Source organism: Adiantum capillus-veneris, chromosome 6, assembly GCF_014529385.1.
Source record: "Adiantum capillus-veneris isolate H3 chromosome 6, ASM1452938v2, whole genome shotgun sequence".
Taxonomy (NCBI): Eukaryota; Viridiplantae; Streptophyta; class Polypodiopsida; order Polypodiales; family Pteridaceae; genus Adiantum; species Adiantum capillus-veneris.
Genome location: NC_140936.1, coordinates 61,341,856 through 61,486,034, shown reverse-complemented (window position 1 = coordinate 61,486,034; position 144,179 = coordinate 61,341,856). Strand labels below are relative to the sequence as shown.

The window sequence follows — 144,179 nt, the reverse complement described above, 5'->3', positions numbered from 1 at the left end:
CTTCAAAAAAACTATAAAAAAAACTCTACCTACATAGTGCAAGCACACTTTAAAGAAAAGAAAACGCTAAAGGAAAAATAAAGGAGAAAACAAGGTGAAAGATCACGACGGCCCACAAAGTAAGTGTTCTGACACAATGTAGATTAACAAAGTCCATCTACTACCATATTAGAATGCCATGATTAGACTTAAATACCCATCGTTAGTACTTCATATGGATTACTTATTTATCATGTAGGATTACCATAAATAAGTGAACACTTTTGAATTGGCAAATTTGATGGGAGTCATTTGCAGCAAATTAAAGTTAATGATTGCATAACGAACTTGGAAGTTTCTTATACTATATAAAAAACTGAGTAAACAAAGCCACAAAAATAATTGGATTTGTGCTTACCATATATTTCAATCTACAAAACAAAACACATACAGGTATGATTGAGATTGATACAAGCTTGGATTTTGAGCTTTATGAGCTACATCTATCATATAGAGTGTTCCGAGTATATTTTGGTCTTTCTGTTATCAAACCTCAAGGATAAAAATAATGTCAAACTAATGCTCACATATCTCACTAATACCACACCCTCCGAATGAGTAGGGGAAGCTTGATGTCCATGATTCATGGACAGTTAGGGCAGCAATGATGTGTGAATTACACTGCAAAAGGTGCTCTATCTTGATCATTTACAAAGGGAATGTAGTACTTGGCTCTTACAATTAAATATTGCACCAGATGTTGAACATAAATTCATAGCAATGTACATAGCAAAGAAAAATCACAAATGGTGAGGAAAAATCATAATAAGTTGTAAACAAAGTTGTCCACTCACACAAATATCAACAGAGGATCACACTTTGTGCATGAAAGAAATAATGTCTGGGAGTGCACCAACCTTTGCATGTGTTGGAAAAGATGTAGATATGACATTCACAATACATGACTTGTTTTCAGCAACATCAAAGATGCCACACTTCACTTACATGACTTATAGAGTGAATTCGCAATAAAGTCATTTGATTCTAAACATTATACAAGACAATGTAAAAATTTGCATTGTCGCAAAGTTGTGAAAGCTTTCAAAACAAAAATAATGGTATTCTAGTTGGATTTCATGTATTAAAATCCATGCTTAGCATAACCAAATATCATGGTGCACCAGGTGACTATAAGTTACCAACCGACCCAACAGCATGGTGAGATGACTCAAGGCAACCATAACGTCCATACATATGGATGAGCGAGCTGCAGACATGGAGTTGAGGAAGGTCCACATCATTCTCTACAATCTGAGCTTCCAGGTCGGAAGCATGTTGAAGAGAAGGTGGGGAACATGGTGAGGGTAGGCAAGCTTGCAGAGGGATGTGACGGTGGCGTGCCATGCCAGTATAGGCAATAGTTCTAGAACGGCATGAAAGAAGATCAGATCAGCTTAGTCTTGGATGTTGTGCTAGAAAGGGCAAGAGGCGGAGGAGGTAGATGCGTACCTAAATGGAGGTAGTGATGGCCGGGAATTGACTGAGAAGCTCTTGGAGACATATGTCAATGAAGTATAAGGGTTGATAAACTCTATTCTATTCCACCTTGCTTGCTTGATTCTCATGTTGCAGTCCTGCACTACCTTTCCATCACACAGAGAAAGAAGGGGAAAACAGACGTAAGAAAAGTAGTATACAGGAAGAAAATCTAGATGGGTACCACCCTCAAGCAAAATCCATGGAGGATGAGAATAGGCTCTCACACATTGCGATGGAGAGACACAAGTAAATGGCTGCTCTTATACAATTTCATGAAACCTTGTCATTGTGGCGTTCAGTAAATGCTAAGCGTGCTTACCAAGCTGGCTACCAAAAGCGCGAGACGTGCCCGTTTTTGCCTTTGAGCACCCTCCCATCAAGTATTGAATGTGCAGCAACCCAAAAAATACAGCCATTTTTGGCTCTGAGTAGACTCCCATCACACATCGAATGCTCTGCAACAAGCAGAACACAAAGATACGCCATGTGAGAGAAAAGTAAGTGATGTCCCCTTACCATACCTCCTCCCATCTATGAAGCACGCCATGAAAGAAGGCAAAGAAAACGTACAAGAGCATAGTAACACGTGGAACAGCCCGCGGAAAAAAGGCAGTGTGTCCTCCTTCGCAAAAGGGGCGCCTGCCCTCAGGACTAAATAACACATAGTATTAATGGGGGGGGGGGGGGGTAAGGGGATCGAGGGCAGAGAAGTGCACGCACGAAAATCGGAGAGGTTGCAATCGTAGATGGGCACTTAAAAACTAAACCCGGCCACAGACTAAACCCGAGCAGCGCCTATATTTTAAATATAAAACCCCAAAAACCCGGGCCATGGGTACAACATGTGCGCGCGGGTGGGATGGTTACCCCATGCATCACAATCTGGGCGACGAGGCCCTGGGTTCAAATCGAGTCGCCGCCCAGGTTCTTTTTCGCATTGACTTGCCGCGCGTCCGGGTTTAATCTGCCTCGGGCTCCCCGCATCCACTTCCCCGCCGTCGATCCCCTTACCCCCCCCTCTTTAATGTTATGTGTCACTTAGTGTCGTGGGGCGCCCACCTTCAGTTGCAAAGGAGCCCGTACTTGCTGTGCATGCCTTCATCCACGCGTTGCAGAGTAGCATACGTGCGTTTGTCTTCATCCACACACTGCAAAGGAGCCATAATTTCACAAACCTGCCCCGAAAAGGACGTACAAATAATAAAACCCTAATCTTAACACCATTGCATCCACGTGCCACTCATCCTAGCCTTGGAGTCCAAAATCAACGGCTACAAAAATGCATGATTTCTCCACCAGCCCCCTATGGCCTCTGCAGGCCAAAAACACAAATGGACCAATGTGAAGTTGACCACCTCTTTATCTTTGTATGGACACAAAAAGTCTTTTGACTTTCCAACTTTATATGGGCATAAAAAGTCTTTTGAATTTCCACTTTCATAGGTCTTTTCATTTCATAAACTCACCCTTCACTTACACGCTTAAGATGTTTTAAGGACATGGTGGTGATGCTCTTGGGGCATGGCATGTGTCGGTGGTAGGGATACCTTCATGGTGGCAACCTGGGAGAACCACCTAGTGATGGGGTGAGAATTTCTCAATAAACTCGTCAAAAACCTCCTCCATAGACTCGAAATCTCTACGCTCCACAAAGTCAAACCAAGTAGCGGCATCCTCTTGTAGGGTAAGCCCAAACCCTGCAAATTGAGTAGGGAAGTCCAACACTTCTTCAGCTCTAATTACACGCACAAAGGTTGCTACATGATCCCTAGGATCTCCGTTTCTCGTGTATTTTTTGTTTACCCATTTTTGCACTTGAGAAGGTTTAATTCTACGATGGTCTACAAATCTCATCATTGGTTCTCCTCGTCCTACTCGATATACCTCCTCTGGCCTTCGGTAGTGGGAGGGTTCCTCTCCCAGAGGTGCCCCTAAGCCATAATTTCTGATGGTTCTTGCAAGAGGTCGTTCATCTCTTCTAACTCGTTCTATGGGTTGTCTTCCGGGCTCTGTCGACTCTTGAGTTTTTGGCTTAGTCTCGCCTTGATATCGTGAATAGAGTGGTGGTTCTTGTAAATCTCTTTTTGCCCTCGTGTGGCTGGATAACCATCTCTATTTCGGTCTTGTTCTACTGTCTCACTTTGTTGAAGCCATGCCTGCAATGATGGTTGGGTTGCTTGTTGGTTCTCGTAGTTGAACGTCTGTTGTCCGATTAAAATGTGATGTTGCGTCGTACTCTTCTGAAAATGGATTTGTTGACTTACTAGGGGTATAGGTGGACCTTGGTACTTCTTTGGGGGCATATGTTGATGTTTCTGGAACTGTTACCTTTTCTACCTCCTCTGGGAGAACTCGTTTGTATTCTCGCCCGTATCTGTCAACAAAAATGATATCCTTCCCCATAGCAATTTCATAAGAGAATAAGTAAAGAACCTTGTCTTTGCTTAATTCATTTGGGTAGGGTTCTTTGCATCGAAAATAAAAGACTACTCCCTCGCTCTCATGCTTGTAAATTCCCACATTCTCATTATAGGTAGAGACCCTGGTTGTTTTTTTATCATACATAAAAAGAGCTCCAGGTCGATCAATTTTTGGAGGCGGCTCTTGAGCCTCTGAGACCATTTTTCCTTTTGCCACATTATCTCCATATCTGTTGTAATCCTCAGGGTTACTAACTATCAGATAGTGGTTCCCCTTTTCGTCTCCGAATCTATCTCCATCATCATAGACATGAATTATCTCCAGTATCTGAGAAGGTCTTTCCTCTATACAAATACACTAGCGTCCCCGATAGTCAGAATAAACTAGGCCTCCCCTTGAGTTTGTTCCTTCTAAGAAGATTATAGTGAACTTGGCATCGTTCAAGGGTTTTGGGAGGTACTTCCTCCTAGCATTGGTCCTTCACCAGAAAAACTTCTTGGTTGTTGACTACCCATCATGAAGAAGGACTTATCTGATGAAGTGTCAGTATCAGTACCCTCCTCAATGATTGGTGCTAATGGATCTAGCCTTGCCTGAGTTACACTCTCCTCAGTGGACATTCAGCTACCTTAATCACCTGCCACTTTTTGGTCTCTAGGAATGTGTCTTCCTGATCTTAAATTCATCAAACTTAGCAATGCAATTTATCATAAATCTAACCACTCACCTGGCAAGGGATCAATTTCCGCACAACTTCTTGCCTTGCCGCCGCTGAATATACCTGTACACAAGCATTTAATTTCGAAAATCGAATCAAAACATTTAACCGCTAGAGGTGGTCTTAGTAATGATTGGTATAACTGGAGGGTTAACCTTAACCACTACTGTACTCTATACACTTTGGATGTTCTTGATTAGGTCTGCTAATCTGGAATTGTACACCACCCTAGTGTTTATCAGTCTAGAGGTAAAGTCTTAATTCCATCTTTGCTTCGTCAAAAGGTCAAACAAGGTCCAATTTCACTTCTGAAAGAAGTTCTGGAACTCTTAAGTCAATTGGAACATCACTCTATGTCCACAGTCAGATTTTGACTTCAATAAGACACTGTAGACATCCTATGCGTAGCATGTCTACCTGCTCTGTTTTGGTTGAAATTTTCACTATAGATTCCTCTTAAGGTGTTGATCACTCTGGTATGCTCACAGTTGGATTTGGAGTGCTAAATCATTGTGAACACATCCTACGCATAGGATGTCTAAGTGCTCTGTTTGACTCCAAACTTGAGCCACAGCTTCCCCTTGATGTTAGCAACCCAATGCTATGCTTAGATTTTAGTTTGGATTTCAAAATACCCCAAATTTAGCTATTCTAGCCTTTTTTAGTCAAAAATGCTAAAGTCGTTTAAAACCCAATTTTCTCACCCAATTGAGATGAAACCTTTCTCATGTACTCAATAAATCATGTAGATCATGCTCATGAAGACATCCTATGGTTTTGGTCTTAAAATAATGCCTTGGTCCCAATTTGGGTAAGATGTCTGGCGAATTCCGTCTTGACCTTATCCTGTCAAGATATGGTCAAGTTCCCCCTTCCAAGTGAATATAGGGTAATTGATACCTTCTAAACACACTGGTCAACTCAGATTTTCAAAATTCTCACCAGAACACCCTACGCGTAGGATGTCTACTGCTCCTTTTCTCAGACTAAAGTGCTACTTTGCCTTCCCTATGCTCTCAGAAAGTGCCAATATGCCTTACAAGTGCAAAAATATGCAAATTTCTCTCAATTTAAACCTTTTCTGAACTTATACGTTTTCTGAGTCCGCCTTTTAGCTTTTGGCAAATCCAATAAGGGAAAAACACTCAAGTCTATATGTTACTAGGGTGAAACCCACCCTCTAAACACACAGGTGACTTCAGTTTCCCCAAATTCCCTGCTAAAAAACCCCTAGAGACATGCTATGTGTAGGATGTCTACTGTCTTAAAATCTAAATTTTTTCTGACAGAAGTACTCCCTATGCTCTACAGCTCTCTCAGAAATACTCACAGAAACTTTTGAACTTCAATTCAGCTTCTAAACACTCCTTTCCGTCTTTTACAGCTCTTTGATGAGCCTAACAGCAAATATAACATGCATGAAGTGCTCCAAATAATAAATCATGATGTCCTACTTACCCTACTCCTACTCATCATGTGAGATGGTGATTTTGGTGTCTCAGTTGCTTCCTGGCTTCTCCGGATTCTCAAGATATCCTTTCACCGCCTTTACCTCTCCAACTCCTACTCTCCTACCTAAGTCAAAGGATCTAGGCCAGACACTCGCTCCCTAGACTCCTCCTAAGACCAGAGAGTCCCCCACCCTCTGATCCTATCTAAATGTAAAATAAGACTCTAGCAAGCCAGAGAATCCCTATCCTCAAGGACTAGTCTCGGTCACCTACCTAGGGTTTTCGTCCCTGGCAGCAGCGCCAATGTAAGGTATTTATACCACTTTTGTGATCACTTTTCAGAAAAGTGGTTTCTTCTCAGAAAAGTGAAATGACGGTTTCTTCTCATTTAAGGAATGATTACAAAGGAAATTAGTATCCCGCTGAGCAATCATCCACCGTTGGGTGTGTCCAGCCGCTAACACTCAATCTTCACAGGATCCCCAACAAAGCCCCTTATTTCCTGATATGAGGTAATGAAAAGATTTGCAAACCTGTCCAACATTGCTAAGTATTCCTTTCTTTCTTCTTGTGTCAAATCAGTACTCAACATATTTTGAATCAACTCTTTCTTCAATGGAAATTCCTGTTTAGGTTGCATCAACTCTTCAAGTTGCTCTAAACGGCTTGAAGCATTTATATTCTTTAATAATTGCAACACTTCACTAGCTTCTCTTTGTTCCTCCTCCAGCAACAAGAATGACACTTCACCCTCATCATTGGAACTCGAGTAGTGCTACTTTCTGAGTCTTCAGAACTATCATCACTAGTAGTTTTGGACTTATCATTCTCACTCACATCTTCAAGTGCCATACGTTGTTTGGTAGTCATATCAAGCACCCTCTTTTCACCCTTCTTGCCATGCACACCGATTGTGCCCTTGCCCCAATCTTGCACAACATCAACAGCTCTCAACCAAGGTCGTCCCAAAATGAGAGGAAAGGCTCCCAAACCAGCTTGCATAACATGAAAGTTCACCATAACCTTCACGCTACAGACTTCAACCTTCAAATTCTTGATCATCCCCAAACATTTCACCTTGGCATGGTTTGTTAGTCGAATCCAAAACCCAGAGCTTCCGCATGTAGTGAGACCCAGTCTCTCAACACACGACTGTGTGATCACACAAACTTGAGCACCTCCATCAATGTAGGCTTCTCCCATGCCCACACCTTTGTGCCAAGCGTTCACCACAGGACAGATGTCAGATGTCAGGTAACTCTCCCACGAACAACACTCTGACTTGTCCATGCTTCGGCTCTTTTTTTGGATTCACTAATGACTCCCACTGCCTTTTAAGTTTGGGCACCATATTCATCAACTGTCCAAAAGTACAATCTACTTTCCTCCCAATCAGGTCTTCCTTTAAACTGTAAGTTGTTTGTCCTTCTCCCAAAGGAAACTCTGCCACTTCAAATCATCTACGAGGCTTTCTCTTTCTCTTTCTCTTGGCTTTCGCATCTTCACCCTCCTTCTCCTTCCCTTTCTTTATGCTAGGCCCTGGTGCTGCATAGCCTTCCCTCTCTCGTTTGCCTAATGGCAACACATCTGCGTCTTTCTTTTCTACCCACACAATACCCACATGACCACCAGAGGTTGAGGCTTGATTTTCCTGTCCAGTACCTTGATCTCCCTGTATATCCAATGCATAATCATTAGCTCTGTTAGTAATCTACTGAGTAAGTGGAAACATATCCCCTCCCATCCTTGTTGGCTTTGGACAATAAGTGTTGATGTGACCAAACTCACCACAATCATAACAAGTAGGAATGAACCTCCTCTACGGCTCAAAACCACCTTGTCCACGACCCGCATTAACATTAGGATGAGCTTCACATGCCTGATCCATCCCTCTACCACATCCACGACCACGACCACCTCCACCACCAAGAACACTAAGTCGTAATTCTTGCATCATGGTCATCATGTCTTGCATATTTTGTTGCAACTGTTTGGTATTAGCATCCCTTTGAACAGGTTGGGGCCTCTAGCTTCTGCCTGATTCTCCTCCTTTTGGCTACCATTATTTTGCTCAGGGACCGCTTTCCCGTATTCATTAAGCCTTTGAGCTTTTCATTCTTTCTCTTTGGAAATGGCGATTGCCTCCTCGAAGGTGGTGGGCCTTTTCAGCTCAACTTTGAACTTCAGACTTCCTTTTAGGTTTGCCACAAAACGATCCTTCTTTAACATGCATGGAGGGATCTCGTTTCCCAAAGCTCGGGCCCATTTATCCCATCAACGGGTGAACTGCATGACAAAATCATCAACACATTGAGTAGCCCTGTGAGTGTACCCCAGAATTTCATGCCAAACTTCGTCAGGTACTTTGATGGATCAGTATTGTGCTAAGAAAGCTTGCTTCACACGATTGTAGTCCAAAACCACCCCTGGATTTTGTACCTACATCAACTCCCCAAAATTGTGTAACCAAACTTTTGCCTCATCCTGTAAACTATATTGCAGCATCCGCAACAATATAGCTTGGTCTAGTATATTTCGTAGTAAGCAATTGACTTCCAAATTTTCAATAAACATCTGTGCATTTTCATTAGGCAATCCATGAAACTGTGGGAACTCGCCTGCCATGTTTGATTGCCACAAAAACACTTACATGTGACGTCGAAAACTAAAGATATGTCAATGGATCACTCTAGTACCTAATCCACCTCACACTGGGTAACCCGGCTCCCAGTGCTTGGCTTCACAAAACTTGATGACTCTCCAAAGCCTGCAATCCAATTATATGACCACCTCAAGTGTTGTCCATAATTTGCACATACATAGGCGGTTCTCCATAAGGACCCACATCCCTTTTACATTCACTACCTGCACAATAGACATATTTCACAGAATTGGAGCATAGGAGCACTTGCTCCTTCGTGGGGGCACCAAAACGTTGTTAGCGTGCAAACAAAAAGGAAAACAAGAACCTCTATATCCTTGCACACACCACACCATCGGAAGGAAACACTATTAAGCTGTGGAAACACCTATGTCGAACACGTGTAAAGTTGGGTGGGAAATAGACCTAACCCAAACCATGATTAAAATTGCTAAAAACCAAGATCATAAAGACAAATCTCGTGTCATGTAGACCTTTGTAGAGTATCCATATGCTTGATTCCAACAATAGACGAGAGAGCTACAAGCTTTTGAAGATGAGGTCTCTCTAAAAAGCTCCAAAAAACCTAGTCTCTGTTAGGAAAAAGGGTGTGTAGGCAATTGTGGCTATTAAAAGGGGATTTTTTTTTCTCTTATCCCAAGGTATTTTCTCTCTCCTCTTAGCCGACATGGTTCTCTCCTTGGGCACCTTTTAATTGGTCCAATTTTGGCCTTTTAAGGGTCAAAAATAAGTTGTCAGTGAGCATTTGACCAAGGAATGGGGTGGGGGCAAGTGTTCGGGGACCAAAACAGAGGCCAGGTGCTTGTCCAGGTAGTGGGAACTCACAATGGGCACCCCCTCTCTCCCCCAACACCGTCGAGCCCCACAAGCAAGGCAAGGAAGCTCCATTAGCCCCTTTGATACAACCTTAGGGGGTACCCACTCCCCCCTTTATACCCTCCAATTTCCACTTGCTCCCCCCATGAGGGATGACTCCATTGCCACTTGGCACCATCCTCCCACCTCCCCAACTTCCCCAAAAATTCCCAGCTTCTCCCAAAGCATGAGAGGACTTCTCGAACAATTTTTCTCAAGGCATACCTTGCTGCTCCGGTCAAAGAATGACGCACCTAACACACGGCTAGAAGCCCGTCACCTCGGCTATCTCCAAAAATATAAAACTTCAGCATTTCTAATCTTAGACCCCCAAGTTAGCCTAGTTGCCTTCTTGCATGCACCTGCAATCACCTTCTAAGTTGAGACCGCCCGCTTCGGATGCTCATAACTCATGATATACAAGTCCAATTCACAAGCTATAAAGCACAGCTGAAAAAACTTATTAAAAACCATATTTTGGAGTCTCAAACAACCCAAAACATCACCATTCAATCTTGGCAAAATTATACCTTTGTACATGAATTTTTACAAGGCCACTTCCAAAACTTGCAGGGCTATGTACACATATATACATGAGGCTAATGGGCTAGCTTTTTGGCATAAGCTATTGATATGATCAAGGAGCAACAGGTCTTCTCTCATCACTACTATGATTCCGCAAATGAGTTGGAGGAAGAAACGATTACAATGGAGGAATCAAACTCAAAAAAAGAGCACGTAAGAGCTAAATTTCTACTCAAGGGAGGAGAGGAAAAGTTTTTTGAATTTCCAAACCAACATCAAAGACGCCAACAAAGGTATCGCAAGAAAAGGGACAATAACTTAAAAAAGAAAAAACCAAAACCTGAAGTGGAAAACAAAATTCAATTCTTGATGAAAATAGATGTAACAAACTACATAAAATACAAGATAATGGAAAGATATCCAGACACAAAACATTTGGAGCAATAATAAAAAATGAAACCAAAGGCATGCAAGCCTAATAAGATCAAAGGAATAGAACCTCCAATGACAAAAACTGAACGGAAAGCAAAATAAAAAGAGCTGAGATAGACTTTGAAATAAGTCTGGGCCACGGAGATGGAGTTGGATAGTGACAAATCGGGAGCAATCAATGTTTCATTCCATTATAAAAAATATACTTTTCAAGATTGAAGGATCATTGATGAGCAACCCTTGTGCGACAACCAAAAGAACCAAGAAAATCTTATGAAGGGCCTAAGAATGCCAATCAAATTGACCTTGCAAAGTGTGGAGAAGAGTCAAGACCCGCTTTGCAAAGCTATGGATTTGTCGCAAGAAGAGAAAGAGATTCTCATTAGAATGTTAAAGGAGTATAGGGATGTCTCTGCATGGTCTTACGAAGATTTCAAGGGGGTGGATTGTGCCATTTTCCAGTACACTATCCCTATGAGAGATGATGCTAAGCCAAGCAGACAAAGACCATATACCTATAATGAGAAATTTGACAAAAAGATCAAGGAAGAGATCGAGAAACTCAAGGAGTCTGAGTTCATCCATGAAATAGAACACACTGATTGGGTGTCACCTATTGTCATGGTTCCTAAAAAGAATGAAAAACTCAGAGTATGTGTAAATCTCAAGAAGGTGAATCACTATATGAGATAACTATCCTCTTCCTATCATAGATCATGTGCTAGAACGAGTAGCTGGCAAAGAGGCTTATACCTTCTTGGATGGCTTCTTTGGTTACAACCAATTGACTATAGATCCCAAAGATCAACATAAAATGGCTTTTTCTACGGAATGGGAAATTTTTACTTATGAGGTCATGCCTTTTGGTTCGACCAATGCACCAGCAACATTCCAAAGGCTAATGAGCCATGCTTTTATGGAATATCTGTGGCCAGAAGTATACATAGATGATCTTTGTGTGCACTCCACAAAAATGAGAGAGTCATTTTGAACATTTACGATGTGTCTTTGAGAAATGCCGTCTATATAAGATTTGCTTAAATCCTAAAAATTGCATTTTTATGGTTAGACAAGGATTTTTTTTTTTGACATATTGTATCAAAAATGGTATAGCCACATAATGGAGAAGGTTAGACCAACATCCGTTGTCATGCATTTTTTGGATAAGCATGAAGTCACTAAACATCTAGATAGCCCTTCTCGTCACAAAAGTGTGTAGGTGTAGATTCATTAACACACACATCCATGGTGGCCAGAAGTTGGTTCCATTTAAAATGTTTGAACAAATGTTCACGGACGGTTCATGTATGTAATCTGCATCATTCACTCCTTTGTCCAAAATGTAGTCTTCCCTTTGTAAACTACCCAATTCAAAAGCTTCATGCATTTCAAATTGGAGTGTCTTTGTGTATCCACGATGGCAGTTTATTCTCTTCTGAGGCTTCATAGTACATTTCCTGTATAGGTGTCCTCAGGACATCCTTGTAGGAGTGGTCCTTCAAGTTCACTCTAATAATTTCTCCTAGTTGTTTTAGGTAGAGATAATCATTGCCCCAATCTTGGATTAATTGTCTTTGTCTCATGAATGGTTTGTCCAAGTGTTCCATAGTTAAGTTTCTTTCCAAAATCTACAATAGCAAAAGTGTTTTCTTAGTCAATTCCACAAGAGTTGACTATCACATTCTCTAGTAATCCTATCGATTTCTCAATGTGTCCATCTTCCAATTGCAATACCATCCTTGTTTGCCTAATTGCTAGTTTTCCCTAGGCCTCCCAGACGGTTTTGTGGCATCTCTACCATGGTGGTTTGCAAATCTCCCCAAAGGTCTGATCGTAACTTCAAAAGCTCACCCAATGTGATTGTGCATTGAATTGGGGTTGACATATGGATTGCAAATTAGCCACATCCAGGGTTTGTTTTGGCCTATTTAGTTTTGTCGTTTTGCAGAACGTTGATTTCTTTTCATTCTCACCTAGGTATGAATGTCATAAAATCTAATGTATAATATCTAACCAACCTAAATGATTTTCTCATATTAAACTGATTATTTAATGTGGGAGAATAAGCAGGAACAAGGGTTAAGATATAGACATGTAGTTATAGATCTATCTCAACACGGGGCCAATGGTAAAGGGGCCCAAATGAGAGTTAGTCTATCAAAGAACAAGGTTAACCAATGGAGCATAAGACCTTAGGGTTAGCTTCATTGAAGACCTCCAATAACGTGTGTAAAAGTCCTTTGACCTTAGGTAAGCTAGGGCTGAGCTTGAGGCGGGCCAGCTCGAGGTCCTTGTCCTGCTTGTCATGCTTGATGATTGAGGTGCTTGATGATTGAGGTTCTTGAGATGCTTGAAGTGCTTGATGATTGAGATGCTTGAGGTTCTTGACATGCTTGAGATGCTAGGGTTGTACTTGAGGTGAGAACCCAGCCCAAGCTTAAAGTGCTTAAGGGCCAAGCTTGTGGTGGGAATTGGGCCTATGCATGAGGGGCTTGAGGTGTCAAAAAGTCAAATTTTCAATCCCTGCAAGGAGGGGGCGAGCCCTACATGAGGGGGGATGAGAGAGAACACCCACACACTCACACAAGGCATGCATGGTACAAAGAAAGCAAAAGGGACACTTGTCAAGTTCCTCCTCATGTTGTCCTCATGGTGTGCCTGAAGCCTATTGGTTGGCCACCCAAGGGGTCCAATGATAATTTAGGAGATTTAATTAATTGATTTTGCATTTATCAAGTCCTCTCTCTCAAAGGGGAAAGGGGGACACTTGTCCCAAGACTACCCTTGCTGCTTGTAATGCCTCTTTCTTGTGATTGGCTAGGCCTAGAGGGGTCCAATGAACTTCAAGCATGAGCTACAAGGGGGGAGGTCGACCCAAGCAGCTAGGGGGTAGGGGGTATACTCACCCACCCACACTCACAAACACTCTCATTGTGTGTTATGCAAAGTGCAAGAGCTCCCTCTCCTTCTTCAAGCAAGCAGAGGTTGAGAGCCTACACCAACACTCTTGGCTATGGAGTGAAAATCACCCCAAGAGCCATGTTCAATGCTTAAGCTTGCCATCTCCTTCTTCTTCATTACTATGCTATTATGTATGCTAGCAAGAAGAGTTATGATAAGTGAGGAACTAATTCTTTCTCCTATAAAATGTTTCTTCTTCCTCTTCCCTACCCTCATTCCCTGCTAGCTCTCTCCACCTTCGAAGGTGTTTGAGGTCTTGGGGACTGAGGCTTGGGATAGTTAAATCTTCCTTCAACATTATGTTATGCTTGTGATGCATGAAGCTTTCCATCCTCATAGCATCACCTAGGTCACAAGGAACACAAAGATTGTATTGTAACAAGTCTCTCTTAATGGGAGAAATCATAATACAAATGCCTATTGGAGGGGGGACCGGCTCCACATAAATCCGGTCCTCAAGTGTTGTCATGTTCTCTACTCTCTCTTGCAAAAGTATTGTTCATGCCAAGTTAACTAATTGTTATGATTAAGTTGCTATCTTAAATTATGTTCACACGCTATGCTCACAAAGTCATTTCTCAAAAGTACTCTCATTAATTTTTGCTACTCTCAAATTAAATAGGCCAATTCCATTACATTGGTATCAAAGCATTTGGTTTCTCTTTTCTTGCTTAAGAAGAGAGGTCCTTAAGTAGCCTATAAATGGTTGATATTGTTAATTATATTAGGGTAAGTGGAATTGGATCTATTATCGGTTTTGTTGAGCCCACTATGTGGGATATGGTGCAGGGGAGCTTTGGACTTAATAATGGAGTCTTTTTAGATGTGCCTATAGCTTTACCATTATTGAGCCATAAGAAGTCTGAAAGGAGCTAGCTCTCGACAACTCTGCTATGTTAGACCTACTCCTCTAACTCTCTATAATTAACCACTTCGAGCTGTGGGTGTAGGCTAAGAGGAGTGGCAACTAAGGTTTTGAATTGCCAAAGCATACACTAAGTACATACATAAATTTTGTTAACATGGCTAACAATAATCAAGAGAGTAAAATGAACATTGATAGCTTTGATTTTTCACATAAAGGTGCTAATGATGATGCTCCCATGTTTGTGAATTATCTTGTCACTAGGTTGCAACAAGCTATGGACAACCCTGCCTTGCAAGGCAAAGTTACTCAAAAACTTCGTGCTTATGGAATTTCCCTTCCTCTCCAAGAGGAGAGAGAGCTTAGGAGGCCTCTTGAAAAGACCCCCAAAAGAAGACTCTCTCCCATTCAAGAGGAGGAATCCAAAAATCAAGAAAGCAATGAAATTTTAAGGTCCTCTGAAGATGTGGCTCCACCAAGACGGTGGTCTAGACGATCGCCCACTCCTCCCAAGAGGAAAAGATCAATACATAGTCCTTCTCCTTGTTACTCCTTAAGGGGAGAGAAAAAACAAAGGAAGAAAAGGGCTAGGAAGAGGTCATCCTCTTCTCCTTCTTCTTCACCTTCCTCCTCTTCCGACGAAAGCTATGGCTATTCTCTTAGAGAATACAAGAGGGGAGGACATCGCAAATCATTTCCTGCATGGCAAAGGTCACAAAAGCTAAAGAAGTACAAAGAGGGAGGAAAGAGTCTCTCTTTTCTCACCTATGATGGCACCTTTGGTGCTACCAACAAAGTGTTGGCCTTCATCCAACAATTTGATGCGGCCTTTGGAGATGAGGGATTCACAGAGTCCTCCAAGCTACGCCATGTAGCTATGCACTTCCAAAAATCGGCTCATCAATGGTGGGCTAGCCTTTGTGGCAATGGTGAAGCCCCAAAGACATGGAAAACTCTACGAGTTTCCATCATGAAGCAATTCCTTGCAAGCGATGCAAAGGACAAAGTGCTTACCGAATGGCACAGCTTGAAGCTCCTCTCTCATGAGTCTATCCACAAATATGTAGATAAGTTTTGGGATTTACATCTCAAGGTTACTGTCTTTCAAAAGATAGACTTTGCCGAGCAAAGGCAGCAATTCTGTGCGGGATTACCTGAAGAGATGGCCGAATACATCAACTCTCAACGGCCTGGTACTATTAGCGAAGTAATCCATCACACCATGGTTGCTTCACGCATCAATTTCCATCAAGGGGCTAGACGTAATGTCAAGCCCATGGAAAACAAAGACAAAAATGATGCAAAGGGGAAAACCAATGTTCAAAATACTTCCCAAGTCAATTCCAACAACAACAACAATCGGTCCAAGGAGAAGGGAGTTTACAAAGGTAAAAACAAACTCTCTTCTGAAGAGCTTGAGGCTTTTTGCAAGGACCATAAGTGTTTCAAGTGTGGGGAGCAAGGACATGGCTATCGTTCTTGCCCCAAGAAGAATACTCGCAATGAGACTCCTAGGGCTTCCACCATCGAAGCTCCAAAAGAGGATGCTCATTGCAAAGGATCATCACTTTCCTATGCTTGGGGAAAGGTAAGAGAGCATGGTGCCTTCATCTTGTTTGACCCTGGCTCTACTCTCAACTTCATATCAACAGAGTTGGCCACCAAGTTGGGCATTCAAGCTTTTGAGATGGGAGATATAGTAGTGGCTGATGCAGCTTTCAAGGGACAACAAGCCTCCGTTACTCCCTTGATTGGGAAGTTGAGGCTTCATGTCCAAAGCTATGTCGACAAAGAAGACTTCTTCATCTCTCCTCTCCAACATGAGGATGTTATCCTAGGGGCACCATGGTTTGATCACATGGCTGCCAACATGAAGTTCCCTGAAAGGAAAATCTACTTCACCTACAGGGAAAAGTACATGTATATAGATGCTAGTGAGCGTGGCCACACTATTCCACTTGTAAATCCTCTTGCTTTTGATAAGTCAATGAAGAGCTCAGTTTCTACGTACATGATTTTTGTCAAAGAGTCTCTAAAAGATACTAATGTTTCATCAAATGTAAATGGTAGGAATCAAGAAGAGTTAGACTCACTACAAGCGGTTATTCATATTAGCGACGCTCAAAAAAAAAATCCAGGCGTCGCTATGAGCGTCGCAAATTTCTTTGTAAACTTGCGACGCTCATAGCGACGCCGACTGGGCTAAAAAAATAACAGAGAGCGCCCAAAAACTCAGATCTCAGATCTGAGTTTTTCGGCGTCCTCAAGCAAGGAGCAGGTAACGCTCTCCCTCTCTCTCTCTCTCTCTCTTTCTTCTCCACACACACACACACACGAGGAGAGGAAGGAGAGCCAGGTATGCTCCTTCCCTCTCCTCACTCTCATGTTCCCTTCCCCTCTTTCTCTCTCCCTCTCTCTCTCTCACACACACACACATACACACACACACATAGTGTTTTTGAGAGAGAGAGAGAGAGAGAGAGAGAGAGAGAGAGAGAGAGAGAGAGTACAAACATAAACAAAAACGCACACACACATACATAAACAAAGAATGCACCCACACATTGAGAGAGGAAAAGAGAGAGAGAGCATGCATAAACAAAAAACGCACACATTGAGAGAGGAAAAGAGAGAGAGAGAACATGCATAAACAAAAAACGCACACATTGAGAGAGGAAAAGAGAGAGAAAACATGCATAAACAAAAAAACGCACACACATTGAAAGAGAAAGAGAGAGAAACTAATTTAACGTCGTAGGAAACTAATTAAAATTAAAAGACCTAAAGATCTAGCTGACGAGGAGTTGAACTCAAGACCTATTATTCAAGAGGAAAATGGCATAACCAATCTATCATACTTGGCATGGGTGATAGAAAGGTTATACCATTTATCTCTTTTTATTGGCACACACATCCACACACGCACACACACACAAGAAGAAGAGAGTTATAACGTTGTAGGAAACTATCCTAAAATACGTTAAAGATTAGGTTAGATGTAGACTTACGTTAAATTAGATTTAGGTTTATTTAAGTTAAATTAGATTAGATTTAGGTTTATTTTTAATTAGATTTATGTTTATTTACGCTAGATTTAGATTTATGTTATATTAGATTAGATTTAGGTCTCCATAGACTGCGATGCCTGCATGAAGCGGGTGAAGAAAGCCCTCAATGGAATATAGGGTATTGCTGCCTTCACTCATGGTGGGCTCCGTCGATCCAAAAGTACTGGTGAAATGTCTTCAGAAGATAGGGAAGAAGGTGTATCTTCAGGGCGGCAAGAGTCACTACATCCCCGACACAATGACCATCTAGACAACCTCTAGTCATTCAACAGCAACTTCAAAGTTAGTAACAAGAGCAAGAACGGTCTAAAGGGCCAATTGCTGTCGTCAGATGTGGATGGAGATGAGGCAGCGTCACCGCCGGAAGTTAACTCTCACATCTTTAGTGATGAGAATGCCAACTCTTGCCGAGTTATGTGAAAAATTATGTGTTAAATCAGTTTTAAGGTTCATATAATCCCTGTTAGTTTAGTTCTTTGTTTTTAATATGACATAATTTACGTTAGATTTAGATTTATGTTATATTAGATTAGACTTAGGTTTATTTAGGTTTATTTAGGTTTACCCACACACACACAAGAAGAAGAGAGTTTTAACGTCGTAGAAAACTATTCCAAAAGACGTTAAAAATTAGGTTAGATGTAGACTTACGTTAAATTAGATTTAGGTTTATTTTTAGTTAGATTTACGTTTATTTAGATTTACGCTTATTTACGTTAGATCGAGTCCACGCAAGAATTACTTACGGTTTAGGGTTTAGAGTTAGACGAACAGTGAAAAGATCTACTGTGAAAAGATGTTAAGATGCTGTGAAGTGCTACAGCTAGAGAAGAGGCAAAGGGGTTTTGTCCACTACATGCAGTATCATGTAGACGTGGGTCTGTAGATTTCTTGTACCCACAAATATAGGTATTGACCAATAAAGACAAGATTATAACCCGGTGGTTTTGATCTCCGTGCACCTCTAGACCGAGGTGTGCGGGGATTGGACATGACTAGAGAATGTGAGGTAAAGAGAGAGAGAGAGAGAGAGAGAGAGAGAGAGAGAGAGAGAGAGAGAGAGAGATAAGACGAAGAATGCCAATAGAATATTAAATTTGTTGTCCAGGTTATTAGATTTAGGTTTATCCTCATTATGAGTAGTGACGAGGATGTGGGACCGTCCAACCGAAACACCTATCTCTCAACGAGGGTCTTATGTCCTTGTAATCAATGCAAGCATGCTGTGCGACGGACAAGACGTGTTTCTTTGCAGCACGTTCGCGAATTTGGCGAGTTCGATCCATCTATTATAGATCGAGTTGTTGCCAATTATAACTCGTCGGACTCTGACGCTGGCCAACAAGCAGCAATCTTGCAATCCAATAGACGTGTTCGCAGGCGCTTTGGTCAAGCAGCATATGTGAGGCCACAAGATGTAGCCTCTGACAGCTCGGGGGATGATCATGCAGAGCACATTCCCAACGAGGCAATGTTTGAGCCCGAGATTGATGAAATGATCGAGACGATCATGGATTCAGAAAGGCTTATCTATGATGATATGAAAAGTGAAGCCGATACGCCATTGTATAATGGAGCACGTATGTCTAGATTGAAAGCACTCCTGGTTCTTCTCAACATGCAGGCAAAGTTTGGATGGAGTGACACTAGCGTCACAGCGCTTTTCAGGTGATCTATTACAATTAGTTTACTTTAATAAAACTCTAAATGTATAATGATATGATAGATTTTTACACGACTGTATCGTATTTTTATGTTGTGTAGATTGCTTAAAGAGCACATACTACCAGCTGACAATGTGATGCCAGATTCTCGAGATGAAGCAAGAAAGATTTTGCGAAACTTGGGGATGGATTACAATTCTATCCACGCTTGTCCTAATGACTGCATTCTTTTCAGAGGGGAATACATAGACATGGAGAAGTGTCCGAAATGTGATTCCGAAAGATATCGAGTAGATCTCCACGGGACAAAAATTCCACAAAAGGTTTTGCGACATTTTTCTCTGCTTCCTCGCATCAAGCATTTCTTCGAATGTAAGTCCATGGCCGCCCTAGCATCATGGCATGAGGAGAATAAATCTTCGGATGGTGTGCTACGAATTCCTGCAGATTGCGTAGCCTGGAAACATATAGATGGAACATGGTCGGATTTTGCCAGGGAAGCTCGAAATTTGCGCTTAGGCCTGGCTATGGATGGCGTAAATCCATTTGGTCAAAGATCAACATCTTACAGTGTATGGCCCGTTGTCATCGTCAACTACAAAATTCCCCCGTGGTTGACTACGAAGAAGGGGCACCTATGGCTAAGCTTGATTGTGCCAGGGCGATATAAAGTGGGGAATATGGATGTGTATCTTCGTCCACTATTGGAAGAGCTACAACAATTGTGGATTGGCATAGAGGTGGTGGATATGAGCCGACACACAGGATGACGGAATGCTTTGATCAGAGGCATTCTAATGTGGACCATGCATGACTATCCCGGGCTAACACAATGCTCAGGTGATCTATTGACACTCCTCACTCAGACACTGTAAATCTTGTTTTTTCCCATAGTTGATCTATTATCATGTGTATACATGCAGGGCTTCAAACAAGCGGATACAGAGCATGTGTCACATGTGGACCTAGACTGAATGCACGTAGGGCGCCCTCACTGAAGAAGCAAATCTACGAAGGTCATCAAGTGTATCTTCCAAAGAATCATGTGTTACACGACGGCTTTTTGGGAAGAGAGCCACCAAGGATGTCTGCACAAGCATGGTTAGAGCAGAAGGAGATGTGCGATGACGGATTGCCTCCAGGGATGAAGAGACTATCTCTATGGTACGAGTTACCATACTGGCCCCGACTCATGATTAATCACTTGCTCGATCCAATGCACATATTCAAGAATGTGGGTAATCTACTATGGGACCATCTGACCGGTAAGAAAGATACTTTGGGAGCCAGAGTTGACCTTAGAAATGTGGATCGTATGGAGCAATATTGGCCACAAACAGCGTCTGATGGATCGATAAAACTCCCTAAAGCACCATGGATTTTCACAGGAGCCCAAGAACGCAAAGTAAAAGAGACCATTCGATCTTTGCGGACCCCCACTGGCGTAATGCACTCGCTCCGAACGTGTTTTACTAAAGAAGGAAAGCTTACCGGTTTGAAGTCACACGATTGGCATAAAATGTGTCAGGTACGTTCATAGTGGACTTTAATATCATTGCATAAAATGTGGACTTTAATATCATTGCTGCACATACTTTACAGTATATTTTACCGGTTGCCATTGAGGGATGTTTGTCTCTCGACATCCGTAACACAATCTACAAACTTGCAAAGCTGGTGCAATGGATCTCACAAAAGGAGATCAACGTAGACTCCATACCATTCGCCAAACTAAATGCTGCGGAGCTTGTGTGCATGTTTGAGAAACATTTTCCTACTACCATGCTAACCATTCAGGTGCATCTTCTTGTTCACATAGTTGATGAGGTGGAAATAGCTGGCACAGTTCATTCCAGATGGATGTTCTTCTTAGAACGTTTCATGAAAACGCTTAAGGGATATGTGCGTCAAAAGGCACGTCCGGAGGGTAGCATGGCAGAAGGTTGGTTGGTATCAGAGTCCCTAGTGTACATTGGAGAGTGGCTAGACGGATTTGATAAAGCCCAGGACACGCTATGGCGAACCATAGATGATGAGCGCATATCTGGGATTGTCATGTGCAATCTCGGTGTTGTGAAGAAGATGACGGAAGATCTAGAGGCTAAAATCAACCGATTTTGCATGCTTCACAATCCAGTGATGCAAAAGTGGATTTCACAATATGAGGATGCAAAGCAAGAGCGACAAAGGGCACGAATCGAGTGGAGACGGGGAAGACGACCACCGATGCACTATCCGACGATTCTGGAGAGCCTACCAACCTTCATGAGCTTAAGATGGTTGCACAACCAATTGAAAAGCGCACAACAATGCGGTGACGAAGTGACTGAGGAAGAGTGGGAGTACTCTCGGGGTTGCGCGACCAAGGTAAGTTTGCAATGTACGACTAGCTAGTGACTTTATTTCTAAACGTTTGAACGGCCACTCATAATCTTTGTTCGTTGTAGTATAAGTCATACACAGCAGCATGGTGTAAAGGTCGACATTTTAGGGTGGAACGAATCGACAAAAAGCGTTTTACTCAAGATTGTGGAATCATGACAAAATTTGAACAGTCTAGTCGACGACGTTCCTCTGATGCAGATCCTGTGGTGGCGGAACTCACTTACTTCGGCACGCTGCAAGAGATTTTGAGGATCGATTACAGAGGATTTTTTGTCGACTTGTTCGATGTGCAATGGTTCAAGATAATCATGGAGGGTCGCAACACTACTATGTGTAGAGGAGAGTCTGGTTTTCTTGAGGTGGATTCTACTAAGAAATGGACTGACCTAAGAGACACTTTCGTACTACCCGAGCATTGTGAACAAGTAAGTATGTAAATAGTTAACATCCCCCTTTTACAAGTTATGTGCTTGAAAGCTCTCATGTAAGTTATGTGGCTCTGGCAGGTAATATTTCATCCTACAAAGTCTACATCAAACTGGTGGTACGTCATAGAGGTAGCCCCTCGTAGTGCAAGGATGTATGAAGGCTACCATGTGCCAATCACAACGGCATCAATGGAGGAGATCAGAGAAGATGCTCAATCAGAAGCCGCTGCGGTGGTGCCAGATGAGCATCAAGATGCTACTACTCTATATGGGGTGCATGCAGAGGAGCTACAAAATGAAACAGAGGATATGTGTTTAAATGGAGAGCTCTATATAGATATAGGAAGTTATGCTGAGTTATGCGAGGATGAGAGAGAGATCTCTTAAAGCCACAAATATTGTATTTGAACAATTTTGCTCCGTGTTGTAAAAGCTCTGGCTCTCTAAGTACCTTCCATGGTGTATAACGCTCTTTTCTACTCGCGCTCCCATCTTTTGATTGAAAATTCTGAGTTTTCGACTTGCCTCTTCTATCACTCAATTCATTGCGTCATTGTATTTATATGCGTCATTACGTCATTGTATTTAATGGTCTTTGCGTCATTGTCTACTCTATTCATTCAATATTAAGTTTAAATATTTGTGTGTTTAATGCAGGTATGGATGATGAGGAGTTTCTTTCTTCTTTGTCACCGCAACAGAGACAGTGGTACGTGGAGCGTCATCGCTCTGGCGCATCATCGCGCGTTCCTACTCCATCCGCATCTCCCTCTATTTCGGAGCATTCGGCGCGCTCCGAAGCTTTGGCGTCGACGAGATGAGCTTCACACTCGTCTAGACACCGGCGCTCTAGTGGTGGCGGTGGCGGTTGTTGTGGGGATTCCGCCACCGATGCCTCCACACCGCCTCGTGTTCGACGAGGCTCTTTACCCTCCCCTTCTTTGCCCGCCCCCACACCAACCACAACATCGCCATCTACGCCAGGTTTTGCACGGCTGACTATTCCTAGCAGCTACACACCTCTACCTACTCCGCCAGGAGCCACCCCACTCGACACTCCTCGCTTCGGGGCCTAGACGCCGGTGGAGACACCTGACGTCCATACCCCCATCGACACGCCGCTAGAGACCCCTGCCGGGACACCCAGGTTCACGCGTCACCGGCCAGAGGGCTTGCCTTACTCCATCGACTACAGCGGCGGCATCATCATGGATGATGACGGCAAGAAGGTGATCTCGCGCATGCGTGGTCTTTGCTCTCAGCTGTTTAGACACTACATACTAAACAAATGGAGTGAAGTACCAAGTGATTTAAAAAACAGAGTCATCAGCATACTTCATGATGAGTTTCCCGTTCCAACACGGGATCAGCGCTTCAATGAAGACCTGATGAAGATTTGAATGCGCGAATACTACAAACACAAGCGTTCCGAAGTGCAAAAAGCAATCAAGCATGGGTGGAACAGGCCAGATTGGCTGGCCAAAGAAGATTGAAAGAATGCGAAGAAAGCATCGCGGGAGAATCCCGACAAGTGGAAGCAACAAAAGGATGCAGCCAGAGCGCGAGTAGAGGCAGGGATCTCGCACCACTTGGGGAGCGGTGGATGGGCATCATTTGAGGCCGATTTTGTAAGTGTTTTCGCATTGCTCTTTATGTTCGATAGTTTAGGGTTTATGAGTTTTTTAATTCTAACATAATGAATTCTTTGTATGTTTTGACAGTGGTCGATGACAGGACGTGATCCCACACCGTACGAGCGCGAGTACGCAGGCAGGAAGGGCTTAAACGCCCTGATGGACATTCTCAGTTCTCGCGGCGGCATGGTTAGTATTAGGGTTTACTCTTTTCTAATTTTTGTATTTGTTTTATAAATGTCGTTATATGTTTATACTTACTGAAAGCTGTCTTATTGTCTTTTTTGCAGAATCCGACAGAGACATAAAGAGAACATACTTTAGGATTTGGAAGAAACATACCCTTTTGCCCTTGTAGAAATTCTTTCATCCAGATTCTAGAAAGGAGGATTTTCAAGCTCTACAATCACTAGGAAGCTTTTCATAGCAATCACTCTCAAACTTCTCAGTGCATGACTCTTCTATCAATTTGGAAGAGGTTAATTTTATCGGATATGAGTGTCCACTCTGCATATGCTCTAGCAGCACAAGTGTTTATCAAAGTCACCAAAGTTGTCTCCCTTTACTGGGTCTAGAGATGGCATTGCTGAAGATTTTCCATCAGTGAAGAGGTTTCCGCTTCTAGGAGTAGAGAGATATCATGAGCTGGTGTCTCATCAATATTGAAATCAACATCTTGTTCTTGTAACCCTCCTTGCAAAATCTTGTTAAAGGCTAGTTCATCAAACACACAGGAAATCTTTGGCTTGGTTGGAGAGTCAGACATAAATGAGACTGAGGTTTGAGGTGTGGATGAACTTCTATAAAGGAGATATCTTTCCCCTTCGATGATTCTTTATAGGTTCATCAAGTCCAAAGGCTTCCACCATAAGCGAGCAACTGAGTTAGCAGCCTCAGTGATTTCCACATTTGTTGTTGGCTCAGGTGGCTCATTGGGCTCAGTTTACTGTAGAAACATTTGAAGATGTTCTATCCTCAAAATTGAATAGAGACCCTACAACAAGGCATAGACTTGGTAGCTTCCAACCATTCCAATAGGTCTTCTTCTAACTCGTCAAATGGAGTAGGTTGTTCCAGTTCAGGGTTGGAGGACTCCATTGACAAGGACCTATAATGCACCACTAGATCCATGCCTCCTTTGAGTTGAATGGGCTTCATTGGGGAGCTAGGAGTATGTATCCACATTGCATCATTTCCCCAATCATGCAGTGCTTTAGTGTGCCACAACCATGGTCTATCGGTGAGCAAGGAAAATCCTCCCTAAACCTTGGGAAGACGAACCACAACAAAATCTAAGCTAAGGTGAATTCTGGTACCTATATAAGAAAATAGGTAGATTGTCCTCCATTTGGCCAACGTAATTGTGAAGGGATCAGTTCGGGTAGGTTGTAGAACTAAAGCCAACATAGTGAACTTAGGCATCAAGTTGATGCCAGATCCACCATCCACTATCACTCCTGAGAATTGTTTCCCCAAATGGACACAGTGAGACAAGGGCTTCTATCATCAGTGAGGGGAGTAGAGGGATAGGATATCATATAGGACCTAAATGGTTGTGCTGGGAGGTGCTAGCCATTATGACCTGCCCTAGGGTAAAGCGATTGAATAATTGCTAGTGTGTCACTTTTAAAACCGCATCTAGCCGGTGCATGTCGTAGAGTGATACTTGCTAATAGGTATTCTTCAGGATAGTTTCCACTGTAGGTTTTTCTTTTGGATCAATGACTTCTCTATTTCATTGATTTGTTTTAGGTCAACAAGTGCTTCTAAGAAAGCCCCGTTAATATTGGAGAGATGGAGATCCTTTCTTGGTACTAGTGGATGGCTTGTCTATTGTTGGAACGGGGTATCCACTTGTGGGATGATGGGCGGAGGAGTGGAATTTGCTAGAAGACAAATAACTAAGGATTCCCTTTGGGCCCGAGTGAGGACACTAGTAGGCTCCTCTACATGCTGGAACTTGTCATGAGGGGCCACCACATGAGTAGAAGGTGCTCGCTGTTCTGGACGGTCCTTGCTATAGTGATCTTGAACCTCAAGGCAATGTCGACAAGGAGGACACCCTTCTGGTAGAGGACATTTGCTTTGGTAATTCCCATATTCTCCACATTCATAGCACAAAATGGGCCAATTGGAGGGGCGAGTTGAAGGACAAGGCGGTTTTTGCTCCTACGGCATGGAGGTGGAGGCTAAGGTGTAGAAGCTTTGAGTGGTTGAGGGAACGTTAGCATGATAAAAGTTTTGAGATGCAAAGTTGCTCTGCATGGGGGGTGTATTCAGCAAAGGTGGCATGTATTTTGGATGGCCATAGGGGGAATCCATGTTGCATGCAGGTGCTAGCCCTTGTTGAAGATTAGGAACAAGACTTTGTTGTATTTCCCGCAATCCCTTTAGGTAGTTGCAATCCTTCTCCTCATGTCCTGACTTTTCACAGAAATGGAAATAAGCCCGAAGGGGGCATCATGTAGAGGTTCCCTGAAGAGCAACATGAGCTACACCAGACCACAGCCTTAGACTCCTGCTGAGTCTTGAGCTCTTCTAGCTCCCTCTTGATCTGGTCCTAAGCCTCTTGATGTGGAGGCTTCTCCTATCAAAGAGAGAAGGATCTCTCCTCTTGAAGATCATGTTGTAACTTCAATGCTTCTAGTTCCATGCGTAAAGAAGTCAAGGGGTTAGAAGGACTTTCCAAGAGTACTGAGGCAGTCTCTACCTAAGGAGAGTCGTTGAATAGCTTTCTTGCTCCTTCTACCCTAGTAGCAGCAGTGACAAACTCCTCTAGAGTGGCTTCAGGTCAAACACTCTCGAAGTTTTTGTTGAGAATTCTTAGGAATAGCCTTCTCCACCCACTTCTTGACCATGAATTCTCCTAGTTACTGGGGAAGCTTCTTGTCTTGAGTTCTGCAAAAGTCTCATTTGGCTGGAGCACTAGATTTTCCAACTCATCCAAAACCTTCTCTTGGAAGTCACTTGGTCTGAAAGCTTCATAGAACTATTGCCTTAGTGTTGCCCAAGTAGTAAAGTGGTTCTCAACAAATTGTGTGTACCATTTTTTTGCTAAGCCATTGAAGGTTGACAAAAGGAGCACTAGGCACGCATCTTCTCTATTGAGGCCATGACCCTACAATGGGATACAAATCCCCTAGCATGGTTGTCTACATCCTCTGTGGAGAATCCTCTGAAAGTTGAAAACTTTATATTCACCTTAGCCAGAACTGAGCTCCTCCATGGTTGCCTGCTTAGGAGCCTATTGCTCAAGAGCTTGCTATAACATAGTGGGTGAGAACTATACTAGGGAAGGTGACCTGTTAGGTGAAGAAACTGTAGGGGGAGTGGAGGTAGATGTGTGGGAGGGTAGGGGTAATGAGGCTAGTGGACTTATACTTGGCACAAAAGGTTGACACTCTTTGTGGTAGTACTTCAGAGGACTCGGTAGTGGGCTTTGTCAACTGCCTTGTATGTGTCTTGCAGTAGCAACAAACCCACCCAAGCCTTGGGAATGGAGACCCTTGAACTGGCTGGATGGGTCTAGACCCACTGGTCCACCTTTAACTAGACCAGGCTAGACCACTCATGCTAGATCAAGGGAGAGACCAGACTAGCTAGACCAAGCTGGATGAGGCAAAGATGGACTAGAACTAGCTAGACTAGGGTGAAGCTAGTCTAGACCAAGCTGGAGCACACAAGCAGACTAGACCAGGCGAGGAGCTGAATAGCTAGCTCCTCAACATGTAGGCTCAGTGGAGTGGATTAAGGCTTCAGTTGAGGTCCCACCGGGCATGTCAAAATGAGAGCACCTATAGCAAGAAATGTGTGTTGTGCTCTCTACAATGGGTGCTCCTTAGTGAAATATGCGTGAAACATCACTCCAACAAAAAGGAAACATCACACAACAATGAAACTCAAAGCACAATAGCAGACTTAGAATTCACTGGAACTTGAAAACTCATATATCCATATAGACTTTGGTTGGCAACACACTCAGCTCCAAGCCCAAGACTCAAAGGTACAATGGGGGTGTCGAGGCTCCAATGTGCAGGGAGAGTGCAAGTGTGTGGTGTTGGACTCAAAACTCAAGACTCAAGACTCAAGATGGTAGACCATAGAAAGTGGACGATGATCATATCCGATGACTGAAACCAGCCACACATATGTACCACCATAAAGAGCCACAATGGGTAGCAAAATATCTCAGTCTAGCTAAGTTTATCTCCAAACTATGGTGGTGGTGATCTGGCCATGGTGTCCTCTAGACCACCACCCGTACCACTACCACATGTCACTGCCCAGGGGCAAGAGTCCGTCCAATGTGAACCGCATCCCAACTGTAACTAATTGCATGTCCTACGCTAGTGACATTGTAGCCCTGCTACAGTTTGGAATGCATGCATGTGGTGATGAACAGAGTGGGTGGATCACCTCTCAGACCATTTGTGAGAGAGCCCCTTATTCTATATCTATAGAGAATAAGATATCATGTGTATAGAGTGGGAAACCAACTACTAGTGCTTGTCCGTCCCGAGAAAGGCGTGCCACCTTTACCCCACTTAACGAAGAGTGTAGCGATATGTGGACCTACTAGCTAACTCTAGTATATACAAGAGATACTCAACCTATGCCCACAGACTCTCTTGAAGTATATTCATGCAGTTGTATCCACTCTGGTGATAGCCAGACATGTGCATCACTACTAAAGCCTGCACGCATATCCTATATGTATCTTGTAAGAACTTGCATAGCTCCACCATGCATCATGTCAGTGTCAGTCATCACACGACTATCAATCCCAAAGGGAAATGCTCACTCCCACTACAACTGCTAGGTCGGGTCTCAACACTAAAAGATCTTACATGAGACTCTTGAATGCTGACAATAACTACATGACCTTGGCTTACCTAGCCACCTCAATGCTATTTGCATCAAATGCATGATCACCTAAGGACTAGTCACATATGGATGTGTTGACTCTGACTCCTAGAGGACCACCTCCCCCATATCCACAGGGACTTGATGAGCATGTCCTAGCATACCCATGTCAGCTTCTAGCATGAGCATATCAAAGAACCCCATATCCATCATCTCTGATTCAACTTGTTGTGACTCACAAGATAACTCCCACTCTACCTCTATATCAAGAGAATCCACAGACATGTCATGCACAACATCATGGAGATCATCCATGAAAGATGCACTTCTTATCTTTCTACATGTATGCAAAGTGATAGAGATGCTACCCTCTCATACCTAAGCAATGTGAAAAGGGTTTAACCATGCCACTTTGGGCACCTTTCACAATCACTAGCAAACCCCTATGCATCTAAAAGTATTGTTCTTCAAGAAATACATGACCACCACTATCTTGCAGTTTAGTATTTCAATCTTAGCTTAGAAACAGAACGTGCATGCCTGCAAAGTGATAGAGACTCTATCTCAACTTAGGAACATCATGTGCATGATGAAGCATGTAAGATGCACCACTAGGCAACGATAAGCATACATCTCCTACACCAGCACTGTCACATGAAGCAAGATTCACACAACCAAATCTCCCTCTAGAAAAATTGTTGAGCCACTCATGTTATGGTGTGACTTGAAAAACAACATCATCATCTAGCAACTAACGCAGAGAAAGTGTGGGCGTAAAGTAGATAGTAGGTAAACTGGAGGCAAAGGTGAGAGAGAGAGAGAGAGAGAGAGAGAGAGAGAGAGAGAGAGAGAGAGAGAGAGAGAGAGAGAGTATGACCACAATGCCAACATCACCTAAGCTCACAAGAATGAGATCGTCATCTCTCAAGAGTCCTCGATAGACTCAACATCATACATATTTGAACGCATGTGGCATTAAGACATGGCAAGAAAATTGGGAAAAAATTTCCCTAAAAATTGAGCAAAATCTCAACCAAATACTGGCATAAAAAATGCACATAAAAAAGCCATCACTGTACCAAAACAAATTTATGTGGGGAAGCACCGCTCTCAAAAGAGCACAACAAGTGAAAATTGTATAAAATGTGTCATCATATGCATCACAAAGCATCCCACAATAAATGGTGATTGGTCCTATAACGGTGTCCAAGGCACTTGTAGAAAGTGAAAATTGCAAGACAATCTGTGGCTATGCAAAACTCAGAAACTTACTATCGCACACCATAGGAAATCATACATAAAACCTAAATATGTATGCAAGACTCCACCTGTAAGTTGATGTCAAATCTACAGCTCGATTGGATCATAGATCCATTGGAAATCCCCACCTATAATGTTATAGTAGAAATCTCTTTCCCTCTAGCACTCACTACCTCCGAGCTAGGGTGCTTGACCAATCCGTAGGTGCTGATGAAGAGCCGGCTTGTGGGTCTAATCCTCCATCTTTGAGCAAGATGCGTGCTTGGGAAAATTGCAAATTGTCTCGATGTTGTAAGAGATCGCAACACAATCAATCAATGCAGATCATTTATCCACACCAAAGCATACATCAATCCACGCACCTTGAGTGCACTAAGATGCCTCCAGGTGATGCTACATGAGCACAAGTGTATGGCACCTGTAGTCTCGTGTGTGAGAGCAACTGAGATGTCAAAATTGTGAGGCCAAGGGTTTGGTACAACCCAATGGGAGCGCCATAAGGGCCCCTCTTGTATATAGAAGGCGATGGTTGGGTGGAGCAAGAGGTTCCCATACCAAGAGTCTCATACTGATATCATAGCTCGGCATAGAAGCCACATGACATGGAGCTTTTGCCATGCTCATGCAACAAGCCGTGGAGGTGTAGTTGAGGAAGAAGCTCCATAAAGCCGTGCAAGTACCCTAGCATACACACAAAGGCCAAGGTCAACTTGTGCCAATTCCTGTGCGTGTGGCAGGATCCACGGATGTGCACTAGTGAGAGCTGCACAACACATTTTTGTAGCGGGCTGAGACGAGCATCATGCGTGAAGCTCTCTCTCTCTCTCTCACCCTCACCCTCTCACCTACACGTCATCTCCATACCTTGTGGACCTTGAGTTCACATTCAAGGCCACTTTGCTTTGGTCTTTAAGTGCCCAAAGGGTGCTTCCCATTACCAATCCCTCACAATTCTCATTTTTGGCATTGAAGCCCTCCCGGCTTCACATATTCAAATTCAAAACCCCTTCACAATTTAGAATTGTAGCTTGGCAAGGAAGTTCGGGAAGGGAAACTGAATCTCAAAGTTTGGTAAGGCATTGAAGCCTTCAAAGCTTCACAAATTTGGCATTGACATCTCTTCACCAGTTTGGAATCGAAGCCCTTAAGGCTGCAAGCCCTCAAGCCCTTCCAAGGCTTGTCAATCAGAGGAGATTCGAACCTTCTAGTTCTCACAGAGTTCTAATACTTTAGCAAGTAAAAACAAGCGGTGCCAAGGCTTTTTCTTCTTGTCAAAAGCAATGCATGCAAGTGCAGAGTTTTCTCGATTGGAACTTTAAACTCGCATGTAGTATAAGTTTTAGCATCAAGCCTCAAGGACTTCCGAGCTCACAAAGTTGAAGCTTATTTTCCAAGGGATTTCCAAGCCATCGATGATGAGCGTACGATTTTGCAAGGAGTGCTTTTATGCAGTGATTTTTTTTAAAACAACCACATCATACTTCTGATTTTGAGCATCCATTGTCCATTAGATATATTGTTGCTTTGCATCAGGATACTCTCATGGAGAATACCCACACAACACAATTGGCACCGATGACCATATTGAGTTGCTTAACCTTTAGCAATTTAGGACACTGTAATCATGCATGATTGTTTCAAAAGCATTTTTTTAATTTGGATGAGAATGTCACCGAATTGTCTGATCTAGTAGTGCAGTTCATGAATCAGCAGGCTAAGGGCACTGCAAGTGAGTTGCCCAAGAAGTTTTTTGGCTCAAGGCCTGAAATCTCTAGATCTTGAAGTCATCTTTGGTGTAGATAATTTTTTTTTCACATCAGAGCTTCCTAGCTGAATTTATGACCAAAATACTGAACCGATGTCAAAATATCATAGCTAAGCAATCCCTACTTTGAGAAATCAATTCTACAATTTCTTTGATATAGACCAGAGACCTTGAACCAGGTTGATCCGGAGCTATCGTGCATGCGGTGCAGATGCCAACACACTCCCCGAGCTCCCCCTTGTGTTGAAGCACCACCGTTGAGAAGCTCAAACTCATAGCTACCTCCTCTATTGCACGCATTGTGCAAGCTATCATTGCGAAGCCGTCAAGGCCATAAAGCACATTGTTGCAACCATCGGCTCTAATACTAGTTGAAGAGCACATGGTGGTTTGGAATGCATGCATGTGGTGAGGAGGGAGAAGAATAAGCAGACACAAGAGTGGGTAGAGCACCTCCCATACCAAGTGTGAGAGAGCCCCTTATTCTACATCTATAAAGAATAAGGTATTAGGTGTATATAGTTGGTAGCCGACCACTGCCATACGGGCTCGAGGAAGGCATATTGCCTTTACCCCAACAGATAGTACTGCAAGGGATCATGGTATGCCACTAAGGAGAGAAATACATTTGGAAATTTCAAGCTTTCCCATTATGAATTCATTTTGGGTCACAAAATACTTTTGTTTTAGAAATCACACTTAACTATTTTGTTGAAATTAGTTCTTCAAATTTGACTTTTAATCTCTTGGTCTTCTAGAGAAGGTAGTTGTTTTGGATGCCCTAAAGAGATTGAAACATCATTTTTCTAACCAACATAAGTTTATCTGAATTATGCTTTATTATTTTGCTAAAAGACTTGCTTACATCACTAGAAGCCCAAATCCAGCTCCTAACAAGCACGTCTTGAGAGAATTTAAGTGCCACCTCCCCTGCACGCTCATCCAAACGATCGTGTTTGTGATGTGTCCATATTCACTCATAGTGTAGAATGTGGACAAATGTGATTAAGACTCAACACGTATAATCTTAGAGGTACTAAAAAATTATTGATAATTTTGTGATTTTTGTTGTTTGTGTTTGGAACACTATAGATCAATATGACGTTGAATATTTTATGGTCTCCCTTATCGCTTGGAATTGGAATTTTATCTCCTCTGCCAAAAGAGATTCCACCTCTACAAGATGACACACTATCAAGGTAAAAAAATCTCTCTCTTTCTCTCTCCACCCCTCTCTCTCTCACTCTTATTACCATATTATAGTAGTGATGTGTGTGACACACTTTGGACCATCTGGACACTTCCTTCCCTCTTTATGAGGGTTTTCCCCCCGACTTGTATATATTCCCATCACTATAGGGAAAGCCTTATCTTTGTATTGGCACACTTGGTAGGATTCCTTTCTGTGTTGTGTACATACAATTCTTACATTAGGTGCAATCACTTGGTGTGGTTGACCATAATGCTGTTTTTCGCATGCTGTCTATTGAGGACAAACTGGATGGGGACAATTAACCACTTTGGGTATACATGATGCAACATATCCTTGTTGTTGCAAAGGGAATTTGGAACATTGTGCAGGGTTATGATGTAAGACCAGGTTATGTGGATATATGTTCTGTGGATGATGGTACATGTTCTATAGAGTTTTTTTGTCTATTGATGAGCAGGCACCTTGGGATGCTAAGGATGCATAGGGTTATGCATTGATTGCACTTTCCATTAAGCATTCCATTACTCCGCACATTTGCTTTGCTAGAATAACAAAATAGGTATGGGACATGCTAGCTTCTCTATATGTGGGTACATGTTTGACAAAAGTTGCTTACTTGCATACTGAGCTAGAGTCCAAGGCTATGCATAAGGAGGATGATATGGATGTATTTCTTATAGTAATCAAAGATTTAATGAGTAGTTAATTGCCATTTGTGAGGTTATTCCTGAGAGTACTCTTGTGCAGGCATGCCTTGCCAAATTCTTATCAGAATTTTGCCTCCACCTTTAGGCTTGTGATAGAGGGTAAAGATGATGTGAAGTTTGATGGTCTTGTATTTGTATTGTTGCACGAGGCCCAATCTAGAAAAAACACAGCTAAATAGCATGCTATTGAACCTGCATTGTGGATGCATAGCAAAAGAAGAATGCCATTGCTTCCACTTCCAATGCTTCTACAAAGATAAGCTGGCCCCCATAGTTGTTGCTTCTTCAAATAGCCATATGTCTGAGAAGTCTGGAGATAAAGGAAAAAAGAAACTGAAATGTAATTATTGTAAGGCAAATAATCATCTCATCGAGCAATTCCCTAAGCTTAAGTCTAAAGAGGCTCGACAGAAAGAGGCGAATGCAACCATTGCAAATGCTTCTTCCAATGTAAATCTGGTAAATGTTGTGCAAGCGAAAGGGATTTTAGTGTGCAATGTCATTATCACCCATGTATTCATGATGCATGTAATGCATTGTGTATTGCAGAATCTATGGATCATATCTGTTACTTTGACAATGGTGCAACTAAGCACATTACATCTCATTGTAATTTGTTCAGTTCTTTTGAGACTGTCCCTGACGAGGAATACTGTCACATGTGCCAACAATACCTTTTATCCAGCTCTAGGAATTGGGAAGATTATGCTTATTGTTGCACATGGTAGCTCTTTCATACTTTTGGATGCTTTGTATGTACGTAGGATCAATAAGAATTTTTTGTTAGTGTTACCCAATGCTCCACGTAAGAATCTCATTATGAATTTGACATCCCTTCCACATTTATATGCCCTAGGAGTGCTACAAAAGAGTATAGATTAGTTTGATTCTTTCCTTCAATTATGCATCTTATCCTTACGCCGTGCTCTTTCTAAGAGAGCAACATTGCAAATATTATGATAGTTTTGCTTGTGTTTGAATGATTGCCTTAATGCTTATGTTTCAAATATTGTCTAAAACATCTCATTTGCAAATTGCTATCCTCATGCCATAGCACTCATTGTGGATATATAACCGTAGCGCTTTTCGTGCACTACTAGTTCGATGACGTTTCTTTCTCTGCACTTATCTCAACAAAGTGTGCTTGCAGTCTCTCTCTCTCTCTCTCTCCATTTCATAGTACTGAGGAAATATAAGGACTTAAATCAGACGTGAAAATAGAAACACCTCTCTCTCTCTCTCTCTCTCTCTCTCTCTCTCTCTCTTCATTTCATTAGTACTGAGGAAATTAAATCCAACGTGAAAATTCCAACGTTTTGAAGTTACAAACGCGGAAGTGTAAGGTGCATCCAGCGATGGCTGATCACGTCAACCTCGCAGGCGGAGAGGAAGAGGAGGTAAAGGTCCGCCTAGTGGCAGAAACAACACAGCTCGTCGAAAGTGCAGAGCGGCTTGAACGAGCTTCTCGTCTGCTCCCCACTCACGAGGATTTTCATTTCTACTCCAACTTCCCAGAGTTCCGAGAGCCTGTGCAGGGAATTGAGTCCCGCGTTAATGAAATTCTTTCTCAACTCTCCTCCCTCAGAACTCTTTCCCGAGCCCCCGTCCTTCCTACTGATGTTGATGAATACTCAGATTGGCTCGTTAGCATGCAAGATGAGCTTCTCGAACAGGTAGACTCCTCATTTGATCTCTTTAGAAAAGAAAGAGCTCAACAGGGACTTCCTCCTCCTGAGAATGATGCCTTCATGTACCAAAACACGAGGAAAAAGAGGCGTCGTGATCTGCTAATGAAGGAAACAAAGCCTCTTCCTGAAGTTGGAGGAAAAGCAGTCACCATGCAGCCTGAGAAGTGTCCTGTTCCTTTCCATGTATGGTCTATACCCCGACCTCAGGACAAGTTTGATGTGCCTGTGGATAATTCAAATACTCCATTCCGACACCCAAGACAGAATAATCAACCTGAAGTTTCCATTCATCCTTTGCAGGTATATTTTTTGTTGGCATTTGTGCTTCCGTTTATTGCAACAGAGGATTTCCATTATTGTAATGTGATTTGTAGGTTAATAGGAAGTAAAACACGACATGGCTGGGCCAGGTGAAAGATCAACTTGTAGTTGTGTATTCACTGCAAAAGAAATTCCATGTTCAGGTCACTGCTTGTTGTGACACAAATATCCCTTTAAGGTGACTTGTTCTGACATTCCTGAGACCTCCCTTCATTTCAAATGACCATTTCTGTTGACAAATATTTGAAGCTGTTTCGGAAGCTTGCTTTATCTGAGAAAAATCACAAAGAGAACTTGTTTGAGAGGCCAAAATCCTTTCTGCAAATTCTTGTACAGCAAGGCAGTGAACATCGTTGACGGGCATGATGACATCTATTTGATATGATGAAAAGCATTATGACTGGGTTGTTTGCAACAAGCGGTGTACATAAGACAACTTGGCATACGTGCTCATGTATCATTGAATCAACTAGTGATTGGGGGGGTAATATATTCATATGGGCAACGGCTTGTGATCGACCTTGTGCTAGCTCTTGCATGAGAAAGGATTTTGTTGTCGATCCTTGTGCTAGTTCTTGCACGAAGGATGTTGCTGGGTTCAAGCTAAAAAAGAAGCATCCCGAGATTGCCATCAAGAATTGCTTTCCAATATCCCAAATCCATGATGTACTTGATAGATCACAAGGTTCTATCTATTTCAGTCAAATTTGTTTCAGTCAAATCGATCTTAAAAGTGGCTATCATCATATAAGGATCACTCTGGGAGATGTATACAAGAAAGCGTTGAGTATGTCGAAGCAATAAAAAACTCTTTGCATTCTCTGTTTGCTCTTTTGCACTCTCTGCACTCTCTAATTTTCCTCTGTAGAATTGCAGAGGCTTCAAACTGAATCTAACAAATGTACGTATGGATGATATTTGTATGGTACGGACCCGTATTGTACGGGCGTGCTGCTCGGATGGCATCTGTAGGTATGTCCATGCGACCTTGAATAGAGATGAAGACTATCTACAAAACCCTTAAAAAAAACTTTGGTTGGCCACTTTCTAATTTTGGAACAACTAGAATCATATCGGGACACATTCCGGAATGAGGCCATTAAAGCGTTCATTGTTCAGAAACGGCACATGGCTGGAATGGCATTTCTGGATGCCATTGGATGGAAATACTTTTTGAACCTGGCAAGGAATCCAAATGGGTGTTCGCTGTTTCTATGCCACAAAGAGGAGAGGAGGAGCAAAGCGATCAAAGAAAACACAACATATTACGAGCTGAACTGATGCAAGAGTTTTCTACAGCTTGAGAATGAATGCTGAGGGGCTGTTTTGATGTTGACCCTCAAAAACACAACGCGTTGCTTTAAGCTGGCAATGTTGTTAAAGTTTTGCATCTCAAGTGAATGCCCAATGTGAATCCATTTATTTATTTTGTCATTTCTAGGCACTTTTTACTTATTTGACTTTAGAATTGGGCAATTCAGTTGAGGGGTATATAAGGACCCCCAACCCCTATTGTAATCATCATCTAATTGATTGCTGAGTGTCTAAGTTCGGTGAATCTCTCTCTCTCTCTCTCTCTCTCTCTCTCTCTCTCTCTCTCTCTCTCTAGTCTGTATAAATCCGCTACTTTGACATGGTATTAGAGCAAGTTGGCTCGTGATCATGGGAGACGCATGAAGGAGAAGAGGAGTTCCAGTGGGCGGCAGCTTTGATATTGGCGAGTGCAATCACGTGGAGCAAGAGCATGGGTAGAACTTGATGAAGGTTATTTCCGCCGGATAGACACTTCAATTTTTTTAATCTCGAGTGATGGGCGTATATACAATGCACGGGGGGAAAACCCTTCTAGTGAGTTTTCACACACATCACTACCACATATAGGTTAACAAATCCCCCTTGGGAGTGATGTGGTGAACTAGAGCTGGCACATGATATATAGGGAAGTGCCATGCCCTAAGGACAGGGAAGCAAGTCCAAAGCTTTGCGGAAAGGTTTGAACTTCTCAAGGGGCAATGTCTTTGTGAATAGATCTGCAAGGTTGTCTTGTGTCGGCACATAAGCCAAGCTGATCTCTCTTGCTGAGAGTCTCTTCCTGACAGTGATAATGCACCTCAATGTGCTTTGTGCGAGCATGAAAAATTGGGTTCCTCGCAACTGCCAATGTGCTCTGACTATTAGTGTAGATGATGTTGGCAGTGTCCTGTTCAACACCCAAATCAGCCATAAGGCATCCGAGTCATACACACTCAACCATAGCTGTGAAGAGTGCCAATATTGAGCTTCACAATTGGAAGTGGCCATGGTAGGTTGCTTCTTGCTCAACCATGAATTGTTGCTCAACCATGAATTGTCGAGCATGAAACAAAAGCCACTTGTGGACACTCGTGTCATAACAACCAGCCCAATCTGAGTCTGAAAAAGCATGCAAATCTGGTGGCAATGATCCCCCCTTGGGATAAAACAACCCAAGATGTAAAGTGCCACTTAAGTAGCGAAAGATCCTTTTAACAGCCTGCCAATGCTTAGACTGTGGGCTATGCATAAATCTGCTGATTTGTTGAATATCCGTAGTCTAATAAAGAGTGACATCAGCAGGATCTCGAGGATCATGAAGACTCAATTTCAAACCTGTTTCCATTGAAGTAGCAATAGGTTTGTAGTCCTTAAGTCAAACTTACATAGTAATGTCTCTATGTATCTTGCTTGACACAAAGCAATACCTCCATCACACTGCTTATGTATGCTCAAGTAATGATGCAAAAGCCCCAAGTCTTTCATCTTGAAGTTTGCATTCAATTCAACCTTGAATTCAGCAATGTGTGTCTCATTCTGACTATTAATTAACAAATCATCTTCATACAAAACGTTGATGAGAAATACATGACATACAAAGCTATCGGGAATCAAATCAATTGTAGGATGTTTTGGACGAGCAAGAGGTAACTCTCCTTGTAAGCCTTCAGGGAAAATAGTTAGCTTGAGCTTGTAGAAATTCTTGTCAGTCCTTTTCGAGGTCAGACATATTTGACCTTTGATCATCATTCAATTTTTTTAAGGAAATTGAGTAAACAAAAAGATTGGATTTAATTAATCTGAAAAGGGTCGAAGCCAATACCAATGGGACAGACTCACCCTTTAGTACAATCTCTTTGCCCTTCTCATTCTTCAAGATGGCTTTCCTTGCCCTATAATCGACCACGATACTGTTCTTGGGGAATGAAGGGATTCCTCGGAGGACGTCACAGCCTTCCAAAGGCATGATGTAAAAGTCCTCGTGTCCTAAATACCTCGTAGTTTGCCATGGTGTAAGGTGCAGCGGAACGAATGTTGTATTTTCTCAAGATTAGTGATCTTTATTGCTCAAGGTTCCTTTTAGTTCTTAGGGAAAGACAGAGCTTTCCGTCTTATGGAGAGTGCTATGATCACGAACAAAGTGAGTGGATATTGTGCGTGCAAGTGAATGAGACTGAGAAAAGGAGAGAGAAGAGATACGACACCCGAGAGGTTGTAAAACCCTCCTCCGAAGGCCCCACTCTCGTCGGCGAGAGTGGTCTACTTTGATTGCACAAAGGTGTACAATGCGAATGCAATGGACTGATGCAACTTGGACTATGCCGATGACGACGACGACTCGATGGCTGAAATCTGTAGTCTTCTATCTGCTGTTTTTCGGGACTATTTCGGTGGCTGAAAATGACTGTTTTGGCTGCGTTTTGATGGCTGAAAATGGGGGAGCATCTGCAACCATCTTGGGGGCTGATCTGCTTCTGTGTCTAGGCTGAAAACTGCGTGGATCTGATGCGGTTTGGGCTGAGAATCAAAAACGCTGGCTGGATATGTCTCTTGCCAAAAATGCTAGGCTTGTCTGCATCTTCAAAGCAAAAACTGAATCTGCTGCTTATGCTAGCGTTAGTAAATGGCTGAAATCGTTGATGATGATCAGGAGGAAAAACGCTAGGCTTTGATGCTTGAGGGCGATAGGCTGATGTGGGGAAACGCCAAGGGATGGCTCTGCTGCTAGAGAAGGAAAACGCTAGGGAGATCTGGGGGTATGGCGAGGTTGGAAGTCCAAAAACGCCAAGGTGCTGAGGTACTGCTGAGAAGTCCTGTTGAGCGGGAAGCTCCTGCTGTCTCTTCTGCCAATAACTGCTAACTTGGGTTTGCTTATATATTAACTTAGCAAAATTGCCCTACCTACTTTTGTTGGAAAGTCACTTAAAAATAATAAGTGAAAATAACCAATAAATAGGAAAATAGGCTAAATGCATTGGAAAATTCCCCTAACTGATGCTAATGGATTTTGATGGGAATTCGGATGATCATGCTGTGTGCAACCGGAGGATATGCATCTATGCTAAGTGATTGGGCATGCATGGTCTACGAATAGACTCACAAAAGTGCCAGATCACTGCTAATCTAGACTTGACTAAACTGACTGAACCCTGCTGTGGTGTAGCTTGTCCACGGACACATAGGGTTGGGATGTGTCACGTGACATCCCCTCCTTTCCAAAGTGAGGTACTGGTACAGAATTGTATGGCGTTGAGGGAGATCGCCAACAGCATCCGGAATCTTGGAAGGGACTCTTTGCCAGCCCACTCTGCTGTGTGGGTCGTGCGGTACTTGAACTTCATAAAGGTCTGCAATGCTTGCTTCTTTGGGCCGCGCCGAAAGCGACACAAAGTCTTTGATAGCTCCTTCCTTGCTTCAACTTCGTCTAGAGTCCTGCTTCTTTCGTCTTCAAGAATCTCCATGGCTGAAAATTCCTGAAACCATCTCCAACACAAAACCATGAACATACCTATTCCATGTAAAGTGAAGGAAATAAATCTTGTCTTCTCTAAAGACTGTGTATGCAATGTAGACGAACATAGAGACGGAGTGACAACCCGTTCTTCAAACACATGCAAACAATGCGCTCGAATCTTTTCTGTTTGATCGAAATCAATCAACTGTGGCAAATCACAATGGAAATGCCCATGCTTGGTGCTCATACTATCATGTGAAACTGTGTCATGCCAAGGAAGAGACATGGAATGTGACTTCTTGACATACAGACTTTTTAACTTTTCATGAACAATCCGCATACATTCGTGCTCATCCATGAGAGAAACGTGCTCAACATACAATATGTCATGCCTAGGAAAACAGGATCACATAACGATGCTGACTAAAATACAGGAAACCTTCACGAATGAAACACTCGAACAATGCGTGCGTATCAATCATGCGAACACATAATACTTCCTGTGAGGGTTCTTTGGACCAAGGCTCGAGAGCCAAGATGGCTTCTTCGGGATCTATCGAATCTTCTTGTGGGGGATCTGTGGACCTTGACTCGAAAGCCAAGATCGATTCTTGGTGATTGATCGAATCTACAAGGAGGTTAGCTTCGCTAGAAAAAGCATCAACTAACACATCATCCTTGTGAACAATCACATCTTCTTCATGCAACTCATCATGCTTGTGAGAAATCACATCTTGATCATGCAAATCATCATGCTTGTGAGAGATCACATCTTGATCATGCAAATCATCATGCTTGTCATTGTCATCCAAATCATTATGCAAATCATTGGCATCCAAATCATCATGCTTATCATTGTGCTTCAAATCATCATGCAAGTCATTGTCAATCAAATCATCATCATGCTTCACACCATCATGCAAATCCTGTGTGTCATGCTGTGGAGAAGAATAGACTGAGAGAGTCTCCGTCTCCTGAATCTCTTGCATCTGTGTCGGCACGGGATACAAGAGTCGCAAGAACTCTTGCATGTGTCGGTCACTCCGTTCTTGGCTTGCCTTTCTTTCGGCTTCTCTTTCTGCTTTTTCTTCTGCGTGTCTGCGTTTCATTTCTGCCATTCTTTCCTTAAACATCTGCTTTAACTCCTCCATAGGAGTTAGTGCAATCTTTGTCGTAGATGGGGAAGGGTCGGAAAAACCTCCTTGTGGGGAAAATTCTTCTTCGTCTCTCTCATGCTCATCACTTCTAAGCGAAGTATCCATTCTGCTTCGAGTGATGATCATTCTGAAGTCGTGGGTTCTTGTGGGTTCTTGTGGTCTGGGTTCTTAAGTTCACGAGGAACTTGGGTTCTTGAGGGTCTTGGGTTCTGAAGTTCACGAGTAACTCGGGTTCTTGAGGTTCTTGAGTCTTGAGGGTCTTGGGTTCTTGGGGTTCTTAAGGTTTTCTTTCGCTTGCAAATCATGTTGGAGAAGGATCTTCTCTTCACCCGAGTTCTACCCTTTTCTGCGGGCGCACCCCTTGGCGGCCTTGCGCTCACACCAAGGTTGCTTTTGCCCACCTCACGTCGATTGGCCGGCCGCTAAGTGCACGGTCCGCTCTCAATGAGTGAAAAGAGACGCAAGGGGAGGCTGGACAAGCCCTTCTTTCTTGGGATTCCTGTCACTCTTCAACAAAACACGATTAGGAATCGCCACGCCCAAGTAAACTTGGGTTCATGCGATCGCAACAAACAAAAAAAATTCTTGTGGTTCTTGTGGTTCTTTCCTTGAGTAATGCAGAACACTTCCAAAGCTCTGATACCAATGTTAGGTGCAGCGGAATGAATGTTGTATTTTCTCAAGATTAGTGATCTTTATTGCTCAAGGTTCCTTTTAGTTCTTAGGGAAAGAGAGAGCTTTCCGTCTTATGGAGAGTGCTATGATCATGAACAAAGTGAGTGGATATTGTGCGTGCAAGTGAATGAGACTGAGAGAAGGAGAGAGAAGAGATACGACACCCGAGAGGTTGTAAAACCCTCCTCCGAAGGCCCCACTCTCGTCGGCGAGAGTGGTCTACTTTGATTGCACAAAGGTGTACAATGCGAATGCAATGGACTGATGCAACTTGGACTATGCCGATGACGATGACGATGACGGTGGTGACGACAATGACTCGATGGTTGAAATCAGTAGTCTTCTATCTGTTGTTTTTCGAGACTGTTTCGGTGGCTGAAAATGACTGTTTTGGCTGCGTTTTGATGGCTGAAAATGGGGGAGCATCTACAACCATCTTGGGGGCTGATCTGCTTCTGTGTCTAGGCTGAAAACTGCGTGGATCTGATGCGGTTTGGGCTGAGAATCAAAAACGCTGGCTGGATATGTCTCTTGCCAAAAATGCTAGGCTTGTCTGCATCTTCAAAGCAAGAACTGAATCTGCTGCTTATGCTAGCGTTAGTAAATGGCTGAAATCGTTGATGATGATCAGGAGGAAAAATGCTAGGCTTTGATGCTTGAGGGCGATAGGCTGATGTGGGGAAACGCCAAGGGATGGCTCTGCTGCTAGAGAAGGAAAACGCTAGGGAGATCTGGGGGTATGGCGAGGTTGGAAGTCCAAAAACGCCAAGGTACTGAGGTACTGCTGAGAAGTTGCCTGTTGAGCGGGAAGCTCCTGCTGTCTCTTCTACCAATAACTGCTAACTTAGGTTTGCTTATATATTAACTTAGCAAAATTGCCCTACCTACTTTTGTTGGAAAGTCACTTAAAAATAATAAGTGAAAATAACCAATAAATAGGAAAATAGGCTAAATGCACTGGAAAATTCCCCTAATTGATGCTAATGGATTCTGATGGGAATTCCGATGATCATGTTGTGTGCAACCGGAGGATATGCATCTATGCTAAGTGACTGGGCATGCACAATCTACGAATAGACTCAGAAAAGTGCCAGATCACTGCTAATCTAGACTTGACTGAACTGACTAAACCCTGCTGTGGTGTAGCTTGTCCACGGACACATAGGGTTGGGATGCAACATCCTGTCCGGGTGCCTCTAGGACAGCCTCGACCGATGGCCCCATTACCTCGGGTGTAATTCCAAGTCAAGCCGCCAATTCAGTTGAAATAAAGTTGACCTTGGCGTCTCTATCAAAGAAGATAAGGGCTTCCTGGTCTGGCATTTTGCCCCATGCTTTGTAAAGTTCAGTACTTTAATCCATCTGAGCAGGGTCGGCGGTCCTTGCAAAGTCTGCCAGTCCTGCTTTCGTCTTGCCTTTTCTTCTGCGCTCTTCGACTACTCTGGAATTCCTTGGCTTGTCTTTTGGTGGTCCTCTGGTTCTTCTTTTCAAGAATTCTATCCAATTTTTTTTGCGAGTACAGGTTCCGCTTTTTTGCACTCGTCTGTCCTTTCAACTTTCCTTCCAACCTGAGAGGAGAATCAATGGCCTCTCGCCATCTCGAGTAAATCTCATCAATCGGTTAATTCTTCAAGTGTCACGTAAATCTTGGGTCTCTGGAGTACTTGATCAATATTTTCACATATGTCTCAACCTATAGTTGACGTTTATACTCCAATCTGGCAAACTTTTCTGCCAAGAATTTGTCCAAATCTTCATTCTTTTCTTCAGTTCCCGCGCTGGATTTCAACTCTTCTTTGCCTACCCACCAGAGCTGTTCTCTCTGTTAGATTCTCCGCGAGAACCCCATGTGTAATCTGGGCTTCTTTATCGCTTATGCCCTCTAAGACAGAGCGATGAAGATGGGAGCGTGCCCGATGCTGATGTATGAAGAGTGGGAATGGCTAATAAGTTTGGGATCGGATAAGTCTCGGGTCGGCCCACGAAGATTCTTTCACATATAGATAAAATCTAGACTGTTCTGTCATGCTCTCCTCGAGAATGTGTGTGCGCTGCAGAAGGGATCAGATCCTCCATAGTATGAGCTTTGATACCAATGTAACAGGCTTGGACACTCCAAGCGAGAAATCAATAGCAACATACGAACAGAAACGTCAAAATCACTGAACTTTGAGAGAGAGAGAGAGAGAGAGAGAGAGAGAGAGAGTCGACACGGACCGACGGAGTTTCGTGCCCAGAGGTATTGGCCCCAAAGTCTGGCGCCCCTTTCGGTATTTCTTTATCATTAATCACTGCAAAGTACAACTCCCAAGGGACCTCTGCCCTCAAACTGTGCGTCCATATGCTTTGCAGAGTGAGGCTTTAGGGGCTCTTATAAATTTACAAGGGATGCTCAAAAGCAAAGCCCCAAAAGCATTCAGCTCAAAAGCACTAAACCAAAAGCATCTACTCTCAAAAGCTAGCGTTGGGACTTTGAAAAGTAGCCAGCTTAATTTTCGTAAATCCGTACAGGCTGCCATGTCAGCACAGCAACGCAATTTACAAAAAATCTGTACAGTCCAGCCATGTCACCATCCAGCGTGTTTTTTGGATGTCCGTACAACCTGCTACGTCAGCAGCTAGCGCTAGGGTTTTTATTTCTTCTTTATGTCCCGTGGGCCCATTGGACGGGACCCCATAAGTTGGAATAACTTATATTCGCGTCAATTCTTGTTGGTTACCTTCTTATGCCGTGCTTGAGACTTCTCAAGAGCCTCGTGCACCTTGGCAAAAGCAGTATCCAGATCTGCTCAAAAATCTTATCCTGGGTTTGGGGAATTCTTTGGATTTGCCTACCCATCGAGAGGTGTTATCTCTGTCAAATTCTCCGTGAGAACCCATATGTAATCTAGGGTTCTTTATGGCTTATGTCCTGTAAGACAGAGGGTTGAAGACGGGAGCGTGCCCAATGCGCGATGAAGTAAGGATGGGAGTGACTAATAAGTTCGGGATCATGCCACGAAGATTCTTTCACAATAAAATCTCAACTGTACTATAATACTCTCCTCGAGAATCTGTATGCGCTGCAGAAGGGATCGGATCCTCCGCAGAAGAAGAATATTTTTGAGCTTTGATACCATTGTTACAGGCTTGGACACTCCAAGCGAGAAATGAATAGCACCACACAAATAGAAACGTGAATATCACTGAACTTCAATAGAGAAAGAGAGAGAGAGAGAATCGACACGACCCGGCGTTTTGTGCCCAGAGGTATTGGCCCCAAAGTTTGGCGCCCCTTTCGGTATTTCTTTATCATTAATCATTGCAAAGTACAACTCCCGAGGGACCTCTGTTGTCAGACTCTGCGTCCAGATGCTCTGTAGAGTGAGGCCCCAAGGGCTCTTTTATTCTTACAAGGGATGCCCTATATAAGCAGAGCCCCAAAAGCAATCAATCCCCAAAAGCGTCGCTCTCAAAAGTTGCTAGCGTGAATCACGGAAATCCGTACAGCTTGCCATGTGGCACAGCGAGCACAAAACGAGGATTTTTCGTACAACGTGCCACGTCAGCATGTCAACGCGATTTACGGAACTCTCTTTTAGAGTGCAAGCTTCTGGTCTTTAGGGTTTTAGGCCCCTCAACCGGGGTACCATAAGTTGGTACAACTTTGAGCTTACGTTCTTTAATTCTTTGTGTCGCTCGGGCCCCATCGGATGGGAACCCTTATGACATTTTATTTGGAATCTATTTGGGTGGTCAAGCCACGTCATCATTTTGTGACATACCTATGTAACAAAGTGATGATGTGGCATGACCACCCGGACAATCCCTAACAGATAATATGATTTTATAAGGTTGTATGGACGCCTGAAAAACGTGCTGGATGGTGACATGGCAGGCATAGTCACAGGGGACGCCCATTTTTGGGCTTCCCGTCCCCACTTGCCATCCTGTCCTCTTTTTTACACTAAAAATCCATTTGATCCTCATCCCCCGTCCCCCATCCCCCGTCCCCACTCCTCGGGACGCATCCCTTGTGACTATGGTGGCAGGACTGTACAGATTCTCCATAAATTGTGCTGCTGTGCTGATGTGGCAAGTTGTACGGATTTCGAGAAATTACATTGGTTGCTTTTGGGAGTCCCTAGCGCTAGCTTTTGAGAGCAGATGCCTTTGGGTTTAGTGCTTTTGAACTGAATGCTTTTGGGGCACTTTTGAGCATCCCTTCTAAGTTTATAAGAGCCCATGGGGCCTCACTCTTCCAAGCATCTGGACGCAGAGTCTGAGAGCAGAGGTCCCTTGGGAGTTGTACTTTGCAATGATTAATGATAAAGAAATACCTCAAGGGACGCAAGACTTTGGGGCCAAATCCTCTGGTCACAGAACTCTGTCGGGCCATGTCGACTCTCTCTCTCTCTCTCTCTCTTAAAGTTCAGTGATTTTGACGTTTCTGATCGTGTGTTGCTATTGATTTCTCGCTTGGAGTGTCCAAGCCTGTTATAGTGCGTCACTTAAAATTGGTTTTGAATGTGGTGTGTGACTATAGGTGCTCAGTGGTGTAGATAGTCTCTAAATGTAACATGTGTACGTCTCTAAAGATGTTGTCTAAAAATCTCATTATATTAGGTATTTTTGCCAATAGTACGTATTTTTATGTATCCCTTTTTTTGTATGGAGCAACGTACATTACATACACATCAATTGTGTGGGTTGTCGGGAGGAGGCCCTTGTGGTTTCTGGTGTTGAAAGATAAACTTGAGGCAACATGTACTTCAGAAACTGTTGAAAGTCTGTAGAATCGGGAGGTTTATTGGGTGTGCCTCGAGAGTATGTTGCGGAGTTCGTCGAGGAGGAACTGTAGGTACAAGCTGGTTATACTTTAATCACACAGAGAGAGAGAGAGAGAGAGAGAGAGAGAGAGAGAGAGAGAGAGAGAGAGAGAGAGAGAGAGAGAGAGAGAGATCCACCACACTTGGCAAAGAATTAGATGATTCTTACAATGGGAGCTGGGGGTCCTCATATAGACCTATATACTTCTCAACTGAACTGCTCAACCCAATTCTCATGTCAAATAAGTAAAAAGTATCTAAAAAAGGCAAAACAAATAAATAGGATCGCATTGAGCATTCACTTGAGATGCATACCTTCGACACTCTCTCTGTCACAAGTTGCTCACATGGAACTTCTCCCGTTGGAGTAAAGCAAGGATGCCCACTGTCCCCTACTTTATTTGGTATGTACATAGATGAGGTATCAGATTACATTGAGAGAGAAGGCGACAGAGGTGCTCAACTTGCAGGGTCATGGATCCCTTTGTTGTTGTATGCAGATGATATTGTATTGATAGCAGAATCACCAGATGGAATGCTGAGGCAGCTAGATGCTTTACATAAATTCGCGGAGGACAGTGGACTGTCGTTAAACTTGGGTAAAACCAAAGTTATGGTGTTTAACACCACACCGCAGTGGGTTAGGAGATCGGCACCTACATTTGCATATGGCCAGGATACAGTAGAGTACATAGATGCATACACATACCTTGGGGTGGTATTTGCAGGACCGAAGTTTACTCTTAAGAAAGCAGCGGATGCTAGATTATCTAGAGCCTCTGCGGCCTTGGGAGGGTTGGAGAGGATGTGTTCACAAGTGTAGTTTCAGGAATAACGAACAAAACTGTGGCTCTTTGATACTATGGTGGCTTCGGCTATGCTTTATGGGGTCCAGATTTGGGGACCATCTGTGGATCAGGATAATTGGAAGTCAATGGAGAGACCTTTGGTATTTATGATTTCCCGATTGATTAGAGCCAAGGCCTCCGTACCACACGCGATCACCCGAGCGGAACTAGCGGCCCCTCCGATAGAAATTGAAGCTCTTACCAGATCAGTGTCCTTTATGCATGGTTTGTGGGATACAAATAACTGTCGATATACTAGATTGGCCCTCGAATCCTCTCGACAATTGGCAATGAAAGGGGATAAATGATACATCATGCTGGTATGCGCAACTGTCATCGTTTTTTCAGAGACACGGGTTCAGTATGGAAAGATTACCCCCCTTCCAATACTCACTTGAGGCTCCATCACTGGCAATTACACGAACGGAGATTAATAAAATCATCCGACAGGATCTTATACAGTTGGATACTAAGAGGACATGGGTAGACCCTACACAAGAACTGGGCACGAAGATGGCCGACTACAAAGAAAACTTCCTACAACTATCTGAAGATGGTGTGATTCGCCCGAGTTACATGGATACCCACCTGTCTCATGGTTTGAGATGTGCTATTGGTTAGATTCGTACATCCTCACACCAGTTGGAAATTGAATTTGGCAGATTTAGGGGAATCCCACCTAAAAGCAGAATTTGCAAGTTATGCGGAATGGAGCCGGAGACAGAATTACATTACATATGCCACTGCACAGTGTACTACGAGATACGTGGGCGTTTTCATTGCCTCTTTAAAGAAGGCTTTGGACCTCTAGATAGAATCATGCAATACCAAGATCAAAGATGCTTAGGCTTGTACCTACTGGAACTACATCGGCACAGGGATAATCTAATGAGAAGACAAAGAGCACTACAGCCTCAGAGGCAGATCACAGATTTCTTCGGATCGAGTGAAGCAGGAGTGGAAGGGGAAGCAGGAGGCCAGCAGCCAACACAAAGGAGTACCCACATTCATACCAAAGGCACCCTAATTGACAGAGCGATTGAGCTTAGGAAATCGAGACGACCATGACCAAGAGGCAGAAGCACACTTCACCGGAGGAGACTACAACAAAGGATTAAAAGCATTCTAGCCAGACACCCAAAATGCTCCTAAGAAGTTTATTTAATACTTTGTATTTAGTTTTCACATTCACTTTCACACTTTTCACACCTAGTACTTTAGTACTAAGGTACCCAGACATTGTAACAGATTCACCACTTTGTATCAGTTTGGTCTCATAGGTCATTCTGGCCTTTTGAAGACGTTAATATAACATTTCATTTCATTTCATTTCTCGTGCATTCTCTATCTATCTCTATGCTTCTGCATCGTCTACTTTGACAAAAGGCTCCAGTAAGGGCTAATTTAAAATGCGTTTGTGCAAGAGTGTAGCAGCCAACAATAAACGAGGCTAAAAACATAGCAGATGAAGGGCTGGTTGGGGTGCCTCTTAGAGAGGTGTTTTGCCCTCTAGATATTGTGAGGAAGGGCAGGACGCAGGGAGAACAAAACACAAATGACAGGGCTGTTTCAGCTTCAAAACTGGCAAGAAGGGGCTGATCTCTTGTTCCAGAAGCTCCCCAAAAGGCTGCTGGATGTTGAGAGCAAAGGGTTGAAGTAGGGGTGAGATCTTGTGTTAAAAAACCGAAAGAGGGGCTCCTTGAAACCTGCCCGTAGGGCGATAGACTTTAGCTTTCAACCAAATCTTACTTGATAAACTTTAAGACACAGAGAAACTTCACAAATAAGCCTGTGACTCGAATTAACACTTCAAACAAGCACGGCTTGGGAGCTAGAGTGCTTCCAAGCAGTGACCAGACCCCTGTAGGCCCCAAAGACTGGCGCCCCTATCGGTATTTCTTTATTCTTATCAAACTTGGGAGAAAACCTGTTAGTTCCTACGAGCTGTCCCGCTTTTACCAGGCTGAAAATGGCTTACTCTAGCCCGATTTCGGCAGCATAACCGCAATAGGAGGCTTCATAGACAAAATCCCCGTGCAAAAGGTGACTTGCCTGGCGCATTCGGGCACTTCCCCAAACCTGGCGAGAATCTGCAGCACGCTGAATTCTCTGATTTCTGCCCCAAAAATGCACCAGAACACTTGCGCAGTGATCCCCTAGCTTCCCCGAAGCTCCTAAGGTTATTAGGGATCAATTAGGGTCAAAACCCTAAACCTGCAAAAATACACAGCAGGCTCTAATTTACTGTTTTGGGCTTTGTTTTGCGTGCCGATCGCATCCATAGCAAGCCCTCGAGCTCCCGCACCTATAGGGCTACTTGCCCTTTGAATCAGACGAGATTGCTCACGTGAAATCTCTCTGAGTTCACCTGTACTTGTGGGGGATTAGCAATTAGCTAATCGAGTACTTGTGCAAGAGGCTCTTGCTTCGGCAAACGCGCATGAACCCACACAATTGTACATACAAATGAAAAGCCCTCGAGCGGGGTATCATGTTTTTGTATTCAAAGGGGGAGAGAGATGCACGAAAGCGGAATCATTGTGCTACATAAGACAAGGGAGAAGGCAAGCTTTCCACTAAAGCTATGATCACCTTCACCCACTACTCACACACGCAGTAGGCTCTTGATGAAGAAAATCAGCCTCCACTCTCAAATTGGGCACCCCCTCTTGGGATGAGTTTGGCAATTTTACTTGGAGCCACCATGTGTCCCTTATGCCTCTGTTGAGTTAATTTCCTAGTACCCACCAACTCATAAGTGTCGCGAGGGGCCTAAATGACTTTGAAATGAGCCTAGAAAACCTTTTACTACTCGGATTTCAGTGCTGACTAGCCCGACCAACTCGTGGCGACAAGCCCTTCACTGTTGCGGGTGAAACTCTCGGCCGTCGACCATTTCACACTGGCCATACAATGTCCTGTCATTTGTGACTTCAAAAAGAGGGTCCCAAAAAAATAAATAAAAATCAAGGGAAAGAAACCAACAACTAAGGTTAGTGGTTGCCACAGCCTCGTGACATACCCCCCTCTTGAAATCGCAAATGTCCTCGATGGCATGCCAGATTTACATGCGATAGATGATTTAGTGTGATTAGCACACTTTTATCATCACATGTATTCTCAAGAAAGGTCATGTAACATAGATACAAATGACTTAATAAAACCTTCATACTACTCACACACGTTGTAGGCTCTTGATGAAGAAAATCAGCCTCATCTCTTTAATTGGGCGCCTCCTCCTCTTGGGATGAGTCTGGCAATTCGACTTGGAGCCGCCATGTGTCCCTTATGCCTCTTTTGAGTTAATTTCCTAGTACCCACCAACTTATAAGTGTCGCGAGGGACGTAAATGACTTTGAACTGAACCTAGACAACCTTTTACTGCCCAGATTTTAGTGCCGACTGGCCCGACCAACTCGTGGTGACTAGCTTTTCACTGTTGCGGGTGAAACTCTCGACCGTCAGCCGTTTCACACTGGCCATACAATGTCCGGTCATTTGTGACTTCAAAAAGAGGGTCCCAAAAAAATAAATAAAAATCAAGGAAAAGAAACCAACAACTAAGGTTAGTGGTTGCCACAGCCTCGTGACATACCCCCCTCTTGAAATCGCAAACGTCCTCGATGGCATGCCAGATATACATGCCATAGATGATATGCTGTGATTAGCACCCTTTTATCATCACATGTATCCGCTAGAAAGGTCATGTAACATAGATACGAATGACGTAATGAAACCTTCATACTTTTTGCCATTTTTATCTACGATAGAAGTGAACATTATACCTTTAGCATTTGTACAACAATGTCCACTTCTATTGCATTGAATCTGTATGTACATTTGATGTGCTAGCTCCATTATTACCCCTCTTTCGAACACGTTGAGTTGGGACATACGTAGGTTGTAACCCAAAGGCCTCAAGGTAAAGCTACAGTACATTCACTGACTCTAGCAGTTCACACTCTTCCATCCACTTTGCATCCATAGGTGGATAGTTCCTGAACTTCACCAAATACCTTCGTGCAACTTTTCCTTTGATTTTTCTTTCCTTATGTGCCAAAATCTGCTCAAGTACCAAGATCTCATCAAGTTCCTCAACTTTTGGTTGATCCTCATCTGGCATATCTTCTGGCACATCACCCACGAAGGGTCTTAGAAGACTCACAGGAAATGCATTATGAATCTTTCAAGTGTCAGACAATTTCAGCCTATAAGCAACATCGCTGATCTTATCAAGTACTTGAAAAGGCACATAGTAACGCATGCTGAGCTTGGGAAATAACCTTTCCTTGCCCTTCATCTTCTTTAACCTTGCCTTTTCAAACCGTAAGAGTACCCAGTCACCAGGTGAAAAGAACAATTCACGTCGATGACGATCAACAACCCTTTTCTGTTTTGCTTAAGTCTTCTCCAAGGCAAGCTTGATCTTCTTATACATTTCATTTATGTTCTCTACATATCGATCTGCCACAAAAATCTTGTCCTTTGTGTGCAAAATGGGAGGAACCTTTTTGCCACCCTCAACAATCTCAAAAGGTGCCTTGAATGCACCGTATTGTTGTATGCATACTCAAGCATATGTAGATACTGTTCAGATCATAGAGAGAATGTTTGTCCATCGCATGTGCTTTTCGGATAACTTTGACTGTGTCAAGAAGTATCGCAAGGTATGATGATCTATTGACTGTGTGAAGAAGTATCGCAAGGTATGATGATCTAAGGTAGTGCTTCCAACTAGAAAGTGCATGAATCACAACCAGTAGCTCTTTCTTATAGATTTGCAGTCTTTTCTGGCCCTTGCAAGATTCTGCTCTCATAAGCTACTACCCGACCATCTTGCCACATGCATCACACTGGACCACAAATGACTTCTTGAGATTTGGTAAGACAATTGCTCGGTAAGACAATTACTGGATCCGAAGTCATCTTTTCCTTTAAGGGATTAAAAGCTGAAATCTCTTTTTGTGACACTTCAACTCTCTTTGTGTCCACTTGAACGTGACCTCTTTCTTTTGTAGAGCATGAAGTGGTGTAGCAATCTCGACAAAGTTCCTTATAAACTTTCTGTAGTAAGAGCATAAGCCCAAGAAACTATGGACATCGTGCACAGTCTTCAAGTCTGCCTATGTCTTAATTGCTTCAACCTTGGCAAGATCCATTCGGATACCATCCTTTGACACTATGTGGCCAAGAAAGTGGATCTCCTCCAAGAAGAATTCACTTTTCTTAGGATTGATAAACAACTTGTGACTGCGTAGCTCTTCGAACTCGATGGTTAGGTGACGCCTATGCTTCTCTTCATTCTTTGAATATACTATCATGTCATCAAAGAATGTGCCGACAAACTTTTGACGTGGGCGGAAGATCCGATCCATCATCCTAATGAACGTAGCAAGAGCATTTGTAAGACCAAAGGGCATCGCTAAGAATTCATACAAACCAAATGTTGTCCTAAAGGCAGTCTTATGCACATCCTCTGGCTTGATACGAATCTGATGGTACCCACTCTGCTCAGGTACTCTTATCCTGCTGAAATTTGCAGCACTCTCTAGTCGGTCAAGAATATCATCAATCCTTGGAATAGGAAACGTGTTCTTGATGGTATTCTTATTCAACGCACGGTAATCAATACACATGCGCCAAGAGCCATCCTTCTTTTGCACAGAAGCACTGGGGAGCAAAAGGGTGAAGAACTGGGTTGAATCAGCCCTTTTTCTAACAGCTCCTCTACTTGGCCCATAATCTCTTTCTGCTGAGCCGCACTAACCCTATACGGAGGCCTATTTGGTGGGCTACAACTTGGCACCAAATCTATCGCATGATCCTCAGGCCTCTCCGGCGGCAATCAAGATGGTAATGAGTCAGAAAAACAGTCATTAAACTCTCGCAAAATGCTGACCTTTCTTTATCTAGCACAAATAAATTTAACTGACAAGTATTTGAAACATTACGTGTAAAAATCAAGTACGCAGAAAAATGATTCTTAATTACAGAAGTGATAGCCAAAGCAGATACAATAGGGACAAACTCCCCTTCAAGCTTTACATCAAGGATGTGAATTTTACCCCTATGCTGAATAGTGATCTTTTTGTTGAAAACATCAAGCACTCCATGTATATGGAACATCCACGGGATTCCCAACGACGCATTGCACCCTTCCAGTGGCATGATATAAAATTCTTCTGTGTCCTTATATGATTGAATATGCAAACGCAACTTTCCAATGATAGGCGTTACACACTTTGAGTAGCCAGGACATGCCAACCTTGCCTTTGCTATGTAACCCATCTCTTCGGCTTTGATGCCCAACTAGATGGCCAACTCTAATGAGATAAAGTTTGCTATGCACCTGGATCAAAGAAGATAAGTGCTATCTGGTCTCTAACTTTATCCCACGCTCTGCATAACTCACTAGCATCTGAGTTTGGCCTATCACTCACCATATCTGGCACTAACCCAACCGTGGGTTTGGGCTTCTTCGCTTTCTTGTCCTCTAGGCTCTTTGTCCTTTGAGTCAGTTGGCCTCCTCCTCTGGGGACAATTGGCAGCAAAATGGCGAGGCTGCTCGCATATAAAGCATTTGGTCTCAGCCATTAAAGCTTTCGTGTCCTTGAACGTCTTGTGCACAAAAGGGTTCCTTTTCTTTTTCTTAGCCCGTCCTTCGGACGTCTCGATTGAGTCCTTAGCTTTCCCTGTCTTTTCTGACCCCTCGGACGTTTTAGGAGTCACTTTCACAAAGGGCTTCTTTGCTGAATTTTTCTTTTGCTGACCCTCTTTCACGCTGCCGTGAAACCCAGTGTCCTCTCCCTTCAACAAGACATGACCAGTGTTGGCAACTTCCATAAGCTGAGTAACAGTAGCCACTATGTTCTTTGTAAAGTAGTCTTGAAGCCCTTTAGGCAACTCACAACAATACTTCTCAATCTGCTCTTATCAATGGCACAAACCTGTAGGAGGATATTGAGAGCAACGCTTTACAGAACGTACGATTGTACTCCTCTAGGCTTTTGTAAGTAGCTACAGTGAGTTGGTGCCAATCCATCATGACATCGGCTTCAAAATCATTTGATAGTTACACAAATGCAAACATTTTCTTGAAGTATACCCATGTGGCGGGTGCCTGTCCTTGCATCAACAGTGTCGTCCACCATGTAAAGTGCATTGCCTTTCAAGAAAGTGGCAGCTTTCCTGACCTTGGAGGCCTTTGTAAAATTCCCCCTTGCATATAAGCAGGATCAAACTGCTGGAGGAAAGTAAGAGCCTTTGTCTTATCCTTAAATCCGCTGAAAGTATCAAACTTCACAGCTGCACCACCTTCTTTGTATGCTTTTGGCATTTCCAATGCTTCCAATGTCACAAACTGATGACGTGGCACGACCTTTAATAAGTTGTTTCCAACTTATGGACTTTTGCCGAGGGCCTAAGGACACCTAGACAATAAAATAAAACGAAGAACCTACTGACGTCGCTGTTGTACGGATGACCGCGATTTGTGTTGACTGCTGTACGGACACTCGCAAAACGCGTTGTCTGCTGACATGGCAAATCCGTACGGAAATTCTTGTTTTTTTTGGCGTTGCTATTTTTACTGGCAGCTTTTGGGAGAAGTTGCTTTTGAGTTTCATGCTTTTGGGGCTTTGCTTTTAGCATCCCTTGTAATCTTTATGAGTGACCCAAGGGGGGCTCACTTCTCAGAGCATCTGGACGCAGAGTTTGAGAGCGAGCACCCGCTGGAAGTTGTACTTTGCTCACAGATTAATGTAAAAGAAATACTGAAAGGGGCGCCAGTCTTTGGGGCCAATCTCTCTTGGCACGGAACTACACCGGGCCGTGTCGACTCTCTCTCATAATTTTTGAACTGTTTTAAGGACTCTCTGTTGTGTCGCGACAGAATCTAGACTTGGGGTGTCCAAGTTTGTTACAGTGGTATCAGAGCACGGCTGATTTCTCTTCTACCGGGAAATCTGATCCTTTTTCTCGTGATACCTTTGGATTCCGAAAAGAATCAATCGGCCTCTTCTGCAACCACTGAGGCGGGAGGAGGCAATACGGCAAATTCAAGCGATTTAGCAGAAGAGTATAACCGGCCTATACAACGTAGAGGGCGGTACTATTTCAATTACCTGTCAACTTTACACAGAGCACTGAGAAGGGAAGAGAACACAGTTGCGTTCAACGACTAGAATGTCACTGCGCACACGAGACCGACACCCTGTAGGCCCCAAAGACTGGCGCCTCTTTCGGTATTTCTTTAATTTAGAGAGAGGGAATTACAAAAAAGAGAGTCCTTGGAAGATAACACCTGCATCCAGCTAGTACGCTCCAGATTCGGCAAAATTTCGGCAGCATAATGATACCGAAATTAACCCGAATCAGTTTCCAAGCTCAGGACTATCCCACTGGCGTTATCCCTCAGTCGGGAGCACAAAACAATAAATTCCAGGTCGCTGTAATTTCTGGTTCAGTCCTGTTTTTGACCTGATTTGGGCACACGACGGTCCCTACACTGTTCCCTGCACCTTCGGCTTGGTGCCCCTTGATTCTGGAAGCATCCCGGGCACAAAACAGTCTCAAAACAGAGGAAAAAACAGCAAGCAAACAGTGCTGAATTTACTGCGCAATCGAGAGGTTATCACCCTCTCGTGGACCTGCTTTGGTGCAGCAACTAGCTACACCGGTTCCTTTGCAAAGAGGCTCTTGCCTCGGCATGAAAGCATATTTCCCCATAGCTGTACATAGGTCAAATGAGAAGCCCACTAGTGGGGCATAACATACTGTACGTAGGGGAGAAAGAGAGCAGTATGTAGCGTGCGGGGCATCACTCCCGTCACCATACTGTGCATAGAGGGCAAGGTAAGCATTCCATAGCTTCTGTACCTGCTACAATCCACCTAAGGATGAAAATGGCGCCCCCTTTGTTGATATGCAGCTCGTTTTTGCCTCCTAGAGTGGCAGAATCGCTCACAGGCTGACACGTCGCCCAGTTTCCGAGTTTGGGCTTTCCTTGCTAAAAATATCTCAACTGGTGCGTCAGTTGACTTGGTAGCAGAGCAATAAAATGTTCCCCTTGTCATTCCAGAGCTAATGACGCGAACACATTTTCCGGTCAAAAATAGGAGTTCCCTAAATTTTAGGAGATGCTTCCATGGCGTCCCTATCGGTCTCCTGACCATCATTGAAGACTACCATTTGACCAACATCTACAATGTGGGTTAATTTACTGGCCCCTTTCAACTTATAAAGTTGTAGTGACTTGATGAGTGGCCCAAATTCCAGTTTGGCGCACACGAGCTTCCATACTCATCAGAATTCAGTGCTAACTGGCCCGGGTAGTCCCTGTCTGACCGACCTAGATCCCCGATGTGAGAAACCCATTTGGCTGTAGCCGTTTCACACTGGCCATGCAATGTCCACTTGCACCTTTTCAAGGGTTCCGGGACAAACAAGTAAAAATAAAATAAATATATCTAATACTTATTTACGGAAGGCAACAGGAAAAATACACCTCCTGGTGACACACCCCACCCTTGAAATACTGCAAGCGACCTCGCTTGCATGCCAATAATACATGCGGATATCTCCTGATATCACATATATTCTATGATGGGAATCCAAGATATACATGCTTCCGGAAATGTAGCGTTGGACGATTAAACAATCCCACCAACCTGGCTACGACACATATATCAAGCATAGAAGTCTTCTAGTGTACTCTTGAGCACAAACTTCTCTAGCTAAATTCTGTATGGAAAGAGTAGATACAATTGCTTAACTACTCTTTTGAGCATCATGAACCATGCTCTTGCCTTGCTCCAAAAAGGCTGCATCAAGTCACTGTGGGTTCCATCTGAAAGGCTTCAAGATACAATTGCAATAGCTGAGGTGAATCAACCAATTCAGAATCTTCCATCCATTTGGCATCTAACGATGGATAGTTCTTGAACTTCACCAAATAGCGTCTTGCAACTTTTCCTCTAACCTTTCTTTCTTTATGTGCCAATATCTGTTCAGGAACAAGGATTTCATCCAATTCTTCCACTTCGGGTTGTTCCTCATCAAGCATATTCTCTGGCACATCACCAACAAAAGGCCTTAGAAGGCTGACATGAAAAGCATTATGTATTTTCCAGCCTTCTGGTAGCTTTAACCTGTAAGCTACATCGCTGATCTTTTCTGAAATCTGAAAAGGACCATAATATCGCATACTGAGCTTAGGAAACAAGCGTTGCCTTTCCTTTTCCTTAACCTGGCCTTTTCAAAGCTCAAAAGTACCCAATCACCAAGTGAAAATACAAGTTCACGACGGTGACGATCAACAGCTTTCTTTTGCTTAGCCTGAGTCTTCTCAAGAGCAATCTTTATCTTCCTGTATGTTTCATCCATATCTTGCACATACTTGTCTGCCTCAAATATCTCGTCCTTAGTATGCAAAATGGGCGGGACTTTCTTTCCTCCTTCCACTATCTCAAATGGTGCCTTACCTGTTGACGTATGCACAGTGTTATTGTAAGCATATTCAACCAATGGGAGATGGTGTTCCCAAGTTGCCTTGTGCTCTGAGACATAACATTTGAGCAGGTCCAAGACAGTAGAATTTGCCTCTTCTGACTGTCCATCAGTTTGCGGATGAAACGAAGAAGAGAACTTTAGCGTAGTGCCCATGTTCTCAAACAATGCCTTCCAAAAAAGACTCGTCATACGTGGTTCCCTGTCACTGACAATTGACTGAGGCATCCCATGATATTTAAAGATATTGCTCATGAATATCTTGACCATGTGTTCTGGCTTTATCTTCTTCCTAATAGGAATGAAATGGGCCTGCTTACTGAACCTACAAATGATAGTCCAAATCCCATCATTTCCTGTTTGCGTCCTTGGAAGATCAAAGATAAAGTCCATTGCTATACTTTCCCATGGCCTATCAGGGATCGGCAATGGCTGCAACAATCCCGGTTGCTTTTGTCTGTCAAATTTGACTTTTTGGCATACTAAGCATGATCTTACAAATGTGTCAACATCTTGACGCAAAGCTGGCCAATAGAAGAATGCCTCAACCCCTTTCACTGTCGCATCAATTCCACGATGCCAAGCATAAGGTGGAGCATGACTTTCCATCAAAATCTTTGGCCGTAACTGTTTAGTAACGCATAACTTTCCATGCATCATGAGAAAGTCATTCTTAAGCATATAGTGCTCATGATGTTGCCCATCAACAAGCTGGTCATAGATCCTTGCAAAATCTGAATCCTCAGTGTATTGTGTCTTCATTTCGTCTAGTTCACAATGGTACGGAATTGACACTGCTGAAATTTGGGGCTTTCGTGACAACGCATCAGCCACCATGTTCTTTTTCCCTTGCACATGCACAATCTGAAAATGGAACATTGACAAGATGTTTGCCCATCGCATGTGCTTCTCAGACAACTTCGTTTGTGTGAGAAAATATCGCAAGGTTTGATGATCCGTTTGGACAACAAAATCAGCCCCTAGCAAATAGTGTTTCCAACTAGTGAGAGCATGAATTACTGCCAGCAATTCTTTCTCATAGACTTGCAAGTTTCTTTCAGTCTTCAAAAGAATTCTGCTCTCATATGCGACTACTCGGCCATTCTGCATTAGAACTGCACCATGACTATGGCCACACGCATCACATTGAACCACAAAAGGTTTAGAAAGATCTGGCAAAATAATTACCGGATCTGAAGTCAGCTTCTCTTTCAAGTGTTTGAACGCTAAAATTTCCTTGGCTGTCCACTTGAAAGTAACTCCTTTTCCTTGCAGTCATGGAGTGGAGAAGCAATCTCAGCAAAATTTCGGATGAACCTCTTGTAATAGGAACATAAGCCTAGAAAGCTTCGAATGTCATGTACGGACTTTAAGTCTGGCCATGACCTAATTGCTTCCACTTTAGCGGGATCCATGCGTACCCCATCCTTTGAAACAATGTGCCCAAGGAAGTGAATTTCTTGCAAAAAGAATTCACTCTTCTTCGCATTAATGAGTAGCCTGTTCTTACGTAACTCATTGAAAACTACAGTCAAGTGATCCCTATGCTCCTCTTCAGACTTCGAATAGACAATCATGTCATCAAAGAAGGTACCCACGAAGTTTCTATGTGGTCTAAAAATTCTGTCCATCATTCTATTAAACGTGGCAGGAGCATTTGTGAGACCAAATGGCATGACAAGAAACTCATAGAGACCAAATGTTGTCCTGAACGCAGTCTTATGGACATCTTCTGGCCTAATGCGTATCTGATGGTACCCACTCTTTAGGTCTATTCTTGTAAACAATGACGCTCCCTCAAGCCGATCAAGAATGTCATCTATCCTCGGTATGGGGAACCTGTTCTTGATGGTATTCTTATTCAAGGCGCGATAGTCAATGCACGTGCACCATGAACCATCCTTCTGCACTAAGAGTACAGGCGAACAAAAAGGGGATGAACTGGGCTGAATCAGCCCCTTCTCTAAAAGCTCATTGACCTGACCCATAATCTCTTTCTGCTGGGCTGCACTAACCCTGTATGGTGGTCTATTCGGTGGACTAGAACCTGGCACAAGATCTATAGTATGATCCTCAGGTCTCTCAGGAGGTAACTCCCCTGGCAAAGAGTCCGAAAAACAATCACTGAAACCACTCAAAAAAGTTGACCTGTCTTTATCTAAGGTAGACAAATTAGATACTACTTGAGGTACTTCTTTTGCAAAGATCAAGTACGCAGAAAGATGATTCTTTATTACAGATGAACTAGCAGAAGCAGAAACAGCTGGAACAGACTCGCCTTTAAGCTTTACATCAAGGACATGAGTCTTTCCTCTATGTACAAGGGTAATCTTTTTGTTGTAAGTATCCACCATAGCATGCAACCTGTAACACCATGGGATACCCAATAACACATCACAGCCCTCAAGCGGCATAATATGAAATTCTTCCGCATCCACATAGCTCTGAATGTGCAGACGAAGCTTTCCCAGAATGGGAGTAACAGGCTCTGAATGTCCTAGGCATGCCAAACCTGCTTCGCCTGTCATACCCATCTCCTCTGCACGAATGTCCAACTTTGATGCCAATTCTGGTGATATGAAATTTGCACGGGCTCCTGGATCAAAGAAAACCAGCACTGTCTGGTCTCTAACTTTGCCCCAAGCTCTGCACAGCTCCGTGGCATCTGTGTTTGGCTGATCTCCAACCAAATCTGGAACAAGTCCTGCACTCGGCTTTGGCTTCTTCCCTTTATGGTCTGACTTGTCATCCTTATCCCGTGACTTCTTCTGTGGGCACTCATTTGCAAAGTGTCCTTCCTGTTCACAAATGTAGCATTTTTTGGCCTCCCTAAGAGCTTTCCTTTCTTGAAAAGTTTTGCCAGAAAAATGCCTTTTTTGTCCTTGTCCTCGTTCCGAAGAAGATTTAGACTGCTTCTTGGACGTATCAGCTTCTTGAGTGGAGGGCTTCTTTGCAGGAGACTCAGAAGGCTTGCTGCAACATTGCCTGTCACCAGGAGGTGTATTTTTCCTGTTGCCTTCTGTAAATAAGTATTAGATATATTTATTTTATTTTTACTTGTTTGTCCCAAAACCCTTGAAAAGGTGCAAGTGGACATTGCATGGCCAGTGTGAAACGGCTACAGCCAAATGGGTTTCTCACATCGGGGATTTAGGTCGGTCAGACAGGGACTGCCCGGGCCAGTTAGCACTGAATTCTGATGAGTATGGAAGCTCGTGTGCGCCAAACTGGAATTTGGGGCACTCGTCAAGTCACTGCAACTTTATAAGTTGAAAGGGGCCAGTAAATTAACCCACATTGTAGATGTTGGTCAAATGTTAGTCTTCAATGATGGTCAGGAGACCGATAGGGACGCCATGGAAGCATCTCCTAAAATTTAGGGAACTGCTATTTTTGACCGGAAAATGTGTTCGCATCATTAGCTCTGGAATGACAAGGGGAACATTTTATTGCTCTGTTGCCAAGTCAACTGACGCACCAGTTGAGATATTTTTAGCAGGGAAAGCCCAAACTTGGAAACTGGGCGACGTGTTAGCCTGTGAGCGATTCTGCCACTCTGGGAGGCAAAAACGAGTTGCATATCAACAAAGGGGGCGCCATTTTCAGCCTCAGGTGGATTGTAGCAGGTACAGAAGCTATGGAATGCTTACCTTGCCCTCTATGCACAGTATGGTGACGGGAGTGATGCCCCGCACGCTACATACTGCTCTCTTTCTCCCCTACGTACAGTATGTTATGCCCCACTAGTGGGCTTCTCATTTGACCTATGTACAACTCTGGGGGTTTATGCGCGTTTGCCAAGGCAAGAGCCTTCTGAACAAGAACCGGATTAGCTAATTGCTAATCCCCCACAGGTATGCACAGTTCCATCACGAAAGATTGCGAGTTTGGAGAGTTTTCTTTCGTGAAAACTCGTCCAATTCACAGGGGAACTGTCCCATTGCGTGCGGGTGCCCTTGGGACACGCGTAGGCGTGTTCGCTCCGCTAAAAACGATCCGAAACAGGGAAATTACAGCCTGCTGTGTTTTTCTACAGGTTTAGGGTTTCGCACCTAAACTGCAAGGGAACATCGGGGGAGCCTCGTGAGAGCCTTGGGATGCGTGTACAGGCTTTTGGGCTCCCGGTAGTGAAAAACAGAGAATTACAGCCTGCTGAATTTCTGTGACAGCTCACCAGAAACCTTCCAGATATCGAGGGAATCCGTCCTAGACCGGTGTTTTTGACCTACAGGGGTTTTTGCGCCGTTATGCTGCCAAAATCAGGTCGAAAACCTGCGTTTTCAGCCCTCGCCAGGTTTGGACAGCTTTGTGAAAGCTTGTGCGAAGTGGGCGGATCGTCTACTTTAATTTGAATAAAGAAATACCGAAAGGGGCGCCAGTCTTTGGGGCCTATAGGGTGTCGGTCTCGTGTGCGCAGTGACATTCTAGTCGCTGGACGCAACTGTGTTCTCTTCCCTTCTTAGTACTCTGTGTAAAGTTAACAGGTAATTGAAATAGTACCGCCCTGTACGTTGTACAGGCCGGTTATATTGCCCTTGGCTGAAAACTGTTTGCCCTGGGCCCCTTTCTTGTGGCTATTAAATCCATCGGAATCTCCCTTCGACAGATTGTTGGCCACTCTTGCATTCTCTATCAATTGAAACATATTTATGACAGTAGTCTTTGTGCAGTAGTCCCTGATTTTCTTGGGCAATCCGCAACAGTTCTTCTCAATTTGTTTTGACAAAGGCACAAACCTGTAAGAGGTGACTGGCAACAGTGCGGCCCAAAACCGTTTATTGTACTCTTCCAGATCCGCACACTGTTTAGCATTCAACTCGTGCCATTCCGTCATCACATCCACTTCAAAAGTGTTTGTCAACCATGCAGGCGCAAAAAGTTGTTTGAATTGGACCCACGTTGTTGGGGCTTGACCTTGGTTCAACAATGCGGTCCACCATTGAAGCGCATTCCCTTTCAAGAAAGTGGCAGCCTTGCGTATCTTTGAAGATTCCGACATAAGCTGCATCGAACTGCTGTATGAAGGTCAAAGCCTTTAATTGGTCCTCAGTTCCTCTGAAAGTTTCAAACTTCACTCCCTGCCCACCTTCCTTGTAATCCTTAGGCTGACTCAAAGGAGCCACATTATCATAAACAGGTGCCTGTAACAGTGGTGCTCCATGAGTGTTCATTCCAGCACTCGCATCAACTGTTTTCCCTGTCATATCTGCATTTTGTACGTATGGTTGCGAAAAACCAGCCATACCAAATTGTGTTCCAGGCACTCGAAACTGGCCATAGGCAAGAAGCGAAGCAAAAAGCAAAGCTTTGGAAAGAACAAGAAAAAGGCAAAGAAGATCACATTCCGACCAATTTCTGATAGCTCTACGGAGGAGTCATCCTCTGACAGTTCGGACTCCGATGACCACATGTTTTATGCGAAGAAGAAGCACTTTTACAGAGCCAACCAATACGATTTCTTCGAAGATAAGAGCAAGAAGGCAAGGGAATTGAAAGAGGGTGAACAATCAATAAAATCGTCACGTGACACATCCCAACCCTATGTGTCCGTGGACAAGCTACACCACAGCAGGGTTCAGTCAATTCAGTCAAGTCTAGATTAGCAGTGATCTGGCACTTTTGTGAGTCTATTCGTAGACCGTGCATGCCCAGTCACTTAGCATAGATGCATATACTCCGGTTGCACACAGCATGATCATCGGAATTCCCATCAGAATCCATTCGCATCAGTTAGGGAAATTTTCCAGTGCATTTAGCCTATTTTCCTATTTATTGGGATTTTCACTTATTATTTTTAAGTGACTTTCCTACAAAAGTAGGTAGGGCAATTTTGCAAAGTTAATATATAAGCAAACCAAAGTTCACACTTTCTGGCGGAAGAGGCAGCAGGAGCACCTTGCTCAACAGGCAACTTCTCAGCAAGACCAACCCCCGCGACTACTCTGGCGTTTTCTCCAGAGAAGACCTAGCGTTTTTGCATTAGATCAGCCTTGGCGATTTGTGCACAGTAGATCAGCCCCGGCGTCATCACGACACAGCAGATCAGCCTAGCGTTTTTGCATTTGCAGAACCCTGGCGACAGAAGGACCAATTTCAGCCCCTGGCGTTTTTGGATTTCAGCAGCAAATTAAGACCGGCATTATTCACCTAAAGTGTAGCAGATTCAGCCCGTAAAGACCATCAGTTTTCAGCCCTAAGAAACCTCATTTTTCAGCCAAGAAAACGCAGCCAAAACAACCATTTTCAGCCACCGAAACAGTCCCGAAATTCAGCGATTAGAAGATCTCAGATTTCAGTCGTCGTCGTCGTCGTCGTCATCAGCGTAGACCAAGTCGCATAGTCCATTGCATACGCATTGTACACCTTTGTGCAATCAAAGATTAGACCACTCTCGCCGACGAGAGTGGGGCCTTCGGAGGAGGGTTTTACAACCTCTCGGGTGTCGTATCTCTTCTCTCTCCTTCTCTCAGTCTCATTCACTTGCACGCACAATCCACTCACTTTGTTCGTGACCACAGCACTCTACAAGACGGAAAGCTCTCTCTTTCCCTAAGAACTAAAAGGAACCTTGAGCATAAAGATCACTAATCTTGAGAAAATACAACATTCATTCCGCTGCACCTAACATTGGTATCAGAGCTTTGGAAGTGCTCTGCATTACTCAAGGAAAGAACCACAAGAACCACGAGAATTTTTTTGCTTTTTGTGATCGCACGAACCCAAGTTTACCTGGGCGTGGCGATTCCTAATCGTGTTTTGTTGAAGAGTGACAGGAATCCCAAGAAAGAAGGGCTTGTCCAGCCTCCCCTTGTGTCTCTTTTCACTCATTGAGAGCGGACCGTGCACTTAGCGGCCGGCCAATCGACGTGAGGTGGGAAAAAGCAACCTTCGTGTGCCGCCAAGGGGTGCGCCCGCAGAAAAGGGTAGAACTCGGGTGAAGAGAAGATCCTTCTCCAACGCGATTTGCAAGCGAAAGAACATCTCAAGAACCCTAGATTCTCACGAATCAAGGACCTCAAGAACCTCAAGAACCCAAGTTCCTCGTGAACTTAAGAACCCAAGACCCCCAAGAACCCAAGTTCCTTGTGAACTTAAGAACCCAAGACCCCCAAGAACCCACAAGAACCCATGACTTCAGAATGGTCATCACTCGAAGCGGAATGGATACTTCGCTTGGAGGTGATGAGCACATGAGAGGCGAAGAAGAATTTTCCACACCAGGAGGTTTTTCCGACCCTCCCCCTTCACCATCTACGACAAAGATTGCACTAACTCCTATGGAGGAGTTGAAACAAGAAAGAGAAGCAGACAGAAAAGCCTACGAAGAAGACATGGCAACCATCGAGCGTAAGTACCATTCTTGCGACTCTTTTCTATTGTGCAGGCGCAGTTCGCCCAAGATCAGGAAAAGGAGACTCTCTCAGTCTCTACTTCTCCAAAGCATGAAACATAGGATTTGGATGATTGTGTGAAGCATGATGATGATTTGATTGACAATGACTTGCATGATGTTTTGATTGACAATGATAAGCACAATGATTTGCATGATGAGAAGCATGATGAATTGGATGCCAATGATAAGCATGATGATTTGGATGCCAATGATAAGCATGATGATTTGAATGATAAAGACAAGCATGATGATTTGCATGATGATCAAGATGTGATTTCTCACAAGCATGATGAGTTGCATGAAGATGATGTGATTGTTCACAAGGATGATGTGTTAGTTGATGCTTTTTCTAGCGAAGCTAACGTCGTTGTAGATTCGATCAATCACAAAAAAGCGATCTTAGCTTTCGAGTCGAGGTCCAAAGAACCCCCACAGGACGATTCGATCATTCAGGACGAACCGATCTTGGCTCTCGAGCCTTGGTTCAAAGAACCATCATAGGAAGTATTATGTGTTTGCATGATTGGTACGCACGCATTGTTCGAGTGTTTCATTCGTGAAGGTTTCCTTTATTTTAGTCAGCATCGTTATGTAATCCCTTTTCCTAGGCATGATATATTGTATGTTGAGCACGTTTCTCTCATGGATGAGCACGAATGTATGCGGATTGTGCATGAAAAGCTGAAAAGTTTGTATGTAAGAAAGTCGCATTCCATGTCTCTTACTTGGCATGACACAGTTTCCGAAAGAGCACATGATAGTATGAGCACTACGCATGGGCATTTCCATTGTGATTTGCCACAGTTGATTGTTTTCGATCAAATAGAAAAGATTCATTGTTTGCATGTGTTTGATGAACGGGTTGTCACTCCGTCTCTATGTTCATCTACAGTGCATACACAGTCTTTAGAGAAGACAATATTTTTTTCCTTCACTTTACATGGAATGGGTATGTTCATGGTTTTGTGTTGTAGATGGTTTCAGGAATTTTCAGCCATGGAGATTCTTGAAGACGAAAGAAGCAGGACTCTAGCCGAAGTTGACGCAATGAAGGAGATTCAAAAGATTTTTTGTCGCTTTCGACGCGGCCCAAAGAAGCAAGCGTTGCAGACCTTTATGAAGTTCAAGTACCGCACGACCCACACATCAGAGTGGGCAGGCGAAGAGTCCCTTCCAAGATTCCGGATGCTGTTGGCGATCTCCCTCGACGCCATACAGTTTGGTATCAGTACCTCACTTTGAAAAGGAGGGGATGTCACGTGACACATCCCAACCCTATGTGTCCGTGGACAAGCTACACCACAACAGGGTTCAGTCAATTCAGTCAAGTCTAGATTAGCAGTGATCTGGCACTTTTGTGAGTCTATTCGTAGACCGTGCATGCCCAGTCACTTAGCATAGATGCATATACTCCGGTTGCACACAACATGATCATCGGAATTCCCATCAGAATCCATTCGCATCAGTTAGGAAAATTTTCCAGTGTATTTAGCCTATTTTCCTATTTATTGGGATTTTCACTTATTATTTTTAAGTGAATTTCCTACAAAAGTAGGTAGGGCAATTTTGCTAAGTTAATATATAAGCAAACCAAAGTTCACACTTTCTGGCAGCAGAGGCAGCAGGAGCACCTTGCTCAACAGGCAACTTCTCAGCAAGACCAACCCCCGCGACTACTCTGGCGTTTTCTCCAAAGAAGACCTAGCGTTTTTGCATTAGATCAGCCTTGGCGATTTGTGCACAGTAGATCAGCCCCGGCGTCATCACGACACAGCAGATCAGCCTAGCGTTTTTGCATTTGCAGAACCCTGGCGACAGAAGGACCAATTTCAGCCCCTGGCGTTTTTGGATTTCAGCAGCAAATTAAGACCGGCATTATTCACCTAAAGTGTAGCAGATTCAGCCCGTAAAGACCATCAGTTTTCAGCCCTAAGAAACCTCATTTTTCAGCCAAGAAAACGCAGCCAAAACGGTCATTTTCAGCCACTGAAACAGTCCCGAAATTCAGCGAATAGAAGATCTCAGATTTCAGCCATCGTCGTCGTCGTTGTCATCGTCGTCGTCATCGGCATAGACCAAGTTGCACAGTCCATTGCATACGCATTGTACACCTTTGTGCAATCAAAGATTAGACCACTCTCGCCGACAAGAGTGGGGCCTTCGGAGGAGGGTTTTACAACCTCTCGGGTGTCGTATCTCTTCTCTCTCCTTCTCTCAGTCTCATTCACTTGCACGCACAATCCACTCACTTTTTTCGTGACCACAACACTCGACAAGACGGAAAGCTCTCTCTTTCCCTAAGAACTAAAAGGAACCTTGAGCAATAAAGATCACTAATCGTGAGAAAATACAACATTCATTCCGCTGCACCTAACAAAAATTTGAATCCTTTTCTGGATTCTGAGATGCTCCGAGGGCTTTGGCCTTCATCCAGTAGTTTGACATAGCCTTCTCTGGACGGCATTACTCAGAGCACTCCAAGTTATGGAGGGCTGCATCATTTTTGAAAGGAAATGCTCGAACATGGTGGTCACTCTTCTTCTGAGGAAAGAAGCCCCAGATAAATGGTTGAAGTTCAAACGATTGTTTATTTCTTCTTGGTTGACTCGGGAGTTCAAACGAGATGTAAGAACCGCTTGGAACCATCTTCGGATGACCAAGGGTGATTCTTTGGACGCATATTGTGAGAGGGTTTGGGATTCTTTTTTACCCATCCCATCACTAGCATTTTTACAGTGCATAGACCTATTTTCCCTATTTTTGACATTTTTCACTTATTTATTAAGTGACTTTTGTTGGAAACTGAGTAGGGCAAATTCCATAAGTTTGCATAAATAGAAACCTAGCGCTAGCACTTTCTGGTAGAAGAGGTAGCAGGAGCACCTTGCTCAACAGGCAACATCTCAGCCGGACAACCCCAGACGGCCTAGCGTTTTTGCATCCCCAGCAATGATCTAGCGTTTTGGACAAGATCAGCCTAGCGTTTTGCTTTGGCAGGACTCCCGGCGATAACAAGGAACAGATCAGCCCTAGCGTTAGTGGTTGGTACAGCAGATCAGCCCCGACAACTATCTTGATTGCACTAAAACCCTTGCTATATGCCAATGTTACCATACATAGGGTTTGGCATCATGCCTTGCATACCCCCAAAGACTATTTCTCGCATATATTGCTTGTTTCTAGGCGCATAACCAGCCATGCTTTGAAACATTGATCCACCCCCAAAATACTCAGGATGTACTTTGGGTGGTGAAAAAACTTGTTGCATAGCTTGGAAACTGGTTTCCTATCCATTTGATGCAACATTTGGACTGTGAAAGGCGGCTGGATGAACTGGTAAAGCCTGTGGAATAGGCATCCTAACCACCTGTTTGTGGATAGAAGGAATTTGGCTTGGAGCCCCAACCGACTTTGCAACATGAGAGTGCTCCCTGCCCTACTGAGACGCACAAGGGACGGCTTGAGCCTCAATAGGCTCTACTGCAGATTCCTTGTTCGCTGTGACAGTGGTGGCGCTTGCAGAAATTCCATAAACCTAGGATTTCGCACCCACCGAAAAAACACATTCACAACAACAACCAATTGTGTCTTGAACGCATCCTTGTCTAGTTGCCCAGTCATATACCCTTGGACCTTGTGGAGCATTCAAATCAACAAAAGGTACAGGTAGGGGTGGCCGTGAACTTTAGCCACACTCAAACACTGGAGGAGGAACAACGTGTCTGTCTTGTGAAGAGGAACCCTCTTCCCTGGTATCATTTGTCCTGTTAGCCATAGTGTAATTCCAAGTTCCTGTGCTCTATGTCTTCGCCGCAAACCAACCAAGGTTCGTTCTATCCCGGCGACGGAACCATGAAACTGGCCAGTAGCTTGTTAGACTTTAGCTTTCACCCGAATCTTTACTTGATAAACTTTATGACACAGAGAAACTTCACGAATAAGCCTGTGACTGGAATTAACACTTCAAACAAAGCACGGCTTGGGAACTAGAGTGCTTCCAAGCAGACACCGACACCCTGTAGGCCGGCGCCCTTTTTGGCATTTCTTTATTCTTATTAAACTTGGGAGAAAACCTGCAAGTTCCTACAAGTTGTCCCGCTTTTACCGGGCTGAAAATGGTCTACTCTAGCCCGATGTCGATAGCATAACTGCAATAGGAGGCTTCACAGACAAAATCCCCATTCAAAAGATGACTTGCTTGGCATGTTCAAGCACTTTCCCAAACCTGGCTAGAATCTGCAGCACGCTGAATTATCTGATTTCTGCCTTGAAAATGCACCAGAACACCTGCACAGTGATCCCCTAGCTTCCTTGAAGCTCTTGGGGATATTAGGGATCAATTAGGGTCAAAACCCTAAACCTGCAAAAATATACAGCAGGATGTAATTTACTGTTTCGGGCTTTGTTTCGCGTGCCGGTCGCATTCATAGCAAGCCCTCGAGCTCCCACACCTATAGGGCTACTTCCCCTATGAATCGGACGAGATTGCTCGCGTGAAATCTCTCCGAGTTCACCTGTACTTGTGGGGGATTAGCAATTAGCTAATCGAGCACTTGTGCAAGAGGCTCTTGCCTCGGCAAACGCGCATGAACCCACACAATTGTACATCCAGATGAAAAGCCCTCGAGTGGGGCATTATGTTTTTGTATTCAAAGGGGGAGAGAGATGCACAAAAGTGGAAGCATCGTGCTGCATAAGACAAGGGAGAAGGCAAGCTTTCCATTAAAACTGTGATCACTTGCTCCCACTACTCACACACAAAGTAGGCTCTTGATGAAGAAAATCAAGCTCCACTCTCAAAATGGGCGCCCCATCTTGGGATGAGTCTGGCAATTCGACCTGGAGCTGCCATGTGTCCCTTATCCCACAACTTCCTAGTACCCACAACTTACAAGCGTCGTGAGGGGCCTAAATGACTTTGATATGAGCCTAGACAACCCTTTATTACCTGGATTTCAGTGCCGACTAGCCCGACCAACTCGTGGCGACCAACCCTTCAGTGTTGCGGGTGAAACTCTCGGCCGTCGGTTGTTTCATACTGGCCATCCAGCCATTTGTGACTTCAAAAAGAGGGTCCCAAAAAAATAAATAAAAATCAAGGGAAAGAAAACAACAGATAAGGTTAGTGATTGCCACAGCCTCGTGACACTCTTGGCTGCAGAATAGAGATTATTGCAAATGTTGATTATTGCAAAAAACATACCAAGGAAGACAAGCTGCTTCTTGAGCTGTGTCGTGGGGCCTTTCAAGGTGTCTCCATAGCGATGTTTTTACAAGCGTTTGCAATTTGGGTGCTCTCATTACCCAAGCAAAGGATTTCTGGACAAATGTGAGATTTGTAAGCTAGTGGTTTGTGGGATCCGAGTGGCTTGATTGTCTAGAAATTTTAATGCCAAGTTCTAGTTCAACAGAATGACACAAGATTGCAGATGAAAATGAGGGGTAGGGTAGGGAGACATAAATAGAGGCATTTAATGCCTAGTAAAGCTTGCTTGGGCCTAAGGTGTTGGCTGAGTTTCCTTTTTTGGAAGAGCATTGGCAGATTCAAAATTGATGCAATTTGACTTCATGTATGTGCTTTCAAGTTGCATAATGTTATACTGACATGTATGCTATCTAAGTAATACTTAAGTTAATAGTTATTGATGTTTACGTGAACGACAACTAGAAGATTTTACTCATTCCAAAACTGCGCACACTAAAAATTTCCAATTTTCACATGAGAGACATCAGATAATAAAATGGGCATAACTTTTTTTTTTTTTTGTTGATATGAATAAATCATAGCCAATTCCTCATCAAGGACATTGTTAGAGCATCTATAGTCTCAATTGCATGCTTGAACATTATGTGCTCGACAAATTATGCATGACAAAATTGCAAAAGGCAGCTTGTTTTAGAGGATTTTGAAACATTGAATCTCAAAAAATATGTATTCTCTTGATGTCAACCTATAAAATCACTATTTTTCATAGGTCTGCACTAAAACAACATCAGCTATTTGACACGAGCTTTAAAAGACCAAAAATTGCATCCTAATCAACATTTTAAAATTTGCAATTTCTGGTTATTATCGATAATAGAAGTGAAAGTAAGGCTTTTGAGGATAACGTTTCCTTTTCTAAATGTTAGTATCCATTACAAATGATTAGAAATAGGAGAAAAACGATACCTATAAAAAGTCATAGGTCTTTTATTAAATTGTCGAGAAAGCAAAGTTAGTTTTGTTGAAATCTTCAACTTAAAACTTCTCATGAATTTATTTAAAATGGTCTTTGTAAGTGTTATCTAGAGGATGCACAAAGCATCTATTGACTTTTGTTTTGTGGTGTGGATCTTTTCAGGAGGAGTTACAGAATATGACTTTTGAGGATGTTCCTATAGGTGTAATTGAGCCCAAGCAGCCTGCATCTTTGGAACAAACACCCTTCACTTTTGTAAATTCTCCCTCGTTACTGGAGGACACTGCTGCCAAACTTGCTCTGGAGCGAGAAATAGCTGTAAGGACTTGACCTTTCTTGTTGGTCTGATTAATGTGTTTTTCATAATGTCCAGTGGTATTCGCAAATTTCTAGCGTCTTCATGCTTTTGTATTGTAGCCACTTGTTTAAAGATATAGGAACATTAAGATATGTATGTAAAGCACTATATTACCTTCAGATATGTTGTTTTATTGTCCCTCTATGGTGTCTTTTCTTTGCAGATTGCTGCAGTCTCATGAGAACAGCTCTTAGAAATTGTTGTACGAAACAGTGTGAATTCCAAAATTCAAGGCAAAGACTGTTGAAAAACTTGATGCTGGCTATCTTTGAATGCATACATGATTGTTGCAATTGAGACCGAGTGTGCAGCTAACATTTTGTAGCAACAGAAAACCTTGATTTGTGACATGTGGTTCTGAAGGATTGAATTGTGGCATGCTTGTCTACTTTAAGAGGGCAAACCTCAAAGAAATGGTCTTATTATTTGGGAAAACGTGATAAATCATACATGTTGGGAGCTCCGAACTTCTGGAATGTTTCAAATTACTATAGAAACCAAATTTTTAATAACAGCCTGGAACTGTTTTGAATACACCAGTGTTTAGTAAACTTCCATTGTAGTTTCCCTTGTGCTGGATTGTGTACCCTGAAGGGAACCACAATCCCTAGTTTTGAGCATATACTACTTCTTTGAGAGATATATAAACAATGCAAGATGATCACCATACAATGATGCCATGAATTCACGAGTAACCAAAATAAGGCAGGCTCACAGGAGTAAACTGCAACAAGCAAAAAACATTAAGCACCAAAACAGCAAGAATGTTGCTGAATGGAAAGGCATAAGTGGCAGACAAACCAAGCATAAAAATGACCACTAGCAAGACAAAAGCCTGCACCAAATGCCGCTGCTGAGGATCTGTTTTATTCTGCGAGAAAGCTTTCTTATTTTTATTATAATTTTCATGCAGTTGTGTTAGCACACATTAGATGTATCCTAGCGTCAGTTGGTGCAGGGCTCTTTTCTTGCTTGTGGCTATTTCTATTCTTGGTTAGTCGGTCCCTTTTTGGCAATTTATAAAACTCATGCCATGGTTGTACAGTGATCATCTTGCATTGTTTGTATATCTCTCAAAGAGTTGCTGAGGATCTGTTTTATTCTGCAAGAAAGATTTCTTATTTTTATTATAATTTTCATGCAGTTGTGTTAGCACACATTAGATGTATCCTAGCGTCAGTGTGGGGCTCTTTTCTTGCTTGTGGCTATTTCTGTTCTTGGTTAGTCCATTCCCTTTTGGCAATTTATAAAACTCATGCCATCATTTTACAGTGATCATCTTGCATTGTTTATCTATACGGTAAGTAGTGCTGAGGTGTTTTATTGTTATAGGTGAAAGGTTTTTTGTGATCATTATAATTTTCATGCAGTTGTGTTAGCACACATCAAATGATATTAACTTTGTTCTTGTCTTGCAAATAGGTTGACTTGGAACATCATCAATTCAGGTCTTTCCAAGGGCTGACATGTTTAATGCAAATTTCTACACGCTCCGAGGATTTCATCATTGATACTTTAGAGTTGCGGAGTATCATTGGTCGCTATTTGTATGACATATTTTCAAGCTCCACCATACAAAAGGTAGATGTTAGAGAGAATTTAGGTTTGGTTGGATGTGATGGAAGTCATAATTGTTGCGTAATTACTTTTAAATCCCGACACCTTTTTTTCTTCTTCCTTTTTCCTCTCAAAGCAAAACCTCTCTCTCTCTCTCTCTCTCTCTCTCTCTCTCTCTCTCTCTCTCTCTCTCGCACATGGGGACTTCCTAGAGACAGACATGCTCGCATAGCACTTGAATCCTCTCGACAATTAGCCATACAAGGAGATACAACATGCTGGTATGGGGAGATGACATCATGGTTTCAGGCACATGGGTTCAGCATAGACAGGCTGCCACCATTCCATCACTCATTGGATGCACCATCTCTCACTCTTACACAGTCAGAGATCACCAAGCTCATCCTCCAAGACCTGACCCAGCTAGACACCAGGAGGACATGGATACAACCAGCCCAGGAATTGGGCACGAAGATGGCTTTCTACAGAGACCACCTTCTCCAGCTTACGGAAGATGGTTTTGTGGCGAGACCCAGATACATGGATACCCACTTGTCTCATGGGATACGATGTGCTATTGGCCAGTTACGCACATCTTCTCACCAGTTGCAGATTGAGATTGGGAGATACAACGGAGTACCAGAAGAGGACAGGACATGCCCCTTGTGTAACATGGAACCGGAGACAGAGCTACACTATACATGCCGCTGCCCCGTCTACTACGAGATACGAGGCCGCTTCCATTGCTTGTTCAGAGAAGGTTTTGGACCACTCTCAAGAGTCATGGGATACGAAGACCAGAGATGTCTGGGTTTGTTCTTACTCGAGCTGCGTAGACACAGAGATAGCCTGATGAATGGCGAGGCTAGCCAGTCTCAAAGGCGGATCACAGACTTCTTCAGAGCAGACACGGGACAGCCGCGAGAGCCACTCCCACAGCGGAGCTCCCCCTCGTCTCACACCAGAGGCACACTGATTGATAGAGCGATTGAACTGGGGAAATCCAGGCGCCCGCGACTGCGAAGAACTACACAGCACCGACGGAGGCTACGACAGAAAATTTGGAGCACACTGCCAGGCATGCACGACGCCCGGTCAGACTACTAACCATGGAGGAAATTGATGAGATTCGCCAACGACCGATGCTAGATTTCTTGTGATTCTGCTATCCCAACAAGCCGCCCATTCTTTTGCTTAGTTATTACTTGGCTCACACCGACCTACCTACTTAGGACCCCATAGTATATATCTTTGTTTTGTACTGTTGTTAGGTTATTTTGTTACTCTGACTCTGTATCAGATCCACCACTTTGTAACTTTGAGGTCTCATAGGTCATTATGGCCTTTTGAAGACGTTAATATAACATTTCATTTCTCTCCTCAGATACTCCCCTACCTACATTCAGTTCAGTTTTGTATCAGTTTTGTTTCATTTGTCTTTCCGATAGACGGATGACATACACACCATGTACATTTGATTTGTCTCATAGGCCGATTTCGGCCTGACATAGACGTTAAAAATCTTTCTTTCTCTCTCTCTCTCTCTCTCTCTCTCTCTCTCTCTCTCTCTCTCTCTCTCTCTAATAACAGACCTTGAGTTCAGCTCTCCTCGTCGGATAGATCTTTAAGGTCTCTTGGGATAGTTTCCTACGACATTAAAAACAATCTTCTTCTCGGGTGTGTGTGTGCGCTAATAAAAAGAGGAAAATGGTATAACCTTTCTATCACCCAAGTGTGGTAGATTGGTTATGCCATGTCCCTCTTGAATAACAGGTCTTGAGTTCAACTCTCCTCTCGGATAGATATTTAAGGTCTCTTGGGATAGTTTCCTACGACTTTAAAAACAATCTTCTTTTCTCGGGTGTGTGTGTGTGGGTGCTAATAAAAAGAGGAAAATGGTATAACCTTTCTATCACCCAATGTGGTAGATTGGTTATGCCATTTCCCTCTTGATTAACAGGTCTTGAGTTCAACTCTTCTTGTCGGATAGATCTTTAAGGTCTCTTGGGATAGTTTCCTACGACGTTAAAAACAATCTTCTTCTCGTGTGTGTGTGTTCTAATAAAAAGAGGAAAAAGGTATAGCCTTTCTATCACCCAAGTGTGGTAGATTGCCATTTCCCTTTTGATTAACAGGTCTTGAGTTCGACTCTCCTCGTCGGATAGATCTTTAAGGTCTCTTGGGATAGTTTCCTACGACGTTAAAAACAATCTTCTTATTCTTCTTCTTCTTCTCTCTCTCCTCACACCAAAGGCACGCTGATCGACCGAGCGACCGAGCTAGGGAGCTCCAAATGCCCACGACTGCGAAGGACTATACAACATCTACGGAGGTTGCATCAGAGGATTCGGATCACTCTAGCCTGACATGCACGACGCCCGGCCAGACTACTGACCATGGAGGAGATTGATGAGATCCGGCACCGAACGATGATGGATCTCTTGTGATTTAGCTCTTTTTGAGGATACACCACATTGTGTTGTATTAGCTTCCATTCACTACTTTAGTACCCCTTATTTTCAACACCTTTTTGTTTGTTTTTGGTACTCAGGCTTTGTATCAGATCCATCACATTGTAACTTTTGGTCTCATATGTCACTTTGACCTTTTGAAGATGTTAATATAACATTTCGTTTCATTCCATATCTCTCTCTCTCTCTCTCTCTCTCTCTCTCTCTCTTTGTAGGGCTTCTATTCTTTTTAGTACATAAAAGGAAAATTGCCAATTACAAAAACGCTCACAGCCAATTAACAAGATACAAACAAAGGTGAAAAAATGAAGATAACCATCATGGAAAAAGATATGGGAAAAAGCAATCGTGTAAAAGGGATGAGATAGGAAGCTGAGAAGCAAAGACTCTGAAGTAGCCAGCACCCAAAGACTACATCCCTCTAGAGACTTCCAATACTAATTAGTGGCTAACCACGGGAACATTGTATCCCCATAGAGACAGGCTGATTACCATCTACACCAAAAATAGCACCTTGTAATGGAAGATCTGATATACTCCAAGGAGAGGGAAAGCCGCTGGCAACTCTAGAAAAGGAATTCACTGGATAGCAATGTACCTGTATCTGTTCTTGAAGCAAGCAATACGAAAATACTCATACCATGGGACCAAAAACACTAGTGTCTCCAGGATGAAGAGAGAAGAGAGCTCATGACATCAATGCGAAACGTGTCTGCAATGAAACTTTTCATTCCAAAACGCGGAGTTAGTTTTGGTTCAAAACGTTTTACCCCATAGGCAAGAGGAGAGTAATGTTTAACCAAAATGTCGATACAAAAATCTACAGAAATGCTCTGAAACTTTTCATTCCAAAACGCAGAGTTTTGGTATGAACGTTTTACCCCCATAGGAAAGAGGAGATATGAAAGTATACATAAATCGATTGCCCAAAACGGCCCATCATTTTGGGCCTTTGTAAGAAACTAAGGAGCGTTTCAACCCAGCTTTTACAAGGTGTACTTGGATTCTGAGGGTGTTCTGTAACAGACTTGGACACTCCAAGTCAAGAATCAACCGCGACAGCACCAAATAACCACTTCAAAAACAATTCACAGATCACAATAGATTTGCAGTGGCCCGGCGGAGTTCCGTGCCTAGAGATATTGGCCCCAAAGACTGGCGCCCCTTTCGGTATTTCTTTTTGTATTAATCAATCATCAAAGTACAAGAGAGCAGTTAGGGTTTCACTCTCAGACTCTGCGTCCAGATGCTCTGAGAAGTGAGGCCCTCACCACTAATTTAAAGGTTACAAGGGATGCCCAAAAGCAAAGCCCCAAAAGCTTTTAAAATCAAAAGCATCAGTTCTCTCTCTCTCTTAGAGAGTCTTTTCTCTTTTTTTTAATAAAGAAAAAGCAAAAGCAAAATTCGCGTCGCTCATCATTTTCCAAATTTTTTTATTTTTTTATTTTTTAATAATCCGCCTCCGCGATTTCCGGAATTTAGGGTTTTTGGCAAAAATTAGGGTTTGCAGGAATTTTAGGGTTTCTGGCAGAAATTAGGGTTTCTGCTGTCCGCCACGTAATCACTTTGTGACATACCCCCCTCTTGAAATCATTGTAATCGACCGCGATTACGCCTGCAAAACCGACAAAAGCCATAAACCGTCTTAGCAGACACTGACTGTTAGTACCTACGTACTAGGAACACACATCTAGCACATGTACAAAATCGACAGTCACATCACACGACATCACAGGACATCACCAGACATCACAGGACATCACATGACATTCAACATTCATTCGGATCTTAGACCATGATTTATCGGCAATGTAGCTAGCAATCACATCTAGGTCCAATCGGGACCTCATCGATGTCCGATTGACTAACCCCTATTGCAACCATGTCTATTCGAGATCAAGTAGACCAAAATGCTGCAGTCATTTCGTCTATCAGTTCCTGCACTCACAAGAAGTCAAGAACAAATCAGTATCATAATCAGGAATTCCATTTCATAAAGTCATCCAGCAGAATATTGTCAGCTCTCAGTATCCCTGAAGCTCAAAGAGACATCAATGACTTTAGTATCAAAATCGAGGCATCTGTTGACAAAGGAGCGGAGTAACTCCCCTCTTGTGCATCCCACTGCACCAGATCTTCGGCCAAGCTGAATTCTGGGTTCCATTTGGAGTAGACTATGCTAAACCAAAACATCGAGGTAAAGTTTCACAATCCGAGGAGTATCTACTAGGTCCTCCTCCTCCATCCACTTCGCATCAAATGCAGGAAAGTTCTTGAACTTAACCAAGAACCCGCCTTCGGACTTTACCCTTCTTTGTATCATTATGTGCCAAAATCTGTTCAGGAACAAGGATCTCCTCGTTTTCTTCCACTTTGGGTTGCTCATCAGGCTCCCCATCATCAGGCACATCACCCTTAACAGGTTTCAAGAGACTCACATGCAATGCACTGTGAATCCTCCAAGTATCTGGCAGTTTCAATCGGAAGGAGACATCATTTATCTTGTCAGTAATCTGGAAAGGTCCGTAGTATCACATACTAAGCTTTGGAAAAAGCCTCTCCTTTCCCTTGTTCTTTCGTAGGTGTGCCTTCTCAAAACGTAAGAGCACCCAATCATCCTCCTTCAATTTCATGTCGCGACGATGGCGATCCGCTGCCTTTTTCTGTCGTTCTTGAGATTTCTGCAAAGTCTCGCGAACCTTGGCAAAAGCCGTATCCAGATCTCGCGTATATTCATCCGCTTCAAAGATCTTATCTTTCGTGCTCAGGAAGGGTGGAACCTTTGCAGCACCTTCAACAATCTCAAATGGCGCCTTCCCTGTGGACGAGTGTATCGTGTTATTGTAGGCAAATTCCACCAAAGGTAAATATCTTTCCCATTGAGTCTTCTGATCTGAGATATAAGACTTCAATAAATCTAGAACCACTGAATTGGCAATCTCGGATTGCCCATCAGTCTGTGGGTGGAACGATGACGAGAACTGCAACCGCGTGCCAATGTTCTCCCAAATTGCCTTCCAAAACAAACTCGTAAATATGGGGTCTCTGTCGGAGACAATTGTCTCAGGCATGCCATGTAATCTGAAAATCTGGGCCACAAACAGTCTCGCCAAGTGATCCGGCTTGACTGTTTTCTTCACTGGAATGAAATGAGCCTGTTTGCTAAATCTGTCAATAACAGTCCAGATACCATCGTGACCACTCTGTGTTCTCGGGAGATCAAAAATGAAATCCATCGCTATACTTTCCCAGGGGCGGGTGGGTATGGGTAAAGGCTGTAACAATCCCTGTGCTTTATGCCTGTCAAACTTGACCTTCTGGCATACCAAGCAACTGCGCACAAACTCTTCCACATCTTTCTTGAGTCTCGGCCAAAAGAAATATCTCTCTACCCCTTTCATGGTGGTAGCAATGCCGCGGTGACCCGTAAAAGGTGGACAGTGGCATTCAGTCATAACCTTTTCCCTCAACGGCTGTGTAACGGACAACATAGTCTTTTTCATCAAGTAGCCTTCCCGAAGGGAGTATCCCGCTACTGTCTCCCCATCTCGTATCCGTGTAAAAATATCTGCAAAATCTGTATCTGTGGCATACTGATCGACCATATCCTCGAAGCTCCTATGATGTATCGCGGAAATAGCCAGAACCAACGGTTTCCGAGACAAAGCATCTGCCACCACATTCTTCTGTCCCTGCACATGGACAATCTGGAAGTGAAACTGTGACAAGATGTTCGCCCACCGCATCTGCTTTTCCGAAAGCTGCTTCTGTGACAAGAAGTAGCGCAAACTCTGATGGTCTGTAAAGACAGTAAAATCCGCTCCGAGTAGGTAATGCCGCCACTGAGTAAGAGCATGGATAACCGCCAAAAGCTCTTTCTCATAAATCTGTGCTGTCATCTCTGGCCTAGAGAACAAACGGCTCTCGTAAGCTATGACATGGCCTTCTTGCATCAAGACCGCACCCAGACTACGACCACAAGCATCACAATATACTTCGAATGACTTCTGCAAGTCCGGCAAAGTCAAAATAGGTCCCGTAGTCAATTTCTCTTTCAATGTCTGAAAGGCAGTCACCTCTGTGGGTCCCCACAAAAAAGGTACTCCTTTCTGTGTCAAGATATGCAAAGGGGAAGCAACCTCTGCAAACTTTCGTATGAACCGCCTGTAGTACGAACACAGTCCCAAGAAGCTTCCAACTTTATGGACATTCCTCAAATCGGGCCAATCACGGATAGTCTCTATCTTGGCCGGGTCCATTTGCACTCCTGCTGCTGACACAATGTGTCCCAAAAAGTGTATCTCTGGTAGGAAAAAATTCACTTTTCTTTGCATTAATCACTAACGTGTGATCTCGTAATGCCTGAAAGTCTTGAAGCAGATGATCTCTGTGTTCTGCCTCATTCTTGGAGAAAACAATGATGTCGTCAAAGAAAGTGCCAACAAATAGCCTGTACTCTCGAAAAATCCTGTCCATCATCCGGTTAAATGTCGCAGGAGCATTGGTTAAGCCAAAAGGCATCACCAAAAACTCAAATAACCCAAAAGTCGTCCGAAAAGCTGTCTTGTAGACATCTCCTGGCGCTATCCTGATCTGATGATATCCACTCTTCAAGTCAATCCTGCTAAAGCACGAGGATCCCTGTAACCTGTTGAGTATATCATCGATCCTAGGAATCGGAAATCTGTTCTTGATGGTGATTTCGTTGAGAGTGCTATAATCGATGCACATTCTCCAAGATCTGTCTTTCTTCAAAACCAACAACACTGGAGAGCAATACGGTGAAGTACTAAGCTGGACAAGACCCTTTTCCAAGAGGTCTTTCACTGAGTTCATACTCTTTTCATTCTGTACTCGGCTCACACGATAAGGTGGCCGATTCGGTGGCGTGCTTCTAGATATCAGATCAATGGTATGATCTTCAGGCCCTCTCAAAAGCAATCGGCATGAGCGTGGAGAAAAAAATGTTGGCGTTCTTTTCTTCAGGTCAAAACATATTCAACCTTTATCCATCGTTCAGTTCTCCCAAAAGAATGAGTAAGAAAACTGAAGTTCATCAAGTACAATATCTAAGCCCTTCATTTATCAAAGTCGCTTTCTCGGCCCGGTAGTCAACCACGGCGTAGTTCTTGTGGTACCAAGGGATCCCGAGTAGAACGTCACTCACGTGCCCTGAACACCCCTGTCATTGCAAACGAAGTTTGCCAATGCTCGGTGTAATGGCAACATCCCATCCGGGTGCCAGTCGAACTACCTCCGCTTGTGGCGTCAGTCTGTCGGGCGTAGTTCCAAATCGAGCCGCCAATTCCAAGTGAAAAGAAGTTGGCCTTGGCTCCTTCAAAAGAGCTTCCTGATCCTTCACTTTGCCCCGAAAGCGGCAAAGTTGTACTTTCATTCATTAGATTCGGTGCAGGTCCCACGCCATGTGGTACCAGTTCTGCTTTTCTATCTGCCTTTTCTGCCACATTCCTCAGCTGCTCTCGAACTCTCAGACCTGTCGTCGTTTTTATCATGCTGTTCTTTCTGTGCCGTATCAGGGCACTTCGCGGAAATATGTCCCTGTTCCCCGCATCCAAAGCACTTCCCCTCTCTGATGAAGCGAGCTCTCTCCTCAGGAGTAAGCTTGGGTCGTGCATCCTTTTTTTTTTCTCTGGGTTGCTCTTTTTCATTCTACTTTCATTCCCAGAAGTCTGTTCGGCTCGTTGTGTCATGGCCTCATCTGTGGGGTAGGTCAGACTGCCAGAGTGAATTGCAAAGCCCCGCTTCGCATGACTCATCAACTCCTGAATAGAAGCTGACTTCTGTTCCAAGCAGTGGTCTCGGATCTCTGTAGGTAAACCCAAGGTAAACCGCTCAATCTGTTCTCTGAACGAGATCTTCTTGAATGAAGAGGCGGGTAGAAAAGAGCTCCAGAATCTTTCACAATAAGAATTCACTGTATCGCTCTTGGTCATCCGGAGATGGTTCCAAGCAGCTCGTATATCTCGCTCAAACTCTTGAGTCAACCAAGAAGAAATAAAAAGCCTCTTGAATTTCAGCCATGTAACTGGCACAGTCTTGCTTAATAGAAGCGTGGACCACCAAGTACGAGCATTCCCCTTAAAGTAAGAGGCAGCTCTCCGAATCTTGGAGTGCTCTGAATAGCGTCCTCCCGCGAAAGCGATGTCAAACTGCTGTATAAAAGACAAAGCCTTCGAAGCATCTGAGTATCCTCAAAAGTATCAAACTTGAACGAGTGGCCACCTTCCTTAAACTCTCGGACTTTCTTGCTTTTATCTTCGAGAAAGTCATACTGGTTGGCTTTGTAAAAAAAAATTCTTCTTGTTCGCATAAAACTTTCCGTCATCGGAGTCTGAGCTGTAAGTAGACGAGTCCTCAGTAGAACTGTCAATCTCTGGGCGAGATGTAGCCTTCTTTGCCTTTTTCTTGCCCTTTCCGAAGCTTTGTGTCTTGCTTCACTTTTTGCTTTTTTCTGTCTTCTTCGCTCTAATCCGAGGAGCTAGAAGAACTGTCAGAAGAAGAAGAAGAAGAACTGGGTAGGTCTTCAAACTTGACGCGCTTCTTCAATTTCTTTGCCTTGTCAAATGTCGACCGACGACCTAAATATCCCGGGAAGTCAGTGCCTTTCTTCTGCTTTTTGCCGTGCTTTTTGGCTTTCTTTTGCGTGTCAAAAAGCTTAGCAATCCGTGTATCAACCACGTTCTCCAGTTCCTTCTCCGTATATTTCTTGGAGGCAGAAGGTTTCTTGAGAGCGGGTTTCGGGAGTGGTGTTGTGGTTCTCTGCAACTCCATCTGTACCTCTTTCAAAGAGGTCTGGTTCATATATTTTGCCATCTTCGGGTCCTTGGCAAAATTGAGCATCATCTTTGTTGCATCGCCAATCAATTGACGACGCTCCATCTCTCTTTGCTCCGCCTGAGTAGGCCGAGGCGGGCCATACTCTCTGTCTGAATCTTCGTTGTGATCCTAGCCCGCATCTCCAGATGCAGAGGGAGTCGACTGATCCTTGCATGAAGCCATAGGTGCCGTGGAAAAAAAATTCGGGGATCGGATTTCCCGTAGAAGAGAAATCGGCCGTGCTCTGATACCACTGTAACAGACTTGGACACTCCAAGTCAAGAATCAACCGCGACAGCACCAAATAACCACTTCAAAAACAATTCACAGATCACAATAGATTTGCACTGGCCCGGCGGAGTTCCGTGCCTAGAGATATTGGTCCCAAAGACTGGCGCCCCTTTCGGTATTTCTTTTTGTATTAATCAATCATCAAAGTACAAGAGAGCAGTTAGGGTTTCACTCTCAGACTCTGCGTCCAGATGCTCTGAGAAGTGAGGCCCTCACCACTAATTTAAAGGTTACAAGGGATGCCCAAAAGCAGAGCCCCAAAAGCTTTTAAAATCAAAAGCATCAGTTCTCTCTCTCTCTTAGAGAGTCTTTTCTCTTTTTTTTAATAAAGAAAAAGCAAAAGCAAAATTCGCGTCGCTCATCATTTTCCAAATTTTTTTATTTTTTTATTTTTTAATAATCCGCCTCCGCGATTTCCGGAATTTAGGGTTTTTGGCAAAAATTAGGGTTTGCAGGAATTTTAGGGTTTCTGGCAGAAATTAGGGTTTCTGCTGTCCGCCACGTAATCACTTTGTGACATGTTCTGTCTGAGCAGTGACTCCAGAGCAGTTGTACAGTTTACTTGAACTTCCATTAATAATTAAATACTGGTTGAGGCACCCACCTTAGGGTTTAACACATCTCAAAGAGGAACTCCAACTTTCTTTAGTCTCTTGCAGGTGTTCTTGTGTGTAAAGCGTTTGCACCTTCTATTGCTTGCCCTTGAAGTACCAACCAGTTTTGATGGTATTGAAGCACAATCTATTAATTTCTTGTGGATAATCCAATTCAGGTATAGCAACAAATTTTCAACATGGAGATGGCTCCTGAAAATACTCAGGAAGAGAAGATGAAGAAGTGGAAGCTACTGTGGAGGAGGAAGTAGGTGAAGAGCATACAGGAGAGGAACATGTCGGGGAGAGTAGGCACCTTGGCTTCACACCTATGGTGCTAGCTATGGGCTCAAGCAAACCCCTGGGACATTGTTCCGTCCACCTACTTATAGAGTACATAGGTGCCCCATATAATCTCTGATAGCACCCGAAGAGTGTGAAGAGGTTGGAAGGGCCTCTCCTATGGGTGTCAAAAGCTTTGTCGTATCCACAAAGCAGCAATGTGCCCTCTGCGTCCGTGCCTTGGCCTGGTCTGTCAGGCAGCACAACGTGAAAATTGATGAATGCTGGAGAAAGCTCTTAAAACCAGCCTGCCCTGAAGCATGGAGGGTTTTTTATTTTTTGAAAGAGGGGCTAAGTTTTGTGATGAAACATTTTTCTTTATGTCTCCTACACAGATAGCTGTTGAATTTGTTGACCATGAAGTGTTTGCCTTCACATATTTACTGCTATTTTGGAGTACCCAAGTAGGTGACATCCAAGGAGATTACTGTGTTTAAGCACTAAATTTAGATTCTACATGTAATTAAAAAATGCAGCTTTCGGATCGCTTGCAAGTGAATTTACCTTACAGTGATTGCTACAAGGTTTTATCTGATGGCAATTATAATTGACTTTAAGCATCTGCGTTCTTTTTTCAGGTGATGCATGGGGCTACCTTGGATGTAATGTGGCTGCAACGTGATTTTGGTATTTATGTTTGCAACCTTTTTGACACTGGCCAGGTCAGTCAGTCTCAATGGTAGTTTGTGCACAGTGGGGCTTTCAGGGGTTATTGATGCCCTAAATTTTTAAAAATTTTGCAGGCGGCAAGGGTTCTTGAGCTTGAAAGTTTTGGTCTCGCACACCTCCTAACACGGTTCTGTGGGTTTACTCCAGACAAAAGGTAGGTTGTTACTTGCAAAAAAGTAACCTAAAACTCGTTGTGCATGTGCATTTGTGGATATGTGAACAGTGAGAGGTTTGAATAACACCTTCATAAACAAAAATATGGATGTTCTGGAATGTGGAATCACAATGATGTCGTCTCAATTGATAATTAGAGTTAGTGTCAAAATCATCATTTAACTTCTTTGAACATTCATGTGAGAAAAATATGGCTATTCAGGAATGTATGCAATGTGGATTCACAATCATGTCATCTCAATTGGTAATTAGAGTTAATGTTAGAATCATTATTTTTTGGATTAATAGCCTTAGTCCTACTTTAGGATTCCAAGAAACAAAGAGAGGGCATTTTGAAAGTTTATCTGCTTTTTATGTCTTTTCTATATTGTACACGGTGTCCTGGGTTTAATTCATAAAGTAGTTTTGTAGCAAGTCAAGCTATTGCAGTAGGTATGTATCACTTATTAAGTAGCGGTGGCAAATATAGGAGCTGTATCGAACTTTATACTCCTTGATGATGCAAATCGTGGGAGCAAGGGGGTGAACTTTTTAAGGTTTGATAAGTCTGTCAGGATATTGCATGATGCATGGGTAGCCCACGATATAGTAATAGAAGCAGCATAGCAGACATGGTGCAAACAGACATGGACTACGGTTTGACTTATTGACTGCCCTATTCATTTTGCCAATGCATCTGATTGGTGGGTTTTCTCACAAAGGTATTGGAGCCTGATGCTTTCAGATGCAGGACACACACAAATTCGTGCACAGGCTTAGGACGCATGTGGACTGATGTATGTGCCTGTGTAGCGTGCATATGGACTCTTATGAAGTTAAAAACCAGTGTATTCTCTTGCGAGCAGACACGCATGCATGTTTGGTGGCATTGGTGCATGCTTGCGTGTGTTTGCAGACATTCATGTCCGAAGGGAATGCAAAAACTTGTAAAGCTTTATCGAGCTAGTTTTCATGAGGAGCCCTAGCTAAAATGAGAGAGTAGGAATTTTCAGGATAGCTAAGGTTGCTACAAGTAGGTATAGTGTGCTGCTGGATTCATCTAGGCCTATTTTTTGGTCATATAGCTGACATACAGACTTTATATTGTGAAGTTTTCATCTGAGTTACGACCAGTTGATATTGGGCTAATTTCTTTCTAGCTTCCGTGGTGCGCATGTCCTATCAACTACTTTAATTTTGTGCTAATTTTCTCTATGTAATGCTTCTTTTAGCGCTAGGCTTCATTATGACTGAGTTTGCCTCTCTAGAGTTACGACAGAAACTCAGTTCATATATCTTTGTATTGATGTATGCTCGTGTGTGCGTGTGCGTGCGCGTGCGCGTGCGCGTGTGTTCCAGAAAGGTGATTGACGCGGATGGAATGCACTACAGGCACACGTGGAACACCATTAAGGATCTGGTTGATTCCATGTCTCCCATTCCGCCACTGGTTGTGGAGGATTGAATCTGTGATTGGCATTAAGTTGGTTCTTTGATCCTCTCTATATCTGCAAAGAAGGTGTATTGTCATTTGCAGTCTTCCTCATGGATACAGGAACACTGTAATAAGGTGTGGAATATGAATAAGGGTGCTACATGGCGGCGAAGTAAAGTTACGAAACTGTGGTATGCTAAGCTACCTATAGAGGAGCAATTATTTATGTGGAGATGCATCATTGGGGTTCTCCCAACTAGCAAATTTTTGCGCTCTAGAAGATTGGCCTCCTCGGGATGTGTTCGTTGTTGTGCAGGCATTGAGGATATTCCACATTTATTGTGGTATTGTTCTCGTACGCAACGGTTTGTGGATTGCATCTCTACAACTCTTCACATGCGTACATTTTGGTAGATTTTTCTGGCTCTTTGGAGTGCTTCTGCCATTACTTCAGCCATATGCATACTTTTTCGGTTGGGTTAGATTCTGGGTGCTATGGACAGTATGGAGAGCACGTAATTCCCTCATGTTTTAGCTGATTCAAGTGGAGTATGTATCCTTCTTCAAAGCATCTCTTGGACAGTCTCTCAAGTTGCCTATGACTTGGATGAGCTCCCCTTCAATCAGTACGAGCTCTACTTTGATTGTTTCTGATTTACCACTTGTAATATTTTCTATGGGTTTTCCTCGTTTTGAGGTTTCCCATTAGTAATTCAATCTGACAAACAAAAAAAAGTGTGTGTGTGTGTGTGTGTGTGAGAGAGAGAGAGAGAAATGAAATGTTATATTAACGTCTTCAAAAGGCCAAAGTGACCTATGAGACCAGAAAGTTACAATGTGGTGGATCTGATACAAAGTCAGAGTCAAAGTAACAAGATGACAACAATGACAAAAATGACAAAAATGAAATGACAAATGTCACAATAAAATCCTATGGAATCCTAAACTACTAGGTGTGAACTAAGCAGCTAGCTGGGATAGCTAGATCACAAGAGATCCAGCATTGGTCGTTGGCGGATCTCATCAATCTCCTCCATGGTCAGTAGTCTGACCGGGCGTTGTGCATGTCGAGCCAAAGTGATCCGAATCCTCTGATGCAGCCTCCGCCGATGCTGTGTAGTCCTCCATAGTCGTGGGCGTCTGGATCTTCCCAGCTCAATCGCTCAGTCGATCAGTGTGCCTCTGGCGTGAGACGACGAGCTCTGCTGTGGTAGTAACTCCTCCTCCTCCGGAGAGAGAGAGAGAGAGAGAGAGAGAGAGAGAGAGAGAGAGAGAGAGAGAGAGAGAGAGAGTCTATTAACGTCCTGTAGAGGCCAAAGCTGACCTATATAACAAAACCGATACATCTTTGGTTACATTCCACTTCGGGTATCATAAAAGGAAAATAAGTGCATGTGCAAAACATAACCTCATTGCTCTCATGACTCATGAGAGCTAGGTTTACAATGGTAAGAAATCACCGTGTGCATAATGTGTCTACATACATAGAAGACCTAAGTCCATGTCTTTTTGGGAATGGATGGATTCTTGAAGTCTCTGATAATAGCTTTTCCTCCTAAATACACTGCCCATTTTCCTTGCTTCCTTGCTTCTCTGACTTTAGCCAACTCTTTGGCTCTATTTTTAAGTTGAAGGGGTGTCAATTCATCTGAGATCCATATCGATGTACCTTGCAATGATTTAGTCTGCTTCATTACCTTGATCTTCTCATGTGGTTGTAGCAGCAAACCTTTGCCTGCTTCCCTTTAACTTGAAAGTGAGTTGGGTCACCAAGATCCACGAAGGGCACAGCTTTATTTAATCTTTCCTTAAGTATGTCTACATCTAGGATGTAGCCTTCTAAATGTTCATCTGGTAAAGTGCCCACCGACCAATCATTTGGTAGACCACCAATTCTGACATATCCCTCCAAGCTTTTTTCCCTCTCATTTTCCTTCAAAACTGATAGCACTTCTTTAACAAAAGTCTCAGATTGTACCTTTGAAGTATTATGGTCTTGTTGTGTTGCTTCCGATATCTCTTCTTGGGTTTTCTCTTGAGTTTGTTGTTTGGTCACAACATCCTGTAACTGCTCTTCTAGATTGGATATCCGGGCTTCTTTGGTGATCAACTCCGACTTCAAGCTGGATACCTCCTACTGTAGCCTCTTCAACTCGCTCATGATGAAGGTTTCCCATGGCGACGGTGGTTTGAGAGGTGGTGGGAAGTTGATCTAGAGCTGAAACGAGATAGAGGGAGGGCGGGGGCGGGGGCGGGGGGGGGGGGGGGGGGGGGGGTAGTGGGTTCAAATGAAATCTCTCATCGGTCGTTGTTGAATCTCATCAACATCCTCCATGGTCAGTACTCTGGTTGGGCGTCTTGCATGTCGAGCTAGAGTGATATGGATCTTCTGCCGTAGCCTTCGTCGATGGTGGGAGACCCCTCAAGGTCGTGGGCGTCTGGATTTGCCTAGCTCAATGGCTCGATCAATCAACGTACCTCTAGTATGGTTGGGCTCTAAGATCTGCTGCGATAACTGCTCCTCTGGCTCTCCCCTGGCTGGAGTAAAGAAATCTGTGATATGTCTCTAAGACTGTAGTCTGTCTCTCCCCTGATGTCCTTAGCAAGCTCTCCCTAAGTCTGCACAACTCTAGTAGGAACAATCCGAGACATCTCTGATCCTCGTATCTCATGACTCTAGCGAATGGTCCAAAACCCTCTCTAAACAGATAGTGGAAGTGGCCTCATATCTCATAGTGCGCCGGGCAATGACATATGTAGTGCAACTCTGTCTTTGGCTCTAAGCGACATAGGCGCGCGCGCGCGCGCGAGAGAGAGAGAGAGAGAGAGAGAGAGAGAGAGAGAGAGAGAGAGAGAGAGAGAGAGAGAGAGAGAGAGAGAGAGAGAGAGAGAGAGAGAGAGAGAGAGAGAGAGAGAGAGAGAGAGAGAGAGAAGAGATGAAATGAAACCTATGAGACCAAACCGATACAAACTAGTGAATCTGATACCATGTCTGGGTACAAAAAAGAGATGCTAAAAATGAAACTAGGAGCTGTTGGAATTAGGGTTGCAGGAAAACACACACAGCTTGGAGAAGACGAAGGAAGCTCAAGGCACACAACAGAGAGTGTATTACTTAGTGTGCAATGGAAAGATAGATAGCCCTAAATTGATGGGCGTATATACAATGCACGGGGAAAAAACCTCCTAGTGAGGGAAAAAATGCCCCAGTGGTCCTAAGTGTGTTCACACACATCACTACCACATGTATATGGTAACAAACTTCCCTGGAGTGATGCGGTGAACGAGAGCTGGTACATGAGTAAAGGGAAGTGCCATGCCCTGAGGACATGATCAGTCCACAAAGGGGAGTAAGACCAAAGCTTTATGGAAAGCTTCGAGCTTCTCATGAGAATGCCTTTGTGAAAAGATCTGCAAGGTTGTCCTGTGTTGGCACATAAGCCAAGCTGATCTCTCTTGTTGAGAGCCTCTCCCTGACATATTGGTAATGCACCTCAATGTGCTTTGTGCGAGCATGAAAAACTGGGTTCCTCGCAACTGCCAATGCGCTCAGACTTTCAGTGTAGATAGTGTTGGCAGTGTCCTGTCCAACACCCAAATCAACCATAAGGCGTCTGAGCCATATACACTCATTCGTAGCTGTAAAGACTGCCCTGTACTCAGCCTCACAACTAGAAGTGGCCACAATAGGTTGCTTCTTGCTCAACCATGATATACATGAACTGCTAAGCATGAAACAAAAACGACTTGTGGACACTCCCGTGTCAAAACAACCAGTCCAATCTGAGTCCGAAAAAGCATGTAAGTCTGGCAGCAATGATCACCCCTTGGGATAAAACAAGCCAAGATGTAAAGTGCCACTCAAGTAGCGGAAAATCCTCTTGACAGCTTGCCAATGCTTAGACCCTGGAGGGCTATGCATAAATCTGTTGACCTGTGAGACTGCAAACTAAATATCCGGCCTCGTGTTGCATACATAAATGAGGCATCCAACAACAGTTTGGTAAAGAATGACATCTGCACGGTCACCGGCATCATGAAGACTCAATTTCAAACTTGTTTCCATGGGAGTGGCAATAGGTTTGCAATCCTCAAGTCCAAACTTACATAGCAATGTTTTTATGTAACTTTTCTAACACAAGGCAATACCACCATCACACTGCTTAAATTGTATACCCAAGTAATGATGCAACAGTCTTAAATCTTTCATCTTGAAAGTAGCATTCAAATCAGCCTTAAATTCAACAATATGTCTCTCATTTGGTCCAGTGATTAGCAAAATCATCTACATAAAGAACCACAATGAGAAGTACATCACCCTCACGCTTTACATACAATGTGCTTTCTGTTGGCCTGTTCAGAAAATTGGATGGCATCAACTTCTATAAGTGCATCATATTCTGATTGCATGGTAGCCATCCAGTTTTTTGAATTTTGTGCTTCATCAAAAGACAGAGGTTCCTCAACATCATGTAAGCTAGACATAGCCAAAGCATAACAATTTGATGCATAAGATGCATGGCGAGAACCTGAACGAGTATGACTAGACAAAGGTGCATCCAATTTATTGTCACGCAAAGTATGCACCAGCCATTTAGGCATACCTCTAGCCTGCTCATTTTCAGCCCTTTCCTGATCAAGTACATCATGTACATCTGCATCAGTAACAGGCTGATTTATAACATTTTCAGAAACCCCCATAGGCTGTACATTTGGCTCATTGGAATTTACATTCGAACTTCCACCATTGAAAAGAGGTAACAAAGTGTCATAAATGTCCTGTGAGCTTACATTACTGTCTCTAGTACATGACAGCAAGGGTTGAACAAAATCTTTCACAAACACAAACATCCCGTGAAACAAGAATACGCTTTGTTTGTGGATGATACAACCTGTAACCTTTGCCTTATAACCAACAAAAATACATTTGACAGCCTTATCATCCAATGTTTTGCGCTTTGTTTGTGGCACCAAAGCATATGGAAAACAACCAAAACACGCATGTGCTCAATAGAAGGCTTTCTATCATGCCATGCTTCATATGGAGTCATATACTGCAAAGCTTTCGTAGGACACCTGTTAAGTACATAAGTGGCGCACATGATGGCCTCAAGCCAAAAAGAATGTGGCAAAGCTTGACTTTTGACCATACATCGTGCCATTTTCGTAAGTGACTTATTTTTCCTCTCAGCAATACCATTTTGCTGAGGCGTATTAAGGCACTGTACATTGGTGTTTTATCCCACGACTAGCTAGAAATGCATTAAATTCATGAGACATATACTCCCCCCCTCGATCGGAACGGAGGGTGCCCATAGTACATTTCGAGACATTTTCAGCCATAGCCAGAAATTGTTTGAAGCACAAAAATACTTCGGACTTTGCTTTAAGCGGAAATACCCATGCATGCCTGGAGTAATTATCAATGAAAGTCACGAAGTAAAGGTAATTGCCCAAGGACGGAGTTTGCATGGGCCCACAAACATCACTATGCACAAGCTGCAACTTGCATGTGGCCCTAACTGAACCATCCTTTGGAAACTTTCGCTACATCTTACCCAAAATATAGTCTTCACAAACATGTTTGACAAGTGCTTCAAGAGGCGGCAAAGAAGCAACCATATCAGATTTCTGCAAACACAGCAAATTGATAAAATTCAGATGACCAAAACGTGCATGCCAAAGTTTTGCATCTGAAATAGCCTTTGAATCCACAACTCCATTTGCAAAATTCTGCCCACACTTGTCATACAAAGTGAGCTTATACAGCCCAAGGCATAAAATGCCAGATGCAATAATTTTATCACCGAAACTGAGATCATGTACTGTACATCTGTCATCCACAAATTTTACTACAAGACCAAGTCTAGCAAGTGTAGATACAGACAAAAGGTTCTTCTTGATCCCATGTACATAAAGTGCATTAACAAGTGTGAAAGAACTGCCATTTGCAGCAGTAAGCACAATCGTTCCAACTCCCTAAATCGGATAAGAGGCATTGCTGGCACAAGTAACTGAATTTCCGTGAGGGACAAACTCAAGAGAGGTGAACAAATCACGTTGTGAGGTAATGTGCTTTGTAGCACCACTGTTGAAATACCACACATGTGAATCTGTAGCAACCATGCATCATGGACAACAGGATTATAGGTACACTCTGCACTTAAAGCCCATTCTGCATCAACATCAGCATCACAGTCTCCTTTCACAGAAGACTCAATAAAAGCTGCATTTGTAATGGATCGAGCATTTGCAGTAAAACCACCCTCTTTCTTCTTAGCCTCTTTGGCCTTCAACTTAGGACATTGCTTGATCAAGTGATCATTAGCTTTATCACCAGAATTTCCAGACGAATTGCTGCCAGCAGAAGCATTAGGGACATGTGATTTTCCACTCGTAGAAGAATCATAAGAAGTGTTCATTGTTGTTACCACCCTTTCTTTGAGCAATAATAGAAGCCTGTTCAACTGCACGCTGTCTAGTCCTGTTTTTTCTGGAAAGTGACTCTTGCAATAGCAATGTACACAATGCATCAAACTTGACAACTTCAAGATTTCCTTGGGTCGTAAGTCTCCAAGTACTAGCAAAAGTCTGGTAAGAGTGTGGCAAGGCATCAAGAACAGTCTGCACAAGGGAATTGTTTGAAATGACTTCACCTGCAGAAATTACTTGCTCATTGATATCCTTGACACCAGCAAGGAAAGTGTCCATGTCATCTTCCTCATGCATAATCTTCGATTTCAACTCTTTACGCAACAATGCAATTTTAGCCTCATTGTGACTTGCATAAAGACCAGCCAGCCAGAATAGCCCAAGCTTGTTTTGCAGATTTCGCTGAACGAATGTGAGGAGTAATAGTGCGCTTGACAGACAACGCAATCAATGCATGAGCTGTGCATCTTTTACATCCCAACGAGCTTGTTCTGCCGTAGGCAAAACAACTCTAACAGTAGCAATTCTTGCAGCAAGACTTACAACATCCTCAACATCGCCTACATCCTCAGAACCAGGACGTACATCAATACCCTGCACAATATTCCAGAGACCCTTTGACACAAGAGCATGTTGTATCATGTAAGCCCACATAGGATAATTGTCCCCATCCAATCTGTCCTCAGCAGCAAACATCTTGAATACGTCTGTGTTGTTGTCGGCCATGACGAATGCCTGCACCAAATGTGAAAACTGCCCGAAAAGAGGAGAAACGAAGCGGGAACAACACGTACTATATAGCACAAACCGTAGAAGATTGTAAGGGACCTGTTATGTAGAAAATGGCACTGACAGAAATTCTGCACAAAAAGACGAAATAGCATGTGCAGTACTGCTTGTAGTGGAAACGGAGGCCGAAATGAGCCCGAATCGACCTGCGAACGCTCGCCAAATCTCACAGAAATCGGAGAAAGTGAGCAGGCGTGTGCTAGAGTTGCTGGCGACTAAGCCCGGGAGGACGTGACCTGCTCTGATACCAATTGTTGGAATTAGGTTGCAGGAAAACACACACAGCTTGGAGAAGACGAAGGAAGCTTAAGGCACACAAGAGAGTGTATTGCTTAGTTGTGCAATGGAAAGATAGATAGCCCTAGAATGATGGGCGTATATACTATGCACGGGGAAAAAACCTCCTAGTGAGGGAAAAAATGCCCCGGCGGTCCTAAGTGTGTTCACACACATCACTACCACATGTATATGGTAACAGGAGCGCTACTCGTTGGTACTGTGTGGGATATGTGTGATCACTGATACGATGGGTGCCTAGTACAAGAGGGTGATATAATGGGTCTTAAGTCTATCCTCATCTATACTCTGGATGTTGAGATAGTATGGCTCCAATCCTCAGCTGCAGTCTCTGTCGATGTTGTGAAGCTCCTCTCCTTAGTCGCGGGCGTCTTGATCTCCCTAGCTCCAATGCTCGGTCAATGAGAGTACTGCGAGTGTGAGTATGAGCTGAGCTGAGCTTTGCAACGGTGGCTGCTCCTCTGTCAGTCTAGTGTGTGGTGTGAAAAAATTGGTAATCTGTCTTTGGATTTTCTCTCTTCAGATCTCCTCAGTAAGTTGTCTCTGTGTCTGTGTAACTCAAGTAGATGCAATCCGAGGCATCTCTGGTCCTAATAGCTCATGACTCTAGAGAGGAGTCCGCTGAATAGATAGTGGAAGCGACTCCGTATCTCGTAGTACACTGTGCACTGACATATATTATGCATCTCCATCTTTGGCTCTGTATGGCATAGGTAGCATATCCTACTGGCTGCTAGTATTCCTCTGAATCTACCAGTCTCAATCTCAAGCTGGTGGAAAGATGTCCATATCTGACCAATGGGACACCGTAACCCATGAGATAGATGTGTATCCATAATAGCTGGGTCGAATCACAAACCCATCCCCTGTGAGTTGGAGAAGATGCTCTTTATAGAAAGACATCTTCGTACCCAACTCCTTTGTCTTATCCATGTCCTCTTGGTGTCCAACTGGGTCAGGTCGTGACGAATGAGTCTAGTAATCTCCACACGTGTAAAGCAGCGATGGTGCATCAAGGGAGTATTGGAATGGGGGTAAGCTGTCCAAACTGAAGCCATGTATCTGGAACCATGATGGCATCTGGGCATACCAGCATGATGTGTCCCCCTGTGCAGCTAATTGTCTAAGGGACTCAAGGGCCAATCGGGCATATCTATCTCTGGTAGTATCCCATAAGCCGTGCATAAAGGAGATTGATCTGGTAAGTGCCTCTATCTCCATTTGGGGGGGGGGGGGGGGGGGGGGGACTACTAACTCCGCTCTAATGGTCTCATGTGGTACGGAGGCCTTAGCTCTAATCAACTGAGAGATCATAGATACCAAGGGCCTCTCCATACCTCTCCACCCATCCTGACCTACAGAGGATCCCAAGACCTGAAGGCTGAACCCCATAGAGCATAGCTGAAGCTACTAAGGTATCAAAGAGCTAAAGCTTTGTTCCCGGTTCTTGGAATTAAACCTGTGAACACATCCTGTCCAATCCTCCCAAGGCCGCATACGGTCGGGTCAGCCTAGTCTCTATTGCTCTCTTCAAAGAAAACCTTGGCCTAGTGAAGACTACCCCAAGATAAGTGCATGCATCTGTGTACTCGACATTCTCTTGACCATAGGTGAATGTAGGTGCTGATCTCTTGAAGGATAGATGCATACAACTATGCCAATCATAATAGTACGGTAGTTTCTAGGCTCCGTAGGATTACCTGCCTTAAAGATAGGCACAATAGTAGACAGTCTCCAAGTTTCAGGTAGACTCACACATGACACGATTGAACAGGAGTGGAAGAACCTCACCCTACATATCTCTAGCATGTATAAAGTGCTCTGCTAGAGGCCATTTGGATCATATGCCCTCCTGGTCTTCATCCTGTCAATGGCTGTCTTTACCACCTCAGTGGTAAAGAGGCTCAGGAGGGTCTCAAAGGGTGTCTGTCCAAGGACCGTATACCATAGTTACCCAGAACGGGAAAGGGGAACGGGAATGGAAGGGTGCGGAACGGGACGGGAACGAGAACGGGAGGGGGGCCGGAACAGTAGACCAAAGAAACTATATATATTATATGTATTATAGGCTCATATGTTAGTCAAAAACTATAAGCTAAGCTTTTGAATTCGACCATCCTAATTACAGCCATATTTAGACATGTTTCACGATGACGGAGCTTAAGACAAGGAGAGAGAGAGAGAGAGGGGAATGGAGCTTCAGAAAGAGAGGTAGAAGCCACATTTGTTCTTTGTTGTGCTTTCCGCCAAAAAAGAACAAGTAGAAGCTAGAGCTCCATGTCCAAGCTTAAATCTTTAGCAAGGAGAGTAGCTCAGTAGAGATGTTGAGAGCTTGAGGAGGAGGTGAGACGAGACTCCAAACAGCCCCAAATCAGCCCTCCAAATAGCCCCCAAATAGTCCCAAATCAGCCCTCCAGTTCGCCCCAAACCTGTCCCCAAATAGCCCCCAAACATGCTGCCAAATGGCAAGTAAAAAAGATTTGACTTTTTGGTTTGACCGTTCCGGATTCCCGTTCCGCCGTTCCCGGTGCCGTTCCGCCCCGTTCCGGTTACACCCCGTTGTGGAACGGCATTCCATTCTCGACTCCGTTTCGGGAACCGGACCCGTCCGGAACGCCGTTTCGGAACCTTTAGGGTCCATTCCCTGTTACTATGCCGTATACAAGGATTTTGCATATTGGCCCCATACATCGGGGGAAGTAATCACTAGGGGAGGGGAGTGCTCATGAAAGAGACACCATGCCTCTCCGGAGTCTCTGCTCAAGAACAACTGGTATAAGTCCTGCTCCATTTGAGCTAGGAACGCTCGCTTCTTCCGTTGCACAAGATGCCCGAAGGCTACGCGAGACTGTCTGTGATCGTGTAAATATATACCGGGTATGTGTCCTCCTTCCTGACAGATGGGTTGTACTGCACTAAAAGGACTGAAAGTGTCAAAAGAGTATGATCCACTGCTACACCCACTGGTCTGGGTCCTACTGTGAAATCTTGAATGCAGGGGATGAAGCTCAACTGTGCCCTGACATAGTCCACTGTGCTGGCCCCATGCCTATGTGGGAAGCAAGTGAAACTAGCTGCTGCGGGAAATTGTTGTAGGCCATTAAGTAAGGCCAATCCACGAGAGGCCCCCATTTCCATCAAATATCTCCTATACTCAGTGTGTACTCATCATCCTGTGAATGTCTGTCTAGCCCTGTGTGTGTGTGTGTGTGAGAGAGAGAGAGAGAGAGAGAGAGAGAGAGAGAGAGAGAGAGAGCCACAAGCGACGAGCCCACCCAACAGAAACCTTAACCTTGAAAATTGCGCAACCTTCGCGCTATCCCCACCTTCACCTTCACTGCCCTATCTCGTCACCATGCCTTCTATACTAGCGGCCTTAGCCAGCAGAGAGGTGAGGAGGGGAAAGGTAAAGGTAAAGATAAGAGGATAGGCTAGAGCAGACTAAGCTGTCCCAGGATACGACAGTCCAGCAGGCTTTAGGATCTTCTGGAGATTCAATCGTAGGTGCCCCTTAGAGTAGGCACTGTTCAGGGGGTGCAGGAGAATGAGTCCTCACAGCTTGCTGAGGATTTCGACTATTCAGCAGGCTTTAGATCTTCTGGATATTCATTCGTAGGTGCCCCTCACAGTAAGCACTGTTCGGGGGGGTGCAGGAGAGTGAGTCTTCATAGCTTTCTGAGAATTTCGACTATTCAGGAAGCTTCGCATCTCCGACGGATGTCCTGCTTTTTGAGATCTTTCCATCTGAGTTCTTTGCAGTTGGTCCTTGGAGATCTCCGAACGTTTGTTTGAGGTGTGGGCCACTATGTGTTGACATTCTTTTCTTGCAGTTGTCAGGAACATGCCACATTCTGTCACAAACTGCTAACGTGTCAAGCCACTGAAGAACGGAGCCACTGTGCAGATCCCGGCTGAGGGGCCTAAACCCTAAGAATAAGCAGACGAAGAAGTTCCTACCAACTTATGGGACCCCGTCCGATGGGGCTCAAGTGACACAAGAGAATAAAATAAAGTAGGACCCACACACGCACGCGCGTGTGGAGCTTATGACGTGGTAGAATTGTACGGATTTCCGGATTTTGCGTTGCTAACGTGGCAGACTGTACGGATTTCCGCAGATTGTGTTGACGTGGCAGAATTGCACGGATTTTTGGATTTTGCGCTGCTAACGTGGCAGACTGTACGGATTTCCGCAGATTGCGTTGGCTGTGCTGACGTGGCATAACTGTACGGATTTTCGTAAATTACGCTGACTGTTTTTTGTACCAAATGCTTTTGAGTTTAAGGCTTTTCATGTAAATAGCTTTTGGACCTTGGGTCTTTAAATATGAGGCTAGGGCTCATTCTCTGACACTCTTCTGGACGAAGGTGCAGAGGATGGAGTACCGGCTTGTACTCAATTGTTGAAATATAAAGAAATACCGAAAGGGGTGCCAAGGTTTGGGGCCAATACTCTTTGGGGTGGAATTCCGCCACTCCGTGTCGCGTGTGCTCTCTCTCTTTCAGTTCAGTTGTTATTGAAGTGCTAAAAGTCTGTTCAGTCTGTTCTTTTCTATTGGCACGTGGTGCTCGTCTTGTGACACATTCTCATTGGTCCAAAGGGAGCTCCCTTGATCAAATTCAGAGTGCAGGTTTTACATGATGACTCCTTTTGGACGAGGGAGCTATCTATAACACCATACAAGAACAGACAATGGTTGAGGCCAACTACTCTATGGAGATTAGAGTCTAGACAGTTTGCAGATTTGTTTGAGAGTCAGTTTAGAGAGGCCGTAGGGAAGTTGGTTTGGTTAGAGAGATGTGCGTCTTGCTACCTTCCCTTGGCTTTTGAGGTGGACAATGAGTGGGTCCCCCCCACCTCTCTTACAGTTTGGTTGTGCCATAGATCCGCTTCCTTTTTTGGGGTTCATCATCAAGAAATATTAAGAGTGGATACGGATGATTTTGGAGGCACGACCTAGGGGTGTCACAATTCCTTCGCTTTTGTGAGTTACTAAGGAGGGTTTTACAGAGGATGCTTTGTATTAGTGAGATAAACAACACTGGACTTTGTGGTCTTTGCTACATCGCCTAAGATGGATAGAGCTTTGGGTAGATTCGTGCAGACTTGATTACTATCTAGATAGCTACATCTCACCACCTGATTATAGTATCTTTATCATCAGATGTATCTTGTGGTTTGCTATGGGATTTCCCCCCTTGATCTCATTGTACATTTGTCAAGGTTTTCCCCATATTTCTTGTATATGGACCTATGGTCGATTTCATGTAATGCGAAGGATCAAAGCCCCACTTTCTTGCACGAGAGAGAGAGAGAGAGAGAGAGAGAGAGAGAGAGAGAGAGAGAGAGAGAGAGAGAGAGAGAGAGAGAGAGAGAGAGAGAGAGAGAGAGAGAGAGAGAGAGAGAGAGAGAGAGAGAGATTTTATTTACGTCTTCAAAAGGCCAAAGAAAACTGGCCTATGAGACAAATCCATGTACAAAAATGTGAATATCCTCTGGATATCTGGTATGTGCAAAATGACTGGGTAATAATGGCATCCGGTGTACAAAGTGTAGTGTGGTAAGTAACCGGGTAATAATAAAGCATCCGGTGTGCAGATGTGGGGGTGACCGGGTAATAACAAAACATCCGGTGTACATAGAGAGGCATGTATGTGTGTAGTGAGAGTGAGGGAAGGAGGGAGGGGGGTGGTGTGGTACATCAGCTCCATCCAGTAATGATGGCAGGGTGTAGTATCTGGTACATCCGTGAGCCTGATGTGAGGACTCTGGCTATGCCCGCCATGTCTAGTGTGTGCTCTGATCTCCTCTGAATATATATTGTATGTCGATCCCTGATGGCTTGGACCTCTGGTCTGTGTCTCTGAGAGGCCTTGGAGCGATATCTTGGTAGTCGTGGTCTCCGCCTAGCTCTGGCCTCCTCAGCTCGTATCAAAGTCATCCCCTGATGTGTGGATGGCTGTGGTTGCATGGGTACTCTAGCCTGGAAGTAGTCTGTGAGGTGTGTCTGCCTGTCCGATCCTCCACCTTCCCCCGTCTGGAGGGCTCTCTCTCTATGCTGGTGCATCTCCACCAAGAGTCTCCCAAGAAGTCTCTGATCTATTGATGTCATCACTGTCTGTAATGAGACCTCTGGCCTGTCATATAAAGTGGGGTACTGTGATCTGATCTCCTCATAGTGAGGGCATCTGCATAAGAAGTGGCTCTCACACTCTACCTCTTGCCTGCAATTTGCATATCCCGGCATCGCGTGGGACCCATGCTGCTCTGCCGCTATCAATCTCAAGCTGCTGGGATGATACTCTGAGTTGTTCGATGAGAGAGAGAGAGAGAGAGAGAGAGAGAGAGAGAGAGAGAGAGAGAGAGAGAGAGAGAGAGAGAGAGAGAGAGAGAGAGAGAGAGAGAGAGAGAGAGAGAGAGAGAGAGAGAGAGAGAGAGAGAGAGAGAGAGAGAGAGAGAAGAAGAAGAAGAAGAAGAAGAAGAATATTGTTTTAAAGTCGTAGGAAACTATCCCAAGAGACCTTAAAGATCTATCCGACGAAGAGAGTTGAACTCAAGACTTGTTATTCAAGAGGGAAATGGCATAACCAATCTACCACACTCGGGTGATAGAAAGGTTATACCATTTTCCTCTTTTTATTAACACACACACACACCTGCGAGAGAGAGAGAGAGAGAGAGAGAGAGAGAGAGAGAGAGAGAGAGAGAGAGAGAGAGAGAGAGAGAGAGAATTATCGTCCACCTGCCTGCCCTGCGCGTACCTTCTGCCCTGCGTGACCTGATTGCTGTCCTGCTGTGCGATTACGCCCTGCTGCCACGTGCGACCTGTTGCTGTCTGCGTGTACGTGCCTGCTGTTGCCTGTTTGCGCTGCCTACGCGAACCCTAAAAGTCGCCAGCAGCCTGCGCGTACCTTCTGCAGCCTGCGCGTACCTGCTGCTGCCGCGCGAAACCCTAACAGCTCGAAAAATGAACGCTGCGAAACCCTAATTGCGCAAAACCCTAACTGCCCGACAACCCTAACTGCCCGAAACCCTAACTGTGAGAATCCCTAACTGTCATCTTTCTATTGCTTGCAAGGGGGGGGGGAGAGAGAGAGAGAGAGAGAGAGAGAGAGAGAGAGAGAGAGAGAGAGAGAGAGAGAGAGAGAGAGAGTCCAACCTTCACTTCGGGTCTTGCTTTTACCGTTTGCCAGTCTCGCCCATTCTTCATGGCGGCTTTGCCGGTCTCGAGTGCTACACACGGCGCTCCATCACCACTTGCCTGTCGCGTGGACTGCACTGGCGACCTGTTGACACGCATTGACTCCAAAGTACAACACTTGGCATAGCATGCCTTGGTTGGCCGGATGATTGGACAGTCTCCACCTCGATCTTCTATACGTGATTGGTGTCAGACTGCATTGGGCACTACTCAGGGACGGATCTTGGAGGTTACATTCCTTGGCAGGGGCATATTCATGGTACGTCTTTCAGATCCCGCCACTGCCTCAGCTCTCCTGGCTCGCTCTCCGATACTCTCTGATCGCAGGATGATATACTTGACGAGGTGGTATCCCGAGTTTACTACTGAGGAGTTTGACAGTCGACACCTTATTCCCAGATTCCCTCTGACGCTCTCCTTCCCGGATATGCCTCTCCATTTTATTGATGAGCATCTCCTTCAGATGATTGCTGCTCATTTTGGCACGGTAGTTCCAGGATCCTGCATCTTCTCATCTGGCCCACCTCGCATTCAGGTCTTGGTGTTTCGGGATACTTCATTACCAGATACAGTTACTGTGGCTGTGCGCGATCGAGACTACTCTCTCTGAATGGTAGTCACTGGCTGCCCAGGACAGTGCTTACATTGGCACGAGATGGGACACTTGGCCCGAGATTGCTACGCCATCAGCGGCAACAACAGCCGGCTCGTGGCACTCAAGCTCAGCCATGTGGTCAACGTCAACAACCGGTTCCTCCTACTACTACTCGAGCACCTCACCAGCCTACGGGTGCTCCTCGAGCTCCGACCCTCCATGTTCCTCCCTCCGCTTCAGCTCCCACTGAGGCAACATGGTAGACAGTGGGTCGTAACCATTCCTTCCGTCCTCGTCAGCAACCAACAACGCATGCAGCCCCCAGTGTTACCTCTCCTGCTGCTCCCACTCAAGTTTCCACCACCCCCTTATCCCCTGCTTCTCCTCGCCATTCTTCTTCTTCGGCACAGGATCACTTACCTCTGTTACCAGCTCCTCCTTCACCTGTAGTTCCCCCGCCCGCTCCTTCCCCTCTTCCCGAGGTCCCTGTTCCCATGCAGATGGATCATTCACCGCTACTACCTCTCCCTTCTCCTCCTCTTCCTCTCGCCCTTACTCTCCCCCCTCCACCTTCTGGTCCTCCCCCTCCCTCAGCAGCTCATGCTTACGTCCCACGCAGTTTTCTCAACTCTTGCCCTCTTTCCTTGGGCACTCATCGGGCTGAGATGTGCTGTGACTCAGAAGGGCCATTGCGGGTGCAGCTCTACCTTATGCATCACAAGACAGGTTGTGTTCCCTCTTTAATAGGCAGTCGCTCTCAGCCTACCCATTCCTTTTTCCTTCCATTCCACGCTACTCAGGAATGGTCCGAGGATCAGGTTCTACATTTTGTGCATGCACAGACTATGGCTTAGCTTCATTTATGGTTGTCTACTTCCGCTCCTGATGTTTTGTCTCCTCACTACCCTTCATGTATTGGTGCTATGGAGTGGAGTGATGTTTATGCTTGCTATTCATTGCCTATGGTCATTCATGTATCCTCAGATGTGGTGCTTCCTATGTCTATGCGCATTTGGGGTGTCAAAGCTGCAGCATCGGTAATGCAATGTAAACAAGCTGAGGTCCGCAGTTGGTGCAATGAGACACCATATCTTAGAGAGGGCTTGCGGGTTGCTTTCCTACCGCCCGAAGCTCACCCCTTGGATGGCCCAGCTGCCTCCAAGAAGATGCGCAGTTAGTCAGATGCTCTACAAATTCTTTCATGCAGTCTATGGATTTACATGTAGTTTCTTGGAATGCTAATGGTTTACAGAATTCTCGGGTAAGAGGTTCCCGTAAGCTTTTACTTCGCAAAGATTTACACGCTCATGTAGTGGGCACTGTGGATATATTACTAGTACAGGAGCATAAGATTGCCACTCCCTTTGGCAATCTCATGTCCTCGGGCGTCCGCACTTTTTGGGAGCCTGCTCTGGGCCTTCATGGACAGAGTTGCGGTGTATGCATCTCAGTGGGGCCACGTTACTTGGCCTCAGTTCAGCAGCATGGTACCCTTGTCGCTGGCAGAGCAGTCTATGTTTCTATTCGGATTCGGGAATCTATCATTGGTTTTATGTCAGTCTATGCACCCACTACTCCTCGGGAGAGGGCTACTTTTTGGTCCTCCTTGGCTGCTGTTCTACCTGCTGTAGACTCTTGGGTTGTTGGAGGCAACTTCAACAAGGTCGAGAGCGACTCTGATTGGCGGTCCATCACACCTCCAGTTCTATCATCCATTTCTCCCGATGAGCAGCCAGCTTGGGATCGATTTCTTCTAGCTATTCAAGGTGTTGACGCCTGGCACATACCCTCTTTTGGTCACCACCCTGCTACACTTCATTACTCGTGGGGGTTTCAGAGACAGCAGGGGAGATTATTAGAGCGACTTGATCGTTTTTACATTGGCCCTTGGGTAGTAGCTCTAGGTGGATTTACTACTATTTGGAGAGGGACCAGCCTCTCAGATCATTTACCCATCTCATTGTTTATCTCCTTCACTAGATCCTCTGCACAAAGACGCGGCTGCCGCATCCCTGACAGTGTTCTCACCACTCAAGTTTTGCAGCAGCAGATTCGTGACTTATGGTCCACGGGTGCTTCTTATTCTGGTCCCCCTGGAGAGTTTCTTGCTCATTGCATTACTTAGTCTAGTATTTACTGCCGTGATCAGACTGCTATTATTCATCGTCAGTTGAGAGTACACGAGTCTGATCTTCACATTCCTCTTGGTTCCACTCAGCGCTTGCTTGAGGAGTGGCCTCAGGATGCTTATTTCGCTGCTAGACAGACAGAGCTCACAGAGTAGATTCGTCGCGTACAGGAGGCTAGGTCTGAGTTCACTCATCATGCTTCAGTATCTCATTGGATAGCTAAAGCTGATCGAATGAATAAAGACTTCTTCGCTGCGCATAAAGAGCGCCCTCCTGGCACCACCCTTCGGACTTTGTGCGATGCTCAAGGGACACTACATATGCATCCTGATGTTATTCTTGATATGTCTGTAGATTATTTTGAGACATTTTTCACTGCTGATGTATGCACTTCTGAGGTTTTACTTGCCCGTGAGCAGATCTGGCATCACACTCGTCACCGTTGTACAGACACTATGGCAGAGATCTTGTTGGCACCCTCCACACTTGGAGAGCTCCATGCTGCTATCGAGAGTCTTGATCCATCCTCCTGTCCAGGAGATGATGGCCTCACTAGAGCTTTCTTTTTGACATATTGGGATGTATTGCATATACCACTGCTTCGCGGTTTTTAGGCCATCTTTGCATCAGGATATATGCATCCGGATCTTTGTTCAGGTCTCATATCTCTTATTCCGAAGGGGGGTGACACCACTCAGCTCCGACAGTGGAGACCTATTACCCTACTCCCTTCGGTCTATAAGATATTAGCATTACTGATCAGCCATCGCTTGCGACCGTTCTTACCAGATATTATTCATACTTCTCAGACAGGCTTTGTCATGGATCGATGCATCCTGGACAATATCTTCACTTTTTATGAGGCAGTAGAGTGGGCCAGATCATCTTCTGAACCTCTCACTTTTTTCATCCTTGACTTCGAGAAAGCATACGATCGTGTTGAGTGGGACTTTCTCGAAAAATCATTAGCCAAGATGGGTTTCCCTTCGAGATGGATCTCAAGCATTTCCGCTCTCTTCAAGACTGCTAGCAGTGCTATTACTATTGGTGGCCGTGTCAGTCGCAGTTTTGAGCTTTCTCGATCTGTCCGTCAGGGATGTCCTTTAACAGTATATCTGTATCTGTTTGTAGGAGAGACTATGTCCGACTTTCTTCGTGCTCAGAGTCATGCATTTCGTGGCTTGACCATGCCAGTACCTACAGCTCCGGACCTTATCGATCAGGAGTTTGCTGATGACACTATGCTGATGTTGTGCTATTTGCTAGCTGCTCTTGATGCCATGCTGGAGGCCCTAGAGGTTTTTTGCATTGCCAATGGTGCACGCATTAACTGGCATAAATCCTATGGGTTACTGGTTGGCAGTGATGACATACCTACTTGGGGGGTAGCTGATGGTTTCACATAGCTGCAGCCGGGTCAGACATGCAGATATCTGGGCTTTCAGGTTGGATTTGATGTTTCCTCACAGCAGCAGTTTGCACCCGTACTACAGACTATTCGCGCAGGAAGCTATGTCATTGGTCTTCACGTCATCTGTTGTTGGCTGGCCGTGCATTGGTCGCCAACCAGGTCATTCTGGCTACAATATGGTATACGGCCTCTTGTTGGATGCTACATTCTGGTGTGATAGCTCAGCTTCGTCGACTAGTGCGGAACTTTTTATGGAGTGGCACAGATGGGACTACTGATACTCGTGCTCGAGTTCGCTGGTCCACGATTATTCGTCCTAGGTCAGAGGGAGGCCTTGGCATTATTGATCCAGAATTACAGAGCCGTGCCCTTCTTACCAAGCTTATTGTTCGGGGTCTTTTTCCCGGCCAAGAACCTTGGAAGATGCTTCTTCAGGCCGCTCTTTGCACAGTGACTCCACGCCTCAGCACTAGAGATGGTCATACTTGGCATACAGGGTATCGTTTTCTCTTTACGGATGCCCCCTTGTCCACCACCACCCTCTCACCCTTCATCCGATCGCTCCTTCAGATTTGGGTTTCCATGCGGCGAGCTATCATACGCTCACCTCCCTCATGTCGTGAGGAGATTGAGTGCCAGCCTTTCATTTGGAATGATGCAGTTCTTGATTCTTCGGTTAATCCACCTCATCAGCTTGGAGAGAGGACTCACATTGATTGGGCTGCTTGGGACACTGGCCCTGCTGCCTCTATGCGGTTGTTTCATGAGACACGTATGCTGGATGCAGATTTTGTGGCAGAACATTATGACATTGGTCGCGGGGTGACAGACAGACTGCTTGAGATTGATTCCGCCGTTCCTTCACAGTGGGATGCAATCATGCAAGGAACGGTTCAGATGCCTCCACATTGTGGCTGGGAAGGCCTCTTTGCTCAGAGCACTCTCTTATTAGTTCGTTTAGACACCATGATGTTCACAGTTGATACTGACTACTCTTAGGGGATTCATGCTAGATTGACATATGCTGACACCTCTCCGCACCTTGTCTCCCCCGGCGCTCGATGGGAGGCCATACGAGTAGTTGGCTCCCGCGGGAAGCGTCATTGTGTTGACCCCCGTTTTGCTTCCGCTGATGCTGCACTTTGGAGGCTTTGGGTGTGGGAGGGTGGTGCCCTATCTTAGCTTTATTGGGACCCAGGAGAGTGGCATTGGCCTCACTCTGACCCCACCGGTGCACCTGTATCATTCTTTGAGTACATTGTCAGGATTGGAAGGTTAGCATTGATGAGACAGCAACCAGAGCAGCCCACTCGTATGCGTTTCTGGTTACATTCAGGCCTCTCCCATGCCTATCTACAACAGTTTTGGTCAGCCATCTGGGATTTACTTGCGGCTCGTCGTATTTCTTTTTTCATGTGGATGCTTGCACATGCAGGACTTCCAGTTGGGACTTGGCTAGCTACTATGGGTCATGATCCGTTATGTACTCGCTGTCCTTTGCGACTACTTGAGTCACCTGCACACTGTCTTTGGTCATGCTCAACTTCTCATGTAGTGTGGCTTGCAGTTTGCTTTTTACTTAGCAAAGCGGGTGTTCAGCATGGATTTCTCACTTGGGGATCTGTCTCATGGTTGATGCCGATGCCCGCCCCGCATCTTTTCTACGAGGGCTCAGACATAGATCCAGCCTTTATGCTTACCTCGACTGGTTATCGGCGAGGGACTTTGGCTATGCTACCACAGATTGCTTGGCAGGGGGATCCTCAGACACGTGATGAAGTTTTTTCAGTCATCACTAGCATTACACTATGGAATGTTTGGAGAGCTCGTTGTCTTCACATTCTAAGTGCGGCTCCACTGCTCCTTCAGGATACCCTCAGTGCCATTTGGCTGGACATCATTCACACCCTGATTTGGCAGTGGGATTCTTCCTCAGGTACATCTCGAGCAGCCGAGGCTCGTCGATTTGCCTTCCTTCGGCGTTGGGCGCGAACTCCACTCTTCTTCACACTTACAGGTGGCTAGATTACATGGCATTATGCCCCTCCTCGGTGGTTTCTCCTCCACTCATCACACCGACCACCATGAGATTTTTCTAGTCGAGTTGTCACTATAGTGGCTCTCATCCTTACATTCAGCTTGTACACCCCACGTGATAGGCTATTTTGGCATCCGCTGGGGATTATATTGTACTCAGTAATATACAGCCTTGACGTTTCCCAAAAGAGAGAGAGAGAGAGAGAGAGAGAGAGAGAGAGAGAGAGAGAGAGAGAGAGAGAGAGAGAGAGAGAGAGAGAGAGAGATGAAATGAAAATGAAATGTTATATTAACGTTCCTCAAAAGGCCAAAGTGACCTATGAGACCAGAAAGTTACAATGTGGTGGATCTGATACAAAGTCAGAGTAACAAAAATAACAACGATAGCAACGTAACAAAACAAGCTAAAAATACTATGGAAACCTAGGCCTTCTCGAGAGAGAGAAATGAAATGAAATGAAATGTCATATTAACATCTTCGAAAGGTACAATTGGTGAATCCGATATCATGTTTGAGTATGGAAATTACAAAGTTACAAAGAACTAACATAAAAACACTAAGGAGAAAGGAAATAAATCTGAAATTGATTCGGGATTGAGACGAGATACAAGGGGGGGAAGGGGGAGGGGGGTTGGTGGGTTCAGATGAAATCTCTCATCGGTCGCTGTCGGATCTCATCAACCTCTTTCATGGTCAGTACTCTGGTTGGGCGTCTTGCATGTCAAGCTAGAGTGATCTGCATCTTCTATTGCAGCCTTCGTCGGTGATGGGAGACCCCTCAAGGTGGTGGGCATCTGCCTTAGCTCAATGGCTCAGTCAAGCAGCATACCTCTAGTATGGGTGGGCTCCGAGATCTGCTATAATGACTGCTCTTCTGGCTCTCCCCTGGCTGGTGTAAAGAAATCTGTGATTCGTTTGAGAATGTCTTTCCCTTGATGTCCTCAGCAAGCTCTCCCTAAGTCTGTGCAGCTCTAGCAGGAACAATCCGAGACATCTCTGATCTTTGTATCTCATAACTCTAGAAAAAGGTCCGAAACCTTCTCTGAACAGGCAATGATAGCCGTCCAAAACAAACTCGTGAACCTGGGGTCCCTGTCGGAGACAATTGTCTCAGGCATGCCATGTAATCTGAAGATCTCGGCAATAAATAATTGTGCCCACACTGTGTTTTCGGGAGATCAAAAACGAAATCCATTATAGCACTTTTCTAGGGGGGGGTGGGTATGGGTAAAGGTTGTAACAATCCCTGTGCTTTACGCGTGTCAAAACATGACCTTCTGGCATACCAAGCAACTGTGTACAAAATCTTCCACGTCCTTCTTGAGTCTCGGCCAAACAAAAGTATTTCTCCACACCATCAAGGTGGTAACAATGCCACGGTGACCCGTAAAAGGTGGACAGTGGCATTCGGTTAAAACCTTTTCCCTCAACGGCTACGTAACGCACAACATCGTTTTCTTCAAGTAGCCATTCCGAATGGAATATTCCACTACTACCTCCCCATTCTGTATTCAACTGAATACATCTCTGCATCTGTGGCGTACTGACCGACATATCCTCAAAGCTTCTATGATGTATCGCGGAAATAGCCAGAACCAACGGCTTCTGGGACAAAGTATCTACCACCAATTTCTTCTGTCCCTGCACATGGACAATCCGGAAGTAAAAGTGTGACCAGATGTTTACCCACCGCATTTGCTTTTCGATAGCTGCTTCTGTAACAAGAAGTAGCGTAAACTTCAACCATCTGTGAAAATCGGCTCCGAGTAGGTAATGTGGCCACTAAGTAAGAGCATGGATAGCCGCTAAAAGCTGTCAATTCCGGCCTTGAAAACAATCGGCTCTCATAGGCAATGACATGGCCTTCATGCATTAAGACCGCATCCAAACTACAACCATAAGTATCGCACTATACTTCTGCAAATCCGGCAAAGCCAAAACTGGTTATGTAGTCAAATTCCGTTTCAATTTCTGAAAGGCAATCACCTTTGTGGGTCCCCATGAGAAAAGAACTCCTTTCTATGTCAACAAATGCAAAGGGATAAGCAACCTCTGCAAACTTTCTGATGAACCGCCGGTAGTAAGAACATAAGTCCAAGAAGCTTCCAACTTCATGGACATTCTTCAAATCGGGCCAATCACGGATAGTCTCTATCTTGGCCGGGTCCATTTGCACTCCTGCTGCTGAGACAAAGTGTCCCAAAAAGTGTATCTCTGGGCTCGGCTCACACGGTAAGGTGGCCAATTCGGTGGTGTGGTTCCAGGTATCAGATCAATGGTATGATCCTCAGGACGAGCTGGTGGCAACTCGCCTGGCAGGCCCTCTGAAAAACAATCGACATGAGTATAGAGAAAATCTTGGCGTTCTTTTTTGGGTCAAAACATATTCGACCTTCAATCATCATTCAGTCCTTTCCAGAAAGTAAAGAAACTGAATTTCATCAAGTACAATGTCCGTGCCCTTCATTTGTCAAAGTCGCTTTCTTGGCCCGGTAGTCAACCACTACATTGTTCTTGTGGTACCAAGGGATTTCGAGTAGGACGTCACAACCTCCCAAGGAAATTACTAGAAATCCTCGTGCCCTAAACACCCTTGACATTGCAAACGAAGTTTGCCAATGATCGGTGTAATGGCAACAACCCGTCCGGGTGCCACTAGAACTACCTCCGCCTGTGGCCTCAGCCTGTTGGGTGTAATATTAAATCGAGCCGCCAAGTGAAAAGAAGTTGGCCTTGGCTCCTTCATCCCAAAAAAAGAGGACTTCCTGATCTTTCACTTTGCCCTAAAAGCGGCAAAGTTTTGTACTTTCATTCATCTGATTCGGTTCAGGCCCCACGCAATGTAGTACCGGTTTTGCTTTTATCTGCCACATTGTTCAACTGCTTTCGAACTCTCTGACCTTTCTTCATCCTGTTCATTCGGTGCCTTTTTAGGGCACTTTGTGGAGATGTGCCCAGTTTCCCCTCATCCAAAGCACTTCCCCTCTTTGATATAGCTGACCCTCTCTCGAAGAGTGAGCTGGGGTCGTGCATCCTTTTCTTTCTGTTCTGGGTTACTCTTCTTCTTTCTACTTTCATTGTTAGAAGTCTGTTCAGTTCTCTGCGTCATGATCTCATCTGTGGGGTAAGTCAAACTGCTTGAATGAATGGCAAAACCCCGTTTCGCAAGACTCATCAATTCCTGAATGGAATTTGACTTTTGCTCCAAGCAGTGATCTCGGATCTCTGTAGGAAGTCCAAGGTAAACCGCTCAATCCGTTCTTTGAACTAGATCTTCTTAAATGAAGAGGCTGGCAAAAAAGAGCTCGAGAATCTCTCGCAATATGCATCCAATGAATCTCTCTTGGTCATTCGAAGATGGTTCCAAGCAGTTCGTATGTCACGTTTGTACTCCTGAGTCAACCAGGAAGAAATAAAAAGCCTTTTAAATATCAGCCATTTAACTGGCGCTTTCTTGTTCAATAGAAGCGTGGACCACCAAGTTTCAGCATTTCCCATGAAGTAAGAGGTAGCCCTGCGAATCTTGGAGTGCTCTAAGTAACGCCCTCCAGAGAAAGCTATGTCAAACTGCTGTATGAAGGCCAAAGCCTTCGAAGCATCTCGAAATCCAAAAAACGTGTCAAATTTAATTGATTGTCCATCTTCTTTACACTCTCAGACTCTCTTGCTTTTATCTTCCAGAAAGTCATACTGGTTGGCTTTGTAAAAATTCTTCTTCCTTGCATAAAATCTGCTGTCATCGGAGTCCGAACTATCCGAAGACGAGTCCTCAGTAGAATTGTCCAAAACCTGGGCGAGATTTTGACTTCTTTGCCTTTTTTCTTGTCCTTTCCGAAGCTTTGCTTTTTGCTTCGCTTTTTCCCTTTTCTGTCTTCTTCGCTCGAGTCAAAAGAGCTACAAGAACTAGAAGAAGAAGAAGAAGAAGAAGAAGAAGAACCAGGTACTCCTTCAAACCGCACACGCTTCTTCTGCTTTCTTGCCAAGGCAAAAGTAGATTGACGACCCAAATAACCCGGGAAGTCAGTTCCTTTTTTCTGCTTTTTGTCGTGCTTTTCAATTTTGTTCCGCGCGTCAAAAAGCTGAGAAATCCGTGCATCAACCACCTTTTGTAATTCTTGCTCAGTTCACATCCTTGGAGTAGGAGGTTTCTTGAGTACTGGTTTGGGGGGTGGTTCTGTGGTTTACTGCCACTGTGCATGCACCTCGTCGAAGGAGTCATAAATTTTGCAAATTTCGGGTCCTTTGCAAAATTTAACATCATCTTTCTTGCATCGTCGATCAATCGTCAACGCTTCATCTCTTCAAGCTCCGCTGGAGTAGGCTGAGGCGGCCCGTACTCCTCGCGTGAATCTTCTTCGTGATCTCTTCCCGCATCTCCAGATGCAGAGGAAGTCGACTGATCTCTATCGAATCCACAAGTGCCGCGTAAAAAGGATCAGATTTCCCGGTAGAAGAGAAATCGACCGCGCTCTGATACCACTATAACAGACTTGGACACTCCAAGTCGAGATTCTACCGCGACACCACAAGAATTCACTTCAAAACAGTTCAGAGTTCACAATTGATTCGACACTGGCCTGACGGAGTTCCGTGCCTAGAGATATTGGCCCCAAAGACTGGCGCCCTTTTCGGTATTTCTTTTTGTATTAATCTGTTGCACAAAGTACACTGAATGGTTGGGACTCACTCTCAGACTCTGCGTCCAGATGCTCTGAGAAGTGAGAGCCCAACAACACTTATAAAGAGATTACAAGGGATGCCAAAAGCAGAGTCTCGAAAGCTGTTCCAAAAGCTACCCATTAAAAGCAAGTATTCCTCTCACAAGGCTTAGTGAAATAAAGCAAGGCTTAAAAATTTACGTAATCAAAAGCTGGCCTAAAACTGCGGCAAAAATTGCTTTTCCGTACGCTGCTGCCATGTGGCTGTCTGCCCGCAAAACGCGTCGCTTTTTCCGGACGATCGTACGGCACTGGCACATCAGCATCCACTCTGCATTCCCCGGGAGTTGCCCTTGCAAGAGAGAGTGTGTGTGCCATTATGCCACGTCACTGAGTTGTGACACTCCCAAAGCTGTATATGCTCTCGTCAGTCTAGTCTCTGATGCTCTCCTTAGTGATAACACCGGTCCACCGAAGGCTACCCCAAGATAAGTATATGCATCTGTGTACTCCACAATCTCTTGGCCATACGTAAATGTGGGTGCTGACCTCCTGACCCATTGTGGTGTGGTGTTGAACACCATAACCTTGGTTTTCCCCAGGTTGACAGACAATCCACTGTCATGAGCAAATGTATGCAGAGCATCCAAATGACGTCGCATCCCCTTTGGAGAGTCAGAAATCAGCACAATATCATCAGCATATAAATCCACATACATCCCAAAGAGAGTCGGGGATAGGGGGCATCCTTGCTTTACTCCAATAGTGGAGTGAACCATGTCAGACATTCCCTCAGTGGTGCGTAGCTGCCCCATCATTGTTCTGTATACAGCCAGAATACCCCATATCAGCTTTGTAGGCACACCCATGTCCTGTAGTCTGCGTATAAGTCTGGCTCTTGGCACTGTGCAAAAGCTTTGCGGAAATCCACAAAGCTACAATAGATCCTCTTGCCATGGTGTCTACCCTCCTCAATAATAGCTCTAAGTGTCAGAATCTGGTCAAGAGTAGAGAAACCTCTCCTGAAACCTGCTTGTCCCGGTGCTCTTATGCCCTCTCGCTCTGCCCATCTACTCAACTCCTGCTCAAGAACGGATACATACAGCCTAGCTAATGTGTGACCAACCATGATGGTGCGATAATTCCCGGGAATCATGGGATCTCCTGACTTGAAAATAGGCACAATCGTAGAGATACTCCAAGTCTCGGGGAAGCCTTCATACATGGTTCGATTAAACATCATAGCCAGGAGCTCTGCAAGCATATCTCTGGCATGGATGAAGTGCTCTGCTACCAAACCATCATGATCATGTGCTCTCCTTGTCTTCATCCTGTCAATGGCTTTCCTTACCCTCTCGGCCGTAAAGAAAGAACATGTCTCCGGGCATGTCTCTAGTGGGTCCGGCAGAGGTGGTTGCTCTGATGCTGTGTAGAGAGATGTGGCATATTCCCCCCGTGTCTCAATGGAGGTGACCGTTGGTGGTGGTGAATGCTCGTGGAATAGCCTCCATGCTTGATGCAGATCCCGCTCTAGCTGAGATAGATAAGCCCTTTTCTTTCGTCGCACTAGGCGGCGAAAGATAATCCGCGACTGTCTATGTGTGGTAATACCCATGAGCACTTCCCTCTGTAATTTGATCCTCCTCTCTCTACACCTCATCTTACCAACTGTTTTGGGGCATGCTCCCAGATCGTCTCCAGGTAGGCTGGCTGTGGGGGTATGCCTCTGATGCTGCATCATGGAGCATCTTTGTTAGTATCTGAGTGAGTTCCTCTAGTGGCCGTCCGGGATCTTGGGTGCATAGCTGCCTCTATATCTCATCCATATACACAAAATCCGTCTCCCTCATGAAGGTATACCGAGTGTGTGTGGGAACCTCTCCTAATGGAGTTGTGCTAAACTGAAACATCAGGGTGAAAGACAAGATAGCATGATCAACTGCCCACCATGAAATCCTGAAAGAATGGAATGAGACCTGGCTGGGCCATAACATAATCCACTGTGCTGGCACCATGTCGGTATGGAAAGCAAGAATCTACCATACTAAGTGTATTCCTCATCTTGTGTAGTTTGGATAGACCCATCTCTGTAACGTCCAGCTCCCTAAGCATCTCCTCGGAAGTATCATAAAATAGTGTCTGGTGGTGGGCAGTTCTAGCATTGAAATCCCCTAGTATGATAATGTCACCATCCTTGGAAAACTCCCATATGTCATTATCCAGAATAGCAAAGGGGGATTGTCCTCTAGGTGATGTGTCACAAAAATACAAAAGCAAAAACTGATAAATGCAATTTATTTACTCAAGAGACTTTGGAGAAAAAGAGAGAAAGCTTGACACATCATTGGGGACCAAAAGATGGGCTGTTCCCCCCCCCATAAAGAGAATATCTTTATTACTAAGAGAGAATCTTTACAAGCACAGGAACGGGGCAAAAAGCCCGTCCTCTATTCTTTCTTGTCCTTTTTCTTCTTTTGACTGAGAGAGTAGAAGAACTGCTCTCTGAGTACTGAGAGGATCTTTCCTCTTCTGTGAGATTTTGGGAAGCTCTCATAGGCGAGAGTCTACCTTCCACAAAACTCATCGGAAGCTCTCATAAATGAGAGTCTATCTTCCGCTAACTGTGTCTCTTTGGACATAATCATTCCTGCAGTCAAACCACGAAAGAAACATGCAAAACACACGCACACACGCTTGCTGTAATTTTCTGCACATAACCAGAAATTGTTACCTGAGCGCGTTCCAATGCCGAAATGGAGGTCCTTTTCGCGACAGAAACGCTCCAAACTTTGTGTATGTGTAGAGTAGGTAGAGAGGAATAAGATTCTATTAAAGCTTTGCTGAAATTCACACTAATCCAGGTGATTTGGGGCTGAAAACAGAGAATTTGCAGCCGCTAGACAAGAGAGAAAGAGACTCTTCTACTACTTTACGCGATGAAACTTCTCCAACAACTGCCTACAACCATGAGAGGCCTTGTTCTAGGTGATGGGTGCTCATAGGCTCCACATACACCACAAGGTGCTGCTCTCAAGCTTCAATGGAGAGCTTCACTACGTAGAGGACGTTCAACTTAGGGGGGTAGGTGCACTGCCAACCTGGCAAGAGAGAGAGGGGCTGCTCTCATATAGCCAGCCAGAAGAGGGGGCGCTAGCATGAAGAGAGGGAGTGAGAGAGAGAGAGATTGCATGGGTAAGTGTGCCAAGTGGCACACTTACTTAATAATTTAAATACCATTCAACTTTTGACTTTAAAAATTAAAAGTCCTATGCTAATTAATGAAATGTGCAATTAAGTGCACAACTGCACACATAGATGAAACCAGTGAAAATGTAAGCTGTCCCCCCAGCGCAATGCCGTACCAGCACTGCTCTGGCATTACCTGTTCGCACTTGTTCGGCCATTTGGTCCAGCATAGACAATTTAAAATAATTTAATTGACTTATCCTAAGGCTGTAAAAATAATTCAGGCCTTAGGATTACTATTGTTCTAAGGATCCCATCTCACTCCTGTGCTTGCACTAGCGCGCGTAATTTTTTGAGCCTGAATTCTGAGGCTACTTTCTACCCCTTCATTGAAGACCTGATTTCCCAATCACTAGGGCTTCAGGGTATTTTCTGCTAGGGTCTCCCTGAGATGCTCTGGCCCAAACTTAGGTGCACTTGAGGCCCTTGAAACTGTTAGATCTATTCTGATGTGTACACAACTAATTAGATAATTCTTTTTCTCGTAAATACATTAATTATTTACAAAGTCTGACATAGTTACATCCCTCTTGGTTCTAAACAGTTGACCTCAACTGTAGAGCTTCAACATAACTGTGCAAAATGTCTGGGTAGTCCTTGAGATCGGACTCAGTCATCCACTTTGCATCTTAAGGGGTGTAATTCTTGAACTTGACTAAATACTTTCGACGTAGGCTCCCCGACTTTAGTTGTCTCTCCGAGTGGTGTATTATCTGTTCAGGTTGAAGGATTTCCTCAGTCTCTTCGACTTCTGGAGGATCTTCTTGTACTGGCGCCACTGGAGGAGGTCCAACATATGGTCGGAGGAGACTTACATGAAAAGCATTATGGATGCGCCAGTGAGAAGGCTAATCCAATCTGAAAGTCACGTCATTGACTTTATCTGTAATTTTGAAAGGGCCGTAAAATCTATGGGAAAGTTTTACAACTTTCCCTTTTCCGACCCGCTTTCTCAATCTAGCTGTCTCAAACCGAAGCAGGACATATTGTTCTTTTTCAAGATTGAGATTCCTTCTTTGCTTGTCTGCTTTTCTCTTCTGTTGCTCTTGAGTACGAAGAATCACTTGCTTTACTTGTTGATGGGCAATATTAATATTACGCACAAATTCATCTACGGCGAAGATGTTTTCTTTGGTAACCATAATAGGAAGTAAGATTGGCTTCCCATAAATAATTCTGAAGGGAGCTTTACCAGTTGAGGAATGGATAGTATTATTATACGCAAACTCAACTATCGGTAAGTACTATTCCCATTCGGATTGTCGTTCCGAAACATAGCACTTGAGGAGATCTAAAACAGTGGCATTAGCGATTTCGCTTTGACCATCTGTTTGAGGATGATAAGCTGATGAAAAATCAAGCTTAGTTCCCAAGTTTTCGAACAATGCTTGCCAAAATAGACTAGTCATGCGAGGATCTCTATCGTTGACAATAGTCTTTGGCAATCCATGGTGTTTAAAAATCTGAGCTAGAAATATTCTAGCCATGTGATCAGCTTTGATCGTCTTCTTTACTGGCAGGAAATGTGTTTGTTTACTGAATCTGTCTACTATAGTCCAAATTGCATCATTTCCATTCTTGGATCTAGGAAGATCCGTAATAAAATCCATGGCAATACTTTCCCATGGCGTGTTAGGCACAGGGAGTGGCTGAAGCTTGCCATAAACTTTATGTCTGTCATATTTTACTTTTTGGCAGACTAAACACTCACGTACATATTTTTCAATGTCCGCACGGAGTGTTGGCCAAAAGAAATACCTTTCGAGGGCACTAGTGGTGGCAACAATTCCCCGATGCCCGGCATAAGGAGAATTATGTGCTTCATCCATCACCTTCTGTTGTAAGGGTTGAGCTATGCATATTGCTTGTTGACGATAGAGCATATTATCTCTAATGGAATAAGGTGGCTTTGAGTGACTAGCTTGAAGATCTACCCAGATTGTAGCGAAGTCTGGATCTTGAGGATACATCTCACTGAGAGATTCTAGTTCCTGATGATAAATTGTTGTTAGTGCATTGATCTTTGGACGCCTGGAGAGAGCATCTACAACTGCATTCTTCGTTCCAGAAGTGTGTAAAATCTAAAAATGGAACATTGAAAGAAAGTTGGCCCATCTCATCTGCTTTTTTGATAACTTTCTCTGTGTGAGAAAGTAGCGAAGACTTTGATGATCTGTCTTGATGATAAAATCAGCTCCTAACAGATAGTGTTTCCAAATGGAAAGAGCATGAATTACTGCCATTAGCTCTTTCTCGTATATGGAAACATGTAACTTTGCATCTTTAAGGCGCCGACTTTCGTAGGCTATGGCGTGACCCTCTTGGTTCAAAACTGCTCCTACACAATCTCCAGAGGCAAAATCGCAGTATACCTCAAAAGGTTTGCGAAGATCAGGGACGGTGAGAACAGGTCCGGGACTAAGTAGATACTTAAGCTTTTCAAAAGCTCGTTTTTGTCCAGACCCCCAATGGAATGGAATCCGCTTCTTTGTCAGGTCATGAAAGGGGCCTGCTATAGCGGCAAAGGCTTGAATGAAACGCCGATAATAAGAACAGAGGCCAAGGAAACTTCGTACATCATGTACTGTAGTTGGCGTAGGCCATTCTACAACTGCTTGAATCTTATCAGGGTCCATTCTCACCTGGTTATGAGATACTATATGGCCCAAATAGTGGATTTCTTTTAAAAAGAACTCACTCTTCTTAGCATTCACAAATAATTTGTGTTTGCGTAATTCTTCAAACACTAATGCGAGATGCTTATAGTGTTCGTCTTTGGTCTCTGAGAAGATTAAGACGTCATCGAAGAAAACGCCTATAAAACTTCTATGAGTGGAAGATTCTATCCATCATTCTGTTGAATGTGGTTGGTGTATTAGTGAGTCCAAAAGGCATCACTAAGAATTCATACAACCCGAAGGTTGTTCTAAATGAAGTCTTATGCACATCCAGAGATGACACGACACGGCGAAGTTCTGTGCCCAGAGAGATTGGCCCCAAAGACTGGCGTCCCTTTCGGTATTTCTTTATTATTGATGCTTCACAAAGTACAATGTCCGAGGGTCCTCATCTTAGTACTGCTTCCAAGCTTATCTGCCTGAGCCTGAGGCCTTGGCACTTTCCTGGAACAGGAACGGGGAACGAGAATGAGAACGGGAGGATTCGGAACAGGACGGGAACGGGGAGGAGGGGATTACCTCCATTCAGCTTAGCCCCAAATCAACTCTTAAACAACCCCAAACCTATCATCAAACTGCCCCAAATATGTTCCTCAAACAGTCCCAAATGTGCCCCCAAATGTCCACTTTTTTGGCCCCAAATGCCTACTTTTGCCCGTTCCGGAATACTCTTTTGGTTACACCCCGTTCTGGAACAGCGTTCCGTTCCTGAGCTCATTTCGGGAACGGGACTCGTCTGGAACGCCGTTTTGGAACGTTTGGCACCCGTTGCCTGTTACATTGCCTAGGCCTTTTAAAAGCAGTGTACATGAAAAGCTTCAAGTCTAAAAGCATCTGGGTTCCAAAAGCTAGCCAATGCAAATTGTGGATTTCTATACAGGTGCCACGTCACCAGCGTGATTCGCGGAAATCCGTACGGTAGCCACGTCAGCAACGCAAATCGCGAAGGTCCGTCCAGCTGCCACGTCATCTGCCTTTTACGCCTGGTCTTTATAGCCTTTGTCCCTTTGGGCCCCATCGGGCAGGACCCCATAAGTCGGTACAACTTATAAAATTGGGTGTCCTTTTATATTTGGCCTCTCGGATTGGTTCTACAAGTTGTCACAACTTCTATTGCATCTTTCAGTGGGGCTCTGACCTCTTTCTGTCCGGAGTCTGTCTTTTAGGTCATGCCATGTCATCACTTCGAGTCAGATCTCCCTCTGTGAATGTCTCTGTAACAGTTTTGGACACTCCAAGTCAAGAATCAACCGCGACAGCACTAAATAACCACTTTAAAATAATTCATAGATCACAATAGATTTGCACTGGCCCGGTTGAGTTCCGTGCCTAGAGATATTGGCCCCAAAGACTAGAGTGTGGCTAGGGTTTCACTCTCAAACTCTGCGTCCAGATGCTCTGAGAAGTGAAGCCCTCTCCACATATTTAAAGGTACAAGGGATGCCCAAAAGCAGAGCCCAAAAAGCTTTTAAAAATTAAAAAGCCTCAGTTCTCTCTCTCTCTCTCTCTCTCTCTCTCTCTCTCTCTCTCTCTCTCTCTCTCTCTCTCTCTCTCTCTCTTAGAGGTATCTTTTTTTTTTAAAAAAGCAGGTTCTCTCTCTTTCTTGGCGTGGAGCCCGAAAAGCAAGCCAAAAGCTGTTAGCGCAATTTGCGGCGCAAAATCTGGAAATCCATACAACGCTCCTGCTGCCACGTGGCACCCCGGCAAAAATTAGGGTTTCTGAAGAAATTAGGGTTTTTGGCAGTTTTTAGGGTTTGCAGGGATTTTAGGGTTTCAGCCTGAAATTAGGGTTTCAGCTTCCCGTGGCCACGTCATCACTTTGTAACATACCCCCCTCTTGAAAGCATTGTAATCGACCGCGATTACGCCTGCAAAACCGACAAAAGCCATAAACCGTCTTAGCAGACACTGACAGTTAGTACCTACGTACTAGGAACACACATCTAGCACATGTACTAAAACGACAGTCACATCACACGACATCACAGGACATCACATGACATTCAACATTCATTCAGATCTTAGTCCATGATTTATCGGCAATGTAGCTAGCAATCACATCTAGGTCCAATCGGACCTCATCGATGTTCGATTGACTAGTCACTAACCCCTATTGCAACCATAGTAACAGGGAATGGCCATTTTTCAGGCCCCCGTTCCCCGTTCCCATCCCAATTTGCCGTTCCGGATCCCCGTTCCGTGTTTCCAACGTGAGTATCCGAAACAGGGAATGGCATTTCATGCATGTTTCCGTTCCCCGTTTTGATTTCCCGTTCCGGGTAACTATGATTGCAACCATGTCTATTCGAGATCAATCAGACCAAAATGCTGCAGTCATTTCGGCTATCAGTTCCTGCAGTCACAAGAAGTCAAGAACAAATCAGTATCATTATCAGGAATTCCATTTCATAAAGTCATACAGCAGAATACTGTCAGCTCTCAGTATCCCTGAATCACAGGACATCACATGACATTCAACATTCATACAGATCTTAGACCATGATTTATCGGCAATGTAGCTAGCAATCACATCTAGGTCCAATCGGACCTCATCGATGTTCGATTGACTAACCCCTATTGCAACCATGTCTATTCGAGATCAATCAGACCAAAATGCTGCAGTCATTTCGGCTATCAGTTCCTGCACTCACAAGAAGTCAAGAACAAATCAGTATCATTATCAGGAATTCCATTTCATAAATTCATACAGCAGAATACTGTCAGCTCTCAGTATCCCTGAAGCTCAAAGAGACATCAGTGACTCTAGTATCTAAATCAAGGCATCTGTTGACAAAGGAGTGGAGTGACTCCCCTCTTGTGCATCCCACTGCACCAGATCTCCGGCCAAGCTGAATTCTCGGTTCCATTTGGAGTAGACTACACTAAACCAAAAGCATCGAGGTAAAGTTTCACAATTTGAGGAGTATCTGCTAGGTCCTCCTCCTCCATCCACTTCGCATCAAGTGCAGGATAATTCTTGAACTTAACCAAGAACCGCCTTCGGACTTTACCCTTATTCTTCATATCCTTATGTGCCAAAATCTGTTCAGGAACAAGGATCTCCTCATTTTCTTTCACTTCGGGTTACTCATCAGGCTCCCCATCATCAGGCACATCACCTTTAAAAGGTTTCAAGAGACTCACATGAAATGCATTGTGAATCCTCCAAGTATCTGGCAGTTTCAATCGGAAGGAGACATCATTTATCTTTTCAGTAATCTGGAAAGGGCCGTAGTATCGCATACTAAGCTTTGGAAAAAGCCTCTCCTTTCCCTTTTTCTTTCGTAGGCGTGCCTTCTCAAAACGTAAGAGCACCCAATCATCCTCCTTCAATTTCATGTCGCGCTGATGGCGATCCGCTGCAGCACCTTCAACAATCTCAAATGGTGCCTTCCCCGTCGAAGAGTGTATCGTGTTATTGTAGGCAAATTCCACCAAAGGTAAATATCGTTTCCCATTGAGTCTTCTGATCTGAGATATAAGACTTCAATAAATCTAGAACCACAGAATTGGCAATCTCAGATTGCCCGTCAGTCTGCGGGTGGAACAATGACGAGAACTGCAACCGCGTGCCAATGTTCTCCCAAATTGCCTTCCAAAACAAACTCGTAAATCTGGGGTCTCTGTAGGAGACAATCGTCTCAGGCATGCCATGTAATTTGAAAATCTGGGCCACAAACAGTCTCGCTAAGTGATCCGGCTTGACTGTTTTCTTCACTGGAATGAAATGAGCCTGTTTGCTAAATCTGTCAATAACAGTCCAGATACCATCGTGACCACTCTGTGTTCTCGGGAGATCAAAAATGAAATCCATCGCTATACTTTCCCAAGGGTGGGTGGGTATGGGTAAAGGTTGTAACAATCCCTGTGCTTTATGCTTGTCAAACTTGACCTTCTGGCATACCAAGCAACTACGCACAAACTCTTCCACATCCTTTTTGAGTCTCGGCCAAAAGAAGTATCTCTCTACCCCTTTCATGGTGGTAGCAATGCCGCGGTGACCCGTAAAAGGTGGACAATGGCATTCAGTCATAACCTTTTCCCTCAACAGCTGTGTAACGCACAACATAGTCTTTTTCATCAAGTAGCCTTCCCGAAGGGAGTATCCAGCTACTGTCTCCCCATCCCGTATCCATGTGAAAATATATGCAAAATCTGTATCTGTGGCATACTGATCCACCATATCCTTGAAGCTCCTACGATGTATTGCGGAAATAGCCAGAACCAAAGGTTTTCAAGACAAAGCATCTGCCACCACATTCTTCTGTCCCTGCACATGGACAATCTGGAAGTGGAACTGTGACAAGATGTTCGCCCACCGCATCTGCTTTTCCGAAAGCTGCTTCTGTGACAAGAAGTAGCGCAAACTCTGATGGTCTGTAAAGACAGTAAAATCCGCTCCGAGTAGGTAATGCCGCCACTGAGTAAGAGCATGGATAACCGCCAAAAGCTCTTTCTCATAAATCTGTGTTGTTATCTCCGGCCTAGAGAACAAACGGCTCTCGTAAGCTATGACATGGCCTTCTTGCATCAAGACCGCACCCAGACTACGACCACAAGCATCACAATATACTTCGAATGACTTCTGCAAGTCCGGCAAAGTCAAAATAGGTCCTGTAGTCAATTTCTCTTTCAATGTCTGAAAGGCAGTCACCTGTGTGGGTCCCCACGAAAAAGGTACTCCTTTCTGTGTCAAGATATGCAAAGGGGAAGCAACCTCTGCAAACTTTCGTATGAACCGCCTGTAGTACGAACACAGTCCCAAGAAGCTTCTAACTTCATGGACATTCCTCAAGTCGGGCCAATCACGGATAGTCTCTATCTTGGCCGGATCCATTTGCACTCCTGCTGCTGACACAATGTGTCCCAAAAAGTGTATCTCTGGTAAGAAAAATTCACCTTTCTTTGCATTAATTACTAACTTGTGATCTCGTAATGCCTGAAAGACCTGAAGCAGATGATCTCTGTGTTCTGCCTCATTCCTGGAGAAAACAATGATGTCGTCAAAGAAAGTGCCAACAAATAGCCTGTACTCTCGGAAAATCCTATTCATCATCCGGTTAAATGTCTCAGGAGCATTGGTTAAGCCAAAAGGCATCACCAAAAACTCAAATAACCCAAAAGTCGTCCGAAAAGCTGTCTTGTAGACGTCTCCCGACGCTATCCTGATCTGATGATATCCACTCTTCAAGTCAATCTTGCTAAAGCACGAGGATCCCTGTAACCTATCGAGTATATCATCGATTCTAGGAATCGGAAATGTGTTCTTGATGGTGATTGTTGAGAGCTCTATAATCGATACACATTCTCCAAGATCCGTCTTTCTTCAAAACCAACAACACTGGAGAGCAATACGGTGAAGTACTAGGCTGGACAAGACCCTTTTCCAAGAGGTCTTTCACTTGGTTCATAATCTCTTCATTCTGTGCTCGGCTCACACGGTAGGGTGGCCGGTTCGGTGGTGTACTACCAGGTATCAGATCAATGGTATGATCTTCAGGACGAGCAGGTGGCAACTCTCCTGGCAGGCCTTCTGAGAAGCAATCGGCTTGAGAGTGTAGAAAATCTTGGCGTTCTTTATCAAGTTTAGACGTATTTGTCCTATCATCATCACTCAACTCTTTCATAAAGATCGAGTAAACAAACAGACTGGATTTCATTAATTTTGAAATGGCCGAAGCCGATACAATAGGGACAGACTCGCCCTTCAGTTTAACATCAAGTACAATTGTTGTGCCCTTTTTTGTAGTCAAAGTCGCTTTTCTCGCCCGATAATTGACCACGGCGTTGTTCTTGTGGTACCAGGGAATCCCTAAGAGAACATCACAACCCTCCAAAGGCATTATGAAGAAGTCCTCATGCCCCAAATACCCCTGACAATGCAACCGAAGCTTGGTGTAATGGCTACGTCCCTGTCGGGTGCCGCTAGAACTGCCTCTGCAAGTGGTCCCATCCGATCGGGAGTGATCTCGAGCCGTGCCGCCAATTCCAGTGAAATGAAGTTGGCCTTGGCTCCTCCATCAAAGAAAATCAGGGCCTCTTGATCTTTCACTTTGCCCCAAGCTCGGCAAAGTTCTGTACTCTCATCCATGGTGTCGAGATCAGTACCCACACAATCTGGAACCAGTCCTGTTTTCATCTTGCCTTTTCGCACACGGTCCTCAGCTGCTCTCGAACTCTCAGGCCTTTCGTCGTCCTTGTCATTCTGTTCTTTCTGTGCCTTTTTAGGGCACTTCGCGGAGATATGTCCAGTTTCCCCGCATCCAAAGCACTTCCCCTCCCTGATGAAGCGAGTCCGCTCCTGAGGAGTAAGCCTGGGTCGTGCATCCTTTTACTCTGGGTTGCTCTTTCTTTTTCTACTTTCATTCCTAGAAGTCTGTCCGGTTCGTTGTGTCGTGACCTCATCTGTGGGGTAGGTCAGACTGCTAGAGTGAATTGCAAAGCTCCGCTTTGCATGACTCATCAGCTCTTGAATAGAAGTTGACTTTTGTTCCAAGCAGTGGTCTCGGATCTCTGTAGGTAGACCCAAGGTAAACCGCTCAATTTGTTCTCTGAACGAGATCTTCTTGAATGAAGAGGCGGGTAGAAAAGAGTTCCAGAATCTTTCACAGTAAGAATTCACTGTATCACTCTTGGTCATCCAGAGATGGTTCCAAGCAGCTCGTATATCTTGCTCAAACTCTTGAGTCAACCAAGAAGAAATAAAAAGCCTCTTGAATTTCAGCCATGTAACTGGCACAGCCTTGCTTAATAGAAGCGTGGACCACCAAGTGCGAGCATTCCCCTTAAAATAAGAGGCAGCTCTCCGAATCTTGGAGTGCTCTGAATAGCGTCCTCCCACGAAAGCGATGTCAAACTGCTGTATAAAAGACAAAGCCTTCGAAGCATCGGAGTATCCTGAAAAAGTATCAAACTTAAGTGCTTGGCCACCTTCCTTAAACTCTTGGACTTTCTTGCTTTTATCTTCGAGAAAGTCATACTGGTTGGCTTTGTAAAGATTCTTCTTGTTCGCATAAAAGTTTCTGTAGTCAGAGTCTGAACTGTCCGTAGACGAGTCCTCTGTAGAAGTGTCACTCACTGGGCGAGACTTAGACTTTTTCTTGCCCTTTCCGAAGCGTTGTTTCTTGCTTCGCTTTTTGCTTTTCCTGTCTTCTTCGCTCGAGTCGGAAGAGCTAGAAGAACTATCAGAAGAAGAAGAAGAAGAACTGGGTAAGCCTTCAAACTTGACGTGTTTCTTCAGTTTCTTTGCCTTGTCGAATGTCGACCGACGACCCAAATATCCCGGGAAGTCAGTGCCTTTCTTCTGCTTTTTGCCGTGCTTTTTGTCCTTCTTTTGCACGTCGAAAAGCTGAGCAATCCGTGCATCAATCACGTTCTCCAGTTCCTTCTCCGTATATTTCTTGGAGGAAGAAGGTTTCTTGAGAGCGGGTTTCGGGAGTGGTGTTGTGGTTCTCTGCCACTCCGTCTGTACCTCTTCCAAAGAGGTCTGGTTCATATATTTTGCCATTCGGGTCCTTGGCAAAATTGAGCATCATCTTTGTGGCTTCATCAATCAATTTTTGACGCTCCATCTCTTGCTGCTCCGCTGGAGTAGGCCTAGGCTGGCCATACTCCCTGCCGGAATCTTCGTTGTGATCCCTGCCCGCATCTCCATATGCAGAGGGAGTCGACTGATCATTGCCTGAAGCCATAGGTGCCGCGGAAAAAAATTTCGGGGATCAGATTTCCCGTAGAAGAGAAATCGGCCGTGCTCTGACACCACTGTAACAGACTTGGACACTCCAAGTCAAGAATCAACCGCGACAACACCAAATAACCACTTCAAAACAATTCACAGATCACAATAGATTTGCACTGGCCTGGCGGAGTTCCATGCCTAGAGATATTGGCCCCAAAGACTGGCGCCCCTTTCGGTATTTCTTTTTATATTAATCAGATCAAAGTACAAGGGTGTGGCTAGGGTTTTACTCTCGGACTCTGCATCCAGATGCTCTGAGAAGTGAAGCCCTCTCCACATATTTAAAGGTACAAGGGATGCCCAAAAGCAGAGCCCCAAAAGCTTTTAAAAATTAAAAAGCCTCAGTTCTCTCTCTCTCTCTTAGAGAGTATCTTTATTTTTTAAAAAGCAGGTTCTCTCTCTTTCTTGGCATGGAGCCCGAAAAGCAAGCCAAAAGCTGTCAACGCAATTTGCGGCGCAAAATCCGGAAATCCGTACAGCGCTCCTGCTGCCACGTGGCACCCCGGCAATTAGGGTTTGCTGTCAGAAATTAGGGTTTCACAGAAATTAGGGTTTCTGGCAGTTTTTAGGGTTTGCAGGTATTTTAGGGTTTCTGCTTCCTGTGGCCACGTCATCACTTTGTGACAGTCTCCCACTGTCTTATCTCCTCAAGGGACCCTCCCTGTGTCCGTGCAGCTTTAGAAAAAACAACCCAATGCATCTCTGGTCGTGACATCTCATGACTCTAGCCAGTGGTCCAAAGCCCTCTCTGAATAGACAGTGAAAGCAGCCTTGTATCTCTGTCTCTGGTTCTATGTGACATAAGTGGCAAGTTCTAGCCTTTGTTGGTACTCTTCTAAATATACCAGTCTTAATCTCTAGCTGATGTGATGGTGTGCGCGTCTGACGAATAGCACATTGTATCCCATGGGATAAATGAGTGTCCATATAGGCAGGTCTGATCACATATCAACTGGAGAATATGTTCTTTGTAGAAAGCCATCTTTGTGTCAAGCTCTCGTGTTGGTTATATCCATGTCCTCCTGGTGTCTAGCTGAATCAAATTGTCACAAATTGATGATGTGGCAGTGCCCAATACGGATTGTTGACGTGGCAGTTGACAGCAAACAATAGGGATTTCCGCGCTTGGCGCTGACAGTGCTGACGTGGCAGGCTGTACGGAAATCCCGCTTTTTGCGCTGGCTGATGTTATTGGCAGATTTTGAGCCAGTTGCTTTTGAGAGATTATTGCTTTTGAGTTTGAAGCTTTTGGGGCTCTGCTTTTAGCATCCCTTGTAACGTTTATAAGTGAACCAAGGGGGCTCACTCTGCAAAGCATCCGGACGCAAAGTCTAAGAGTGACGAGCGAGCACCCGTGGGCAGTTATACTTTGCTCAAAGATTTAATATAAAAAGAAATACGAAAGGGGCGCAGGTCTTTGGGGCCAATACCTCTGGGCATGGAACTCCACCGGGCCGTGCCGACTCTCTCTCTGTCTCTTTCTCTCTCTCCATTAAAGTTCATCGATTATGAAGTTTCTGTTCATGTGTTGCTATTGATTTCTCGCTTGGAATGTCCAAGCCGGTTACACAAATCCTGTTTGAGAGGTGAGTGGTGTATGGAGAGGCCTTTGGTCTCTATGATTTCGTAGATGATTAGGGCAAAGGCCTCCGTACCGCACGAGATTATTTGTGCAGAGTTTGCTGCTCCCCCGCTGGTCATAGAGGCACTTACTACATCCGTCTCTTTTATGCACAGTATTTGGGATCTCCACATGGTTTTAGTATGGATAGACTACCCGCTTTCCAGTACTCGCTAGATGCACCCGCCTTGTCCCTCACACGGACTGAGATTGCCCACCTCATCAGTTAGGATTTCATCAGACAGGATTTGATTCAGCTAGACACGAGGAGGACATGGACAGAACCGACCCAAGAGCTTGGCACAAAGATGGCTTTCTACAGAGAACGTCTTCTCCATCTCACAGAGGATGGATATGTGATCAGACATGCCTATATGGACACTCATTTATCCCATGGGATCCAATGTGCTATTGGTCAGATGCGCACATCATTGCATCAACTAGAGATTGAGACTGGCAGATTTAGGAGAGTACCAACAGAGGCCAGGATTTGCCAATTGTGTCATATAGAGCCAGAGACATAGCTACATCTCGTATGTCATTGTTCGGTATACTATGAGATATAAGGCCGCTTTCACTCTCTATTCAGAGAGGGCTTTGGACCACTGGCTAGAGTCATGAGATATCAGGATCAGAGATGCCTCCAATTGTTTTTGCTAGAGCTGCACAGACATAGGGAGAGTCTCTTGAGGAGATTAGACAGTGGGAGACATTCACAGAGGGAGATCACTGACTTCTTTAGAGCAGAGACTTGGGAGTCAGATGAGCAAGCTTCATAGCAGACTTCAGAGTCCACCTATACCAGGGGTATATTGACTGACAGAGCCATTGAACTTGGGAGAGCTAGACCACGACATCGACGGAGGCTCCATCAGCGAATCAAGACTATTCCAGCACGACATGGGAGACGGTCCAGTACGACTATTTACAGAGTTGGACATTGACGATGCTCTTCAACAACCGATGTAGTATACCCTCGGACAACGCTCGATGCAGGGCATCCTCGGACACTGATGTTCATTTTAGCTTTTATTTTACTTCATTTTATTTGTACCCAGACACAATTGAGAAGGTTCACCACGACAAGCGCACCAACCTCAAGGCATCTTGGTCTTCAAGACTGAAGAGGCGCGCATAGCACTTTTACAACGAGCACGACTTCTCAAGGGCACTAAAGTATGAATCAACGAGGCCTTTGACCCCCGCCCAACTTAAAGTCAAGAAACAAGAACTTCAAAAGGTTCAAGAAGCACGAGCAACCGGCAAATGAGCGGTGTACCAAGGTGGCAAGGCCATCATCGAGGAATTGGGAAAACTCCCAAGCCACCTTCCCCTCCCCCCCATCTGCCCCTCGTAGGTCACAATTTTGTTGTATCCACATTAGTCATGATTCCCCATGTACTCCTCTAGTAAGAGGTCCCGTCATGTATGTTTTCTTGGTCCCATAGGTCATATTTGAACTCCAAGGACGATAATGAAATCTCTCTCTCTCTCTCTCTCTCTCTCTCTCTCTCTCTCTCTCTCTCTCTCTCTCTCTCCAACGGGAGTGGAAGGCAGTACCAACGTTTGTCTCCAGATGGCTTGTTAGACTATGGGCAGGAACTGCCAAGGCGGCAAAAGTTTCAGGCAAAGTCAACTACATTGACCTTTTCAATTCAAGACCAGAGCTGGAAACCTCTTGAATCACTGGCATCTCTCTAATGCACTTCAATGTTACTATACTATAAGATATCTCGAGGGTCTCTTTCTATGTAGCCAATCACAAGGCTGTTCTAGAGTTGGAGGACAACTTTCAACTAGAAATTATCCTTTTTTTTTTTTTCGAGAAAAACATCCTTCTATTAGTTAATGAAGACTGCCCATAGGGCTACAACCACCTTTGCAAGAGAGGGCTACAACAAGCATGATGGGGAGACTCTCCCAATGAAAAAACAGCATATATACAATGAGGCTAAATCAAGAGATGGGAGGAGGGAAGAGCCACACAGGTGGACAGTAGTGCCATCTGAGCACCCCCTGGACTATGGTGTAGAAAGGCCCAGGGCGACAGAGTCGAAGGAAATCCTCGCGGCGCTCCCGCATGCGGTCAGAGCTGCCCTGTAGTCCCTCAAGCTGTCCTCTGAGAGTATGGATCAGCTCTAGCCAAAAGTCACGAACAGTCTCTGCTCTGGTGGCACACGGCGAGCCTCAAAGATGCGGAAACAGCGGGCCCGCCAGATGAACCAAAGTGTCAGGCCACTGATGAGCTCCCAACACTCCTCTCTCTCACTGCACCACTCCTATGGAGTAAGCTCTGTAGCAGGCTGGAGTGTAGGACGCCCCCCCCTGCATCATTATCATCCTGTTGGTGGAAGATAGCTCAAACTGAAGTGCCGGGCCCATGAGGGTGGACCAAGCCGCTGCCCCCCAAGTGTACTGTCGAGCCGTGGAGAGAGCAAGCATCAACCGAAGAACTCGTAGCCACACCTACTGGACCGAGGGACAGTCCCAAAGACAGTGACGCTGACTCTCCACCAAATGGTCACAAGCTGCACATGTGGCTGAGAGACCACTATGCACTAGCCAGCTCCCTACTGCTGTGGCTCTATGTGCGACCAGCCACTGAAACAGGGTGACTCACCTCGGCTGTCTGGAGTCCCACAACCTCTCCCAAAATTCTGCCAAGAACTCGACTGTGAGACCCTCCTCCTGCGAATGACGTGCTACAGCGGGGAGGGCCTCTCTCTATGCTGCTAGTATATGACGTCCCAGTCGAACGGTGTACTGAAAGAACGGGACTCCTAGGTGGTCTGCAGAAGAGAAGGGGTCCCTCCATAGCCACTCACCAGGATCCCACTGTACTCGTGCCAGCGGACAACACTCCCAAGCCCATAGCCTCCAGTGTCGTGTCTCAAGAACTGCTAGGTCAGGGTCTATGACGCAGGTCCTCCCACAGATGCCGACTACTCGGATCCTCTGAAAACAACACCCTGCTACCTGCGGGGCCCTACTGCAACTCGCTGTAGTCGTCCCCCACCGTGAAGCTCGAAGAACAGGGTTGAGACAGACTCTGAGCAGGCCCTGACTGAAATGAGAACCTCCAGTCGTGTGAAGGCTCCCATCCACCAGGGTGCTACTGGCTCGAGAGGCGTGAGCCACTCAGCTGGAACTGACTCTGTGATGTCCTGACACATGCTCTGCACCCCTCTCATGCCCTGTAGTTGTAAACCCTGCACCTCCTCTGACAAACCTGTGAACTCTAGCCAGTCACCTAGAGAGCGTGCTGGACCTGCTGCCATGGGACCCCAAGAAACATGAGGCCGACTACCAACCAAGTGGCCTCTCTGAGTGCTAACCATGGGGTTCCAGACGAGGGGCTTCCGTAGGCGCTCCTCCGTGCACGTCGGCTGTCTCTGCTCCAGGCCACGCCGTAAGAGCTCCCAAGATCGAAGCAAACTCACAGCGAAGCGGTCCTCCAGTCTCCTGCTCAAACCAACTCGGCGCAACTCTGTAAAGATCCATCTGGTCGAAGGTTGCCAAGGGCCTCCTGACTGAGGCACCCTGGCACGAAGCCTCTGCAGCAAGAACTCCTTCCAGGGCTCCTCTCCTGGAAGAAGTCCTCTGACTATGAACTTCCCAAGAAGGGCTCTGCTCTGCTGTGCTGGATCAATGATCCCAAGCCCTCCCTTAGAACAAGGAAGTGTGATGACCGACCAAGCCACCTTGGCTCGGGCAATCTGAGTGTCACGACCTGACCAAAGGAAGTTCCTGATCAGCCTCTCTACCTGGTTGATACAAGAACTCGAGAAGATCCAGCAAGAAGTGATGTACCACATAGTCGCCAACAACACCTGGTTGGCAACTACTACTCTACCCGCCGGCGAAAGTTGTGCTGAGCTCCAATGTAACAGCTTTCTCCTGATGGACAGGAGAAGAGGAGCAACCTGCTGCTCGGGGGACAAGTCCAAACCAACCTGACAACCCAAGTACCGAACTGCAGTCCTTGGGGGAATCCACCTGAAACCCTCTCGTGGCATCCAATCTGGCATAGGAGCACTGCCGACCGAGAAAGCCACTGTCTTTCTCCAGTTGATTAGTGCACCCGATGCACAACAGGAGGTCTCCAAAGGCTACTCACATGTGTGCAGATTGGCCTCCTGGCCCTCTAAGTACAAGGCTGAGTCATCGGCAAACTCAGCGTCTAGTAGCTCATCTCCCCGAATAGGGAGTGCTAAGCCCCGCAGACCAACCTGCTGTGACACCAAAAATCTGCTCATCGCCTCCGCATAGAACAGAAAGAGAAAGCGGGCAAGAGGACAACCCTGTCTGACCGAGCGTGTGAGCATGAAGCGCTCACCTCTACCTCCTGCCAAAAGCACCTGACTGTGAGCCTGTCTGTACAAAGCTGACACCCCTCTAATCCAAGCATCTGAGAAGCCCATCCTGCGTAGAGTGCCCTCTGGAAAGTCCCAATCAACTCTGTCGTATGCCTTCTCAAAATCGAGAAGCAGAATCACAAGGTCCTCCCCACAGAGCCGTGCCAGGGCAGAAGCCTCCCAGAAAGTGAAGATGTTGTCAAGGATACTGCGTTCCTTGACAAAACCTGTCTGAGTCCCATGTATAAGGCTCTCCAAAAGTGGTTGAACCTCAAACTCAGAGCCTTGGCAAGAATTTTGTAGGCTGAGTTGAGGATGGTGATGGGGCGCCACTGTCGAATCTCATCCAAGGAGCCACCCTCCTTTGGAATGAGGTAAATCAGGCCCTCACTCATGCTATCAGGCATGACTCCTATGTGCAAAATGTACTGAAAGGCACTACAAAGATCTGGGCCAAGTAGGTCCCAATACTCCAAGAAAAAGCTGGGAGTCAACCCATCCTCACCTGGACAGCTACCACGAGGGAGGGCCCTAAGAGTTGTGTGCAACTCCTCAAGCTGAAGTGGCATCTCTAGCCTCTAGCGCATCTCCTCTGTCACAAGACAAGGCATCTGTACCCAAACCTGCTCCTTGCATGCATCCTGCCGCTCTGACTGGGGCTCAGCCGACAGTAACTCACGGTAGAAGTCAGTAGCAACTGCACGCATATCCTCGGGCTCACAAGCAACTGACCCATCGGGTCTCCTCAACTGATTGACCTTGGATGCGAGTGCCGAGGTCCCACTGTCTCAAAAAAAGCACCCGTCACTCTGTCACCCACCAAGAGTCCACTGAGATGCCTGTCGGTGAAAGGCAAACTCATGACGCCTCTCCTCTGTGCTAGCAAGCTCCTGTCGAGCCGTCTGTAACTGCTCCTCCAACCATGGACTGTCTGGATGCTGCTCCTGCATCCTCTGTAGTGAAGCAATGCCTCGTCTGAGACGCTGCTCCTCCTCTCTCGCTGCAGCCTGGCAAGGCAGAGACTCCTGGAGAAAAAAGTGGCTAAGCTGAGCTAGGCCTAAGGCCACTCTGTCTGCAAGTGGAACCTGGCTGTCCATGCCCTCTGTCCAGAGAGCCTCTACCCTCTCTCTGAGTGCTGAGTCTAACAAGACCCGCTCTGGGATGCGAAGCATCGTGCTCCCACTCCTCTGTCTGTCTGCCACTGTGAGGATCACTGGTGCATGGTCCGAGAAGGATGTCCCTGCCAGGATGCCCACTGATCCCCCCAATTCACTGAAGTGGTCACTAGTGTAGAAGCGATCTATCCGCGATAGATTCACTCCTCCCACTCTGCGGTCCGATCTAGAGAAGGCAAGACTGGCTGGAGGCCTCACAAAACCAGAGTGCTGCCATGTATCCGAGACCCTCAAAGTCATACACAACCTCTCCCAAGCTGCTAACTCGACTCCATGCACAGTAGCATGGCTGCCTCCAATCCTGTCAAAAGGGTCCTCCAACATGTTGAAGTCCCCTCCTACACACCAACGGTCGGCGTCCTGCGGCAAAGACTCCACAATCTGTGACCAAAACTCTACACGAGCACTCGCCACATTGGGCGCATAGATGTTCAGGAAGCCCACAAGGCCACCCTGAACCTGCATAGTAATCCACTGAGCCCTGCCTGGCACAATAATCCCTCTGTCCACAATGGCCTACTGCAATGAATCCGCAATAGTCATACATACCCCACCCTGGATGCCTCCAGGTCCAAAAGCAGCTGACCAAAAGGTATCATATCGTCCACGCAAAACCTGACCACATCGCCGAATACGGCTCTCACACAGATGGTGCTCCTAAAGCATAAGGAGATCAATCTCTCCTCCCACAAGGCAACGCTGAAGCTCCTGACGCAGTCAGCCCCGCTGTCGTTGAAACTGGATCCCACCTAGTCCCTGCACGTTCCATGAGACGATCCTCATGGGGAGCGAGAGAGAACAGATGCTGCCGCAGCAACAAGATGGGCTATCTTCGAGGCTGGCTTGGATGGGGAGTAATCCGCATCCGAGCGTCCTCTAGATAGGCGAGACTGCAGTGAGTGTCTAGCCCAAGCCCAAGCTGAGCGAGCCGTGCGTAGAGCAACCTCCTCTGTCCAGGAGTCCTCATGAATGTATACATAGCAAGGCAAACACTGTGTATCAGCAAAGAAGTACACCACAATGTGCCTACATCCTGCTGAGTCTGGGGGTGTCACCGCCAACTTGGCCAATGGCCACAAAGTCTGCAGCAAATCTGTAACTCCAAGTTCTCCCATGTGATGAGAGAACTCGAGAACAAGGGACCACTCTGTCTCGGCCCTACCACAGAGGGGGAAGGAGAAACCAATTGATGAGTCCAAGGCCTCTGTCCCCCTAGCGGCGAGGAACAAAGCATGGACCTTGAAGCAAGCTGCCTCGTGGTCAGCTGCGGAATCGCCGAGAAAGCGAGTGAACCCGTAATCGAAGAAGTCCCAGCGGCATCGGAGGTCAATGCTCGTCAGACCACGAGGGATAGTTGCAAGGGAAGATGTCTGAATCTGCAGAGGGGGCCGCAAGAAGGACTGACCCTCTCTCGCTAGGCGACTCGTGGCAAAGGCACTGCCAAGAGATCTCCTCGCCGCCGGAGAGGGACCAGTCTCCTGAGTCGACTGTGGAACTGGGGGGGGAGAAGGAGCTGGGGGGAGCGGAGGAGAAGAGGAGCGGGGCGGGGCGACAGAGGTAGAGGGGCGAGGTGGAGGGACGACGGTAGCAGGGGGGGGGGGGGGGGGGGGGGGGGGGATGAGGAGGAGGAGGGGAACTCTGAAGGGGGAGCGGTTGTCGAGGGTGAAGCGGAGGTGGAGGCTGGCGTATGGGACTCCTCTTGCTCAAGAGGACCAAAGCGGTTCCCCGTGGGAACCCACTGCTGCTGAGTAGGCACCTGAGGGCCACTCTGAGTGCCAGGCTGTCGCTGTGGCCCCTGGCGTCGACGGCCACGGGCCTGCTGCACCCCTCCTCCGCTGGAGCCCCAGGCTTGGAGGGTGGCTCTACATCTGTGCGTTGTGCCGCTGACTGTGGCTGCGGCCGAGCCTTGGCAGGCTGGGGCTGAGGTTGAGGTGTAGGTCGTGGTCTCCTCCGTGGACAGGCCTTCGCAAGGTGGCCCATCTGTCGGCAAATGAAGCACTGGTTCGGGAGGCCGGAGAACTCCACACTGTCTAAACCAACCCCCACTCTCCCGAGGCAGAAGGATGACCTTCGGGAGCGTGTGGGTATCTCTGACCAAAACTCGAACTGAGGGGATGCCAGCCGCCTTGGCAGCTACTGATGTTGCCGTACGAGGTGTCTCCAGGACAGTCCAGATGGCGGAGCCAATCCTGGAGAGAAATGGTAGGTACTCCCTCCGTAAACCCGGAAAGCAGACTGAGATGGGGATGTCTGCCTCCTCTACTAGAACATCCGAAGTCGGGTCAAAACCATGTCGCCACTGTCGAAAGTGGGCGCGTGATGCTCGGATGGCCAGTGGACTCATAGCTATGACCTTGGACGCCATCTCGGGGGTCTCGAACTCGATCTGATAGTACCCCCGTCCGAGAATCTGGACATCCAAGATCTTGCCCACCTCTGCGAGAAGGCGGGCCTGGAGAAGGTCTCGCAGCTCTCCTTTGCTAGGTCAGGTGCCGAGGATCTTGCAGATGACCGAAGTCGCCTGCAATCGCTCTACTTCTGCGGCAAGGCTCACTTGCTCTGTCGGCGGCAAGAGAGAAAGTCGAATGGTGGGCTCAGCGGGGTCGGGCGAGGGGGCTTCTGGCGAGTCCCTCTATGGCGAAGCTGGAGCCTCCATCTGTGTCTACTGCTGTGTCGTAAGAAGAAGTCGACGGGAGGATGATGCAATCCGGCGCAGAAAGCACCGCCCAAGAATTGAAGCAAAGCTAAGTGGGCCGAACTGCAGGGCTGTCGGGGTGAGAACCAGGTGGGCGGAAAGAGGGAGCGGGGGGGGGGGGGGGGGGAGGCAGCAGGTGGGGCAGGCAGCGGGCGGGCTGGCAGGGGTGCGGCTCAGGCAGCAGGCAGCGTGGGGGTGGGCAGCGGGGAAGAAGGGCAGGGGGGGGGAGACAGCGGGCTGAGGGGGGGGGAAGCGAAGGCGAGCGCAGGTGAAGCAGCAGCAGCGAGCGGCTGCGTGAGGTTTTATTGAGTTGGGGTGTTCTCCAACTAGAAATTATCCTTACACCAGAGGGTTGAGGGAAGTATGCTGTTATCTTTAGAATATTCCTAGTGAAGATGTCAAGTGGATGACAGAGGCACGGCTAAAGGATTTACTAGAAGCTTGCACATTGGCTCAGTGATGTTTATGATGTATTTCTGATTTTATTATTCTTAATGGAGAGTCTAGAAATACAAGGTCTAAACTGCAGTCTCTATATCTCCTCGATGTAATTTTTGGTGCTCATACAAACCAAGCTTCTGAGTAGTTTCAGTTGCTATACTATTTATCGGCAGGTATCAAATGGCAGACTGGCGCCTTCGACCACTTCCAGTAGAAATGATCAAGTGAGTGTCAGCAAGAGCACGGTTTGTGCCAGTATCACATTCCCATTTTTCAGGTGCCAGCTCAAAGTAATAGCTGAGAGGTTGAGTTGTATTTTTAAAGGTATGCTAGAGAAGACACACACTATCTTTTGTACATTGCTGATTTACTCAAACAAAAGCTGCTGTCACTGCAATCGGAGAATCAGCAGGTGCCTCTGCTTGAGGTATCTACCGTGTTGGATATTTTGTCCTTCATCTATGTTTGCTAGGAGGTATGAAATGATGACATTTTATTTGTGTGCTCAGGTTTTTAAAAGAAGCCGAGATCTCTGTTTGAAGCTTTATGAGAAGGAAATTACCACAGAAACATCTTACTTGCAGGTGTATGGGTGAGCATCTTCTTTACAAGTAGATTGATTCTCTGTTCTATGGGCTTCTATGGCTGGATCTTTTGAAACCATATAGGCACACATGATGCTCCTCTCAACACCGTTCTCTTATTCTCATTCCCCTACACGTCTTTGCCAGCTTTCCTCTTTCTTCTTCAATGCAGGCTTGTGCATGCCGTCACACTTACTAGCACAGGCTTTCTCAGAAAAGAAGACACAGACCTAACTTATATGCCTACGTACCTACACATGCAGGCATGCTTGCACACATACAGACACCTATGTACTCACACACGCATGCATGACTGCACACATGCACATTATTATTTCACTGATGGAAGTATGTATGTCCTGCTCTATTCAGGCTCGAAGAGAGGAAATTCAACTCGCAGCAACTTGCTGTCCTTTCTGTGAGTATTGTATCGTGCTTGTGCCTGTCATCTCAAAAGTTCTGTGCAATGAGGAAAAAAAAGCAATTTTTCTATCATAAACTCCCTTTATGTCAGCTTGTTGCACTTCAGAATGCTTGAGGCTCTTAAAGAATCCTCTTCATCGTCTTCCAGGGCCTCTATTTGTGGAGGGATCAAATTGCAAGAATTGAAGATGAAAGCACCGGCTATGTGCTTCCCAATCACCTTCTTCTTAAACTGGGTACGACTTCTCTCCGAATACACCTTTTCTTCAATCAGCAGAGAAATAGCATGGTAGTTAAGAGTCCATTTTCACAGTCCATATCGTTTCTGTAATGTAACAGCCGAAGAGATGCCAGACGATGTGAAGCAGCTGCGCACAATGTTAAATGGTAGACACACGATTGTGGCTCGGAATAGTGCCATGATTGTAAACGTTATCAAGAAAATGAAGTCTTCCCAGAGACCCATAACCGAAGGTAGGCCTAGTCTGGAAGTTGTGGCAAACAAACCTCGCCCTATTTTTGAGGAGGTCGCTTTTTTTGAAGATAGTCCTGGTACATCAGTTGCTGAAGAAGAAAGAAATAACCTCTTATCACCTGAGAAGGGTAGCTATGTTATCGCTGAAAATCCTGAACTCCAAGGTGATCAAGACTCTTTTTTGGGCCAAGTCTTGAACGGTATCTCAGGGGATAGCATAGCAGATGCCACTACTAAAGCTGCAAAAGGTCTGGTTGATGTAGCCAATGTCGTTGTAAACAGGGCAAGCAAGTCTTTGCTATTTGGGATGCAGGAGGTCACGGATAAAGACCTGGACAGGCTAGCTCCTAAAAGTATGAATCGAACAGATGTTTCTGCTGGAGGAGAAAAATTTCTTAAAGATGTCCCTGCCTCGGGAGTAATTATAAAGCGAGCCAGTGGGTCATCCCTTTTCATGAAGGCAAAAAAGGTCAACAGAGTGGTACAAGAAGTGCAAGACACCCCTATGTCTGTAGGAATTGAAGAACCCTTAAAGGTTGCTTGTACAGACAGACAGAAAGCGAGCACACATGGAAGGGAAGTGGATGATTTAGCCTCCATGCTTGGCAACCGGACCACACTTCAATTAGAAGTCGGAGGCAGCACACATTCTGATGATTTCGAGCAGGCATGTTATAAAATTTGTTTGTGTGTTGTGTTTCATTTTCCATAAGGTTGCAGAAAATGAAGGGTGGTCTGCTCTTTAATGTTGCAATGCAGGCTGAGGCCAAGTCTCGGGCAGAAAAAATTCGAGCATCATTTGCGTTACCCTTCCATAGTTTTAGCGGAGGTGATTCTTTGGCACAACGGCATACAAAAGTTGCAGCAGCAGAGCAAGTTTTTGATCAAGACAAAGAGACAGAGTCAAAATTGGAGGAGACTGAGGATGTCATCTTCCTTGAAGGGGATACTAGTGAGGAGGCTGAGAAAACAACATATATTGTTAATAAGGGTATCAGTATCGGTTCTGATGGGGTTCGGCATAGACTCTGGTGGCCTGATAGTCTTGGGTCTGCCGAAGCGCCATCTCTGGATACAAGGGAGGAAGGGCCATGTGATGTAATTAATTCTAGCAGCTTGCAAATGGAACTACCTGTGCCATTATCTCAAAAATATAGGCAGCAGAGACCGGGTATGTATTACAAGCTTCAGTCCTCTCAAGTAAGCACTACCAATGCCAGTGATGTAGGACAAGAGGAACGCCAGTCATACAAGCATACATCCGTCACACCATTTGATTACGCAGCTGCCAAGAAAAATATGGGTTTGTCTAGGGGCCATAGTGGGGCTGTTGAGCAAGTAGAGGGGTCGAGTCCTGCAAGGTTCAATGAAGGAAGTAGGAGGGAAAGTACTGAAAGGATCTTTGACCCTAAAAGGAGCATCAAGGAATTTAAAGCAGAGGGTATTACTCCAGGGAAAAGGCGGCAGGTATTCCCCCAGTCTGGCAACAGGACAGGTGTTTTCAAGTGAAGGCAAACCTGCATGGTCCATGTAAGCGGCTGCCCTCGGTACATTTTACCAAAGTATTGCGAGGTAAACGAGCTGAAGCCTCCAATGTAACTTCACAGTCCATCAATTTTAAGGGGATAAGCTGGCTGTGTCCAATGTAAGGGCTGCTGGGAGGCTGCTTGGGGAGTCTTTGAGGGAGGATAAGGTGCAGTGTGGAACACATTCAATAGCGGAAGGTCTCAAAAAGCTGGCTTTTGTAGGCATAAGAGTTGCAACAACAGCTAGCTGTTTTAAGTGCATTTTGTAGCTTTTGTGGAAAAAGTTCAATTTTCCTTGGTTTTGCATTTTTCCTCTGTGAATCATTTTGCCCATCAATCTTCCAAGTTTCAAGGTGGATCATTATCCCATTTGTTCACCTCTTGTTCATCCTTGCCTCCCCATTTGTTGCTGTTATTTTCAACAAGACGTAATGGAACACGTCTCTTTTTAATAAGCCAAGAAAGGGTGTCTTCACAAGGCTTGTATGATGCCCAACAAGGTTACGCTGAAGTTTAAAGTGCAGTTGTTTATGTTTGAAGAATCTGTTACTAATGGAAGACTGTCAAGGGCCATGGGAGGAATTTAATGAGTTTTGTAAGAGACACATGTTAAAAGGATTATGATCTAGCTTATCTTGTGAACAACATAAAGAAATTATACACACACTCTCATCATATGGTAGCTACCAAGGGCTGTGTATATTATTTTCCAATGTTCTTACACCACCAGTTTGTGTGTTACTCTTCTGTCCCCCTTACGTTGTGAAACATGGGTATGTGAGTTTGAGCTCTATCAACATTGTACAAGGGAGTCTCTCTGTATATTCTATCCCTATTAAGAATATTGCTCATGTGTCAATGCCTTCTTTTGTTTTAGTAAAGGAGTCCGTAAAATTGTGCTGGTTCTTGGAAGTGGAATCACCTTCTCACTTAGGCTTGGACTGGTTGTAAGTACTGTGGCTGAGAAAGTCATAATCCACTAGAAAGGTTTTGATATCATCACTGGAAACTTGTTTTTTATGAGAAGGTTTAATGTGCATAACAAGTGTGTCGAAAAAATTTCTTGTATAAGCTGCAATATGCAATTTGTAAGAAATGTAATTATTTGGGAATAGGCATGGAGACTCGGGGCATACAAAATCTCTTCAACTTTTTCCACCTAAAAACCCATGATATTGTCTCTTAGTTTAAACGCTTTGAAACATGTAGTTTTACTCTTCATTCTTATTGAAAGCTAACACGCTAATTCTTGAAAGTATAGTTCATTGAAATTTAATTGCAACTTGGAGCCTATCCCCAAGGATGTTTGTTGGTGGCCCTAATGAAAACATTGTCCCTTGGAAACTACTTGTCCATTGTCACCTTCCTTGAATGGAAGTACTTAAGATTACTTTGGTGATGTACCCTAAGAAAATTAATTTTGATGTATTTTTGTGCTTAAAAGTTTTTTTCAAGTGTATTGCCATTAAGGGCTGCCAATTTTCATTTTGATCAAGGAAGATAATGAAAACTTTGTGCACTTTGTGTTAACAAGGATAAACACCAATGTGCAAAGGCTTAAACACCTCATCAAAATGGTGTAGCTCAGTGAAACTTAAGTGTGTCTCACAAATGTGGCACAATAAATGGCTTACAATTAGTCTTGTAAGAGCACATTTTAGTTTAAAGATATCACGTGCATGTGTCCTACAAAGGCATTGCTCAATTTTTGGATTTATTTGCTTCGCTTATAAATGCCCGTAGGTTGAGAAAAGTCACAAAGATTTAAATGTTTTTTTCTTTGTACAACTCTAAATATAATGATTCGAGCCTACATAATACAAATGGACCTTGGTGGGTTGCAAAGTAGAGTTTAAACATGATGTGATGATGTAGTCTTTGACAAGGAAGAAGAGTAAAATACTATAATGGCCCCATCTGATATTTTTTCCTTCGAGCAAGTGGAAAATGGGCCAATAGAACAATTTATTTCTAATGCAAATCTCAATGATTCTCTATCATAAAAGGACCAATACTCGCAACAGGGAAAGGGCATTCATTTCAAACATGCCTGGTACACATGACAAACATGAATACCGTTTGTATGGTACAAATGCACTATGCTTGAAGAAAATAGACATGTATACATTGGGGTTGCATTTGTATCAAAATTTGTACGAAGGACTTGTTTTCACATTCTAATATTGATGTCTGTGAAAACAATTAAAATTATTAGGGCACTTTTTTCCTCACTGTGAGGTATTCTTCCCTCGTGCATTGTATATACACATATTTGTATTAGAACACTCAGTAATCCTACTTCTTGTGATGTGTGCCCTTGAGCCGCTTCTTCCTACAACCCTATTTTCAACAAATAGCATTAAAGTAGGCATCAACATCGTTGTGAAGCTTAGCATCGCCAAAATTTTGATTTGGAATCATAGGACTCAGTTTTCACTACTAACAATATTGAACATCCAAATTTTTCATCTTGTGTAGGTTTTTTTATAGTAGTGACACTTTCTAAATACCAATCTTTTGCGGGCTATGATATAGCACATGTTGATTTTGTGCCATCTTCTACCTAGACAACTTTTGCATTAGGAGCAATCACCAACCATGGTTAACAATTCACATTTGTCGAAGCTTTACATGTACGTGGAATCAAGAAGCATCATCTGTTTACACTACACTCGTAAGACTTTCTTAAGGTCAAATTTTTGGATGAAAGACGATTGAATTATGCATGTCTCACTTTTTTCTGATTCAATCGTCGCTTTTGGAACTTTGCATGTGATAAGTTGAATGCTTATAAATGATCGTTGGAAGATTGATTATGCACATTTTTTTATCCTAAGACTATTTGGATGTAAAATGTTGGCATGCACATTTTGGTCATATGAATCTTGCTAGTTTGGAGTGTTTGCAAAACTCTCATATAGATGCTTCTTGATCCATCTTGATGATCCATTGAAGCATGCATGTATGTGAAGGAAGTATATTGCAAAAATCCAACATTATAAGCTTCCTAAGGATGGCTTTTTGCACACTTCTCTCAAATCGTAGCTTGTCCATTTATTTGTTTTGGTTGCATTTTAGAAAGCAAAGGCTACATGTTGCATCATCCAAAACCAAGAATTGCTTGATCAGTTAAGATGCATTTTTTGTGGAGATGCAATTCACCTTCGATTAGCTATACCAAGGAGACATGTGTGAGATCACAAAATGTATATGATATATTATTATCTTTGTTTAATGGTGGGAGTACAAAAGTAACTCATAATGAGGCACCTATTCAATCTATGCAAATTTCAAATATTGTTATGGATCAACCTGTTATTGATGCAAATGTACAAGATATACTTGTGATGGTAGGGTTGAAAATGATCAAGCTAGAGGTATGCCAAGATGGTTTGTCCATAATTTATATGATAGGTTACATTGGTTATACCTTTGTCAAGTCAGAGTTGTTTAGATTCTCCGAGGATACCTCTTACACATCAAATTGTTATGCTTTGGTTATGCCTATTACGTGTGAGGAGGAGGAACCTTTGTCGATGAATCTTAATATTCGGTTGTCGACATCATAATTAGCAAGGTTTATTGGCTCATGTCAAAGGAATTACAATGAAAGAGTTTAATCAGTTTCTGTAAAGAGAGATGTCACTCAGCTAGTGGTTGTAGAACAAAATTATTGGAAGAAGATGCACACCTTTCCATGGTGAAACATTTGTTTTGGATCCAAAGTTACAGTTGCACAAGCAAGCTTTGAACATAGAGGTTATGTAGGACTTCAAAAAGGTCTACCAACAGTCGTTGCTACTAGGGATGAAGGGAAGGAGATCTTCCATCAAAGAGTGGATTATGCTAATAGGGATGGATCCTTCAGCGATGCTTGGCACATTGAAGCTATTTGGAAGCATCTCAATCCAATGTGGTGGAAAGAATATGAAGGAGACAAAGTAGAGCTCCAACATGTGGCAACAAGTATGCTTTCTAGGTTGGCATCAAGTGGGATCTACAAGCACAAACGGTCTACCTTTGACTTTGTGCACTCCAAGCACAAGAATTGCTTGAATCCTTCCCATAATGCGGACTTGGTGTACGTCTTATGCAACATTTGCGCAACAAGAGCAATCGAGGTGCATTTTTGGATGTTTCAAATGCACGAAGCCTTGGCATATAAAAGGTGTAATGATGATGAGATGGAGTGGGTAGTGGCTTCTTAGTAAGGAGCTTCGACATAAAAGAAGTCGATGACATGGCGCATGTGATAAAAGAGGTGCGAGGCACGAAATTTGAATTCACCATGCCACAACTTTTCTTGTTGTATCACACATACATGCTAAATATAAAAGACTATCTCTTTCTCTCTCTCTCTTAGAGATTAACCGATTTTAAGTTTGTAAAATATGTATTTTGCTTAGGTTCCCATCTAGTGGCTCGTCAAAAAGAATTTTTTTTCTGTGCATAAATCCTCTAAATTCTTTTTGAAATATACACTTGACATTGATTAGAAAAGACCAAGTACTAGATTTCATTAATATAATCAAATTGCGTTTACAAGTAGCGACAAAAGGCTTTGCATTTTTACATGCACTAACGATCATATTCTCCGTTAAGAGATTTTCTAACTCAACCATGCCATTACCAAGCGGGGAAAGGGGCCGTACTTGGCCTCATATCTAGCCAACACTGCCTTGAGCTCTCCAACTCTTGCGTAACTTTGGGCCAAGTCCATTTTTTGTGCTCCTTTGGCAAGAGCATGATGGGCCTCTTTCTTACACGTGGTTTTGCATGTTTACAACGTGCTTGGGCCTTCTCTTTGGCATGTCTCAAACCCATCCCTGCATTGTGTGAATGATCACCCCAATTCACATGCGGTGTAGTATGTCCTGCACAAAGGTCTTATTGCAACACAAAGCAGGTGTACAACTTGCAAGTTACGAGTCAGATACAAATATACAATAAAAAATTTACAAGTACACAAACGATAGAGAATATTGCAACACGCTTTATACTCGTTATTACAAAATTGGGGCTTGCTAGAGACCACAAAAATAGGGTCTTCATGACAACCTAGGACTATCAAAGGACAATCATTTTTAGGCTTCGAACCCGCCATCTAAGGTATGTCGCGGCTAGTTCTCTTAAGGTCATCTAAACATCTCAACAAGCTATATGCTTCCTTGCGCTTGCAATGATGTTCTTCAACCAAGCACAAGGTAAGAGCTTGTAATCTAAAGAGGAATCCCCAAAAGTTGGT

General features: G+C 44.6%; 1 protein-coding gene across 1 annotated transcript; it reads left to right on the top strand.

Moving 5' to 3' along the window:
* The first annotated feature begins 34,702 nt into the window (after window positions 1–34,702).
* On the top strand, window positions 34,703–139,725 carry LOC147455594 (protein RRP6-like 2). The gene is made up of 12 exons (XM_086514339.1): window positions 34,703–35,383; window positions 71,883–72,038; window positions 73,501–73,659; window positions 84,748–84,831; window positions 84,913–84,992; window positions 136,100–136,150; window positions 136,251–136,353; window positions 136,436–136,518; window positions 136,883–136,928; window positions 137,082–137,169; window positions 137,273–138,075; window positions 138,168–139,725. Exons 1-12 carry the CDS (start codon window positions 34,751–34,753, stop codon window positions 138,915–138,917), a joined length of 3,036 nt encoding a protein of 1,011 aa, XP_086370465.1. The 5' UTR covers window positions 34,703–34,750; the 3' UTR covers window positions 138,918–139,725.
* Window positions 139,726–144,179: the final 4,454 nt, after the last annotated feature.

Excerpts from the sequence above, each read along its gene's own strand:
- LOC147455594 (XM_086514339.1), top strand. The coding sequence starts at position 34,751 with ATGGCTGATCACGTCAACCTCGCAGGCGGAGAGGAAGAGGAGGTAAAG. Across the intron at positions 136,151-136,250 it reads CTTCCAGTAGAAATGATCAA|GTATGCTAGAGAAGACACAC; the intron begins GTGAGTGTCAGC and ends GTATTTTTAAAG. Across the intron at positions 136,354-136,435 it reads AGCAGGTGCCTCTGCTTGAG|GTTTTTAAAAGAAGCCGAGA; the intron begins GTATCTACCGTG and ends TTGTGTGCTCAG.